At 36.8% G+C, this 144,179-nt stretch overlaps 11 protein-coding genes and 3 long non-coding RNA genes across 25 annotated transcripts; 11 read left to right on the top strand and 3 right to left on the bottom strand.

Annotated features, from left to right (window-relative positions):
- Nucleotides 1–5,540: 5,540 nt before the first annotated feature.
- On the bottom strand, nt 5,541–8,473 carry LOC122571451 (IQ and ubiquitin-like domain-containing protein). The gene is made up of 4 exons (XM_043735195.1): nt 8,330–8,473; nt 7,997–8,255; nt 7,538–7,899; nt 5,541–6,907 (listed from the first exon to the last, which is right to left on the bottom strand). Exons 3-4 carry the CDS (start codon nt 7,846–7,848, stop codon nt 5,668–5,670), a joined length of 1,551 nt encoding a protein of 516 aa, XP_043591130.1. The 5' UTR covers nt 7,849–7,899; nt 7,997–8,255; nt 8,330–8,473; the 3' UTR covers nt 5,541–5,667.
- Nucleotides 8,474–14,128: 5,655 nt separating this feature from the next.
- On the bottom strand, nt 14,129–16,395 carry LOC122571228 (IQ and ubiquitin-like domain-containing protein). The gene is made up of 6 exons (XM_043734710.1): nt 16,167–16,395; nt 15,787–16,014; nt 15,165–15,709; nt 14,864–15,064; nt 14,401–14,779; nt 14,129–14,335 (listed from the first exon to the last, which is right to left on the bottom strand). The coding sequence occupies exons 1-6, from the start codon at nt 16,388–16,390 to the stop codon at nt 14,230–14,232; spliced, it is 1,683 nt and encodes a 560-aa protein (XP_043590645.1). The 5' UTR covers nt 16,391–16,395; the 3' UTR covers nt 14,129–14,229.
- A 237-nt stretch (nt 16,396–16,632) lies between these two features.
- LOC122571072 (N-alpha-acetyltransferase 35, NatC auxiliary subunit) lies at nt 16,633–21,000 on the bottom strand. Of its 2 annotated transcripts, none has more exons than XM_043734461.1 (10): nt 20,531–21,000; nt 20,289–20,350; nt 19,446–19,978; nt 19,157–19,349; nt 18,904–19,085; nt 18,503–18,835; nt 18,024–18,416; nt 17,774–17,947; nt 17,585–17,695; nt 16,633–17,509 (listed from the first exon to the last, which is right to left on the bottom strand). In XM_043734461.1, exons 1-10 carry the CDS (start codon nt 20,587–20,589, stop codon nt 17,369–17,371), a joined length of 2,181 nt encoding a protein of 726 aa, XP_043590396.1. In that variant the 5' UTR covers nt 20,590–21,000; the 3' UTR covers nt 16,633–17,368. The 2 variants fall into 2 exon arrangements, with proteins under 2 accessions (XP_043590396.1, XP_043590304.1); XM_043734369.1 differs by having other exon boundaries at nt 17,585–17,701; nt 20,531–20,989.
- A 649-nt stretch (nt 21,001–21,649) lies between these two features.
- On the top strand, nt 21,650–24,811 carry LOC122571283 (endoplasmic reticulum junction formation protein lunapark-A-like). Its single transcript, XM_043734882.1, has 10 exons — nt 21,650–21,933; nt 22,747–22,788; nt 22,864–23,051; nt 23,128–23,314; nt 23,407–23,418; nt 23,556–23,811; nt 23,914–24,075; nt 24,169–24,357; nt 24,437–24,520; nt 24,594–24,811. Exons 1-10 carry the CDS (start codon nt 21,907–21,909, stop codon nt 24,713–24,715), a joined length of 1,269 nt encoding a protein of 422 aa, XP_043590817.1. The 5' UTR covers nt 21,650–21,906; the 3' UTR covers nt 24,716–24,811.
- A 388-nt stretch (nt 24,812–25,199) lies between these two features.
- On the top strand, nt 25,200–28,233 carry LOC122571159 (condensin complex subunit 2-like). 3 transcript variants are annotated; one of them, XM_043734771.1, is made up of 3 exons: nt 25,200–25,219; nt 25,616–25,739; nt 25,823–28,233. In XM_043734771.1, the coding sequence occupies exon 3, from the start codon at nt 25,899–25,901 to the stop codon at nt 27,909–27,911; it is 2,013 nt and encodes a 670-aa protein (XP_043590706.1). In that variant the 5' UTR covers nt 25,200–25,219; nt 25,616–25,739; nt 25,823–25,898; the 3' UTR covers nt 27,912–28,233. The 3 variants fall into 3 exon arrangements, with proteins under 3 accessions (XP_043590706.1, XP_043590609.1, XP_043590519.1); XM_043734674.1 differs by lacking the exon at nt 25,200–25,219 and adding an exon at nt 25,233–25,281; XM_043734584.1 differs by lacking the exon at nt 25,200–25,219 and adding an exon at nt 25,423–25,559.
- Nucleotides 28,234–28,392: 159 nt separating this feature from the next.
- LOC122571343 (probable malate dehydrogenase, mitochondrial) lies at nt 28,393–29,864 on the top strand. Its single transcript, XM_043735004.1, has 3 exons — nt 28,393–28,808; nt 28,917–29,300; nt 29,398–29,864. Exons 1-3 carry the CDS (start codon nt 28,395–28,397, stop codon nt 29,770–29,772), a joined length of 1,173 nt encoding a protein of 390 aa, XP_043590939.1. The 5' UTR covers nt 28,393–28,394; the 3' UTR covers nt 29,773–29,864.
- Nucleotides 29,865–30,058: 194 nt separating this feature from the next.
- LOC122571402 (endoplasmic reticulum junction formation protein lunapark-A-like) lies at nt 30,059–33,174 on the top strand. 5 transcript variants are annotated; one of them, XM_043735295.1, is made up of 9 exons: nt 30,059–30,701; nt 31,407–31,448; nt 31,534–31,721; nt 31,798–31,984; nt 32,048–32,285; nt 32,390–32,569; nt 32,663–32,833; nt 32,948–33,031; nt 33,096–33,174. In XM_043735295.1, exons 1-9 carry the CDS (start codon nt 30,666–30,668, stop codon nt 33,113–33,115), a joined length of 1,146 nt encoding a protein of 381 aa, XP_043591230.1. In that variant the 5' UTR covers nt 30,059–30,665; the 3' UTR covers nt 33,116–33,174. The 5 variants fall into 5 exon arrangements, 4 of the variants coding, with proteins under 4 accessions (XP_043591230.1, XP_043591313.1, XP_043591061.1 ...); XM_043735378.1 differs by having other exon boundaries at nt 30,061–30,701; nt 33,116–33,174; XM_043735126.1 differs by having other exon boundaries at nt 30,062–30,701; nt 32,663–32,848.
- A 315-nt stretch (nt 33,175–33,489) lies between these two features.
- LOC122571576 (nascent polypeptide-associated complex subunit alpha) lies at nt 33,490–35,843 on the top strand. Of its 3 annotated transcripts, none has more exons than XM_043735548.1 (6): nt 33,490–33,627; nt 34,393–34,657; nt 34,736–34,855; nt 35,058–35,153; nt 35,245–35,403; nt 35,600–35,843. In XM_043735548.1, the coding sequence occupies exons 2-6, from the start codon at nt 34,403–34,405 to the stop codon at nt 35,612–35,614; spliced, it is 645 nt and encodes a 214-aa protein (XP_043591483.1). In that variant the 5' UTR covers nt 33,490–33,627; nt 34,393–34,402; the 3' UTR covers nt 35,615–35,843. The 3 variants fall into 3 exon arrangements, with proteins under 3 accessions (XP_043591483.1, XP_043591652.1, XP_043591569.1); XM_043735717.1 differs by lacking the exon at nt 33,490–33,627 and adding an exon at nt 33,662–33,732; XM_043735634.1 differs by lacking the exon at nt 33,490–33,627 and adding an exon at nt 33,701–33,941.
- Nucleotides 35,844–38,263: 2,420 nt separating this feature from the next.
- Nucleotides 38,264–38,990, top strand: LOC122566268. Its single transcript, XR_006316452.1, has 3 exons — nt 38,264–38,396; nt 38,493–38,738; nt 38,811–38,990. It is a non-coding gene; the product is annotated as an uncharacterized LOC122566268 (long non-coding RNA).
- A 30,667-nt stretch (nt 38,991–69,657) lies between these two features.
- Nucleotides 69,658–70,095, top strand: LOC122568179. Its single transcript, XM_043727606.1, has one exon. The coding sequence runs from the start codon at nt 69,658–69,660 to the stop codon at nt 70,093–70,095; it is 438 nt and encodes a 145-aa protein (XP_043583541.1).
- Nucleotides 70,096–104,880: 34,785 nt separating this feature from the next.
- LOC122571492 lies at nt 104,881–107,929 on the top strand. The gene is made up of 7 exons (XM_043735308.1): nt 104,881–105,047; nt 105,582–105,827; nt 105,911–106,165; nt 106,249–106,406; nt 106,574–106,737; nt 106,804–106,946; nt 107,780–107,929. Exons 1-7 carry the CDS (start codon nt 105,045–105,047, stop codon nt 107,906–107,908), a joined length of 1,098 nt encoding a protein of 365 aa, XP_043591243.1. The 5' UTR covers nt 104,881–105,044; the 3' UTR covers nt 107,909–107,929.
- Nucleotides 107,930–108,689: 760 nt separating this feature from the next.
- On the top strand, nt 108,690–110,099 carry LOC122571503. Its single transcript, XM_043735332.1, has 3 exons — nt 108,690–108,982; nt 109,472–109,571; nt 109,649–110,099. The coding sequence occupies exons 1-3, from the start codon at nt 108,690–108,692 to the stop codon at nt 109,967–109,969; spliced, it is 714 nt and encodes a 237-aa protein (XP_043591267.1). The 3' UTR covers nt 109,970–110,099.
- Nucleotides 110,100–112,876: 2,777 nt separating this feature from the next.
- Nucleotides 112,877–113,915, top strand: LOC122569708. 3 transcript variants are annotated; one of them, XR_006317560.1, is made up of 5 exons: nt 112,877–113,030; nt 113,097–113,342; nt 113,443–113,534; nt 113,607–113,701; nt 113,776–113,915. It is a non-coding gene; the product is annotated as an uncharacterized LOC122569708 (long non-coding RNA). The 3 variants fall into 3 exon arrangements; XR_006317570.1 differs by having other exon boundaries at nt 113,097–113,241; nt 113,371–113,534; XR_006317549.1 differs by having other exon boundaries at nt 113,097–113,534.
- A 194-nt stretch (nt 113,916–114,109) lies between these two features.
- LOC122565931 lies at nt 114,110–116,254 on the top strand. Its single transcript, XR_006316326.1, has 3 exons — nt 114,110–114,252; nt 115,572–115,820; nt 115,897–116,254. It is a non-coding gene; the product is annotated as an uncharacterized LOC122565931 (long non-coding RNA).
- The last annotated feature ends 27,925 nt before the right edge of the window (nt 116,255–144,179 follow it).

Consider the following 144,179-nt stretch of genomic DNA (forward strand, 5'->3'; position numbering starts at 1 on the left):
CCAACCTCCGTGTTTTCCTGTCAGCCTCCAAACCACCACTTTCGTAACGTATGTGCGTTACCTGCGTGCAAGTCTCCTCCTTTCTCTCGCCGATTTCATATTAATTTCCATACTTATCGCGATGATCGTGACCGTGGCAGCATCGTGTTGCGAAATCTCCTCTGATGGCGTTGGAAGCCGCGCTTCGACTAATGCCCCGCATTTCAAACACACTGATAGTAATACCGTTCGCGTGTGATTCGCTTGCGGCTCTCTGAGAGTGATTAGAGGTCCCGGAAAATGATTAAAGTGCTCCGTGATATCATTGAAGGGATATCATTGAAGAGATTTTGAGCATTTGTGAATAACTTGTGGAGTGGATTCAGAAGATTTTATGATATCGATCATTTAATGAATCGGATAATGATAAGCTTACGCGTAATTTCGTTGCATATTAATTGATCTTGCAATAGCATGATTGATCCGAGCAGATTTATAGAAGTATTAGTGTCTTTCTTTTACAGACACGTCTTTTTTACAAGGATGCATCTTTATACAAACATGAAACCTAATCTGTCGAACGTTGTGATCCTTATTTTGATAGAACGAAATGGATCATAGGTAATTCGATAAAATAATATAAAATGGAAAATGTCGTGCGTCCATTATTTCCTTATAAAACGAAAGAAACTTTTCGGACGACCTAATATATAGATATTTTTAAACGAAAGCGTGATAAAATTTGTCAATGTTGTTATATTTTTGCCACATGTTAGCCACATATATTTTTCGTATTACGCATATTATACGTGTAGTATCTTCAATGGAATATATTGTTATTATATCCTGATATTTGTGATTTATTTACAATGAATGGATTGTACAAATATAGACAGAAAAACGATGGTAGTTTAATATGAACTAAACGCAATAACACGCTACAATCTAGACAACTCTCGACACAACGGATCCAACGTTCTCTCTCACGCGGACCACACTCTCTCGACAACGCTAGCAGCACTATATCGACAACGCAACTCGCACTCTCTGACTTCTCGATTCACAGTCTTCGACTTCTCAACTCAAACTGCACTGCTCTCCCATGTCTTTTGTCTTCCCGTAGACCCACCACACACGTGTTCCGCGACCGCTCGTGGCCAAAGCCACGTAGACCTTTTCTGTGAAACTATTCACTTGAAGGACCGATGACACATTGATGGGCCCATCGGCGCCTCGACTCTCGGGACATTGTTTATGGTTTAAAAACGCCTCGGCTCTCGCGACATTGTATGTGGTTCACCCGCTAACTCCTAGGCCTTATGTCCGCGATACTACATACGTATATCGTATTATTCGTATATGTATATTTTTTATTGAGATGTGTATAATTTTATGTGCTGGACTACGTTAGATGCGTAGTAGAGATACTTGTATGTGAGTATCAGTGTGTGGAAGTGTGTGTGTGTGCGTGGCGTCTCAGAAACAGACGAATGTAAACAGTTCAGTCGGTTAACAGTCGGGTATGGAAGAAAGTGGCGAGACGCGTGCAGGTGAGTATCGATGAATATCTTAGAAATCGTCCATAAAATAAATATATAATTATTCTAATATTAATTCCAAGTGTAAATGTAGTGTTCCTATAACATTATTTCGGTTAACAAGATCCACAATTCTCAACATTTTTCTAGGCAAGTAGAAAGGAATAAGAAAAGGGAACAGAGACCACTGTGAGAAAATGTGTTGCTATGAAAATGAGACTATATATTTGTGAATATACTTTGGAATAAAATACAAGAATTTTAATGTAGTAAAAAGATTAATCCAATTCATCAATAAACAAAGGTGCAAAACTTCCATCCATGGCTCTAACATTGATGGCGTTCACGGTGCTGATGTTTCGTCCTATAAACAAATTAATCGTTAAAACCGAATGCATACGATTAGCGGTAGACTGGTTCATCGATAAGCTGTCATTACATCAGTCTACTAACGATCACGTCACCGTACAAACGTTTTAATAGTGGCGTTGATACTCCGACCGCTTTGTTCGTGGCTACGTATAAAACTCATTAACGATATATTGAAATCGAAAGCGATGTTAACGCGCTCGGATTTGCGGCCGATAATCTGAGGTATCCTCGTTTGTCTCGTTATTGTTCCATGCAGAAAAATTTGACAAGTCGCCATAACAGATTCCTATGTTACAATTGTAATCTTATTAAGAAAAGTAAAGTGGATAATGATTACAACTTGCCATTTAATCTACAGAATGTTTAAATCGCATTTAAATTGCAACAGCTATTTAGAAATTAGTAATGGTCGCTCGTATCATTCTAATAATGATCATTATTACATGGTCCGCGTTATTATGATAATTACAACGTTCGGAGACCATTCGATCACCGGCAATTAAATTATGAATAACCAAGTTACTTGCGCGTGAAACCGGGAATAACAATCGCTTGGTCTGGTATATCGTTAATTTATTTCAATTCATTTTATCGGACGTAATAATCGAGCGAACGTCGAATCGATCGATTTGCACAGACACCTATGATAGGGTATTAAACGGTCAGCCAACTTCTGACAAATTTAAATTGATGACTGTAACAGAGCCCATTTTTCGGTTTATTAACTTTCGTCGGTTGTTTAATTGAAAGAAATGATTAATCGATGGCGAAACTATCGACGTACGGGCCTGGTAAAAAGTTGAAAATTCGCCTGTAGCCTGGGTATAATCGAATCCGTGTGTAGGTATGTATCGATTTGTCGCGTTATTGGTTCACCGAGGACAGATTCCCAATCAGAATAGAGGTAGGGGATTGAAAAAAAATTAAAATTAATCGTTGCCACAACCCCATTTCGGTTTATTAGTTTCCTTTCACTAGCCACTATCAATAGAAATGATTAATCGTTTGCCATTCAATGGCTAATTAATTGAAAGCTTTAATCTATCGATGTCGTATATCTCGTCGTTAAAGGCGACTCGTTAAACGCATACCTACATTATTAGTTGAAATTAAACGATTGATCGATTCAACATCTTCTCCTCAATCCTCCCCACCAACGATAGCAATCGAATCAACCGAAATTATAGACATAATTTCCACGTTGAAACGTAGAAATAATGAAAGTAACGATGAAAGTGAACAATTCGATTAGATCAGAGGTAGCAATCAAAACTGCATCAGACCAGTTGATTAAATCGCGAGCTGACTGAAGTTTACGTTCGATAATTGCAAAATGATTTCTTCCTGGCCGCTGCTGAACTTCTGTCTTCGACTTCGACTTCCTAATTAGTTCCTTCAAGTATCGATAATTCAGTTTCAAGTTTTAAAATGCCACGTTTATCGCGATAAATCCATACGAGATCGAATTTTTCGACCACTTGACAAATTATTAGAAGAAATCGATGATAATATCTTATCGTGAATACGATGGAAGAGCTTTTCACAGGGACAAATCGCTGAAAATCTCCTTCTACTTCTCCAGGGAGCTGCCATAATTTCAAATAATCGAAAAGTTCGCTGGGGGAGAGAAGTTCTGGCAACTCAATTCACTTTGACAATTCTTCGCTGAATATCGTGACCGTCTTCCTTCTCCGTGAAAGACGCTACTTGTTTATGCATTCACCAAGACGAAAATTCTATATCTGTGCGACGTCCGGTCCCGTTACAATCCACCTGTACGATTAATTCGTTCAAAGACAATGTTTATTCTACGAAAAGAAAACACGATCTATAATGTAGTCTGCAATTTTACGAACATCACCGAACTTTCCAAGCATCGTTGCAAAGTGATAGGAAGTAATTTTGTAGTTTGCAACATTGCTGCAGATCGCTCTAGAGAGTTTCCGGTGTTTCTCCTAGTTTTCGAACAGTTCCAACAACGTTGAAAAGGCCGTTTAATGAGCATTCGTAGAATATCGCGATGTTCCTCCATTGTTGTCGCTTTTTTGTACCGTTATTTTACCAAATGAACGTTTGATAATTACATTGGACAATTACAATTTCACAAGCGATCATTTGATCTCTGTATATCACAGGAAGAGGTTGGTACGTCAATTTGACATAGTTGCGTTCCATACTATATTTAACATGTGTTTAGCGTTAATCATCTTAAATTAAACTTTGTGTCTGACCACATGCAGTCCTAAACTACTTAACCGCGTTCTATAGTAGACGCGGCGACATTATCTGCGACAGTTGTAACGTTTCTGTTATTACCTGTTATCACACAAACTACTAAACTAAATGCTTCATCTAGTGTCACTTTGAATTTCAAACAATTACAATTAATTTATTCATAAATAAAAATTCAATTTGAACGTTCGATTAATATTCGATTTAAGCAACTTTCACTTTTTACAGCTAATAGATTAATAGATTTATTTATAAGCGACTAGATCGATTTAGTCGATAGATAGCAGAACATCCAAAAAGTGTTGTGTGATATCAAAGACGATACTACGGTCAATTTAATCGCTTTGACGCGGAACGACTCGACAGTGTATTTGAAATTTATGGCATTGGCTTAGCGACCATTTGACCAGACGTCGTATACAGCTGAAAGCTTCTTCAGTGAATACATTTATTAAGCAAATTGAATGCGGTGTTATATTCCTTATCAATATTAGAAGCCTTGACCGCAAAAGGAATAAGATTCATTACGACATTTCACGTCCTACGTACATTTCGATGTAGTATCTTAACAATTTCTGATAAACAATTGGGATCGTAGACCTCATCTACAAATTAAAATTTTAAACGAATAACTTTCACAGAGTTACGGTTTTAAATTTAAATCACGGAACATTTTCACGTTACGACACAGTTCACCAGGAAATAAAAGTTGGCAGCTTTATGAGGACATGCGCGTTACGCACCCTGCGATAAACCATAAGACGACCATTTCGTTGGGCTTTATTACTGTTTTCCATCTTTTTAAATTGTAAGGATAAATACATAGATATCTTTTTTACTTCCCCTCCATAAAGCTGGACCTTCGGTCTAATGGTTGGAAAATATTTAGGATTGAAATTACAGAAACAGACTGCAGGATTGCTGAAAAAGAAAGGTACAGCAGAAATCTTGTTCAGTTTCTATGCATACGCTATGTAAAGTATTTTCAACGCGAAAATTTTCGTATAACGCATATGACAGGAGATAATATAATATACCATAATACCAGTATAATATCAACTTTAAACTTTCTTAAATGAGAAAATCACATTTTGGTGTCGATGGTATTCCTTTAATAAGCTTGCTGCACACAAAGAGAACTAAAAAAGTCGGATGACTTTTGACTGCGATAAAAAATAAAAGATACAAATAACATATACTTTTTTATTGGTGTAAAAGTTACTATAAGAATAATTATTTATTGGATTCTTTAAGAAATACACGGGACTTGTTATCCTCCAATATCTTCCTATCGAGGATAGCGTGGAGGTATAAGGTGATAGGTTTTTCATATTGAATAAATTTAGACGATCATGAAAATACTTTTATTTTATACCAGATATTCCATGTATACGAATTAAATATTCTCAGCATCTAACTATTCGCTCAACGCTCTCAACGTGATATCAAAATTCGCTTTCTTTACTCCATCCTTTCACTATACGCTGAAGAAAGTATCCGCAACTTGCCAATTAACTTTCCACGAAGAACAATAACAAATGAGCGTTTAATAGCATTGTTTATTCCCACGAAGGCTCTTGAATTTGGTCACGAACTCGAACCGAAGTTTGGCCTGAAGATTCTTCGTGCAGAACTTTTGTAGTATCATCGGTCCGTAAAACTTACCGAGGTCAACTACCTTTCGATGCAACGAAGCTTCCGTCACGGTTAATAAAAGACAATTCCACGGTGACCACTCTTCGTCATTTCGAAATCTCACCAACCTCAACTCCTCTAAATTATCGTTTTCAGAAATGGCCGATTTTCCGTGCCAAATATCGTTCACCAAATGGTAAACGGCTTTTGCATCGATAACAAAAGCCAGACTGGTGTAACAATAGATTCTAGCTTCGCGACGTCTTACATCACGAAGAAGTCTTTGATACGGCTCGTATACGAGCCGAGGCCCAGTGCGAACTCTCACGTAGAGACAGTAATTGCACGAAGAGGAACGGGACCATTTCTCGCGTGGGAACTTCTCGAGAGGCAATAGTCTACCGCAGCTCCTGCAGATGGTTTTACAACTGGTCCGGAACCAACTGATCAGCCTCGAATCCTCTCGCTCGTTTCTCAAGGACTCCCTCGCCAGTCTCAAAAAAGCCATTCTCAGCCCACTTCTTAACCAATTCAACTTACTTTCCTCCACGTTAAGGGTCAACAGATCAATCTCTTGATTCAACAAACGTACCAGTTCATCAGATTCCTTACAGGTATGAGGCTCTATATCCTTTCTCAATTTAGACAACATCTCAATTCTTTCCTTAACGGTCATATTTTCCTTCGACAACTCTTCGAACGTGCCTCTAAAGCATCTGGCGTGCTGTACAAATGGTGTAATTACAGGAATCGATTCTCCATGACTGGTTTTCCATACGACAGGCTTGCACAACTCATCCAAGAATTTTCTGTATGATTGCTCTCTCTTTTTTAATTTGATAGTGGTTTTTCTCGAATCAATGGCTCGCAATAGTTCTACCTCCTTTGATAGGATTAAACTGCACAATGCGATCCTGGACGACACGAACAGCTGTTCACTCGCACTCTTCGTCTCGTGGATACGCCAACGATCCAGCAGATTGTACAGCAACTCGAAGTCCTCCCTGGTACTCGGCGACGTGCGGTTTAGTATCACGAAATCCCGGCTGCGATAGAATCTCGGTACTGGCTGTATTTGCTGCCGGTTCGTGTTCTTAGCGCACGCTGAAACGCCGCTCGACGAGATCGTGGTTTGCCGGCCGCGGTGAGCTCTGCGGGCAACGTCGAACAGACGTTTGAACAGGTGTTCCTCGGAGATTTTGTTCGTCGCCAAAAGTTTACGCCACGGAGTTACGAGCTCGTGTGCGCGCTCTGTTCTTCGTTGACACGTTCGATTCGAGGAAATCCAAAGGATTTTAGGGAGCAGACGGTTTGGCGAAGTTCGGGGGTTGAAAGCTGGGCTCTTGGAAATATTTCATCGGATGAAAAGTCAATGGAGAGCATTAAGCGCCAAGTACTAAACTAATACTTTGAATTTTAAAACTGTGTAAGTTAATCGAAGTAACAATTCGATAAGGTTGGAGAGGTTTAAAATTGATCTATATTACTTTAAATTATTGTAAATGGCGTGAGAAAGTTTCGAGTCCCGGAACAGAGAAATTCTGTTCTCTTAACCAGTTTCTCTTTGACCTAGCTATGCGACGCGAGTAAATTGTGTATCTTATCGCGACATCAAGCTTTACGATTCTCTTCGTACCGGCTAGAGCACTTAATTAATAAAAATAACTGATTTAACGAAGCTTCGTGGCTTTATTTCTGCCGGTCACGAGATATGGCGAAAACCTCCCCTGTCCTGCTCGTATTCTACTCGCTACCTTAATATCCGCCGTTCGTTACTTTACCTGTAAAACCTCTGTATCTTTACGATGCTCTCTAGAATCTTCTCGTTCGAGTAATCCTTGAATCTCGGTTCCTTGGAATCTCTAAAACTTTTCATAAATCTGTCGCGGATGTTAGGAAAGAAATTCGTCTGCACTTCAACGTCACATTCCACATTCGTAAATTTATCCATCGTAAAATTTGTCTGCGTTCTTTTGTCATTTTTGCCGTCATGTTTACCAGTTTGCGTGCACGCGTTCCGATATATAGTTCCAGTCAGTTTGTGTTTCCAGCCAACCAAGTATGATTGTGGTTTAATCTCGGAATTCTCCATTTGAACTTTAATTAGTCATCAGTGGTGTGGCTACACGGTCGATCGAATTAACTATGAAAAAAGAAGAAGAAACGCGGTTGTGAAAGTATAACCATCGGCTAAGAGCTAGCCTGAAGATAATGGTAATGTGGCTAGTAAAGAAAATTACTGTGCAAAGGTTTAAAGGATTCGTTCGGAGGATTGCATCGTCCGCCGTTTTACAATTCCAAACGAGCGTTGTTGGACTCCACGAGAGAAAGAGCGACCGAAACTGACTACTCGGATTTAATCGCCGGAATTGTTTTTGCCTGTCTTCCTACCTCCACTGTCGTTTTGCACCTTGATAATCGTTTTGTTTTACTTTCCTCTATCTATCTTTGGATAATTTCCTTGTGTAAGTTTCTTCTCGATTTTAGAATCGAACTGATCTTTGGAATACAAAAAGGTTCTTAACCTTGTTGTCTTTTTCTTTTCTTGGTGTGATAAATAAAATTATTAATACCTGGAAAAAATGGAGGACCAACGATTGTAAAATAGTGCCAACATCTTTATGTCGTTTCACTTTTCTCGACCTTGAATAATTTCCTCCTAAACGTTTCTCCTTCTTGTAACCAAACTGCACCTGGAAATACAAGAAATTTCTTGATATTTTTTATTCTTTCATCTCTTTAATGTGGAATACAAGTAACGAGCCCATTGCACTCTGGAAAAAATAAGAGATCAATTGTAAATAAATGTAAGGATCGTTGTCCTTGAATCTCATTTGCCGTACCTCAATATTCCACTTGGTCTAATTGTAGAATTTACACGAAATCCATAATTTAGGCTGGGTAAATGCAATTCGGTATTGTCCATTACAAGTGTATGGCAAACCAGAAGTCACATGATACTCTGCACAAACAACGAACAGTAACGTTGGATGCCACGTGGCGCATTGTAAACATAATCACGTGCCATTAACAGTGTAAAGCACTGATGTGACATTAGAAATCACAAAGGGCAAACAGGCTGTCTGGTGAATCAGGCAACCTCATAAAATACCGCAAATGCAATCAATGCAGTTAAATGCAATTTAAACATCGATTAATAAACTTATCACTTATTCGTATATTCTCTACTGATTTACAAAAAATGTTTATGCATACATAAAATGTAAGAAAGTTTTTAGGGAATTATCAATTTAAAATTGTTCAGTTTCATTAGAATAAACATAATTGAAGAAATTAGTATGCTCTTAATGGTACAGCATTTTCATTTGTATTTAATTCTTTGAAAGAAGTATACTTATTCGTATACTCTCTACTGATTTACAAAAAATGTTTAAGCATACATAGAATGTAAGAAAGTTTTTAGGGAATTATCAATTTAAAATTGTTCAGTTTCATTAGAATAAAGATAATTGAAGAAATTAGTATGCTCTTAATGGTACAGCATTTTCATTTGTATTTAATTCTTTGAAAGAAGTATACTTATTCGTATACTCTCTACTGATTTACAAAAAATGTTTATGCATACATAGAATGTAAGAAAGTTTTTAGGGAATTATCAATTTAAAATTGTTCAGTTTCATTAGAATAAAGATAATTGAAGAAATTGGTAAATAAATGGTACATCATTTTCATTTGTATTTAATTCTTTGAAAGAAGCAAAGTTCCAAATTTCCCATTAGAGAATGAAAGTATAATATTCCGTGGCACGAGTAGCTTTCAAGTTACTAGTCTTGAACATCGTGGTTGAATGTGTTTTCTTCGCCGTTAGTTTTCGCCCCGTAATGGCCAATGAAAAAATCATAAGCATATAAAGTTAGCCATTGATAACCGAAACAGGCAAACGGCGTAAATATTATAGCGTCAATCATCGACGTATCGCGTATTGCGTCATAAATTCAATCATAAACGTAGATGTTATCGGTGACCGCTTAGTGTAGCATAAATTTCACCGTAAACGAACATGGACTGGCACAAATTCGATTGCGAATAAGTGTATTGCACATGTAAATTTGACCGCAAATAAGTTGGAACCAGAAAACTATCGTTTCGTTCGCCAAATTATTCAATTAATAATAAGTTATATATTATTAATAATATAATTATATTATAATATTATTTTGATAATAATTATTTAATCAATTAAAATAAATTATAACTAGACTGTGGCTATTTATGAAAATCTAAATTTCTATGAATGCAACGGAAGAAATAAAACCGAAGCAGAAATTAGTTTCATACACTAAATATCATGACAAGTACTAATTATAACTTTGGCTTCCACAAAATTTCGTCAACCTATGAGACACTTTTAAAAAACATACACTATAAACCTACCAATTTGTTTTCATTTTCAATTTATATTATATTAAAGTTCTACTATTTAATAAAAAAGTGGCATTAAAATCAGAAGAGTAACAAAAACATACTGATTGTATTCTTCTGTTATGATCATGATTAAATTATGATTCAATTTTCCATAAACATAAATATCATAATTCAGAAAACACCAAAAAAATATATTTTCTGAACAGCTTAATTTTTATCTTTTTGCGCACACAACTAAAGATACAAAAGGATATGACGTATTACACGAGGAAGTTTAACTTCCACAGACTTCCAAATTATAAATACGTGTTAATTCAAGCCCCGAGCAGCGCTTAATTCTTTGTTATCCTGCCAAACGCCGACTAAAGCTTTAGCATCTGCGGCGAACAGAGGAATGCACCCTTTAAGGTTTTATGGCTGATGGAAATCCAGCCGGTAATTCCGGAGTGCGCGGAAATGCACCGGCGAGAACGCGGAGAACCGTAAAACTTGTGTACCAGCGCGCGTTGTACGGTCGATGCATTCAATGCATCGCGTATAATTTGGCCCTTTAAACAAGAAAAACACGCATGTGTGCCCGCGTGTTGTTTATTTCTACTTTTTTTCACCCCCTTATTTCGTTTAACATGATTTTAACTTTTCTATTTTTTTTTCCACCCCCTTCTTTCCTTTAACATAGTTCCAATCGAGCCATTATAGAATAATGGGTCGTTCCAGATATTTCACTCTTACTTTTTCTTTGTCTCTCTTTCATTTTGCTGAAATAAAATGGCACTGGAGTAAAAAATGGAAAATGAAAATTACGATTTTCTGAATTCGTATGTAGGACACGCAGGCTTCAGAGAAATAGTAAGCTTAGCTGGTCGGGGGTTGATTGGATTATATACATAGTAAGACTCGCTATAGATTTTGGATCGGACGAATTGTAATTTAATTAGAATTCGTGGAACGTGTAATAACATGGAGAATTCATTTTGCGCGTGTAAACTAGTCCCATGAACTAAGTGTTTACATTTCGCTTATTAAACGTTTGTGGCCGACTGAACACGGAAATTTAATTTGTGTTTAATTGGATCGCCAGCAGCTGACTAAAGGTACATCTGCACATGAAACGTTCATGATTCTGCGAGGAGGCGATGAAGTCAAAAATGCACAAATCGCAGCAACTAAGCAAGTGCGAGCAAGCATCTCTGTTTTTCGTGTTAACAAGAAATCATATTTCTCCTCAATTTATGAAATACAGAATGACGATGTATTTTCTACTTGTCTACTCTGCCAACTTGTTTGTAAACATTCTCGCTTTGTTTTATTTACATTGCAAGGATTTGTTTGTTTATTTAGGTTTTTAATATTTATGTTTGCCATCATGTATCTTCATATTCTACAGAGATTTTTGTTTCATAGGATTGCCAGACAAATCTATTATCTTCTCAAGCAACGAGAAACATCTGAAGATATTTCAAGATCGAAAGAACGCCCGAGTAAAAGTTTCCATAAATTATTACGTGCGATTTTTCAAAATATTCCACTCACCGTGAATTATGAATTATTTAACGGGGAAACGAAAACAAAGGTTGCTAAGATACCGAAGATACAAATGCAAAAATATTTGAGTAAATTGACTGGAATGGTGAAGAAATGCAAAAAGGGAACCGCCAATGTAACCGCTGCATCTGCGAGCGCACCCACGCTCAACCTTCGAGTGAATGGTTTTTCATCCCTCCATCGGGATTAACGTTTCTTTTTTCTTTTCAAAATCAAATATAAATATTCTAAAATAATATTCCAATAGCCTGAAACGGTAACTGGAAAACTCCATTTTGCTGAAATTCCGTGGAAATTCACGTTCGAAAGAGTTCTGCGTCGAAAATGAACAACATTTTCGAGCCAAACCCAACGAAAGATACACTTTATAAATATAAAAATATAACCACAGGAAATATTACTGAATATTTCGATTAGATCGTTATCGTTAGAAGAAAGTAGAAAAGAGACGAACTCGCAAAACGGACGTCGGAACATGTGTTACATAGCTGAAGCCTGCAATATATATTCAAAATGTTGCAGATGTTACTAACAAGAACTGTTAACAATTTCATTGATAAGATGTGTTACTATACAACATTTCCAGACTATACATTCTACACTTTTGTTATTTACATTTCATAACGATCTGTAAATTTCACGAACCTTATCTTCAAACGATCGACGCATTCATTCTTAATATCCACATGAATTCACTTAAAACATACGATTTATGATAAACTATATACAAATATCATTTTCATTCTTTATAGAAATTTATCCACAAAATATGTACGATAAATAATACATATCTGTACAATGAAGGGTGTATCGTTAATAAAACAAAAAAGGGGCGGAGCTTTAAACATTGTATTAGACAAAAAAAAAGACATCCAAAATCATTCGAGCCAAACCCAACGAAAGATACACTTTATAAATATAAAAATATAACCGCAGGAAATATTACTGAATATTTCGATTAGATCGTTGTTGTTAAAAGAAAGTAGAAAGGAGACGAACTCGCAAAACGGACGTCCGTATCGATGATAAATAAATGATAATTAAGAGTCGGGTTTCGTTGATGATGCTATCAGCAATCGTCGAAGAAAAGAAGAATGGATTCGCAAACGTGATTCGCAACACAATGTATTTATCTCGAAACGCGCGAATAACAAATGATTCTTTTCTTTAGAATCGATACACGATAAATTAATAATCAAATTTAAAAATTAAATTATTCATTATAGATAAACGAGAAAATATTAATTAACTCGTGACATAGAAAACTCGACAAAGCGAATGTATAAATGTAAGGAACAAAAGAAGTAAAGAATTGAAGTATAGTCGTAAATGAATGCAACGTATGGAAAATGCAATTCGTCCTTTTTCGATTCAAATAATATTGTTGTACTCTACACTAAAGCTACTTTAAGCTATTCTATACCTCAACTCGCTCGATGTCCTCTTGTTTTCTATAGTTTACGACGCTCTGTGTTACTTTCATAACGCCTCTGTTTATCAGCTGCTTTTAGTCTCGCGATTATTCATCGTTCGTTTCGTCGTGATTTGTCGTCGTCACCGAGAAATTTATCGTCTCTCGTCTTGTTCAGCTATAAATTGCCCAACGACGCGTACACTAACGACCAAGAGGCGAACGACGACAGCGGCGATGGTGGCATAGCGTGCCGTTAAATAACGCATGCTATTAGATTTATCAAAACGACATCGTTGCACAGATAAAAAAACGTGAAATCGGTCCCGGGAACGATCAGACAGAAAAGAAAGAACGGAGCTTTCAATGCGACGCAATCCATATAAGAGACTCCTGCACCACCTTAAAGGTCAAACCCTTAAATCCGCCGTTGCCAATGACAACCTGCTTGGTCGATCGAAAGCACTTTCTAGTCCATTATTTTTCGATTTTATATATCGCACGTTCAAAAAAAGAAGGAAATCGCCATCCTGCTCCAACTCTCCTCGGTCGCTGCTAGATACAACAAAAGAAATCTAGATGAAGATCGTCTATCTTGCAATCGTCTATTTTTTTCTCTTTGTATACTTATTTTCTATAACAATTAATTATATGTATACCGATTTGGATACCGGTGTTTGTAATGATCAGCTGCGGCTGATGCGTTATCACCACACGCACCTAAAGAAAGTATAGTATTAGTATTAGTATACTAATAGGTGCTGATAGTGGATAGCGATAAAAGTCGGATAGTAAGTTAATAGGTAGGAAAACACTTCGGTCACATTGGAAGTGTTTATCAACATAACGCCAATCGAGACAACGATCTACAGTGAGATCCGTTATAACGAGACGTGGTAAAGTGCACGCGTACCGAACGAAAATTCAAAGTCGATTTTCTCGAAAACAAAGCCTCAAACGAAAAATTTTTATTCTATATTTTCGACTTCTTTTTTCGCGTAGAATCACCCCCTTTCCGCTTGTACCACCAGTTACCAACCACACTGTATATAAATATATTTAAGTAGAAAATGACCTTATAGTTTGATTATATTGAAAGAGTAAACAGACAATTAGATACAGCAAAGTATATCACGTAAAAAGATAATCGTCCACTTTGATCGCTGGATTGTACACCGCTTTATCCTCGATTTTGTGAAATTTATCTTGAAACTCCTTCTCAAACTGTCTCAAATGCCTGCAACGTGTTCAATCGATACGTTATTTCCACTTCTCTATCTTTGAAACCGTATGTGCACGTACTTGAATTGGTTTTTCGCTAACTGATGAGACAACAAGATTTTTTCGATAAGTGGCTTCGAGTATACGCTCGCGAAATCCTTGATCCTGCAATGAACGTCAGCCTCTTCCTCGGTTAAGAGGATACAATTCCACGGTGACCACTCCTCGTTTACGTCGTATCGGACGATCCGTAATAGGAACATATCTCTATTTTCACTGACTACTGAGTGGCCGTGCCAAATATTGTTCACCAAATGGTACATGTCGTGTTTTTGCATCATAAACGCGATGGCCGAAGGTGATTCTCTTTTCGCTTCCTCACAGCGCACACAGTCCAGCAGAAATTTGTAAGGGTCGTAGTTCACGTGTCTAATATTTCGTTCACGCAACCAAGTACAACCTTAAAGCAGTAAAAAAAGAGTTTAACGCATATTTTCCGTTTAAATTTTTTAAGAAATTTAATGTCAAACGAGATCAATAGTACCAACGCAAGTAGACAGCCTTTTCATCCTTCCGTGAATAGTGAATTGGTGAATAGGAAGCAATTTCAAACAACTGTGACACAATTTCGTTATAGGTTCAATTGGTTCTCGTAATTTTTCATCATCTACGTTCTTACAAAAGTATCTGTCGTTGTTCACGCAACAGCACGAGTGCGACGTCCGTAAAAAGTTCATGTAGCTGTCTACATCGTCAAAGAGAAAGCGGAAAGAAGTTTTGTTAACAATTCTTCTGTCACCCTGCAACGTCACAGGACAAAATCTCGTATATTATTTTTTTCTTACAAACTATTCTTTCTCGAAAGTAGCCTAACGACATGCTTTTCATCCCCCTTGCCAAGTAGGTCAGCTCTTCTTCCAAGAGTCGTATCAAATGGAAAACAGACACACAATTGTGTATCTCCAACGATTTCTTCAGTATCGTGAGCACCTCCATGCGTTCCTCGCGAGTAACGTCGTAGTTCATCAACGAGTCGTAAATCATTTTCAATTCTCTTGCCTTCTGGTTTCTCATTGTGTCCATTTCCAGCAATTTATTCTTGTAACCGTTCCACAGAATAGGCTTGCAATTAACCGCAACAAATTTCACGCGTTTCCGCTTCCTGTAGCGCTGCTTCACCGCCTGTCTTTTCTCGTCGATTACATTCAGCATTTCTATGGTCTTTTGCAAAATTTCGTAATTTTCTGCACATCTCGCAGGTTTAAAGAAACGTAGCTTCGCACATTCAAGGCGATCGCGTCTCCATTTTTCAACCAAATCATACAACAGATCAAAATCCGATCGAGTTTTGGGATTAATTGTTCGAAGAATTTCCTGCTGATGCCTCTTCCTGAGACATCAATCGACATATATATAATATGGTTTTGAGCAACTTTGTACATTTTACGTGTTTTATATGTTACATACCTGTATAACATTACCTTTTCTGCCTCGTATAACTTACAACCTTTGACTAACTCTCGATACTGTCTCGCATATTCTTTGATGTACTTCAATAATTTGTATATTCTATAGTTTCTTTGGATAATTCGCGCCTTTCCATCGTAATCCAGTCGTTTCATCATTTCTTCGTATGTTTCGTATGGTTTTGATGTTATATATTTATCGGATTCGGCCGATATAAAGTAATCAGATCTAAACAAAGATATAAATTAATGAAAAAGAATGATAAAAGAAATTCTCGACTATTGAAACCGAGCAAAGGAAACTAAGAAATTAAAGGAGAAATTGAAAGTAAAATTAGAAGGATTTGTTTTAATTTAAATGCAAGAAAACCACTGGTATACCGCCACATCTGTGTTGGATGAACGCATGGTGTTTGCGTAAATACATCTGTCCAAGAAATATATTGCACTTTTTTACTGCATTTTTCTTTTTCTGGCTTCCTTAGGGGGCCTGTTTGCGATTCGGCATTTAAATACTCTACTTGGGTAATTTTATGCTTCCATCCTCCCAAATAAGGTTTTTTTATTCTTCGATCTTCCACTTCCACGGAACGGCAGCAAACCATTTTGAAATTTTGTATATATTAATAGACGTTTTAAACAAAAAAATATTTGCTTAGTTAAGACGACTTGGTTTTAAGGAATAATAGATTAGATGTTGAATATAGATGCAAACTCAAACAAATCTTGTTATTCATTTTTTTTATTAATGTTCATATATATATAATGTTCATATGTTTATATATACATTATATATATAACATAATGTATTATTATCGGATAATGTTATTTATTAAATACACAACCATTTCAGAGTATTATTTTTATTAGACATACATCATTTTCTCTTCTTTCTGATTTTACATTGAAATTTAGTGTTTCAGTTTAATGTTACAATGTTCTCTCGTTCCTGTACAATACAGAATTTAGTAATGTATAAATCATGTCTTTCTAAAATGTACGGAATATAATACTCATAGTCGCAAACAATTTAGATCACGTTTGATTACTAAAGTTACGGATTGTTATTATAAAAAAGGTTGTTATCGGAACGTGTGTTACATAGCTGAAGCCTGCAATATATATTCAAAATGTTGCAGATGTCACTAACAAGAACTGTTAACAATTTCATTGATAAGATGTGTTACTATACAACATTTCCAGACTATACATTCTATACTTTTGTTATTTACATTTCATAACGATCTGTAAATTTCACGAACCTTATCTTCAAACGATCGACGCATTCATTCTTAATATCCACATGAATTCACTTAAAACATACGATTTATGATAAACTATATACAAATATCATTTTCATTCTTTATAGAAATTTATCCACAAAATGTGTACGATAAATAATACATATCTGTACAATGAAGGGTGTATCGTTAATAAAACAAAAAAGGGGGGGAGCTTTAAACATTGTATTAGACAAAAAAAAGGCATCCAAAATCAACAACACAAAAATATTTTCTGCACGATTAAAGCTAGAATAAATAATATGTCATTTATAGCATGAAATGATGGCCGTTGCAAATGATTTAGATCAATTTTATCAATGGGAAATGTTGATGATACGAGAAGTCAAATACTGGAGGTTCTTTGGAATCCTTTTTATGCCCATCAGCGAGTAATTTTAGAACCACGAAATTCGTTTTCACCACTTTTAATAAATCATTGATCTGTGAATCAAGCACTATAATGAGTAAAATATGTTTAATACAGACATAGGAATCGAAAGGTTTAAAAATATTTACCTCATTTAGAGTACTAGAATTTTGTGGATAAAAAGACAAAGCTCGTTCTAACATATTTCTAGCTTGATGAAAATGACGACAACCGGCTAAGTACAGCATTTCACTAGTAACCTTTTCCTAGGAAAATAGAAGTTAAGAAAAAATGCTCCATTCTAGTTAAAACCAAGAAGAATAGGCCACTATACTCACGTTTCTTTTATGCATCTGTGCATTCGTCATATCTAAGAATTCTTGATAATGTACCGGAGGTGGAGTGAGTAACGAAGAAAATGGTAATAACCTGTGCTCATATCGAACTCGTTCTGAATCAAATGGCGACTCAGGAAGTGGTATTTTACCATCCATACGGAAACCAACTAAAGCCTATAAGACAAATTTTATAGATGAAATTAAATCATAAAGATAACATTTTATAAAAAATCAGACATGCGCAACTTACTTTGTAATATCCTCCACATATATTTTGCATCGCTTGATACATTAATATTTCTAAATTATACGGTCTTGATGTTGATTTTTTCTTCTTGTTTTTCGCACTTTTCTTACCACCTCTACCTTTATGTGTATCATTATGTACATCATGTTCCATCAAGAACGTATTGGCTCTTGTAATAGCTGATACTAGCCATCCATAAAGAAATTCATATAGGTACCAAAATATATAGTGATATTCATGCACGGAATATAATTCCAATTCAAAGCCACTTAATAAATACATGACCATAACTCGTAGTGTATGATACAAGATCCATGTTCCGAAACAAGCTAAATGTGACCTTGGTGTATCACTTTTCATTGACAAGGCATGTAAAAATCCATCAACTCTTTCAGCCTGGCAAAATTTCGAACATACATTAGTTTAAAGTTATGAAATATTCATTCCAATGTTATGAAATATAAATTAACTTTTAAACTCACTTCATCCTGTAATATTGCAAAATCATCCAATAAGTGTGCTAATTTGTCTCTCTGTCTTGCTCTATTATGGCCAGTAAGTTGCAACAAACTACCAAAGAGCCCCACACAATGAGATAGGAAACTATCAACATATTCCTTAGCTTGATGATTTTGAAGTAATGTGCTCTTTGGCATTAGTACCGGAGGCGCTATGAAATTCCGCGCTGCATCTTTCAAAACATCGGCAAAATTTTGCACACCGAATACTCGATTTGTTGTAGGTAAATAAACTATTTGCAACATTGATCTGGATAATATACATGGACTTCGTCGTGAAAATTCTAAAAAAAAGTCCTAAAAAGAAATCAGTGTACTTGGAATTTATGCCAAAAATTTTTAGTAACCTATAGATTTTGTCTTACCAAAGCTGCATGAAAACCATTCTGATTAGTAATCGTAGTAACTGTTCGAAATCTGTTTAATAGCTCATCCAAATATTTTAAAGCCTCTAGTCTTGGTTTTATTTTTGTATACCGTGGAAATGTTGGTGGTAATAATCTCTGATTCACCATAGGGTCAAACCCCATAATATTTGGATAATTTGCTACAATCATTACATAATATATGATGTAAACTATATACCATGACATAAAATATAAATTTTGAAAAACTTACATATCTCATCAGCATTTTCTCCATTGTTTACTGTTTTAATCATCATTTGAATCATATAAGAACATCTTGATAACAATGTATGACAATCATTTAAATTTTGTTGCAGCTGTTCTTTCTTTCCCATTAATGATAAAATTTGATAAAATATTTTAGTAAATCTAATTCTGGCATAGAGTGCTAATCTATCACCATACTGAAAGAAATAATAACAATTTCAGTAATTAGTTATATCCTTAGTCGTTCGCAAAAGTTCAATAAATGCATGTTGTGTTTTAAAACATGCACCTACTTCTTCCTCTGATAATACATGAATTGTTTTTATTCTTTTCCCAGGTAGTTCATCTTCTACCTCTCTCAGCATGGATATGATTTTTTGTTCTGTAATATCCTGTTGCAATCTATAACCATAAGTAACACTCTGGAAATCTTCTTCCTCAAAAACTAATGCTTTATTGATGCAATCTTTAATTATTTCAATTATTTTATATACAGCATAACAAAAGGTTCTCAAAGGTTTATCCACTATTTGATTCGGTTGGTGAAGATATAAATTAGTAAAAACTGTTTGCGCTAAACTATGGCCTTCAAGCCAAGACACTATGCACGCATATGTTGAATCTATTATTCCTATAACTTCTGATGGTGTCAAATTGTCCAATTTCAATGCACCAGAGTCAACAGCTTGTGTAAAAGTGCACGGTTTGTTGTTGCCTCTATTACATAGCATGCCAACATCCATTTTTGGATCCATCATTTCAATTGCAGACATGGCCTCAAATAATCCAAATAACTCATCACGCAATAGTTCACCCAATTCCAACTCTAAATAAACATAACAATAAAGTGTTTTGTATTGTATTAAATAAATATTTTGTATATAAAATATTGTTTCGATTAATTCATATCATTAATCATTATAAATTAATTTCCCATTAAATAGTGATACTTAAATGCTAACAATGTTATTGGATAAAATTACATGATTATTTGAATAAAACAAGTTGTATACAAATGAAAACTAAATCGTCTCTACCATAATAAAACAAAAAAATATGAGGGGAGAAAAAGAAATAAAAAGAAAACTTGTAAAGCAAGCATTTGCAAAGGAGAAAATAAGTTTGTAAATAAGCACCTGTAATGGCATCGAAAAATTCTTGGGTAATATCCACCCAATTGTAAGTAACTTGGTCGAATCTGCAATGTAAATAGATATAAAAATTTAAAAATATCCCCGAGAATTACAAATAATGTTATAAGTTAGGTTATTTTCCTAAAGCCTAGCTGTAAACGTAACATTCTTATTTCAATATTTCCATGTAATTACACGTTAGTTTTCGGTGATTTTTCTATTACAATTAATATATCACAACTCACTGTGATTCTTTATCTTCGCCCATGTCAACCGAATTCTGTTCTTCTACCATGGTCGCCATTCTTGCAGACTGACCTGTCACATTTAACAGCACTGCCAACAGTAGAAGCTTCTACATAATCCTCGTATCAAAAGTTAACCCCTCAGAAGCTCCCCTTACGTCAAACAGGAGTTATATACTCACAAAGTCTTGAAATTATTGAATAAGTATACAATCTCCTATATTGTTTTATATTTATCAGATGAAATGTACTTAGACAAGTCGTGTGTAGATATACAATGAAAATATATATTCAGATAAAATGATTTTAAAAACGTTTATATTCAAACATTTGAATTTATAACAATTTCGGGTATCCAAAACACACTGTAAACTAAAGAGCAATCCACGGAATCAAGCGTTAATGTTTTGTCTTGTTTTATGTTTAGTAATTTTATTTCAGATTTCAAATGGATGATAAAGTATGGAAGAATAAAGTCTCACTAAATTTTGAAAATATTCTTTGTCTCTATCAAAATTTACTTGAATACTAATGTTATTTTCAGAAACTTTTAAACAAATTAAAAGTACTCTGTCAAATAGGATTCAAATTACAAAAATTTTATAACTTGTTACGATTAATGACGGTTGATTTGAAAAAAATTATAGATAATTTCACTTCGTTAAATCATAATTAATTTTTTATTCTTATTAACGTTTGTTAATGATATTTATTAACACTTTGGTAAAGTACATAAATTTAATAATATTTCTTCTAGGTGAGTGAGTTAAAGCATTTTTGAATATAAATATTTGATCTCTGTATATATATTTAAATAAATCTGCAAATGGAAAAACATATAATGAAATTGGTACATTGGCTAGGTGTTATAAATTAAATGTTTTACAATTTAATTAATCATAAATTTTTATAGGTTATGATAAATCAGGATAAATTTAATCTCTTTGTGTAAGTAGTTTATTACTATTGCCGTTTGTAACGTGAAAATATTACAGTCCCTAAAACGATACATTTTCTAAATGAAAATTTTAGTGTTACATAGGAATTATCCTTAACGATTCTTTGCACTCTTTTCAGGTGTTATATATATATATATATCATTGTCAGCATAGCGTAGCCGTGCATTTTCTGCTGCATTATACAGAATACGTATTCTAGCCATACACACATATATATTCACCTGTATACATATATATTATGTTAAATATCTATGTATCTTCGCTTATGGGTCAGCATTGGCTCGATTCCAAGAATATTTTACAAATTTGGAGCTGTTCGAAGTCTGCTCAATAAAAAAAAAAAGAAAAAAAATTGCATGAATCTCTTACGTTTGATCGGTTTTATCTTTAACGAGAACTCATTAAAATTTGGACATAATGGGGATTATATTATCAAGATTTCGCGTAAGTCTCCGGTAGTATATAAATAACATTAATACTGTATTACGGAGGTTAACATTTTGTCATGTTATAAACCTTTTACTAAGCATTCGAAAATAATTTAGATATAATATTTTATAACAAATGCTTAAACTTTTAACACATAATGCATTATGTTTTACAATATTTAAATGCAATTAATTCAAACACATTTCTTTATATATGACAAATTTTTAGGTTAGGCGCGAAAATAAGGAAGTTTTGAATAAGTTTGCTGAAGAATAACTTTATTATCATAATATATAATAATGTAAATTCTTAAACATTTATAATTTATGATTTTTGTAGCTTAATATCTATAATCATATTTGAATAAGATTTCTAATATTGAATAATTAATTAACATTGACTTTTAATATATGCAGAATTCTCGTACAATACGAAATTATTATTCAATGATATTACTTTCAAATTATTTAAATTTTGTCATACCAAAAAGACAGAAAGTAATATATACATACAAAGTAAAAATACAAGAAAATAAAAATATACATACAAACGTTTGTAATTGCTTTGTCTTAAAAAATTGTATAAAGATACTTACCTATTTTATGTTGTATAATAAAAATTATTATATAAAAATAAAGTATTATAACCTGAAACATAACATAAATTTCCATTGGAATTTGATAATTAAATTTCATTTTCTTTTAAAATATGTTAGTATGTAAATACGTGCATTGAGAGGAGAGAGAGAAAGAAAATATTATTTATGGAAATACTTTTGCTTTTATTAATAATGTAATTGAGTTAAAACAAATTATTTTTACATTTCAGAGGAAGAAAACAACAATTGAAATTTTGGAGGATCTTGATGCGGTAAAATATTTATGTTCTTTTACTTGTATTTATGTTGATAACTAGATAAGTAATAAAAAATTCCTTCTTTAACAGAAAATTAAAGAAATAGAAAAATATGGATATAGCACAGAACAAAGACATAAAAAAATTGTTGGAACTCTGATATTATATAGCGTGATACTTTATATTATAACGGCATTCATTTTTTACTTTTATTTCTTCCCTGCATCACTGTATGATCAAATATTTTATATCATCCCACTGTTAATTTTTCCCATTCTGTAAGTATTTTAACTATATTTATTTTCTTTACTAAATTATTTAAGATGTATGACAAAATGTATTTCATTGTCACAGCATATTGCTTACAAAAAAGATGGTAACGTGGTATTATAAATGTAAAATTTCTAAAAATCAAGATAGATTAAGTAGTATGCAATCTGAAAAAAAGAAAATTCTAGATGAAGTTACAGAGACTGAAACATATAAAAAAGCTAAAGAAATTCTGTTAAAGTTTGCACCTGATCAATTAAGAATGACTCCAGTAAGTAAATCTATAATATAATTTCTTTATTTTAGTTATATAATGTAATCTTTACGAATTTTTAATAATTGAATTATTTTTCCATTTTTCAGTTGTCTCCGCAGGTTTGTATTTTACACAATAAAATATATGAAGAATGAATTTTTGATAATTATGAGTATCTTTTTGGATAAAAAAGTACTAGAGAAACATTTGAATATATAGAAGATAAAAAATGTAGTAAAAGATTCTTTCATTTTAGACAACTTTTAAAGTGTCATCATCAACAGAAACTCCTAAACAATCAAGTACACCACAGCATATAATATCTCCAGTATCACCTTCTATGGAACTGAGAAGACGTGTAATAATAAATCAAAATCAACCACTGAATGTGCATAGTGGTATACCTGCTAACACTGGTCTTGCCCCAGTTGGCATAGCTCCCACTCAGAATCCATTAAATACTTCCTTCCAGGGTGGTATTAGACCAGTTAATACTCCAATTCGTGATTATCGTTAGTATTTTTAGGACTACGATTACTAATTTTTATTTTTTTAATTTATTAAAAATTAATTTATTGAAGTAAAATTTTTTTATTGAGATTTTTTATTAATAGGAACTCCGTTACCACGTCCAGTATTACCGCGGCAAAGGACTTATTTGGATCGATTGATTGATTATCTTGTTGGAGATGGTCCATCGAATCGATATGCATTAGTGTGTCGAAATTGTGATTCTCACAATGGGATGGCTCTCAAAGAGGAATTTGAATATTTCGGTAAACATTTGTCATAATCTGCCAAAAAGAGTTAAGTATAAAGATTTAATTACGTTACTAAATATTCAAAATATATGTATTTTGATTTTGTAGGATTCAGATGTTGTTATTGCAACTTTTGGAATCGTGCAAGAAAACAGAAGCCATCTGCTCCCAAATTAACGTATAATGTTGCACATAGTAATTCATCTTTAAATACTTCTGAATATCTAGCATCTGATCCAAATGTAGCAGAACATTTAAAACCTCCGCAAACGGAATCAATAAATGCATCGGATACAGGTTTGAACAAAAAGAAAGCTAATGTATAAACTGTTTGGGATTGAAGAAATAATTGGAATCAATCGAAAATAATTTTTAGATTCAGATATCGAAGTCGTTGAGCGACCAACAGAAGCATTGGAAAAGATTGAACACGTTACTGAACCAGTTAAAGATACATGTGGTAAGTAACATTGTTGTTAATCATACTCATAATCTAATATATTTTTTGGTACTATAAATAATTACAATCGCAGATGAACCAAACAATGCCGAGCCACATAATGCGGAATCGGACACTACGGAGTCCGAAATGAAAGAAGCACATAATTGTGACGAGAGTGATGAAAAAATGGATATCGACGAATCATCGTCTTAAAAAAATGTATTTTGAAATAATTTATAACACGAAACTTTTTGTTATGAAACGTTATGTGTTAACAAAATATATTTTGAAATAATGTGCAACATGAAATTTTGTTCAATCTTAATCGTAAGATCTGCAAAAGGTCCACCCTAAGTCCATGCTTTATAATGAATCCTTACTATCTAAGTAAAATATATACTTATTAAACAATCATGATATTGGGTTCTTCTGCAAATTTTTCTCTGAAATCAATCTTTCATAGTTATGTCAATCCAGATCTGTCATCTTTACTAGTGATAAATCTGAACTCTTAGGAATAAAAAAACAACCTATTGTAAAAAAAAGAAAAGCATAGATAATCTAAGAATATTTTTTCGAAAACTGATCGGCTATTTATTGTCTTTACGCGGGAGGACAATTATAGGTATTTTATAATTTTCAATTAGTTTCGCGCTAGAAATGGGGTGCGTTAATGTCGCAGCTTCTTGGCGCTTTTCTATGTGCTTAGTAGCAGCTGTTAGTAGTCGCTATGCTATATTCTTTTATGTCAAATAAAATTTTTAAATTGTTAAATAAATGTAATTGTTTTAATTGTTTTGTTATAGTTGATTTCTTATTTATCAGATACAATATATTCAGAAAAATAATATAGTAAATATATCATGAAAATAAGAATTATCTATTATTATTCAAATAAAATGGTTTTAAGAACACTTGCATTCAAACTTGTTTGAATTTGTGATAATTTCGGTTAATCAAAAAAAACATTGTGGAATGAATGTATAATATTAAGTTAATTTTTAAAATATTTTTCTTGTATCTATTTCTACAAACTTTCTTTTAAATGGATAATAAGGTATACAAAAATAAAGTTTCATTGAATTTATGTAAATATTAATGCGTTACTTTCAGGAGCTTTTTCACGAATTGATAGCACTTCGACAAATGCAACTCGAACTCCAACAACTTTATACCTTGTTACGTTTAATGAGGGTTGATTTGGAAAAGATTATAGGCAATTTTACTTCATTAAGTGGTAAATATTTTTTGTTTTCGTTCATTTTCGTTAAACTTTGTTAACACTTTGGTAAAGTACATAAACAGAAATGTCTGTTTTAGGTGAATGAATAAAAGCATCTTTAAATACATTTATATATATTTGATCTCTGTGTATATATTTAAATAAGTCTGCAAAATGGAAAAAGAAATAATATTAGGAACATCATCCTCATCATCTCTACGAAGAAAGTCTTTTCTATTACAAAGTACATCATCATCCAAATTGGTAGAAAACAATGATGAAGCTGAAAGATTGGCTAGACGTCATGAATTAAATGCTTCTACAGCATCAGTAGAAAATTTAAGCATAAATAAAAAACGAAGATCTTTGGGTCTTGGTTTTCTAGCACATATGCCAACACATGAGATAAAGGATCGCATGGCTGAATGTATAAAACTTAATATTGAAAACAAGATTAATATGAAAAATGCATTTAGTCTTGAAATAATTGACTTCATGTCCTATATGATAAAAAAACAAGATGCCAACATATCTAATTTGCAAGCAGCTAGTACATCCTTAGATGTAAGCACAAAAATCTATGGTTTTCGTGTAGATGGAGTTTATACTGAAATAATGAAAATAGCTAGTGGAATAGATAAGCAACAAAATGATAGCTCAATTGATGAAGTAAATGGAGAGCTAAATACCGAGCAAGGAGATCATTTAAAAGATCTACGAATACATAAGAAAAAGGGGAAAAAGAAAAACAAACAGAAGATTTTTAGTACGACAGATAGCTTAAAAGGAACTGTAGAAATTATGAAGCCTTCTTTGTGGATAATGGAAAATGAGGATTCACAAACTACAGATGCATTATATCAAGTAATGCTGTCAAATCATGCAAATTCAAACTATTCTTTACATTTATATCATGATGTTATCGTGGATGTTGTAGAACATAAAAAAGACAAAAAAGATGCGAAAATAATTATTCCCCAGATGGAAGATTTTTCTAAATTAGAAATGTGTCCACCTTTAACCAATTTTGAATTTCAAAATTGGATCAACGATATTGAGAAAGAAGCAGAAGAAGAAAAAGAAGAAGATAAAGGTATAAAGTCAAAGAGTGACAATGAAAATGGATTTCAGTTTGATTTAGATGCTAGCTTACCATCTGAGGAAGAAGTGCCTCATGATGATCTGAATTATTTAGATATTCAAGATGATGTGGAAAATACAGAGAAATGTGCAGAGATACAAAAACCAACAGAAAAAATTGTAGACTTATGTAAAGTTTTATCTAATGTTGGAGTGATTAAAACATCTGAGTATTCATTCCTTCAGAAAAGCTTGAATATACACTGGGCTGGTCCATCTCATTGGAGAATAAGTAATTTTTCAAAATTATCTGGAAGTAAAATTATCGCCGCTTGTCCACAGAAGCCAGGTAGAAAAAGAAAAGAAATAGAAATATGTTATGACGACAGTATAAAAACAACAGTAGTACCAAAATTTGTAGTAAGCAAAGTTACAAAGTTTGAAGCTGCTAATTTAGAGTGGTATGAAGAAAGACTCACATTACCACGAGATATGCATTATGATATTGCAAGTGCTGCTAAATTGTACCTTCATGAATTAATACATATAAATATGAAAGAGGATCAATTAGATGCTACTCATGTATCTGATATAGAGAATTATAATTATGATAATGAAAATGATATATCAAATTATTGTCCATATATCCCTAATGAAGACTATGCATCAAATGAAGACAATAATGATCTTGAAAATAATGATGAAGTTGAGAATGATGAAGCAGAAACACAAATGATTTTTACTGGAGATAACTTAGTAGCTATTCCTAAATTAACAAATAAGATATCTATTGCATATAGTACACGTGCTAAAAGAATCGATATGCGACAACTAAAAAAATCCATTTGGAAAAGCCTAACTATGTGCAATGATACAGAAAATATAAATACAGAAAATATTGAAAACCGAGAAAAAGAAAATAAAATGAAAGAAAATAGATGTTTTAGTGAGATTTGTAAAACATTACCGAATTTATTAACAAAAGCCAATATGGAAGTCCTAAGTTTTCCTATTTCTTTTGTATCATTGCTACATTTAGCAAATGAAAAGACATTAAAAATACAGTCTGTTCCAGATATGTCTGATCTTATCATAGAAGCAAGTTAAGTACATATATACTATAATCAACAATAAAATAACAGAATAATATTAAGTCCATAATAAAATGCAAATATTATTTTATATATTATGATGACGTTATATAAATTGTGCATTAAAATAGAGTTTTATTAATATCTAGTTGTGTCTAATTCTTTCCATTATTATTTAATTACATTATGATATGTATCATATATGATCATATATATATATATATATATATGTATGAACGAAAAATTTCTAACTCTTGTAAATATAATGTGAATAAATGAAAAATATAAACAACATAGACAATATGTATATTTATTGTTTTCTTTCTACTCTAATGTCACTTTTTCTGCTCGCTCACGCACTCTATCTTTATATCTTTATGTTAGAATCAATGTACTTTTAAGTCAATAACCTAAGTATTCTCCGAATTCTATCTTTTTATGATCTTCGACAGTATTAAGAAATTATCGTCAATGATTCACATAAAATTAATGTTTAGATATGATTGGAACAAAGCGATATCTTTTGGTATTTATCGAAAAATGCATTTCACGCCGTTTTTACCGGAACATTTCAAATATGCCGATTGACGATGAAAAATCAAAATGTGCAAAAGATAAAGGAAATGGTCAAAAGTCGAAAAAAGAGGCTAATGTTAACATCAAACCTCAATTAAAAAATTATGATTCCTTTTCACCAGATCATAAAGGTGACATAAAAGTTTGCATGATTGGAGGCGGCGAGTCATTAATGTACGCTGCTGTTCTTCTAAAACAATTTCGTCTTATAAAACGAATACATGTGGTAGATACAAAAGATTCATTGGCTAATGCAATTTTAGATATTAGTCATATTGACACTTCACCTCGTGTAAAATATTTTAAAAGAAAACATTTAAAAGAAGCTCTTGAAGAAGTATGTATTTATTTATTAAACAGCGAAACAAAATGAACAGTACGTCCCCAATACAACACTGACCCAACGTTGATAAAATTGATACGTAGAAATCGATATGATTTACAGATAGATATTATCGCATTGATGGATGAGACAAATGCTAATATTGATGTAAGTCCCGCAGCACAATTTGAGGCTGCATCGACATACGTGAGCGAAATGGCTGAACAAATGGTACAATTGAGTTCAGAATCTTTAGTAGCTGTTTTTACTCGGCCAGTAACGGCTATACTTCCCATGGTGTCAGAAATTTACAAACTTGCTGGATGGTGGGATCCAGACAGAATTATTGGTTCCACTGCACATGATCGTATGCGAATGGAGGCATTAACCGCGAATCTTCTGGATTTAAATCCTGCATTCTTATCAGTTCCAATGGTTGGCGGGGCAGATTCGAACACTATTGTTCCTCTTTTGTCGTGTGCTTCTCCAATCAATCGATTTAACAATGTATGAAAATGTAGTCATTTACATTAAACTGTTATATGTATTTAGGGAGAGAATTTTTTATGCACATTCTAACACCTTATATTAAAAATTCATGTAGACGCAACAAGAAATGTTGTTACAATCATTACGTACCGCAGATAAAGAAATGGCAAATATTGAATTTAAAGGTCCAGTGTTGTCTGATGGAGCTGCAGCTGCCAAATTGATCCTTGCGCTTGTCGAAGGACTTAGCGGTTATAAAAATGTTATTTCCTCTGCTTATGTACGATCAAATATTTTGCCGGGATGTCGATACTTCACCAGCCAATTGCAATTCGGCCCAGGCGGTATACAAAAAAATTTTGGACTACCAAAAATGTCTGCTGCGGAAATAGTACTTGTAGAACAGGCAATCCCTTCTATCAATGAATATATCGAAATGGGATTGAAAGCAGTACATAATAATAGACATATCACACTGAAAACTGTATAAATTCATTTTATTTTTTATAAATGATTTCATCTTATATAAAAATTATACAACTCCATGGAGTTAATATCTTTGTTATTAAATGCAAACTAGCTTTTTTTCAGGTAATTTAACAGAAAAGATGCCTAAATTTTTACCATTTACTTTCTACTGTTTCGTATACAATAAAAATAATAAGAATGTATCGATTATTATGTGATCGACCATAATACCTCTATTCTATTTATGTATGTATAATAATATCATGTTTGAAGTCTATACTGTGTACATAAAGATTGTACTTCAATATGTGTAGGAAACATGTGTAGGAAGGAAAAAGAACCTATTATATTTTCAAAGTTTCGTCTAAATTAAAGGTCGTTCTCGTGAGAATAGCTGAAATTATTTTTTATAAGTATTTATAATAATATTTTTAGTGATATATAATATTAACATATATTTTATTTATTTCTTCGCATTTCTTTCTTATCGATGCACAAGCCGAGTCATTATTCTATAACATATACATACAATGTACAGTTGTTCGTATCAGTTTGATTTGTAGTTTCAAACGGAGCGTATCTCGACTGGTGAATACCCGATAGGAACGAACACGAAATAATAATGAACGTAACTTAATACACATTTTAATTGAAAACAATATATTTACGCTCAATTGATTTATTCAACAGAAAGTGACAAGTGAAAAGAAAAATTTTTGATATCTACTAATTTACCGAGATATTATTTAAGCATTAAATGAACACCCTGTGCCATAAAAGTACTTTTTTATAAAGGTCATGACAAATATGTTAGAAATCATGACAGTTATAAATATTGAAACTGTAAACATCGAAACAAAACATAAAGTGATTTAAGTTTAAATTTGGATCGATCGGCACCAACGGTTGGTTAAGATGGGAATCTTGTTTAGATTTTTATCAAGATTTGACGTAAGTCAGTGCATCAACTTTTTATAAGTACATACTATATTATTTTATAAGCAGTACAAATTTATGACTTAAAAGTTTATAACCTTTAATTTTTATAAGAGGAGATTTAAGTTTTTTAACCTAATTAGAATAAGATCATAATATTGAATGATTAATCAACATCGATTTGTAATTCATGTAGAATTGTCACGCAATACGAAATTACTATACAATGACATTACATTCATATTATTTAAATTTTGTCACTGTTGAATTAAAAACAATTGAAAAATTATATACATAAAGATATCTGTAATTATTTTTTAAATAGAAATATATGAGATCTTTTTTTATTAAAATATGGTATAAACGTATATGTTTCATATCACATAATAAAAACTACTATATAAAAATATGATATCATACTTTCAAACAAAAGTTATAATTAAATATGCTATGCATGTAGTTATTTATGAAGTTTCATATTAATTATTATGCCAAGAACATCCTTGATTCACTATGCTGAATTCATTTCAATTCAATAATTGAAATTCATCTTTTTTTAAATATGTAAATATATACACTAGGGGAAAAAGAGAATAAATGTAATGTACATAATGTAATGCTTATAAAGTAAAATAAATACTTATAGAAAATTGATCTCACATATAAATATGCCAATATTTGTAATATAAATTTATAATGTAAATTATTTTTACATTTCAGAGGAAGAAAACAACAATTGAAATTTTGGAGGATCTTGATGTGGTAAAATATTTATATTATTTTACTTGTTGATAACTATATTTATGTTGATAACTAGACAAGTAATAAAAAATTCCTTCTTTAACAGAAAATTAAAGAGATAGAAAGATATGGATATAGTACAGAACAAAGACATAAAAAAATTGTTGGAACTCTGATATTATATAGCGTGATACTTTATATTATAACGGCATTCATTTTTTACTTCTATTTCTTCCCTGCATCACTGTATGATCAAATATTTTATATCATCCCACTGTTAATTTTTCCCATTCTGTAAGTATTTTAACTATATTTATTTTCTTTACTAAATTATTTAAGATGTATGACAAAATGTATTTCATTGTCACAGCATATTGCTTACAAAAAAGATGGTAACGTGGTATTATAAATGTAAAATTTCTAAAAATCAAGATAGATTAAGTAGTATGCAATCTGAAAAAAAGAAAATTTTAGATCAAGTTGCAGAGATTGAAACATATAAAAAAGCTAAAGAAATTCTGTTAAAATTTGCACCTGATCAATTAAAACCGACTCCAGTAAGTGCATTGACAGTTTGAAAAGGAAGACAATGCATCTACTAAAAGAGTCTTTCATTTTAGCCTGCAATAGAAATTCCTCAACAATCTAGTACACCACAATGTATAAAATCTGCTATATCTCCTTTTGGGGAACTGAGGAAGCGTGTAATATTAAGTCAAAATCAAGCACTAAATGCGCAAAGCTGTGTACCTTCTAACAGTTACCCTGTCCCAGTTGGCATAACTCCTGTTCGCAATTTACCAAATGCTCCTGTTCAGAATAATGATAAACTACTCAATACTCCAAATTGGAATCATAGTTAGTATCTTGTGGATTACAGTTAATAACTTTTATTTTTTTATTTCATTTGTATTTTATTGTCTTTTATTGTAAATTTATCAAAGCAAAATCTTATATAATAGGGTCTCCTTTATTATGTTCATCAATTTTACCACGTCCAATATTATCACCGCAAAGGACTAATTTGGATCGAATAATTGATTATCTCGTTGGGGATGGTCCATCTAATCGATATGCATTAATTTGTCGAGGTTGTGAGTCGCACAATGGAATGGCTCTTAAAGAGGAATTTGAATATTTTGGTAAACATTTTTTATAATCTGCCAGCAAGAATTATGTATAAAGATTTAATTATAATAATAAATATTCAAAATATATGTATTTTTATTTTGTAGGATTTAAATGTTGTTACTGCAACTTTTGGAATCCTGCAAGGAAGCAGAAGCTATCTGCTCCAAAACTAAAATCCAATATTACACTTAGTAATCCATCTTTAAACAATTCTGAACATTTATCAACTAACATTAGTACAGAACTTTTGGAAGATGGACAAGCCGAATCAAAGGGTACATCTGATTCAGGTTTGAAAGGAAAATAATACGTGATCTTATGGGTATACCTTACTATGATCTTATTAATTTAAAAAAAATAATCTAAGTCAAGAAATGAATTATTTTTAGATTTAGATATGAAAGCAGTTGAAAGATCTACAGAAACATTGAAAGAAATTGAATCTATTACTGAATCAGAAGAAAGTACATGTGGTAAGGAACTCAATAGAGTTAATAACAATTAAACATATTTATAATTCAATATTTTTTCTAATAGCAATAATTGCAATTATGTAGACTAACTAGATACTACGAGATCGGAACGAAAAGAAGTACATAATCGTGAAGAAAGCATAGAAAAAATAGATATCGATGAATTTCCACCTTAAAAAAAGTACGTAGAAGTAATTTCCATTCTAAAACTGTTATAAAATATGCGTACGACAATATGTGTATACTATAAACATATATTATAGTTTTCATTATACTATACATGGAGATATACATACATATAAATGTACGGATATTCATACATGTAAATAATTCCCTTTTTAATAAACTTTTTATATGCTTTTAAATGTTTATTCGTGTTTAATATTCTTGAAATTATTTTCGAAATGAATTCTGTAAAACGCAATGTTTTCTCTTTTGGTTTGCGTAGCCAATTGCGGGTGCTGATTTAACAAAATGTCTGCTTGCGTTTTGTGTTCTTAAAAGTACAAAACTATGCTCATTCGAGTACACGTGTGAATTGGTCTCAGTTTACATGGTAAAAATAGTGGTCGGTCGTCGACGGATTATCGTTCGAGGTAAATCTAACGATTTTTTCGGCATCGTTCTGTAATGATAGTAAAAGAGCGCGAATATCGAGAGACAAGTAACAAACATATCCCTTTGTGTGAATCATATCGCGTGTAATGATTTATTGTCAACGATGAACGTGCGAAATGTTTATGCTTCGATGATGTTCATGCACGAAATTCATCGTGCTGCATAATGATATAAAGCACCGTATAAAAACGCGGATAGACTGAAAATGTGTCACTCACAATTATTGGAACGCAATTAATCTTGTCACGATAGTTAAACATAAATAGCAACGGGAATTGTCGATCGTATCTTTGCAAGTATTTTTCGACTACCTTCAGTGGGCGCCATAACAACGTCCATTTGTCTGTTACAATCATTGTGTGATAAGTGTTTATTTTTCCCATTTAATTGTTTTATATTTCTTAATAACATACAATTTGTTCATCAATCTCATCATTATTTTATCTACACTTGCGAAGTTGTTCATATTCATTGAAACTCATACTACAAACGAGGGTATATTAGGTGGGGCAGATTTTGTTAACCCGGTGTAATACACGTGTGGCCGACTTTTATGGAGAATGATTGTATCAATGCATAAATTATGTTAATATACAGATTCGTTCATATCGTATAAAATTATACTTTTTACAAAAAGAGTAAATGCTGATCATATATATTTTGCAATTTGTTTCACTTTGTAATATATAATAAAAAATGGTAAATGTACATTATTACTTATTTAATATAATTATTTGTTACAGATCAATAAATATGCCAGAACTAACTGAACTCGACAAAGCTGCAAGCTCTGAACCTACTAAGGTCGAAGCAGGTGGAGCAGGATCTGGAACTGATACAGATTCAGATGACACTATCCCAGAATTGGACGATGCAGGAGCTGGGGGTACTGTTGGTTTCCCAGGGACAACTGTCACTGGTCTTCCCATTGATATGGTTTCTAAAGCAAAACAAAGTCGAGGAGAAAAAAAAGCCAGGAAGCTTATGAGCAAATTGGGATTAAAGCCTGTATGTTGGATGAATGCAATGTACCATATATTCTTTTATATATATGAATAAATAAATACTTGAAATTGTTTTGTTCAGGTGCAAGGAGTTAACAGAGTGACTATTCGTAAATCAAAAAATATTCTCTTTGTAATCAATAAGCCAGATGTGTTAAAGAATCCAGCTTCAGATACTTACATAGTGTTTGGCGAAGCCAAGGTAAAATAACTGGAAATCTAACTTGAAGTAGTATATTACAGAAATAATATCTCAGAGAAGGTGATGATTAGTTTTGTGTTTCGCATATTATGAATTAAAGAAATGTAGAAAAAATTCCTTGGCAGACTGATACGTTTAATAATTGTACATTTTTTCAAATATTGTGGTTTTTAATTATTTAACGAAATTATTTGTTTTACAGATTGAGGATCTCAGTCAACAAGCTCAAGTAGCAGCAGCTGAGAAGTTTAAGGAACCACCAGTTATTCCAGCAACTGAAGCTGGCGGTAGTACTACGGTAAGATATTGTATTTGATTGCTATAAAAATCTCCAACGCAACATTTCATATGTGATACTAACTTTATCTTTTAACTTTGTATTTTTAAAGGTTGTTGCACCAATACAAGAAGAATCAGAAGAAGAAGTAGACGAAACGGGCGTCGAAGAAAAAGACATTGACCTAGTAATGTGTCAAGCCAATGTGTCTCGAGGGAAGGCTATTAAAGCTCTTAAAAATAATCAGAATGATATTGTCAATGCTATTATGGTAAGTTTACAAACGGAAATACAAAATTTTATAGAACACAATTATGTGATGATTTTACCAACGGTTTCGCATGTATTTTGTAATCAGATTTATAATATTGTTGAAAAATCTTGGCAGGCTGATTAAATCTGTATATAAGAAAACGATTTCACCTATATCATTCGAAAACTTATACTTTGTTTTTTGTCGGTTTCAGGAATTGACAATGTGATGAAGCTACTTTGCAGTAGGGTATGCTACGTCGTAGCTATCATTGTGACATCATCTTATTTTATCATCTACGTCATCAGGAAAGAACATCATCCTTTTTTTTCTCTCATTACACGTTGAAAGGATTAAGCTCGAACACTAAGAGGCACGGAGACCGTGATTGTCTCAAAAGAATTCACATGTATATACATAATTCATATGAAAAAAAAATAAATACACTAAGGACACTATGTTGTTTGCGTGTTATTCCATAAATTTATGATATGAAATTAAAGAGAAGTCGAAGTATAGACTTCGTTAACATCGTTACATAACGCTGGAATCATCGGTGCGCGAAATAATGGCGCGTGAACATTATTGATTATCAGCATTGCGATGCGGTAAGACAATGGTGGTAATAAAGATTTATTTCTCACTTCTATCTTATCGACAGATGGTTAAATGTCAAAAAATTTCAAATTCGAGGAAATACGAACAGATGGCAGTGCATGATATATTCCACGAATTACAGATATTCACAACCTTTTCAAATAATTCTTCTGATCATCTAAAATATGTATGTATATGAAAATATACAATTTTAATAATTAAATATTAAATAGTGAAACTGTGAAGAAATAGCAAAGTTAAATACATTTTACCTTATCAAAATTGCAATATCCTATTTCATATAAAAAGACTATTAGTTTTTTTCTAAAAATTTCATCAAACGAGAATAAACGATATAAGTACATACATCGAAAGTATAACTAAGGATGTCATTTTTATTTTCTTTAAACACTTGTTTCATGTATACTTCAGTTTCATCAGTTGGAGATAAGTAATGTCGGGGATGATAGCTATTCGCGATGGCCGTGCTCGACGAAAGTTTCATAAGCCATTTCGCGCACATGTCGCGGTGCGCATCGCATCGCCGAGGGCTGGAAAAAAGCTGCGATATTAGAGCGTGGACGTGCACCATTCTCTCTATCCGGCCGGGAATCCGCTAATATTTGAGATTTCGGTCTCGTATATGACGCTACCTACGGTGACATCTGGCACGGATCTTAAGACGCTTTATTGCCGGCAAGAAGCGTTTGCAATATTGTCACGTAATAAAGGGACACCGCGAGGGAAACACCTGCGGGACACGAGTAATCGAATTTCCATTCGGTCCGCCATTGGATCTTTCCAGTGTTGCGTAAAACGGTTATAGATCGTTTTATAAGAATGACACGCCTTACCAAATGAAAAATGGCAATCCTTTAGTAATTTTGAATTTAACTTCTTATCTTATGATATTGTGTAGAGATTTGTGATATTTGTGGGCCAAAATTGAAAAATTCGTCGTCGTGTTCGTAGTATGAATTATAGGTTAAGGTCAACTAATAACATGGATTGATTGATCAAATCAAACCAATTCATTTAGTAAGAACTTTGTAAGTTTTAAACGTTATTGTACACAGTGCAATTATTAATTAAAATTTAGCAGCTATCCATTTGTAAGTATACATTTATTGGATCGTTACAACTATTACAAATTTTGACATACAATTTTCGAAGTTGTCCAGTTTCCCATACTTTATAACACTTTATAACGCTAACAAAATATAACCTTATAACACTGTGAACAGATGAAATCATTCCGTGTCTCACGCGGTTACAAATTAGATTTTATAGCAGGTAATTAAACATATAATATTCTTCTGCAGCAAAAAAGCGAAATTCTGTAAAATTTTATGTCAATTCATGTAAATGATGAATCCTTTTATCGCTTACTTTTTATTATATAGTCGAAGAAGCTGCGAAACAAAGTGAAGGATTCGGCGTTTGCGAATGGAAAGACGTGTCACAGGAAGCGGGATAAAAGAATAGTGAAGAAGGAAAAAGAGGATTGCGATCAAAGAGAGGAAGGGTAGAAGTGGTTGGCAGCCGATCCGTCTCCGACATGTCTGATTGTTCCCTTAACGATCGGCTGACAGCGAAGACGTATGTCGGTGCCATCAGATAATGCGACCGGCGTTGATGTGTACGCGGCCCATGGTACGCGTAAGCGTTTTGTAAACGCTTCGCACGTCTCCATGGTGGCGTTTGTTCAGCGACATCTTCATAACGTTCTGGACAAAAAGACTGTCATGTCGCGTCGCGTCGTTGCGTCATGGCCCACGAACATCGATTCAATCGATTCAAAAATTGTCGTATCTGATGTTCCATCGTCTTATCTTTTTAATTATTCAACGTTCATCATCAATATTCTTATTAAACAAATTTTCTTCAAATTCTTTAAGATCCATTTGATCTTGGTCGAATAATATGAAATAATATGAAAATCTTTGGGTTACAGGTTCGTGTTTGAGGGAAAAGAGCAATTTTGAGACACGTTTTATTCCATGCTGATGATGAGAAAAATCGAATGGTGTAATTTTTATGGAAATTTAATAAGAAGACGATTATTTAATTACGTCCTTTTAGCCTGTTCTTGATCACTTTTTCAAAAATAAGTTAAGTAAGTTATTCAACCACCGGTATAATTGTACTTTTTTCTAACTTGTAATTTAACTTGATTTTTTAATATTTTACTTATATTATATTATTTATTTATATTATAGTATCTATTCGCAGTCTATTTCATATTTTATATCTCGTTCGACCGTTTGCGGAGAGACGCGATCTCGAGGAAGCGTGTCAACGGGAGTCGTAAATTCTCGTTACGATTATACAATCGACGCCACGAAAAGATCGATCCCCTATTTTGTTTAGGATAATAGAGGATAATAAAATTGATTACAACATTGAGTTAGCAGGTTACAATTTACACTTTATTCCAACAACTTGTAGACATAGACAGTTACACTCGGTCCGTATAGATATAAGTTTAACAGATGACTGATTTAAAGTAGATATAGACGGTGAAGAGATGACAGTTGACTGATCTGAAGATGATGAACCAGCGAAGTTCGGTGACGATGCTGTCGCAGAGGAAAACTATTGCTGGGTGTTGGTCGCCACACCACCGGTCGCGTGCGGGTGGAAATGACCGTCGAACATGGGAAAAACCCGACTTTCTCATTTTTTATCTGATGGAGCAATAGCCATAAGGAACCTCTTGACTTGAAGGTGTTTTATACCAATTAACGGCCTTAACGGTAAAATTGAAAAGCTTAGGTTTATGACAGTTCCTTATGATTATTACGGTCTGACTAATTATATTTGCGCAGCGAGTGGCTGTCTTGACCGAGGGATGAATTCTGATTGATGTAAAGAGTCACCGGACGTAACATATCTACTATTGTAATATTTCGTTTCGAGTATGAAGAAATTGTTTGCAATTATTTAATGCGCTTCACAGAAACATACTTTTTACATGCTGTGATGGAACAGAAGATCGAAGTGGTACAGAAAATATTACAAAATAGAAGGAATGTATGTTGAAATATTAGGTTGTCCGAAAAGTGTCTTTCTTTTATAGACACGTCTTTTACAACGGTGCATCTTTATAGAAACATGAAACCTAATCTGTTGAATGTTGTGATCTTTATCTTGATAAAACAAAATGGATCATACGTAATTCGATAAAATAATATAAAACGGAAAATGTTGTGCATCGATTATTTCTTTATAAAACGAAAGAAATTTTTCGGACGACCTAATACATTGCTTTGTAGATTGGAAGCTAATCTTTGCAGAGCCTCGGATACTCGTGGTATTCCAAAGCGCACAAAGATAAGCCGCTCTTCAAACATGTGCGCAGTTCTTGTACTTCTGCAACACCACGCTGCTTCGTCGCTACTATATCAAACGAACGTTCGAATAAAATTGTCTCCTACTCGCTTGCTTCGTTAACTAAGTAAAAATTCATCGGTGCTGAAACGTGATCACATACTACGAAAGGTTAAAGTTAAATCTTAAACTATCTAGAATCGTTAATCTTCAGAAATCGAATACACGTGTAATAGATGGTTGTTTTTAAAGTGGTTTCCAGTTTTTCTAGATACTAATAGGCGTTCTATTATACGATTAAGTTACCTAAATGCTGCACGCGAATTCATTTGCAATGATGCACGGTTCCAGTCGATGAACCCTTGTTGAACTTTCTGTTCGTGTACAGTGTTCACGCGCCATCGTCGTGTTTAACAAGCCGTTGACGAGTCGTATGAACACGTTTCCCTTCGACGAGCGTGCACGTGTTCCTTGGGATCCTGGTGTTGGCGTGCGAGTTTGACGCACCACTTTTAAAACAGATTGACGCGCGTCGGTTTCCCGCTAATGGCAGGGTTCACGTAAACGCACAGACACACCGCGATAAGGCCAATTTGACGGATCGTTTCGCGTAGCCGACGAGCTGCCACCATGTTGTTTGTCTGTGAATATGAGACGATATGACAAATCCAAATAGACGGCCGAGAAATGGAAAGTTAGAATTTTCTGACGGTTGTTGTTGTTCGAAGACATCGAAAATTAATAGCGCGTTATGCAATCAGATTATGTCCTTTGCGAAATGTCAAAGTACCAGAAGTATCGCATATTAAGGAAAAAAGTAACTATAAAACCAGCTTAAGATTTTACATTCTAGTACAAATACAAGGCGCAAGAGATAAAATCAGATCTAGCAGTATGTAAGCAAAAAGTAGTTCAAATCTATAAAAATTAGTGTTACAATTTCATTTTATCGTATCCAGAGTTCGATTTTTCAACAAGAATAAATAATATCTTCTATGTTCTTCTTTTTTATAATGAAAACTATCTATTCTTCTGGAAGAAGGAAAGGATATCTCAAACACGGTATACTTCGTTCCTTTAACCCTTTGCACTCCGAATTTTATTTCCGAATTTCGTTAGCAGCAGCTCCCAACGTTTTTAAGTGTTTTATTTGAAATTTACTTCAACTAAAAAAATAAGACAATTTAAATAAACAAAGGAAGAAGGAAATTCACTTAAATACCAATCTTATTCACACTGTTGTTGTATTTTGTAATTTTTAAGCGTATGATTTATCTTGAAACAATTTCCAGGATGCAAACCTGCTTTTCTTTCGCACGTTTCGGACTCGACAAAGGAGCTCCTGAGATACAAACTGATGTGGAGTCACACTCGACATAGAAGTGCCAAGGGTTAATACGAAGTTAATTCGTGTTAATATGTAGAAATATATAATGCAACGATATAAAAGATCAGAGGTACAGTGTATTAATGTAATAAATAATATAAATTTTATTCAACGCTATCCGACAACCTTCCATTTATCTAACAAACTTCCATAACTTTTTCATTCAAGCACACGTGACAACAAATGCACGCACGTAGCCTAACAATCATGCACATCGGATACCCGTGAAAGTGCAAGTTACAAACTCAAAAGAAGAACGAAGAAAGTGGAACAGGGGCTCGAGCGGAGAAGAAAAGATCCATCGAGCCATGTGGCAGGCGCAAACGGTGTGAGTAATGGCGTCGACCAATCGCTTCCAGCTCTTAAAACACGAACGCACCTCTTATCCCACTCTCCCTTCCTTTTCTCTTCTTTCTCTTCCTTTTGCATCTCTTTATAGGTACGTCTTTCCTCTTTCGTTTAACCGATGAGACGCGTATAATAACGAGCGAGCTATCATCAACGGGATCATTATCATCGATCGATCCACGGCCTTCGCGTTCCCCCTTCTTCTTCACCCTCTTTTTTGTCTTTCTTTCGCTACCTTTCTCTCGTTTCTCTTTCCTTATCGTCGATACAGGATAAACGCATACGTAGAGAGGAAACAGGCGAACGGCCACGCACACACAGCATGGCAGAAGGAGTTTAATCACGAAATTATAGCGACCGCGTAACCTCGGTGTCCATGAAGACGTAATATTTTTCGGCCGGTACGAAACGATTGTTTACAGCCATCGGGTATCTTCAGCGAGGGCCTGGTGATTTCGCGGCCACGAAAAACGAACGAGCACGCGTGGCGTTGGCCGATTTTCTGCGCCCTCTTCGCTCGACCCTCTGGGCCAGATGCTCGGCGCGCTCGAATTAAGCAATGAAATTATCGTACGCGCCGCACCACAGCTTCGCTCCATATTTACTGCGCCTCGAAAACGCTCGATAAATATTAATACCGATCCCGACAGAGATTGAAACCGCCGCGAACACTTGGATCGCCTCTCCTTCCCTATTATCGTTGTTGTGTGTTCGCTTCGTATCGTGTTTCTTCACCTGTGTGTTCTTCAAGCGTGCTACGAATGCGCGTTGAAATTGATAAGCAAGAGGGAAGAAGACATCGACTGTTCTCGATTAGGGTAAGTATAGTTCTAGATATCAATATGATATGTATCAATATGATACAGTGGAATTTTGGTTATACGAGTTTTGTTTAGCGGAATGCTATTTTATGTATTGTAATACTCGAGTAATTATTGTTGCGTAATCGTGCGCGTTTGTTAAGCTCTTTCATCCCTATCTATGCGTTTTTACGTAGCTAATCATCGTGCGCACGTTACTCGATATGTATAAATTGTATGTGAATGTATGTATGTATTTGATGTATGAATTGTAAATGTGAGTCGAAACTTGGACGTTTAAAATTGTTTGTGTGAATTGTGACGTAAAAATATCCAGGCGATTGGGATTAGGAACGGTTTTCTATAGAAACCTAGAAGAGAATTCAATTGTCCGCATGTTTAAACAGATTCCTTTAGGCTGAGATCACTTACCCGAACGTGAACTTGTGTGAAAGTAGTGTGGAAGATCAGTGAACTGCTACTATTCTACGAACTGTCTGTTTTTCAATGGCTTTAGATAAATGGAATACTATCTCAGCTGCAGAATATCGAACGATACTGTGATTATAATATAAACGAAGAAATCAATCATTTTAATCACTATGGTTTACACCGTAGTACTAGGAACAAATGGGATTTTTAACGAAGGTTTCACGCGACTCAACTTCTTATTTAGAAACTTGCAATCCGAAATGCATTACGGTTGAGGAGTACTTAGTTTTGGACCGAGAACGTTTCGTTGCGCTTAATTCGATCGTTACACGCGAACGTTCCATTGCCGTGGTCTTAATTGCGTTATTGAATAAAGTTCTTTGTGAAAACGGGGACAACTGGCCGGTACAAGGAGGTAAGAAGCATCGGTAGGACTTCGCATAAATGGCTACCGACGATTCACTGCTAATACTTTAACAGTGCTTTCTTAATAACAAGAACATTTCAAAACCATTTTATTCAACTTTATACCATATACAAGAAAACAATATCAGAGAACGTATTTTATTTACCAACTTCTCTTTTTAACACATTATGGTCTCTATTATAGGTATCGCAATGTTGTATTATGGTCGTTGAATATTCGTCTTCAAATTTCACCGTTGTTTTTAACGTCTTAAGAAATACTTTAACATGCTCGTTAATCATTCCATACTCGATGTTATGTATATTTTTATAGATTATTAATTGACTAAATGATAAAAGTATCTGTTTTTAATGAAACTAATTTTAAATTTTAGCGCGTTGTGTCTTCATTGCAAAACCGTTTGAAAAAGTGTTTCTACCATTAACAATTAACGGAAAATAATGTTTTTCACAGTCTAAAAGAATCTTTCAACTATTTTTAATTTAAAACTAAGCCAAATTTAAACCATTTCTCACAAATAGGAAAAACACGATAGATCTATTTTAAAACGACTCAAAGAATGCAGTAGGATAGAAAGAAGTATAGAATTAAGAATGAAAAAAATATTATATGTACTACATATGTATGTCGAATTGTTATTAGAATTTTGTGTCGAATCATAATTAGAATTTTGGGCGCGCATCAGTTCTTCACTTGGATTTACCATTGTTTAACTCAACTAAATTATATTACACTAAAATTATATAACACGAATAGATATAACTTTTACAAGGTTTAACAATAAATAAGTTTAACGAACGCTTTTAACAAATTTCTTGGGTTTAAACGAATCTACGGTCAACGGGAAACTCTTTGTACAATAGTTTATATCTTCTCTGTATCGCTAATAACGTTAGCTGTGTCGCTCTGTAACTTTTAGACTGACTCTCCGATATCCGTAAACTCTCCAAGGAGATCACAATAAAAGACTGCCTGGATCTCATTTGTCAATTACATATTGATTAGGAATATCAACAAAATTCCAGGCGCCGTTGCTAGGCAGTCCTGCATAGAGCCGACATTGCTCCTGACCGGGGCTTGCCCGTTAATACAGCGTGTCCCTCAATATCGGTACTTCTTCTGTCAGGTTAAAACGTTCATCCCGTGACCGTGGCTACGTTCAGCGATCAGTTGCGTCACCTCGAGCCCAAGTATTTCAAAAGAAATGCTCGATATCTCTACATCTCCGACATATATATATATGGAGCGTTTTGAAGGATAAAACAGGAGCAAAAAATATGAAGGAAGTTTCTGTATTTGTAACAACGTCTCAAATTGACCAATGGCTGGACTTCCGTGGATCGAACTCATCAAAAATCTGTCGGTAAGCAGCCGTTTCCTGGTGAGAAACGAGCCGCTGAAACCGCAAACGGTCGTCAGAAATATCGGTTTCCGTTCTCTGGGAGATTTCCCGAACGTTGCTCGAAGAAATATCCTGAATCCATCGGTCGACCAGCAGTAAAGCATAGAATGGGCGTGGAATTAGCGATCCGGCGCAAATGGTGGTGCTTCAATGATTCGGACGTAGCTTGCTTCTTCGCCGGATTATCCCAGAAGTAGCTGTCTTCGCTGGTAATATGGCGACGTCGTGCAAGAACAATAGCCTCTCCGATCAGCAGAAACCGCTCCACGCTCTCTCATCTTGATATTAACGTTGTCCAGCATCGAGAATTTCTTCTTTCGCGGTGTTTGCTCCGAACTGGATGATCGATGACCCTGAAATGAAGAAAGTTGCCACGATTATCCTCTTTCGCCGTTCAGTTCCGTTCATATTGCTCTGTGAACCGAAATTCGAGAAATCGCGTTCACTCGTGATGAAATTATAACTATAGAAGTCTCACGGCCGATTATTCTTTTATGATCATAGAGAATTCTTTAATTTTTTGAACTATCGTTTCCTGTACTTTTTGGATGTTCCAAGACTCCTTGTTTAATATAGTGGCGTATTGATTGGCAATTAAGTTATTGCGTATTTTAAATACGAAGGAAAATTCAAAATTTTTGCTTAAAAATATAACTTTATTCAATTAGGTATTGTCCATTTTTGTCGATGACCTTTTGCCATCTTTCAAACAGTGTCGTAATTCCTTGTGCACAAAACTTCTGATTTTTGCCAGTAAAAATCTGAATTAAATGTGATTTTACATCATCAGCGTCATTAGAAATTTTACCATTTAAGAAGCTCTGCATGGGACGAAATAAATGGTAATCTAAAGGCGCAAGGTCTGGGCTATATGGTGGATGAGACAACACATCCAAACCTAAGTTCCAATAATTTTTGGCGACTGACCAAACATACGTGGGGCTTTGCATTATCATGCTAGAAACAACACCTTTACGATTTGCTAATTCTGGCCGCTTTTCTTCAACTGAATCGCTCAGTTTGGCAAGTTGTTGAACGTACACGTTTGAATTAATCGTTTGGTTTCTTGGTAAAAGTCCAAAGTACAGAATTCATTTATAATCCCACCAAACTGACGGCATAATCTCTTTTTGGTGGATCTCAGCTTTTGGTGTCGTCTGGACTGGTTCACCTTGCATCACTCACGATCTTTTCCGATTAACGTTGTTACAAACTATCCACTTTTGGTCGCCAGTAATCGGTGGTTTCAGAAATGGGTCAATTTCGTTGCGTTTCAGAGGCGAATCGCAGATGTTAATGCGTTGCGTCAAAGGAATTTCCTTAAGCTGATGAGGGACCCATAAATCGAGTTTCTTGACATAGCCAAGCTGTTTTAATTTTTTTTCAATGCATGTACGCGATACATCGAGCTTCTCTGCAATCTCACGCATTGTGCTATAACGATCTGAATCGACAATGGCCTCGATATGGGTCTCATCAACTTCAACTGGACGACTAGATCGTTGAGCATTCTTCAGTGAAAAATCACCAGAACGAAATTTGGCAAACCAATTTTGACACTGCCTTTCTTCCAAGGCTTCATTCCCATATACGGCACATAACTTCTTGTGTGCTTGCGATGCGTTCTTGCCTTTTCGGAAATAATACAATAGAATATGTCTCAAATGCGCGTCTTGTTCTTCCATTTTTAAATTGGGATAAGGACGAAACTAAATAACTAATCGATACAATTTTGTTACTAAATTAATGGTGGAAGTCCAAACAACAAGAAAATATAGATTAGGTGCTTCGAACACGCTGACGAAACAAAAGAATATGCTAAGACCACGTATTGACATAATCCGCAATCACTTAGTTGGCCAATATTTGACAATTGACGTTAGAACAAGATTCGATAGATGGTAGAATTGGCCCTTTCAATTTAATCCTTGAAGCGAAATGGAATTTCGTATGCATCGATCCATTCGGTTAGGAAAATTTGATACTTTTAATATTTTTCGCTTCTAAAAGTTATGAGTGAATTCTAACAGTAAAGTTTCTTACTACATATATATGTTGTACATATATATGTTAATAATTTATATATGTATACGACGCTATAGTGATTTGGTCTGTGTAAGTAGGTACTTGTATCATCAAGTTGTATTATTATAACGTCAGATTCGTTGTTAGGAAATCATATCCATTTTATAAAATTTAACATTTGAAAAATTTAGTCATTTCGTAATTAATTAGTACAAAGACTACCAAAACATATTATAATCGAAGAAGCGAAATTTTAATTCGATGGCCAAGAACTGCAAAAATCCAGCTAAAGATGGATCGGTTAAAAAAGATATGCCGATCGTCAAATTTCTTACGTTTACAATTCCCTTTCAGAATTAGGACTATGGAAAAATCGGTCTGTTTCTCGTCGAACAAATTCTTCGGCGTGACGAACGCCGAAGTCATAATATTTAAAGCGACGAACCGATCGCGAGACATCGGATTCGACTTGAGTTTTTGGAATGTTACCTGAGGGAAACGTGCGGTTCTTTTAACTGTGCCGCGTGACGAATCGTTCTAGTATCAGTTTCCAGGTTCGATACTTTCTGCGTTAAATATCGCGTGGAACTTTGGACCTGAGGTACCTGTGCACGCTCAGGACGGTTTGCAAGATTTTCTTTGAGATTAGGCGAAAAGGCGGCCTCTACGTTTGTTCACAACAAACAACAGCGTCGCCTGTTGCTGCACGTGTGTAGTCGAGGATCGTAAACAAAGTGGAAAGACGAGTCGATTATCTCTGGTGAAAATATGCTTCGTAGTATTTTTCAGAGTTAATTCCTTTGCTGTTGACAGGAAGTAACTGGATAAACTCGTTCGTTTCGCAATGATAAAAGACACAATGCGTTCATAAATATATGGCGAGGGAAGTGTCGAACTTTCCCGAGGGCTTCGCCGCCATTACGACGCTTGCGAAGCGGCCTCAAGCGACAGAGGATAATTGTAGCACGGAAGCTTAAACGACAGTGGGAAGTGGGTTCGATATCGATGTATCAATTTGAAGTTTCACTGAAAATTTTGATTACTTTAAACACATGATAAAACTCTAATGAAAATATTCTTCTTTCGATTTCCTGCCTATCGCTGTTGCTCTTAACTGAAAAACTTAATGAATTTTTCATTGGATAACGATAATCCTAATAGCTCTTAACTATATCTACATGGATGTAAAATAAATGTATTTTATTATCGGTCTCTGGTGACCGGAAGTATCGACGAATTAAATAATCAATCCTCCGTGAGATCCTACAGTAACGAAATTAAAACACTCGTATAAAATAATAAGATAATTCTATAGTTTCCAAAATAAAGCAGGCATTTTCCGATTGTAATTTTTCATGGTTATGGAATAATTTCAGCTCAAACAATTCCATTCCTACGAATTTTTCCATTTAATCCTACGACGTTTTAATTTTAAATCCATAAGAAAGAAGAAAGAAGAAAGAAACGAAGTTTTGGTTCAATTTTTGAAATTTAACCCTTGCACCTCTCCACAGTTTACTTGGCCCTTTAAAGTTGTACTTATTACAATTTCACAAACTCACCCCTGAGAGTAGAGTAAAATCGTGATCAGGTCGAGGGAAAAAAGGCCACGCGATCCGGTGTGTTGTCCGCGCGACAGCTTTGGCCATGCGGCTGAGCGCGGCCGAAGAAGGTAATACGGTCGAGGAGCAAAAGGGCCGAAAGACATCGTCCGTCGAGTAATTACATGCCCCGGGAGAGGCCGGCAATGGGATCCGAGGAACCCGTGCGGTTAGAAGTAGGTGGTTAAGGGTTTAGGTGTGCCGCGGTCTCCGTCAAGCCGAGCGGAGGCGGAAGGGGGCAAAGGTTGTTAGAGGAAGAAGAAACAATACAGAGATGGAGATAATAACACGAAGGAGAGAAAGAGAAAGAGAAAGAGAACGAGAAATGGAAAGAGAAAGAGAAAGAAGAAGAGAAAGAGGAAGAGTAAGAGAAGCTTTACCTCTATATAGGTTGCCGTGACGTCTCCGTGGTGGGATAGTCGGCGCGAGAGCACTATATTACATCATTGGCGGCCATTTTGGACCACCCAAGTCGCTGTCAGAGCATAAAAAATATGAAGTTCTTTTAGGGCCGCCTTTTTTCCGTGCCGCCAGCGGCGCGGCTCTGCCGGATCGTACCGTAACGCAGAAAGGCGGCGCGAACGCTCGAGAAAGAGAGAGGAGGAAAGGAGGATCACGGAGAAAGGAAGACAGGGAGGAGGTTGTTGGAACGAGGAGAGAACGAGTCTAGTACGGGCTGCAGCGAACACTGGAGGGAAAAGAAAGGGAGGACGAAGAGAGAGAAGGGGGTAGAAGAGGTGGTGAAGAGGTTGCTGAGGAGCTTCTTTATTGGAGAGACAAAGAAGGGAGCGCACGAGAGGAAGAAAACGGCGTGGGCTTCGAGAGAAAGATTTAGAAATTGAAGAAACGCGCGGGAAGGTGTCCACCGCGGAATAATAGGGTGCAAGAGGAAAATCCTGGCGGTTGAGGGATGAACAGTATCCCGAGGTACGAGCTTCCAAAGGAAAAGTCGAGAGACGCCGACGAAAGGAAGAAGAGTATCGACGATGAAAATATCGGTATATTTCGCTGGAAAACGTGGGAAAGTGATGAAACCAAACAAATTCGGAAACCAACAAATATAAAAAGAATAGGAAGATTCATCCGTGGAAAATCAATATCGTGGTTGGTTCCGCTTAATCGTAATTTTCCGCTTGTAAAAGATCCGCGATAACTTAACTAGTCGTTCCCGTATGAGAAACATAACTTGCCGAAGACTATGATAGAAGATAGAGTGAATGGTATGAAAAAGGATGGATGAAAAAGAATTGCGGGAGTGGGACGACCACGCAAGGGGGTAGAAGAAGGCACGGTCGGATAGGTGAAAGGAGAGAAATAAGGGCTCAACGAAGGACGAAGGTGGCGAGAGGCTGCAGGCTCTGTTCGCGAGCAACGTAAAAGAAAGATGTACTTATGTAGTTAAGCCGGCGTTAGATCGTTTCGTCCGCCATCGCCGCGCCGTGGCGCACTTTTTAAGCTCTACGATTACTTATCTCTTTCCTCCGTCCATTCTCTCCCGTTCCAGCGTGATGAATCGCGACTATTCTTCATGCCGCGCGGACGCCCCGCGATTTAGCTTATGAACAATCATTAAAATCACCCTCGAAAAATCGTGGTTCCGCTTAATTTTAGGTTTATGCTTATACCGCAATACTTCAAACTGTATATTAAATTACTATGATATATTTGTGTGTTTTGAAACTTTTTTTTAAATTTTCTTTAATAATCAAAATGAAACGAATTCTCGTAGTCGATGAAAGCACCAATTTATATGGTCGTTATGTGAACGAAGTTTGCATTAATCCGGCAATTGCTTATCGATTGCGCCATCACACGAACGAAATTGAGCTTACAGGGTGTTAAAGGTAACGTTTTCAATTCCAGCTCCCACACCGGAGGCAGTAACGAGCCATCAAGTCTGCCGGTAATCGAATGCCAACTGCGGTCTTGTGTTTGCTCTAACGCCTTCGCGAGAAACATGAAGCTAACTAATCGCTATCTACGCTTACGTGTCTCTGAGGAAATGCCACTTTCACTTCTAAATTTATACATATATGTCGTCCAATTGACATTCGTTGCTTTTTCATTCATTTTCTGTATTTTAATCGAATTTAGAGACTTTTTCCACGGAACGGCTAGAATCTGGCCGAGGAACGTTAAGACCGATTTTCATCATAAATATGATAATATTTTTCGGACGTTTCGAATATACAACTGTGGATAAAATTATTTACTAAATTATTGAGAGCAGGTACGTAATATTGCTAAAAATTACGGGCTGAAAGTGGTGCAAGTCAGTTCATTGTTACTCTTTATAAAACGACGCTCTACGTTTATTGTCATAAAAGATCGTTCTATTTTCCAAGTCATGAAGACGTATTGTAACAGAGGATGAAGTTATAACTTAATGAATTATGAAACTAAATGGATGATATCTGTAAGAGTTGTGATACGTAACTAAATTAAAGTTTATCAAATTTTCTCCTCCATCGTTCCGCGGTTCTCAGTTACATAGCAACCAATTAGGCTTTTCCTAGATTTTTCACTTTCACACAAACTGAGGCTGACTAATGTGTTTGGACATAGTGACTCAGTCGTATTTAGCACTCGACGAGTTAATGACCTAGTCATCCGATAAAATGTTCAAAACTCGAAAGTCATTCGCTTCCTTGAAAATCTTCCCTAATTTATTTTCTCCTTTTTTTTCACGAAGAGAAAGAAACTTAGGGGAATATTCATTCCAGATGAAGATAAGTCACGCGGTTATCATGTTCACCATGATGTTTCTTCGTGGTGAAGCACACAGAAGAACAGAGGGAACGATTATTTTCAAGGCAATAATTCAAGGCTGGTCGGTTAAACGAAATATCTCTTAAAACTCGGCGCAAAGATTAAACGCTAGCACAATTAATCACCATCGACGGTTAAACTCCTCGCGAAAATCGATATATCGCGCGCGCCATCCTCCCCGGTAACCCTTGCGCAAGACGCACGCTCGTGATGGGTGAATTTATTATTGGTAATCGTGAATAACGACTGAGCTCGATGTTTCCGACCTTGAGAAATCAGCCTTCGTAGCTGTGTCGGCTGAACGGCACGCAATAAAAGCGGAAGCTAATTACGTTTATTAAACGTACGAGTCTTGGAGAGTCGAGTCGTATCTATTAACCGTAAATATCGCGGTTATTGGAACGGATTTATACATCTTCTCGATCCTCGTTTCCTCGTTTTGCTATTAGAACACGCGTTTAATCGTCTTCTGTTAACTTTGGGTTACTGGATATGATCGTTTTATCCTGAATTCGGTCCTCGTTCTTTTGATATAAATAATCCAGCCTTGTATAGCATGGTTTAAAACAATAATTATATAACAAAAGATATTTACATATATTATTAAGGTATACATATAATTATAGAGAAATATTTATAGATATAGATAGTATCAAATATTTTAAGTTTGTACTGGCTGGAAATATTGAAAAATTCGGAAGCTATTCTGTGTTTATAGTGTTTGAAAATGTAACAAATATATTCGTAAATCGTATTTAAAATGTATCCGTGTATAATATATTCTAGTTCATTTAATTTGATTAATGATCATGCGCTGACAAGTAAGATCCTGGTATTCATGCCGAGGATCTTCAGAGTAATTTGGAGAGTACTTTTATCTCGTCCTTCGTTATTTATTCATTTCCTGAAATTCATTTGAATGTTAAGTGTTTCTCTTACGTTTTAACAGAACTTTTAATACCATACTAATGCTTCGTTAATTACAATCTATCTTCAAACATCTCCTTTTACAGAACTAGTTCAACGTGTCTTTGGTATGGTTACTTTCTTCAGGGGTCCCGTAATTGCGATCCAACTTAGCTCGTTACTGACATTAGTTTGAACATACCCAGAAAATGAGTTCTAATTTAATACACCTCTGACAATTTCCATTTAAATAACCGATTTTACTCGACGAAGCAGTCCAAAATGGATCATCGAGCAAAAATAAAATTCTTGAGAAAACGTAGCGGCGCAAAATTTTGTATGCTAGATTTCTAAGAAGCAACGCGATTTTCTTCAAAATTGTGCCTTTTGAAAGTTCCAAAGTACATCGATGGAAACGTTTTTCCTACTTCTTAAAGCAATCTTAACTCTTTAGAATATTTGCTTGATCGATCACAATCTTTTTAGTGTTTCAGATTGTGTGAAAGTGAATGTTGCGATATAAGAAATTACAATAGCGACTATAATTTTCTTTGCTGTTAAAAATTCATTGACCAATGATCAGTGCAATTTTCATGGATTGCTTGCCACGTCGTGATGCAGCATCTCTGTTTCACCAAACATGCAATCATTTATTCAGCAATTGCTCCATATCGATGAAATCAATTAACACGTGCGTATTACGTCAATAAGATCCATAGATCGTAATAATTCATTTGTTTTTGTCAGAGTTACGCGTCCATTCGAAAGTAAATCTACCGCGAGTTACTTTTGACAGCATTTCTCGCAAGTGGACGCTGCGTTGAAAGTGGCTATCCAATCTGATAGTGACTCGGATAATCGCTCTCAACGCGGTATTCGCTTGCAAGAAGTACTCTCGTGAACGACTCGCGATAGCTTTACTCACAAGTGAACACTTACTTTACCAGTCAGGCAATGAGTTATAAGGAAAGTAGTTTCATTATTTTTTGATCAGACCGCATATGCGAAACCATACATACAATGTCGACAGTCGGCATACTGTTCTTTATCTATTTGACACATTTACAATGGGACATTAAAATCGACAGACAGGTATTTTTAGACTGCATATATATGGTATTGTTACGAACGTGAAAATTGAAACGTGAAGATTTGAATGTGAAAAGTATTTTATAGTAATTCATATTGAACACATATGTGAGGTTCTACGATATAAGAACAGGTATTGTAAGAAGATTATTTATTCGTACAATATCGTAGGAAATGAAAATGGGGCGCGCGGTCCACGTGTTAACACTGGAACTACCACACCAGCAAAATTGACTGGTTTTACAATTTTATTTTAAAATTCCTACTCCGTGTTGTATTTTTTCTGCAATGCTGTAATAATTTTCGCAGCGATAACTAAAGGAATAATATAATGAATTTTATTTTCTTCTTTATGTATTCAAACTCAAAATAATTTTGTATCAAGGCTACCTATACCAATATCAGTCAAAATGACCGGTACTTGTCAAAGTGTAAAAGGATTCTACAATCTGTTTATCGAACTCCAACTAACAAGTTTCCTCGTTTTGTACAACTTGCCACACATTTTTTAAATTTTTACCGCGTAACATTCGATATGATGATATCAGTTATTAAGAAAATTCAATAGATGTTAACGCTAGAAATACCACAGCAGTCAAAATGACTGGTTTTACAATTTCATTTTAAAATCCCTACTTCGTGTTGTATTTTTTCTGCAATGCTGTAATGACTTTCGCAGCGATAACTAAAGGAATAATATAATGAATTTTATTTTCTTCTTTATGTATTCAAACTCAAAATAATTTTGTATCAAGGCTACCTATACCTATATCAGTCAAAATGACCGGTACTTGTCAAAGTGTAAAAGGATTCTACAATCTGTTTATCGAACCCCAACTAACAAGTTTTCTCGTTTTGTACAACTTGCCACACGTTTTTTAAATTTTTACCGCGTAGCATTCGACGTGATGATATCAGTTATGAGGAAAATTCCGGCTCGATCGTTAGATCGCTAGATGCTAACGCTAGAAATACCACAGCAGTCGAAATGACTGGTTCTAGAAGTTTATAAATGTGTCGACCTTCGTTTAAGGATCATGGTGCCAGATGGATTAATAATACCAAAAATGTACTACGTAACATGGAATTGCTTCAGTAAGAAAATAATAAATCACTAAATATAAAAATATTCCATTATTACGTATTTTTTCAAGACCAGTCATTTTCACTGGTTTTGGTAGAAATAGCTTCGTGTTAACTAACGGCAGTTCCAGCGTTAAACATGCGCGTCGAAAACTGCATTTTTGCTTGGTCAAGAGATAACCACGCTTATTCGGATAGAGCTGAAATCTCTTCTGATCTCTCGTAAAGTGACGAATGAAAAATCGTTTAGTTTATCAAGGAAGCGTGGTGAATTCAAAGTCGATCGATTTAATATCGGGATGGAGAAAGCACGGTCGACAAAAGGACGAGCAAAGAGGAAGCCGAGATACAAATTTATTCGCGGAGCGTGTTTGGTAGGCGTTGGAAGTGACGCAGCCCGCGCGGCCAATTTATTCCGGCGTGGTAAAGGTACCTTGAGAGCGCGAGAAGACGAAGCTGCCGCCGCGATCAAGTCATTCCATTATCTGAATTGAGTGCTGCTCGTGGGTACCTGCAATCAGTTTTTTTCCCCCACTCTGAGCTTCGCTTCTGCTTCGTATCCTCTCGTCACGCCCTCGACATCTCTCGCCGAAATGAATGCACTTCAGAGAAAAAAAGTGAGAGATCAGAGGGTTGCTTGGTGCAGCTGCACATCGGATATTACGTGTAATAAGCGATTCTTCTTATCGTCCTTGTTCTCTGTTCTGTGCACGACGTTTAGGATGTTTGTCGATTTTTATAGGTGAGAGATTATGCTGTTGGACGAGCGGTGATATTGTTTCGCAGTTCGGGGGATGGGTATATTAATGGAATAGGATCTTTGTTCTGATTATTCGATCATTGTACAGAATGTATATAATGTGGAAAAATGTATAAAATATTTAAAGCGAAGGACTTATTTTAATGTTTAATGGATGAAACAAATCTGTATTTAGATTTTATTTATTTCTTAAATTATTGTTATTATATATATTAATCATCAACTTCTTCTATGTAAAAAATTAATTGAAATTTTAGTGCGTTCTTCCGATAATTAAGAGGACGTGACGTCGTGAAAAAATAGTTCATATTCATTAAACAGAAAGAGTATTAGGTAACAGTATTAGCATGACGCGATCTTATTCAGATTACGAAGCAAAATCGTGAATTCGAAGTAGATACATTTATGCAAAACTGTTACTTTTCACGCAATTTTCTTTTTCTAAAAATTATATATACATATATAAGCGACTGTTCGATGAAGAGATTTTTGGTGAAAAATATTATAGCAACCAAGAATCCTAAGAGTAGAATTTTCTAAAAAATATTTGTTGTTTTTTTCTACATTCCAACTATACGAATACTTTTATCTCTCATTGTAATATTCATGACGTCCTTCGATTTCCTCGAACATTCCTCAATGAACACCTGTAAACGATCCCAGAAAGCTGCGTTTTCGTAAATGCTCGATGCAAACCGTCATTTCCTTCGATATTAAAATAATCATGGATTTCCACCGTGCAATAATCGCGACTAAATGTGCAGGTCGGATCTGACCGGTTCGTAATTTACGTCGAGCTCGTATGATCCAGACGTTTGTCTGGTGCCGCGACTGCGTCTCTTCATTTTTCGTAGAGAGCGTGTGGAACGGTTCGATCAACGGAAGCGGCGTTCAATGTCTCGGACAAAGTGGACGAAGGGGCACCCCTCGAGCAACAACAACTCGGCCCGAATTACAGGATCATTAAATCCAATTTGGGATTAAAATATTGCCTGCTAATAAGAATCGCGCCAGCCGCGTATGTAGCTCGCGCATAATTGCATTATTACGCTCTCCCTTTTAGCGAACAAATTGCCCCCCTGTCTCTTTGCCGTGAAACCGACCGATTCTTTCTTCCCCTTCCTATATCTCGTCGTTCCCTCCCATTATTTTCTCTCTTTCTTTTACCATCATGATTTTGTTCCACCATCTCACCGATTTCGTGAGAAATTACGCGGCGAGCGAGACGAATATTCCTGTTCTTGGAGCACTCTTTGAGAAAGATAGCCTCCCCGAATGGTTCTCTTGAAAGATTGCGTTGAAAGGTTTGAATAAACTCACCGGTAAAAGCGTGTGTTTTTCATACGAACGCGTAAGTGAAATAAGGTGGATAGATCAGACACGGATGGCGCGAGATGTGAATTTTAAGAAGCATCGTGCGTAATTATTTTCTCATTTAGATCGGTCGGCTGATAAATTGCCAAATGGCTTATTAATATTATAATTCGAGTATGTTTGTATGAGTTTGCGTGTGTGTATCGTCGTAATTAAAATTACACCTAACTAGTCACGTTATATCCTCGTTCGTTTATGGTTATATGGTTGTTCTCTTCTCTTTATCCACGGCACTTCACGTCAACTTTCCTCTCTGACAAGCCTTGCACCGAGTATCCACACTTTCGTGTGAAATTACGCAAGTCTCCACGCCAGTTTAAGTCGCTAGTTTAATTATTTTATCGCTTTTTATTCCAGCCATCGCGTTTCCCCCCTTTCTTCTCTCTTTCTCTCTCCTTGTCCCTGTTTCACGTAATTTCACTTCCCTCTATGTCTCTTAATTTTTTTATTTATTTCTTTAAACTCTTCGGATTTCTTGTTGGTATTTTATATTCTTCCTATTTTATTTCCTCGGTCTCCTTTATCCTTGCGTCATCGTCCACGTAAACTAAGTCCGCGTGAAAATAATCGGTGAGATCATCCATCGTGAACGATTTTTCTTCATGGTGTATCTACCACCTACATAAAGTATGGCGCGGGAGATTTTACAGCTCAAAGCACTTTTCGCCGCACGAAGATTCATTTTTCAGAATAATTTTGACATTCTATCGAATACATTCGACCGAGGCATTGGAAAAATCGAACTAACTGCTGCGTTTAGGCAGATAAATACGAAGTCTGTATTTCAGTACGACTAACACGAATTGCGAATTATTTGCAAACGAAATTCACCGGCTAATGAAACATTTAAAGAAAGATTATTCTTATCGTTAGTTGTATTATATCGACTTCCAGCGTTGTATTGTAATATTTCGCGAACATAAGGTAAGGAATATTCTTCGATTGATCCTAAAAATATATTTCTTGTGCGAAATTTCCTGGATTTCAGAATTGAAACAAAAAGCATAGCTCGCAAATAAATTTCATCACGAGTATTACATTTCTTAGTGGCACAGTGATTTTACAGAAAGCGCTATTAACCAAAAAGCAGTCGAAACTTTATACAAATTTATGTGTACGTATTATATTTCGGGAACAAAGACGCGATTACCGATCATCGGATCAAATTTGTAATTTACTTGCCACTTACTCGCATCTCTAATCATTTTATCTCGATCAATTGGTAGCAGATGCGTGCTCGGAGAATTTTTTGTTTATAAATCAACGACCATCCACAGCTTTTTTCAGCTGATCCTCCACCCTTAATTATTATGTAATTGATCGTAATTGCTCAGGGAAATTCTTGTTACCGTTTCGATTGGGTAAGCATCGTTGCTCGCGAATATGGCGAGCTAACGGATCGGTGGCAGCTCGTCACGGAAAATCCGCCACGCTGCCTTTTACAACGGCTCGTTGTTACGTGAACGTCTGAAACGCGAGCTATTTCCTTTAACGGGCGTAAACCGCGTTCACGCTGGTCAACATTAAAATGGCGCGTGTGTTCAGGCAAGCCGAACGAACGTTCAACGATGTCGAAACCCGTCTAAACTGTTGAATTATATTTATTTATACGATCCGACACGGCCACTTTACCTCGAGATTATAAATTTCCTCATTTAAATTAATATCATCGAGATATCTAAAATGAATTCCAAATAAATGGTTACTCAAATAAGAGACGATAACGTTCGATAAGAAAATGAAATTACCGTATAACGTAGCAAAGTTTATTCCTCAATAATAAAACGATTAAAACACGCTGAAATATTTTTGAATTAGGTTAGGCTAATAGGGGCATAATAGATCTATCCGAATTATTTTTTCATTTTTGATATTTTACCATATTGCACCTAAAACACACGTTTCATTATTCTGTACAGAGTATAAGATTGAATTTTATGTATAACCCTATCCATGCTGTATCTAGTTTCATTATTAGGTACGTAAGCAATGAAAAATGGGGTAATAAATTTCGAAATTATATTCCTTTTTAAATAAACGCTTATGCCAGCCATTATCCTTTTCAATACATATACATATAACATTTCGAACGTTTTCGAGATCCTTTTCTATGGCTGTTTCCGGTAGCCTCTAAAACATGCTTACGAGAAATTATTCTATAATTTTCAAAGTCACGAACGATGATCAAATATGTTCGTCAATTATTCGACAAATATCGTGTACTTCTAATGTAAAATGAGCCAGTAGTCATGGCAATCGCGAGGATTGGTACAAAAGACGCTTAAAGGACGCAAGATGCAGCGCGGAAACGCATCACGATCGCAAAGGAAGAGGATTTGGAAGCAGCGTGACGCGACATTCGTTCTCGTCCAGGTGGCCAGCGCCATCAGCGAGAAGAACACCGCGATAGGACGAACGACGGGGAGAAAGGGGGATGATCAGTGGTAGTTTAAACGTTAAGGCCGAAAGTTTCACGAGACTGGAAAGCTCGAGGAGAAGTCAGGCCCACGATCTAATCTACCGGGGATTTATCCTCTCCGGCCCCCTTTCGGCGCCATAATATCTGCGGGCGCAGCTGCTGCTGCCGTTTCGGCTATCCTTTCTGGTAGGCGGCGACTTATCTCTACTTTACGACTGACTACGTTCGACGCTTAACGTCGAATCCGGCCTGGTGCTGCGCTGCAACAGATAAAATGGTGGTCCACCGGTTCCCCCGTGGTGGCCATTTTGCCTCTAATTAATTGACGGGACTTTCTTGCCGACTATCGGCCACCAAAAACCCTTCACCAGGCCTCGACAATCCCATGCACCGCGTTTCGAACCTGCTTTAATGTATTCGGATACCTATCTCGCCTTTGGTCGCCTCCTCGCGGCCCTCCGGACGCGCTTCTACGTTTAAATTTCACATTGACTGACGATTCAATGCCGCCTGGTCTCGGCGATCGTTCCACAGGTAAATGTAAATCCCGACTCGGGAGGAAGACGCCACGTTCCTCGAGCATCGTGTGTCACCGACCCTTGTCTCCAACGAACCGATACTCTTTGATGCCTTTCTGCTCGATTCTCGCGTCGACGCCTGTTCTCGCGCTTCGCGATACGTGTTGCAAAGCGCCGGTTACTCTTATAGTCGTCCTTTTGTGCTGCGATTGTGTGAGAGAATGTAGAATATCGCGGAGGATCGTCTTTGGTGTTGAAATAAGCAACTTCTTTGTAGAACTTGCGACTGTATCGTGACTTATTATATTATCACTGAAAGGAGATTTTATCGAATATCAAAGTCCAAAGTTTGTTTCTTGCATGTTCTGCTATGATTAGTCACGAGAATTTCTTTGCAGTGCCTGAGTCTATATCACGGTGTTTATTAGTAACAATCAATTTTGATCAATTCAAATATTACAATTCTTCGTGTGTCCCCTTTAACGAACCTGGTGCGAATTTCTTTGTATCGTTTGTGACTAAATACATTGCGAAGCTACTCAGTTTGGTTAATTACAGATTCGAAATTCACGAATATCCGTTAATAATCATTGTGAAAACTTTCTTATAAGGTTTGCAACCATATCATGGAATTATTATCATCGAAAACTATTTCTATTCAATTTTAATTAATCCGAAACCCAAAATACCTCACCTTATCGACACTTCTTCCCAATCTTTGCGATCGTATCACGAGGCTATTACCATTTTGTTTAGCTTTTTCTTTCAATTTTAACTGATTCCGATTCCAAAATTCCTTTCTCTTCCAACAACCATTCTTTATCTACTTTCCACCCTCGATCCAACGATCTACGATTCACGCGAAGACAAAGGAGCTCGCCAAACAAAATGGTAATAACCCTTCCACGTACTCGGGAAAGTGGTACCAAACGGTTGGACGAAGGTGTCGCGGCAAGTTTGCGATTCACCGGTGGTGGTAGCGAAGAAACGCGCAACAATAAGCGCGCATCGTAGTCGGTTCATTTTTCTCGGAGCCTTAAACGGCTGCCTTCTCCGGCTCTCTCGTGGTCGCTTAGAGAAAGGGAAGATCGTAATCTGAATGGGCCTCGGTGTTGTTGCCGGCGTGGCGGGTGCCAGCGGCAGATAGGAATCACCCGAAGGAGCGCGTATCGTGAGTCCCCGGGCACACTGTGTCTACGTACACGTACAGACGCAATCCACGCCGGGGATATAGGATAACGTAGGACCCCACTTAGCTACTAATGCTGTCGCTACTCGCCCTTTCCCAGCGTAAATTATGTCCTCGAGCAGGATCGTCCGTTTTGCCTCGCGATTGCCCTCGCCCACGGGGAATATAACACGATCTCCAGGCTAATCGGCTCTCTCGTACGTGCTCGGGTCCCGACAATCGCTACTAGAGACAACCGTAAGACCTCCACAGGACCTAGATGCTAACCCATGTCTTCTTTTTTCCTTCTGTCTCATTCCACTTTTTAATTTTTAAAATCTTTTTTTTTTGCTCTTTTTACATTGATATCGAGGTAGGCGGTTGTTGTAAGAGGATACTTCGACGATGTTGCGCGTTCCATTTTCAACAACCGAAGAAATTACCGTTCGAGAGCGGCTTCTGAGGGAGAAGATTTGTAAAGGATTCGTAGAGGATTGGTAAATAGGTAACGAGAACTTGCTGTTGCAACCCGTCAAGTATATTTCAAATAATTAAATAAATATAAATAAATAAGTATTGTCATGAGACGCACGTACAAACGTATTAGCTAGACAGTGTAATAACAACTCGCAGATACTGATAGATACTTTTCGATTGCTTATACTGGTCGGGGGAAAGTCGGAAAATTCAAATTAGTCTTTGTTCGAGGGTTGCACGTAGCGGCATACGCTAAAACATTGTTTTGCCGGGATACATTGTTTTTGCAAAGGTGCATAATATATATCTTTCTGCATCTTCTGTTTAGAATACGAGTTAAAAATGACATTATTATCATTATTCGTTGCACTATCAGATTTTGAATTTCTTATACAATTATTTTCGGAGCTTTTATGTGAGAATGAATCTTTCTCTTTACGTTCTTTATTATTTTCTTGCCTTCCAATATCTATTGTAGAAGACTGAGTGTTATCAAGAACCATTTTTGTAGAAAACATTTCAACAGAATTGCCAATTGAGTAATTCTCATATGATCCTTCCTTCCACTGAAAATTATTCTCATTAATATCACTGACAATATTATCATTATTTTCATTTTTATCATTATTATTTGATAAAATGTTCACATTAGAATCTTTAGTTTTACGTGATGATGCACTGCATGCTTTTCTCCACTTTTGATTTGAATCTAAGAGCAGATTCTTTTTGCAAACTGGTAGCCAATTGGCCTGTTTATTTTTCTTTAGGGGTAATGGTTTAAGAGCTGAATATGGCACGATCCTTTTTTCTCCTAACTCTTCAACAAAGACAATTAAAAGACAATTTTATTTATTATTACATTACGTGTATCCTAACGATCTTGATACTCCGAGGCACAACAACATGATTTAAATTATCCTCTACTCGTGTGCCGCTACAGATTCATTGGAAAAATAGAGAGAGAGGATTTAACGTTAGTTTGAAGAAGAATTGAAATGATGCTGAAAATTTCTGATGTTGCAAAGATGTGTTTGTTAATTTGTCTAGCAACAAATAGAAATGATCACGAAACTGAATAAATACGAAGAAGCGTGAGTTTATACTTAATACATCAACATTAATAGTTTTTAATTAATATTTAGAACATCATGTACCCAGAACCTGAAAGAGTTAAAGTCAAACACATATCCCAATTAAGTCTTCAAGATCTAAGGAAGACGATCAATTTTCAAACGTCAATTCTGTGCGTTCCCATTCTCACCGAGCAGCCAGCGCGAGAAGCCTATCTGCTTGGCGATTCAATAAGCTCGTGGACTCGTGTAGCACCTATGCAAAGTCTGTTGGAAGTTGGCCGTCAGCTCGGCGAGAAGCAGCCTCGTTAGCGTCATTTTAGATCGGATCGTGGCTGGCTATGGTGGATCGAAGAATAGAGAAAAGGAAAGGCAGAGGGGGAAACGGGTGATTTGTGGCTTTTCCCAGTACCACGCGACGTTCGCCCGGACAATTTGTATTTCCGATTTCTATGGCGAACGCTTCAGGGCTGCCAGGTGCTGGAAAGGTGGCTGTTAGATGGTTCGCGTCGCTCGTCTCATTGTGTCGGCGACTTTTGAGACATGTGGAGTTACGTTGCGTGCCATGAGAGCCACGAGTAGAACGGATAGGCCAACCAGAAGAAATGTTTAACGAAGCAGCAGACTTTCGAGGATCGATAAGGATGTCTTCGGCTCGTAAATTGGAGAATAACGTGGATAGCAACGCACAGCTTCTGGCCATGAAATTATAGGACCATTCGAAATTGAGGCGCAAACTGACTTTGTATATAATAGTGAAGATAATTAGTCTTGATTCCAGCTCATACTCTTTACATACTGTATCATATCACGTACTTGTTATTTTGTCTTTGTTGAAGAACACCACTTTTAAGAAAACTCTATATCTGATCTTTTTAGCCTTCTCGTAGTTCTTTTTAGTAATAAATTAATTTGAATGGAAAAGAGAAAGGTGGCTGGCAAATGTATTTGCGAAGGCATTGACGAAGTCAAGGTTCAAATATTTACGACAAGAGTCGGAAAAATATTGAGAGATAATTGTTTGTAAGGATGTTGAGTTTTAGGGAGGGTGTTGAAGGTAACCACTTTTAAGAAAACTCTACATCTGGTCTTTTTAGCTTTCTAAAGCACCGAAGCCATCGACAGCGTATAGACAAAAGACTGGAACGAAGGCAGACCATAAACAGTCGACAGACGACATTGACTTCGGGGTTTTTCAGTCATAGGGTAACACTGCTAGCGTGCGGATCTGGACCAGCTCAAATTATTATTTCATTCTTGTACTTTTCACTTCTGTATTTAAGATATATTTTTCTACCTTATAATTTATCCACGCGTCTCCCTCTTTATACATCTAATAACCTCAACAGTCTCAAACATTTTGAATCTTCTTTTTTAATCGAATAATATGGTGTTATGGAACGAGTACAAAAATGGCTTAAGCAGTAACATAGTGATGCAGTTAGGAAGTTGTACATTTAACGACTAAGCGTCGTAAAAGAAAAGGTGGAAACTACAATTAAGATCTTCTCTCGTTATCTTTTCATTTAAAGCTTTCGATGAACTATAGAGAACATCTGAAGTTGAAAGGTTTATCCAACATCTACCCCTACGACACATCAAGCAGAGAAAAACAATTCTAACTAACAAATGTCCAAGCACGAGGTAAAGGACATAAATAGAAGAAAATGAAAAGTTCTTGAAAAAGAAGCATCCCGTGAACTCGATCCTGAGAGATACACGTGGACTTCTAGAACGTATCGTCCTATTGTGACGGTCGTGTAGGGTGGTCGCTAGGACAAATCTGTCCCCTTTGTCGACGACCGGTGACGCTCATTGTGCATTGCGGTAACGTCGACAGCGAGCACGGCAACAACAGAACGACAATGCCAATGTACAAACGATCGAGTGGGCGGTAGCCGTGTTTTCGGATGTCCCGTCCCTTTCATTGTCGCCGCAAGAGCGCAGTATCACCCCGATTCCTTCTCCGTCGGTGAAGTCTGCGCCCTGCTGTTAGGACACGCGCGTCCAACCATTCATCTTCTCGTCTTTCGTGTTTTTTCTATTTTCTTCTATACAGAGAAATCGCTGGTGCATTTCTTGTTCAGGGCTGGATAGAACAAATACTGATTTTGTGTCACGTGCGTCTTGGAAATTTGCGTTCTACTATTGGGCTGGCAACTAAGTGATTGCGGATTTTGTCATTAGGCGTTACTGACAAAATCCGCAATCATTTAGTTGCCAACTCAACATGTACCTGGAATCTTCTCAAAAGTGTGAACTTCTTAAAATTTCTATGAATTTTAGGATTGCGACGACCAACTATATATGTGAAATTGCTTTATGAGAACAAGTTTCAGTAATTTAATGTATCTAAAAGTCTGACAATTAGTTAGAAACTAATGTGTTTTGGTATGCTCCAGAATATTCGCAAAGTGACAAATCAATTTGGTGTGTGTTGATTTGAATATGCATGAGTATATGTGTCTCCGCAATACATGTAAATACCTGCTACTTACAGTTACAGACAAAACGCGATCACAGTAGCTTCCTTAATCTATAGAAACGCTTCCGGTCGTCCAGAAAAATTTCACGATTGCTATGTAATCTACCAATGCATCAGTAATTTACAAATTGAAAAAAATAGTCTTAAAATTAGCAAAAAAAAAAAAAAGAAAATGATCCATATTAATACTTAAGGCGACAACCCTTACGTTTCGCTGAACCCCAGTTTGTAATAAAATATTTCTTGTGCTTTCTCAGAAAAGCATCTCCCACGTATCCTCCGCAGTAAAGTCAACCCCTCGAACGTAGATTGGCCAGCAGTTATGGTTTCCCAGACGTCGTCGTTTTGCCAGGCATCATCCGTTGCCTTTTTTCCAGGGTGCGTACACAAAACGTGGGACGTAAAGCCGGCTTCCACCGAAATGGAACATAGGTATCAGCGATGATCCCCGTGTGAGGCGCCAGCTGGCTCATATTGAAACCAACCCCCTAACGTGCTCGGCCAATGCCCTCCCCACCATCCTTCTACAAAGAACCTAAATCATTTTCAGCCCCTCTACCGGTGCTTCCTGCGTGTACTAACAACCCCTGGTTTCCTCAGGGGCCACACCCTGGCTAGCCAGGCTCCACCTACCGAAAGGTCTAGCGTTTATAGAGTCCTCCTTCGCCAGTCAATGGAATCGTCTCTCCCTTTTTTCTTTTTTTTTTTTTATTTATAGTTCTTTCTTCATTTGCGGCTCTTTGACTTCTTTATACAAAAATGTCGACAACCGCGTTGTATATCTGAGAGAATGGGGAATGAGAGGTGGAGATCTTTTATTTTGTCGTTTCGTTTTAGTAGCTTATGAAATTTGTTTGGACTAATTAATTTTTAGAATTTTAGATGGACTGAGTTATTAACATTTCTAGCCGTAATATCTTTTGGTGATTGGGAACAGGAGAAAATAACGGAGAAGTTTATTTTGTTATTCAAATTTAATAGTTTTTGGAATTTTATATAGTGGATTACCGAAGCTTTTACTCATAATTTTGTATCTTTGGGAATGGAGAACGAGAGTGTTACAGCGAAAATACTTATTTCATTATTAGCATTGGTCTGAAAGTTAATTTGAGGTAACTAACAGTTAGAATTTTAGATACATTGAATTACTGAAATTTCTATTCATAACGTTTTTGAATATAAGAATTTGATTGATGAATAACGTGGTATAAAAGGAAGAGAGTGTGTCATGCTCGATAAGGCACTTTTCATTCCGTTATTAATGAGATTCCTGTTCTCACGATAATCGATTAGACGCGGACCCGGAAAGGATTTTTAATTAAATCGAACAAATAGGAATTTCAAGCGTACACATATCCGTGCGATTTTGAAATGATTATTTAGAGTTTCTGTTGCTAAGATTTGCCCGAACAGAGTTTCCAGTGAAAGATATTAGCTTTCTCTCTTCCTTTTCCCAGGGATGTAATTAGATAATAATCACTTGTAGACCTGACGGAGCAATCTAAGCGACCGAGTAATGACTCACGCGGTTGACAAGCCCAAAGACAAACGATGATCGCGAACAGAAAGGTAAAATCGTTAGCCGCGAACAAAGCCAGAGCCATATGTAACGACGAAAGGAACACTGTGTGGATTCAAGTGTTCTTCATCCTTGGTGAGCTCTCATTGCCAGACACGAGAAGATTGATAGTGTAACATTCTCGTACGAAAAATATGCCAGAAACTATGATCGTACGTACCAGCGAGTGGTTTCCAACGATTTTTGTTTCCTTTTGCTAAATGACAAGAGAGTGTTCGAGAATCGAGGCGCGAACGATTCTTTAACGCCGTACAGCTGTACAAATATGGAACGAACGGACGCGACGCTATACAAGTAATTCAGACTTCACTTTGCTTAAATGATATTGACACAACGTCTCACCTATTAGCACGATCCTCTTAATTGATTTCAATCGACCATTAATGGAACAATTTTAACTATGCTCGTTTCCATTAATCATATCATCTCGGTTCTTTCACCGATCACCAAACAGCTGTTCTCCATTTCCTTTGCATTTTATTGACACTGGTCGCCAGCAAACTCAACTAACTCGCAACTATACATTTTTTATATGAATTTATACTATGTAAAGTTGTATGTCCTTGATGCACGTCAATTTTATTACTTTTTTTCTATAGATCGTTGGGAATTTGATTAATTAGATTTAATATATGGAGAATCGAAGTGGTCAATGATTTCTCCACTTCTATACCGGAATATCGATTTTCTTAAAGGATAAAAGTATTCTTTCGTATTTCGGCCAGACGAAAAGAAAGAGAAGCTCTTTCTGGTCACGAGTTTCAGTGGCCAATAAGAAAAGATGCCGGCCACCAATGTAAGTACGTTGTTCATCGGTTGAATTCGAGCCGCTTCGAAGGTAGTCCACGTCGTAATAGAATCGTTCGATACGGACACGAAACCGAGGCGAACGAGACGCTGAAGACGTAATTACGTAGGATCGAATTGCCGGCAGGATCTGACAAGTTCCTTCGGTTTCATCGGTGAAAAAAGGAAAGAAAGAAGAAAAGGAAAGAAGGGGGAAAAAAGATGTGGACGCGGGACGAACGAAATTGCCGCTTTCGTAAAGCGTCGCGAGCCTGACGTTAAAACGATCGCAAAGAATCTTCGTGGAATTCAAGATCCGTGGTCGTCCATTACAATGGGGCAATTAGAATTTTTTTGCAACTGGACGTATTAATACGATCTTACGGATGGAATTCGCTAGTAAATTGGGAAATCGTGTGTGGAGTTTTTCAGGGCCATTTCGGCACCATCGAGGTACCACGACCAAACGATTTTGCTCATTGGTGAAACTGAAAAAGGCGATCAGGTAAAAACGAGGTTGGCCCGCAGGTCTCTCGGGAAGATAGCTTGGGTAATTGCGGGCCTGGAAATGCCCAGGGATTAATCGCGAATGAAACATGCACCGCGTCCATCTCGGGCCTTAAAAACAGCAACGCGAGCCAATTATGCAGGCAATTGTCTAAATTGAAAGCAGCCAATTGTTGTCTTCGGACAGCTGGTAGAATTAACGAGATAATTGTCGGTGAAACTGCGTTCGGTAAAAGGTAGGTTAGACTATGGTTATCTATTTTTCCTTTGTGTAATAATCTTTAATTAGATAGGAGAGGCAGGAATTTTCTTTTAAATATTCCTAAGCCTTGATAATATGTAGGCTTCGTTACAAAATACTAGATTCACTGTCAGTCGTATATTTAGGAAGATACATTAGCAATAATGTTTCGTTAATTGGACAGAGCCATTGGAACCTTGTCTGGACATTTGTCGAAAGTATATGTATTTCTAGAAAATCACAAGTATCTATTTTTCCTTTTCTTTGAGTATACACGTAAGACCAAGAACTGTTTGTAATAATTTACAACTTAATATTAATCAATTGACGAAATATTCGATCCATCAACTATATTATGTTCGGATGTTATTAAGAATGTTTAAAAAGAGTGTTTTAATGTTTAAAAAATACTCGATAATTATCCACAGCTGACCATTTAGCTGATATTGCTTTTCACATAGAATTATAACGAATCGAGATGCACGTTGAAAATGAATTTCCTGAATTTTTATTAAAGACTTATAACGTGTAACTTGTACTAATCCTATTAATGATATCATGTATTATAGTTCTGCAAAAAGATTTCAAGACTCAGACGATAAAATTGATTCCAAAAACCGGGTATAGTGAAGGACAGTTAACGAAGCACTGCTGTAATCTTTTACGGCTTAATAAAGACCTAACTATAACAATATTTCTCGACGTGAATTTAACCAGCATACAACCAATAACATTAACGAGGCTAACAGCTCGTCTTATGGAATATTCGCAACAAAATGTTCAAAAGGTAATCGAACAACAACCACGTGAATCACGGATCGACAGGCGGCGAACGAGCTGAAGACGAATGACTCGAGCGAGTTCCAGATTCCCTGATCGATCATGACGAGCGGCTATCATAATCGATAATGGTCCCGCTGACAGACAAGCGGAGTCGAATGGCCACGATGCTGATCGTTATTCATTTCCCTTACGAACCGACAACACGCGCATCGTCATCGCATCGTCATTTGCAAGATTCTCTGCTACTTTTTTCGTTCGTGTACGACGCCTTTTCATAGGCCCTACACCAGCTCCCATTTCAGAAGAATCCAACTCCAACCCTGTTCTTCCTTCACTTTCTCAGTCTCTACGAAAAATGGACACGCTGGAAGTGGCTTCAGATCGAATTTCTAGCGCTTCTCTGCGTCCATTGATTTTAGACTCGTTGCATTCGTTTGTTCGATGCAAATGATCGTAAAGTAGGCACAGAAGATGAAGGAAATTTTGCTCGTTGTAGTTGTTTATTCAGTTGCGATTGAAATTTTTAGATGTAGTTTTCGTAGGAATTAAATTACATAGAAATATACGTAATCTTTAATAAGAATTTTGTAGCCTGGCTCATTGAACAATTGGCGTTTCGACGATGGAGTACTCTAATTGGCATTCTGTGTGAAATAATCACACTGCAATGTGTAAAAACGAAATAGGTATAAATATTTCAAAAAACGTCTGTGTAATTAGAACGATTTTAATATAAATAATATAGACATAAAAATCAAAGTTTCTGCGATATATTCTTAAATTTTGCCCTTTTTCTATATTTTCATTATGAAACCATTATTCACAATTCACAATATATACTAATATTTAAATAAAGATCGCAAATAAAGCCACATAAATACAAAATTAGACTGTAATAAATATAAAAATATTCTTCGATGATAGAAACAAAATTTTCTCAAAGGTAAAAACATCGAAATTGTTAATTCGAAGGGAAATTCAACCATCGCAACGAATGGAACGTTCGATAAAGGAATGACGCATTCGATTCCATTAGCGGTTCCCAGTTTGGACGAGCAAGATCTCTCTTACCGTTTCTAATAGACCGATGTTCGATCAATCATATTACCATGTCGTTCTGACAAACGATCGCGTCCGTTGCGCCCGTAACAGATAACAGATCCATGATGCCGCGATCGGTATGATGTATCGCGCGGGAATCGAGCGTTCAATAGCCAGACACTTAATATACCATCTAAATCACAGGTAGTATCTATCGACCGGAGCCTGTGTACTGGTAAATATAGAATTCTCTTACGATCAACTTAATACGTGACAGGAAGCGGGAAGTCAGACCTGATTTCCTGAGCGAACACAGTTAGGAAAGAAACTAATCCTCTTAGCTAATATGAAACGTTGTTTGTTATTAACCTCTTAAGTAGGAAACAACAAGTAAAACTAAACGCTCTTTCTATGCGACACGCGATCTCTGTTAACACTTTGATTGCCACGCCGAAATCACATGTTTCGCTCGGGACGCCACGGGAGTATTTTTATTATGAACTTGCTCGAATATTGTGCCAGGTGTATCGGACCCTATTTTTATTATTCAAAGCATATAATGGCAAAATAATAATAAATTGACGATGCGAGACAACATTCTTCCCCAATAGACCGTTTATCTTATTGGTGGTCACGGGTGACCACCGTGGCGCCTTGGTAACGGTTGATAACGACATATTATAACGAGGCTTCGTTTATTTCAACAAACCATTCGTATTTGTTATTTCGTCGTAAGCAAAACGTGCAGAATATATTGTTGAAACGTGTACGAGATATTAGAAAACGGTATTTGCTCGTTCTATATATAATAGTAAGGTGGAGAGACAAGCGTGACATTTTTATGATTTCGACGAAACATTCGGCTGAAATGGTAGAGGTCCGCAAAAAGAATTATGTTTGTGGTAAACCAATGGCAGTGGTAGATCACAACAGAGGAAACTGTGCTGTAGATTTATCGGATCAAATGATAGCATATTCTACACCACATAGAAGAAACCTCAATTGGTATATAAAATTAGCATTAGAGTTATTGTTAAGTACATCAATTTCGAACGCGATGATACTCTATAAACAAGCAACAAAAACAAAAATCGAGGTATCAGATTTTAGAATGGCACTCGCGATGCACCTTACACAGTGCCATTCACCAGAGCCGTCAAATATACTTGTTTTACAAAGATCGCGAAACGAAATGCAGAAGAAAGAAGGGCAAGCGTACCTGGCACGAAAATCTTGCAGAGAGAGCTATAAAAAAAATGTTAAACAGTCAGGATCAAAAATTGCTAAAAATCGGACCAAAAGGTGACCACCTATTGTCCAGATTTATGTTTAAAGTGTTTTAACACAGTGCACCCTTAGAAGCAAGATTTGTTCTCATTTCTTTTATGTTCTAATAAAAATATTTAATTGTTCAATGGATCACTTTGTATTTCAAAATATCTTCTATTTATCGGTTATATTCAAAATGCCCCAACTGTCAATTTTCATTCAATTTTTACAATTGTAAGAAGTTCAAGCGTTCGGGTGACCAATGACCACCGTGGCGGGTCATATATAACCCCAACCTAACCCCAACTTAACCCCAACCTAACCCCAATCAAAGTGTTAAGACTCGTATCTAATATTACATCGATATCTCGTACAAGATGTTAATTATTTTCACCAGATATATCTAGGCTACTGATTTAAGTATTTCATAGGGAAATAAAATGACGTGCGATTCAGAAAAAATGATTTTTAGAATATTTTTAGTTCTTTTAGCTAATTCCTTTTAATAGTGGTTACGTATCAAGGAATGACGAACGACCTCACCGATTTTAATGTGCTTGAAATATATTGTCAAAGTTGATATTTTAAGAAACTTTTTCCTAAATATGTTACCGTCGCGTCGCTTGGTTTTAGACATTTTAGGCTTTGGAGACATTCGCAAAAGTTTCTATTTCGACGATGATTTATGACTATGACTATGATTTTGATAATCGAATAGTCACTTTTCTAAACATCATAACTGAATGCTATCATGATTGTTTCATGATTATATAATATAAAGTTTAGTATGAATTGTATCTGTCTTGTTATTGAATAATTTAAGTTATTTCACGGCCTAAAGGCGGACGAATATATTAGGTTGTCCGGAAAGTGTCTTTCTTTCGCAAACGTGTTTTTTATACAAACGTAAAACCAAGTCTGTGAAATGGCACGGTGTTTATCTCAACAAAACAAAATCGTCGCACGTAATTCGACGAAATAATATAAAACAAAAAACATGGTGCTTCTATTATTTCCTCATAAAACGAAAGAAACTTTTGGGATAAAATAACATTATCTACCCTAAACCTAACGCTTTGATTTCTCTTTCTTATATCAATTAAAAATGATTATCGAAAATGACTTAGGTTGGTTTATATAAAAGTATACAAAAGGATGCTCATAGCGGGATGGAATGTAATCGCAATGTAAATTGAATTGAAGTATGTTGCCAATATTTCGGAAACTAAAGCCGAGCGACGGTAACATATAAGAAAAAGTTGTTCGGAGCGTTGATTTTGACAACGTGTTTCAAGGTTCTTGAAATCGCTGAGATCGTCCGCTTTGTAAATAATTGTCGATTAATCTTTTACGACGAGAAGGTTTCCCCCCAAAAATGTACTTTTTACTTTCAATCGTTTAATAGTCTAATATTTAAATTTATTGTAACTGAACTAGTTTCCTTCAATCTTAATTCGCAAAATTTATAAAACAACAACAGAAGGTATTCTTCTAACAATTCCGATTTCTGAAACAATTTTCCATTATAAAGTAAATCAGAAAACGTTGTATCTCTCCCGTACCTATTCATCCAAAGTAAAAACGAACAAAGTTCAAGATACACGTCCACAGTCACAAGGTTAATAAACCAGCGATTCCATTGATTCAAATCGCTAGTGGCGCCCACTTAACCGGCTCCATCGAATCCAGCGACCGATCGAGTAACAGCCGCAAGAACGCTCCCGAAGGTGCAATTAACCCGTCGATCGTACTGGATGCGGAAGCATCGAAAAACCGTGTGCTCCTCCTCGATCGGATCGTATCGAATCGAAATCGAATCGCGTTTACGTAGGCGAAGGAGCGTGTCCCACGGCGGGGAACGCTGCGAATATGAAGGGTGAGAGGGGGTGAAAAATAGAAATTAAGGGCCGGTGAGTTATCGCGGTTGCGTGAGAAGCGGCCCAAGATAAATCAAACCGCAGCAGCAACCGCAACGCCACCCCGAGTTCGGATCACGAACGCAAAAACCCCCATGGCAAATCCCCTGGGATTAATAGTGTGCTACGTCTGGAACCGGTGCTCCTGATTGGTCCAATTCCCTGGGGCAACATGTGCTCCTTTTTTACCCCCTCCCTATATCTTCGCCTCAACCCCAGTGTGCCCTTTTCCCTTGTTTCCTCGTCCTCCTATTGCCGCTGATCCACGGAGGACCTTCCTCGTGCTCGATGCAACTCTCATCGAATTTTAAATTGACCGATAACCTCGATGTCGTCGAATCTTGAACGTTTTTTGCTTTCTTTTATGGAGAATCACGTGGAAGGGTGGAACTGTTGGCGGCCATTTCGATAGAGATGTTTCGATTTACGTGAAGGATCGTATTGTTTGTTTGCGAGGCAAAGTGGAGGAATTGATTAGCTGGTTGATCTTTTCTAATCTCCTTTCGTGTTTCAATTTGAATAATTATGATGTCTATGATTAATATTAGGCGATTATTGTAGATTATATATAGGGGACTATTATTCTTTTTCTCTAAAATTATATTATTTTTCTTTGTTAAATGTAATGTACGTAAATATGGTACCAAACCACGCATATCCATTAAATGTATGAAAGAAACAGAAAGAACTATACATAACGAAAGCAGAATATCTATTCAATTTTATATTATATCGTGTTCACGGTCTTTGTATTCGCTTGACTAAAGAGAAGACCATTTTCATATCGATGTTATTCAGGTGATTGTTTTGTCGTATGGTAACAGCGTACTACTGCTTTACATTTTACATTTGATTTCACTCGAATTCTAAGACAATTTTAAATAGCAACATATCAAATCCTTGTTATTTTCAATCTATTATTTCGGAATTTATTTATTTATTTATTATTATTATTATTATTTATTTTTGTCCGTGCCTTTCGGCTTTGGACGAACTTCCGGTTTACATTAGCATATTCTCCTTAGCATATTCTTATCTCTAGTCGCTAAACTAATGACTACAAACTATTGCAACTTATGACTACACATATTTCGGAATTTATTATTATTTGTTATTTTTTGCATTGACAGCAATTTAATATTATTTTGCGATCATTAGAAATCTAATGAAAGATGATTTTTATAATTGTCTTCAGGAATCCTCTCAATTTCACTTGATCGAACGCAGATCAAACGCTAAGGAACAACCGCCTGTATATAAATACACACCGAACACTGTAACTTTCCATCTCACACTTTCCTCATCCGGCTTATTCTAACTTTAACACCAACTGTACGATAAACCGACTACCTGAAGGGGTGCTAGTACGTCAATAGAGATCCTCTGGGTTAATTCCACCGACACCGTTTCGAGGAACAGGCCGTGCGGGACTGGATGAGTAAGACAGCCGTCGAGAGAGTTATGATCTTCACAGACTATTAACGACGATCCGGCCACATTCCACGGACTTGAGTTTCTACGCGGCCTGTGGGCTGTAGAAAATGCAGGTAAGATGGTTAACGATTTGGTCGCGTTTACATATATAACCGGAGTTAAGTAGGAACTAAAGCTTGATGAGGGCTCTCACAAGGGGGCCGTACGAGGCATCGGTTCCACGGCCAGAAAAAAATTCATGTTCCCCTTCTTGAAGCGTCCAATAAAATGGCTGCACGTTCCATCCGTTGTATATATTAAAACTATAGGTGTCACGATTTACGCTTAATATCGGTGGACAGGGAAAGAGGAAGATAAAGGAACCATGAGCTGTGACCAACTTCTATAAATATCGCTAACGTTTCTGATGGTCAATTTTTCAGAGAAACGAAACAATATTCGGTGGATTTACGATGTTTCGAACACTTGCTTGCTTTTGTTAAAGTATTTCGTCTAGCTAGCGCCTAGGAGAACTATGGAGGACACTCTTTTATCGTGTAGCTGTGACAAACGGGAAAAATATTTATGTACCACCCAGAGCGTTTCCGATTTACCTCGGAACGATACGTTATTATACAGCTGGAAATGTGACGGTGAATATTATTCAGATAGCTGAAATCGATTTTTAAGGAATAAAATTAATTCTACGAAAGATTCACAATATCAAGATTAACAGGCGAATTAATATTTCATATCTGTGAACATAACAGCGAACGTGGAATTTTACATATTAACCCTCGATTTGTATTATTGTATGATAAATAAGCTACAAGGGCTAGCTTAAATAAAATAATTCATTTTAATTTATACCTTGTATTCCAGGTCATAAAGATTCGAAGTAGAAAATTAAAATCAAGCAATCAATGAAATCAAATAGTTTCAACTCGCACAGAATATCAAATGAAAACGATGGAAGCTAACTAAAGAATCTAACTCAAACCATATAAATTACCTATGATCCAACGATAGAAATAAACATTAATATTCAACGACATCCTTTTCCAAAAAGTACCATCGTAAATCGATTCCATAAAGATTATTTAACTTTTACCAAATCAGTATTCGATAGAAAGTTACCACCATCCCTTTTACCATGCCAACAAAAAGCCTTCAAACAATTGTTCCAACCGATCGATACAATGACAATAAAAATCAATGAAATGGAAAAACAAACGTAACGAGAAGAACGAGATCGAATCGTTAAATATTTCGCATCGTTTCTACTAACAGCGGCTCGTTGAAAACAGGCGCGCGTAATTGAAGGTGCAAAAATATGGCTGCATGTGAAGTGTGTGGTAGGCGCGCGAAAAATGGCCGGGCAAATGAAGCTCGTTTTGTCGCGGGCTGCCAGATCCTCATCTAAATTACAGCGCCGCGTCGGACGCGCGTGTGCGTGGTCGCGTGACACAGACAAGTGTTACGCGTCGATCTTATCCGCGTCGTGAATCAAGTATGAATGCTGCACCTGTCATTATCTCATTACGCGACGCGACGATTCGGTGGTGTATCGGCTCGTTAGCAGGCAACCTGGCCGAAATTCCGATCGCAATCGATTAAACGGTCGCTGCCGTATCGCGTACTTTCATCGTGCGCGCTTAACAATTTCAAAGTAATGAGTCGGATTGGCGAAGGTTTAAACCGAGAGAATGACGACGCCTCGTTGGTGGAAATAATCTTGTTTTAATTAGAGAAATTGATCGAGGGTAATTTATTCTTGTTGAAGTTATTAGATGTCTGAACGGAGGAACGCGCGGATAAATTGTAAAGTGGAAAATATATTTTAATACAGAGGCGTAAGTACAAGTAGGAATATAATTTGAGCTGGCCCGATCCTCACGCTAGCAGTCTTACCCTATAACAGAAAACCCCCATAGAAGTAGACATCGTCGCCTGTCTACTGTCTATGGTCTGCCTTCGCCCCAGTCTATTGTTTATACGCTGTCGATGGCTTCAGTGTTTGAGAAAACTAAAAAGACCAGATGTAGAGTTTTCCTAGAAGTGGTGACCTTGTTGGAATACAACGATATTACACACATAATCTTATACAGATTTGTAATCTTATAAATAAACAAATAATCTTATACAGACACTTATACAAGTCATACTCACTACTGTATAGAGAGTGGGGTTGAAAATCTTTAAGGGACCATGGATCACTACCTACAGTCAGTCTGAGAGTAACTGGCCAACTGTGAACAATCCATAAATTCTTGACCTGCACACTTTGTTAATTATGCCATATCACTCACTTATATTTGAAATACATTTGGTCCTGTAATTCTGTTTAATAAACATCGCCTAATATTATTTCAACATAAACATTGTGTCTTCCACAGATTATTTATCTTAACTTTAAGATTAAATTCTAACAATCTAATTTCTAAATGGTAGACTTTACATACAAATTTTTACTTGTTAGTATCGAAGAATTTCTTAATATTGACAGCTTACTTTTTAATATAATAGAGTATAGTTAGAAGACTATTCCATTGTCTTCCTAGCAGAAACCTAAATTAACCCTTGTCGGATTTTTCAAGTAGCTGCTAATGACATTTGCAATCAACTGTCTGTCTCCAAAACTAAGTGTCATTAGCCTTAGTCTTTCAAGTTCCACTATTGTGCAATGGTTCGTCACTGTTGTAACTAAGACGTACCTCAGATCTTCTTGTTAGAAGTGCATTTTTGTCGACAGTAATTGGACCAAAGCAAAGGTACATTTGTGTCACATGTGTTGTTTTAAACATATCACAGACTTCTATAAATTTTAGGTGGAATTCTAATACTATAAAATAATATTACTAAAAAATAATCATCCAAGTAATTTCATCATTAAAAAGACACAGATGTATTGAAGCAAGCTAACGACAAACTCGTAGAAACAAAAAAGAAAAGAGAAGTTATGTCACAGGAACGTCAAAAGGTAAATTCATTAATGAAGATCATAACATAAAAAAGAATGAAATTCCAGGAATAAAGAATTCCAGTTAAGAACACCGTGAGAAATTACACGCATAGACACAAATAACCTTGGACAGACACTTACACAGGTCATACTCACTACTGTATAGAGAGTGGGGTTGAAAATCTTTAAGGGACCATGGATCACTACCTACAGTCAGTCTGAGAGTAACTGGCCAACTGTGAACAATCCATAAATTCTTTACCTGCACACTTTGTTAATTATGCCATATCACTCACTTATATTTGAAATACATTCGGTTCTGTAATTCTGTTTAATAAACATCGCCTAATATTATTTCAACATAAACATTGTGTCTTCCACAGATTATTTATCTTAACTTTGAGATTAAATTCTAACAGACCACTTCAACAATTCTTTTTAAGAAACAAGGGAAGGTTACGAATTTTTGTGGATAAATGAAATGGAAAGTGAGATGATTTTTTGTTTGCATTATTGGCTTGGCAACTAAGTGATTGCAGATTTTGTCATTAGGTGATATTGACAAAATCCGCGATCACTTAGTTGCCGATTCAATATATTGTATCTTTTGCTAGTTTTGTTTAAAAATTTGATTAAAATATTTTTGCTCCAATACTCGTGTTATCTTATGCGAATCTAAATATAATTGTTAAGCAAATAATTGATAATAAATTGTTATTTGATCCAGAGACTCTCATGAAACTTAAACTTTAGAATGATAAATAAGAATTGATTTTTAAATTGCCGGTTTTACTTCAAGTTTCAATTTTTATTCTATTAATATATGAAAGACAAGTTTCAAAAGTTTCACCGTGTATTTCTAGTTTAGCCATAGGGGTTCGATGCACCAGGTATTATCTGACGAAATGAGTAGCTAGGCGAAGACTCGGTGAAAACCGCAGCCCCTTTGTACTCAAACGAGGTCCACAATTTCACGAAGAGCGCAGGAGTGATATTAGAAGCAACATTACAAGGCTTCGCGTTCCGTACTCTGAAATCATAGCTGATTCTAAATGGCGGTGCGCGGAACGCACGAAACCTTTCGATTACACGGTTTTATCCGTGAACTCGTTTAACGCTCATGCTACTAACTGATCTGCGTCGACGAATGGACTATGTTTTCCTTCTTAAAGATTCCTAAGGGCTGCAACCACGTCTCACTTAATCGAGAGTGCACGAGGAGTGGTCACCTTCAGCAAGAAGAATCCCGCGAATCCACAGGATTGCTAAAGGAAACAACATAAAAGAAAGAAAAGGTAGAAAAAGGTGGATAGGTAGGTACGAAAGAAGGGGGGTTCCGTGGCGTTATGCGACCTGGCTTTTACTTCATCTGGACACGAACTGGTAGACACAGGCCGGCCTGCGTGTCCGCCATTATCTGATCCATACGTGGGGAGCCGGTGACCATGCGCGAACTTCCAGCGAAATGCCATTTCAATCGTTGAAACTCTGCCGTAACTCGCTGCTAATTTCGGCATCCACCAAGCTACTACCACCGAGCCAAACTTTGCCAATTTCTCTTTGCCAGATATTTATCTACTGGTTGAGTTTGCTGGCTCGATTAATCTGCTTCGGTGTTCCATGTGGAAACTAAGTACATACGTTGTGTTCCCAAACTACGTTCCTGCCATTTTCACCATTACGTATCGCACGAACGAAGCTACGTTACTGCTGAAAAATTTGGAATCATTTTTTTAATTGTATCTATATAATCAGCTATATAAGAAGAGAAGGGCAAGGGCAATACGAAACGGGGAGGAATGACAAGAAGGTAGCACAGCAAGGAGGCAGAAGACCAATAATGTGACAATAATGTGTAGTCATAAGTTGCAATAGTTTGTAGTCATTAGTTTTAGCGGCTAGAGATAAGAATATGCTAAGGAGAATATGCTAATGTAAACCGAAAGTTCGTCGAAAGCCGAAAGGCACGGACTAAAATAAATAATAATAATAATAATAATCAGCTATATAAAGTACAAAATTCGTTAATAATTTGTTAAGATATCCATGGTAACCTTTTTCGTTGCAGTAGGTGTTTAACCAAATAATTTTCTAAAGGAACAGAATTTGGATATTGATTTTCATAATACAGATCCTTGATGCTTTTTTAAATTCTTGGGATCTATAGATATTACGTAAATTATTGGAATTCATAAGAGTGTATATATCTTTGAATGTAGCTTATTATAATAATGCGAGATTCTCGCGATTCTGTAGAGGGGCAGATATTTATTTTACGGAAGGAAAAGGATAATGCTACGAGGTAAAAGTATAACGCGACCATGGTGAACGTGCGAGACGAAATGCGGGACACGTCGATCATTGCAGATGATGAAGATCGCAGAAAGATAACCAGATCACGGTGCTCCTCTTCCAACTTTGGTAAAAATCGTTGGTTGCGCCCGTGTTCCCCTGTATTACTCGCGAAATAATCGTGCTACGGTAGAAAAGGGATGGGGTAAAGGGCTGGCAAGGGAGAATGGAACAGAAGCTCTCGCGGAGAAAGAATGTGTCCGGTGTACGAATGAGCGAGCGGAGAATGGAAGGAAAAAAGTCTGCTCTGAAACGGGGTGCGAAGGATGAAAGAAAAAAAAGGAGAGAAAAAAGAAACCGGCTGATGAATAAAAGGGAACGAATGGTAAGAGGAAACAGCGGTACGAGGGATACAAAAGGAAAACCGAATGAAATAAAGTAACACGTAAGAATAGAACGAAGCAGACCAGATGTACAGATAAAATAAAATAAAACAAAATAAAATAAAAACACAAAGAAAATAAAATTGATAGAAGCACATTGGAGCGAATTAAAAGTGGTAAAGGTGGACAATTTTCAGAAAACCAGCAACTTGTTTGTCGTAGAACGCAGAATAGAAATGAGCTAAGGAGGAAATAGTAGCGAGAGTACACGATGTCCCTACTTCGCCCTTCCTTTTATAGCGTTTCATCGGCCAAAAAACAGAGAGAAACGAAGAGACGTGTAGCACGGTGCCTAGAATGGGACAAAGAAACAGCGAACAAGCCAGAGGAGAAACGGAGACGCCGAAAACAGAAAGTCCAGAAATAGGGAGCAAAAAGGAGTCAGAAAAAGATCGCCGGTATTATGTGGTCGGGCCCCTACTTCATCGAAACACGAGCGGGCAAACAACAGGCCGGGGGCCCGCGTGTATCCGCCATTGTTTGGCCCATGTGAGGAGGCATGCGGCCATGTTTCCCCACGTATACCGGGCGACCGGATAAAAAGAGGACGGCGGAAGGGGAGCAGAAGGTGTATGTGAGGTCGACTGGGACTGAGGGAAGTGGGGACTTGAAGAAGGGTGGAGGCGAACGAGGCCCTGTTAAGTCCCTTGGGCCCCTCGAGGCAACGCATCGATACATGTATAGGTACTGGCCTTTGTGTGCGCTATGTGCATACACTAAACGTCAAAAGTTTCGCTACGTCTATTAGAACGTTTCTGCTTTCCTGAAATTGCTGCCAGGTGTGACGCGATTGTATGGGTTTCTGTGGCGCATAGGCCGAAGGGAAGTGAAATATGGGATGATGGAAGCTTACGTTCAGATAGGTATATCGACGTATAAGATATTAGAGATTAAATTTTGGGGACCTTTGCGAAACATGGGTAGATGGAAGTTCGTATTGATACAAGTACGACATATGGGGAAAGATTTGCATCGGTAGATATAGGTATATTAATGCGTAAGAAATCGAGAACTACATTTTTGAAGTTTTACGGATATGTTGTTGTGCGAGAAATTGCTATCTAACGATAAAGCATATGCTTATCATAGACACTTAATTACTTAAAATTACTTAGGTAATTAGGCAATTACTTAAAATCTCAGGCATAATGAAGGTTTCCAAATTGCACCTTTTCGACGAAGAAAACACTCTTTGAAGAAAATAATCTTCCAAGTTATATTTCGTTTCCTAAACACGTAATAGAAGGAACATCGCGAGATTACAGAGCGTACAGCTTTCTGTACAAGTACGACATATGGGGGAAGATTTGCATCGGTAGATATAGGTATATTAATGCGTAAGAAATCGAGAACTACATTTTTGAAGGTTTACGGATATGTTGTTGTGCGAGAAATTGCTATCTAACGATAAAGCATATGCTTATCATAGACACTTAATTACTTAAAATTACTTAGGTAATTAGGCAATTACTTAAAATCTCAGGCATAATGAAGGTTTTCAAACTGTACCTTTTCGACGAAGAAAACACTCTTTGAAGAAAATAATCTTCCAAGTTATATTTCGTTTCCTAAACACGTAATAAAAGGAACATCGCGAGATTATAGAGCGTACAGCTTTCTCGTTAGCATACGTACTTATGCGTTTAAGTCTTTGCACGATGGTACATAAGACAGACCGGTATTTGTTCGTTTATCCGTATAGGTATGAATTGGCGAGCGTGTGAGAATGCAAGTAGATATATACGTGTGACTGTCTTAACATTAATTATTGAGTATCGATAGGCATGCACGGCGTGCATTACACGAGCTCGCGCGTTACACGTTTCCCTGCGGACAATTCCGTTCGTGTGTGCTTCAGTCCCTGTAAATTTACGCTTATGCGCGCATCGATTTTTATATTAATTATCGCATCGGTGGTCCGCGAGACACGCTCGAACCGAGAAATCCTCCGAAGCTGTTCGTTCATTTTTCTTCGGGCCTTTCAATGTAAACACCGTAAATAATCGTATTCGCCGATGAGTATCGCGATAGTAACCCAGGGGAATATCTCGTGTGATTAAAATCCAGTATTTTCTTCGACGCCATACTGATTTACAGCAATAACTTCGTTTAACATTCGGACGCATTTATCAATCATCGACGATAGGAATCAACAGGATCCGATATTTACTTCGAATTTTTATACCGCTTCCTTTGCAAATGATTGTTCAACCCGTTTCCAAGTACCTTCGTTTCGCGAATCTGAATTCTCTTTTTTCAAGGAAAATTTTAGTTAGCGTCTGATTAAACGAATCCTTCGATCGCCTCGCACAATGAGATTGATGAACGATGAAGCTAATATGATCCAGGTGATATAACAATGTGCATAGCAGTAACGATAGCAAATGAATGAAGTTTTTACAAATCAATTTTTTAAGCCACATGTTATTTCATTGCGCTGTTTGAATAAAAATAACAAAACCATAAAAGAGAAATCTGCAACTTATAATTTATATCTTGTTCAAGAACAAAAAATCATAAATAGTGGCACTGTAAACAAAAAATCATAAATGTGGTGAACTGTAGATTCACATAAATCCAGTTCTACTGTACTATGAACCTTGGGAAAACCAAAGAATATAAAAAAAACTCGAAGGTATCCATTATTCAACGATGTAATTAACGGATACACAAATGTATCCTTATACCGATCCCACGCTCGAAACCGTGTTCAATCGAGTATTCGTCGTATTCGAGAAATTGGAGATATTCGTGAGCAGGATCGGTGATGCACGTAAATTGGCATATTTAATTTTTCGCCGAGTAAACATACGTGTAGCCGCAATCACGCGTACTCGCGTGTGTATAAATACGCTCGCAGATATATTCCCATAAATTGACACGTACGGGTGGCCAGAGCTCGACGAGCGGCACACATTGCCGTGCAAACTACACGTTAGCCTGTTGTGTGTGTACAGAAAGGACTGGTTCGGCTTGAAAGCTAATTATAACCCATAACGATCGGTCCATCAAATCTGATCACCTGGACGGCAGAAGATCCAGTGGAACGGCGTCGGTGTATGGGTGACTACCACCAACGAGCCCATGGCTACCATAACGTTATCCACCGACTTGGCAATGCCACGGCTAAATGAAGCTTTTACGCACGCCGTTGGATTGAGTTTGTTATGGGATCAACACTTCCATCGCGCCGCTCCGCGTTAGGCATACGAAGGCCAGCCATCGCTCGCGTATAATCGTTCCTTAAGCGTGGACGTGCCACTTCGACGAGTGAATCGAGAGCCTCTTTGTTCCTCCTACTCTCTTCCATAACGCTGGCTATAGTCTTCCTTCGCATCTAGATAGTCTTCTTGTTCTTGTGGTGCCTAATCAGGCTTGGAGAATCGTTGTCTTATAGCTTGCAATCCTTTTGCGTTCCATGGCTGTTAATTTATTTGTCAAACTTTACTCTACTTGAGTAGAATTAATATATATATATATGCAGATCTTTTATGGTAGGAACAATTTATGGAAAACTGTGAGTAATGATAGAAGGTAAGACAGGTCGTGTGATTAAATAGAATATTTATTATGCCGTGTATACTTATTATGAAAATACACTTGTTGTCGATAGACGTTGAAATAATAATTTCGTGAAACATGGTTGACATGTATTATATTGTCATTTTTGCTGCGATTGGAGGGAATGATTTATGAAAATGTGCTTGTACTTTGATGTTTGATTAAGTATATAACACACACCACTTGGGATTCTAGTCGATGCATATACAATGGCTTACGAAAGTATTCGAACGCTTACATTTACAAATTTCAATTAATAAAATGAGGTGTACTAAACTAATTTGTTAAAACAATTTGGTATCTATAGTGAGGGGAAAGTGTCAAGATTACGTCAGTAAAATTTGAAAACGATTCAAAAATGTAGACAGCAGTTGTGACATATTTATTAAAAACATTCATGATAAGTGTCTCGCAAGAATATTCGAACTCTGTTGATAGTTTTTCATCTTCCTTTGCACCGAATGTAAACATCATTGATAAATGAAAATATTGGTACGTTCACTTGATGTTAGGATATCGTTTCAGTAACAGTAACGTAAAAGTGTGCACGATAGTATTTAAAATGAATAGCAAAAAGTCTGAAACAAAAGTGTGAAGGAGAAATGATATTCCGATTACACGAGGACGGCAAATCATATTACGAGATTGCCGGAATTGTGAACAGAAGTAAGTCCACAATACATTATATCGTAAAAAGGTCAAAGGACGAGGGAACACTTGCAAACAAAGCTCGATCAGGTCGACCAAAGAAATTGACTGGAAGAGAGGAGAAAGTTATCATTTGCGAATTAAAAAAAATCCTACTACATCCGCTCCTCAACTGGCAAGTATGGTAGCTGATATGTTTGATAAAGAAGTTTACCCGGAATTATGTCGACGAATCTTAGGAAACAATGATTTTCATGGCAGAGCACCGCGAAACAAACCATACATTAATGCGGTAAATCATAAAAAAGATTGACTTTTGCAAAAACATATATTAATAAAGATAATTCTTTTTGGGACAAGGTCATCTTTTCGGGCGAGTCAAAGTTTAACATTTTTGGCTGAGATGGTCAAAATTATGTGTGGAGAAAACCAAATACGAAATTGGAAATTCCACATTTACATGAAACAGTGAAACACGGAGGTGGATCGCTCATGGCGTGGGGGTGCATGACTGCCAGTGGCACTAGAAATTTGATATTTATTGATGAAATGTTTGATAAATGTAAGTATTTAAATGTTTTAAAAAATAAAGAAAGTGCCCGTAAATTAGGATTATTGGAAGATTTCCTCTTCCAACAAGATAATGATCCTAAGCATACTGCTAGAATTGTGGAAGAATGGATCGTATATAACACACCACATATGTTAATTACTCCACCGCAAAGTCCAGGCATAAATCCGATTGAAAATTTATGGGCTGAAGTCGGAAAAAGATGAAATAAATTTCAGATAATCTCAAAGCAAGTATTGAAAGATGAAATTATAGAAATATGGAACTCCGTTGAGTGTAGCTTTACAAAATCATTGGTATACAGTATGGAACGTCGATTGAGACACACTATTGCTGCTAAAGGTGGTCCAACAAAATATTAATATTAAATAATTTAATAATATACGTAGCGTTCAAATACTTTCGTGAGTCACTTGCAATGCGTGTTTCTAGTAAACGTATCATAATTCCCACCTACGTTGTTGAATCCTTTTCAAATTTCACTGACATAATCTTAAGACTTCCATCTTCTTATTGACATCTGCTTGTCTAAGCAAATTACTTCAATGTACATTATTTTGGCCATTCAAGTTTGCATATGTAAGCGTTCGAGTATTTTCGTGAGCCACTGTACATTACATACACACGCAGATAGATGAATTCGCATAACACACATAGTTATTAGTAGAATTGCAATTTGTTTTCTTTCGAAGGATTTGAAAGAGAGAACGTAGATTTCCATCATCCGTGACTATTATAGGATTGAAATCCCCAGAACATCATCGAGCAGTTAATAAGAAGAGGAGCAATAGCTGCAGCCGTCGATATTATCAACCTTCACCCTAGTTTTGCTTCATCCCAACGTATCTAGCGTTCATGAATTCGCGTTGGTTCATCCTCTAATGGGGGAACAAGTTAGCCATAGCGGTGTGGTGAAGGGGTGTGTCGCGACAGATGTTCCGTCCCCGCCGCTAAGGGGATAATTGAGTATTGTAAGGCGACAACAAAATCAAATTTCTTTCTGTATACACACACATTAGTCACCTCCCCTTTGATGGCGAACTCCATTCTCATTCCGAATAGCCAAACGGACGATAGATTTTCGAGGCCTCCTGGTGAATCTTCCTGGGTCCCTGGGTCCAATGTTCAGTGAAGAAACGATAAATAATTCAAGCAAACATGTAGTAACGACAATGATTTGTGTATATTATGTGGATATGATTTAGGAATGTTGCAAAACTGTGCAATAGGAAGCGCTAGTCCGGCTTTCAATACGAAGCAACAAGGTGCTTAATTAAAGTTATAAGGTTTCAAGTTCTTGGAAATCCTACGAGATATGTGAATATGATTATTCGGATTAAGTAGGAGGAGATTAGAAGACTACAGCAGGAAGTCCCAGTAAAAGATTTTTCAAGATCTCTCAAAGTTATGTGAAGATCATTTGAAGGCTATCCAAGGTCATTTGTGTTTCATTCAAGATGTCTTGAAAATCATTCAACACTCATTGAAGATCATCTAAGAATCAAACTTACCTAAATATCACCTAATCACCATCTAAAAAGCTTATTAAACGCATCAAATTCTCAGTGAAGATTTAATTATCCAAGGGCTGTTGAATCTTTTGGTAAAATCGCCATTTAAACCAAACACGAGGTGACAGGGATTTTTCCATAACAACAAATACGATCTGTTCCTGGTCTAAAGGGAACATTCTTCATTTCAAGGTCGATAGATGGGTCACGAACGAATCGACGAATTGACGAAACGAATTGGTCTTCGTTGGCAGATGTCCCCTCGTATTCGGCGGTGAATTTTAACGGTTCGCAAGGATCATCGGTGGTGGTGCGATAAAATGTAAATCGTAGGAGGAGGGACGATGACTGAAAACGATGCGATGAGCGGTTGATCGTAAATCATGGGGATCTACAATTCACTTACAGCTTTTTCTTCTATACCAACGAGCGCAGGCGGTATACCGTGGACAGGCAGCAACGTAATTCCACCGATCGGCCCGTAGATTAACCCTTAAACGGACTTATTCGTTCTGACAGACACCCGTGATTCCTTTTTACCTGCATCTCCACGCTTCGCGAGCCATTCCTTTCACGGATCTCCACGCCGCCATTTTCTTCTATTCGCCGTTTATTAACCGACAATTTCGGAGAAACAATCTGCTTCTCTTCGTGCAGGATTTTTAACGGATCGGTGTAGCTTTGGTTGAAAATCAACGATGGAATAGCAAAGGTTATTAACCGATTACATAGCTATATAGCTTTGCAACTAGGATCACACATGTGCGTTCAATCGTCCTGGTTTTTTATTATCAGAATGCATATAGGTTTTCCTGGACGAGGTTATTATTTCGGCCGCACGTAGGTCAAGCTAATCAACGAAATGTTTTAAGAATTTCTAAATATTGACACTAAAGTGTATGATCGATCGGGAACTTTTGGGAAACCGAACGATTTCTCTTGATCGAGTTGATTAGTGCGGTTCTGATAATACGAGCGATAATACGATCTGATAATAAGTTAAAATAATAGTTGTAAGGATTGTCGCGTTTTTCGGTCGTTTAATCGGTAACGGGTTTTCCCGAAATTTTCTCCCTCATCTCTTCGAGTTTCACTTATGTACAATTTTTTAGTCCGAACTGAATTTCGAATTTTGCTAGTTCCTTGCGTGTTCTTAACTACGTTTCAATTCATTTCATTTCCATTTCGAGGTTATTACACGTGCGCCGACAACGAGGCAATCTTCCTTTGATTTTGCTATTGAAATTAAATATTTTACGCTTCCATTTTTCGTCAATTATTAATATCTCGATGATCGAATAATTATAGCTCTCTGCTCGAAAGATTTAAATTTACTTCGTTTAACAGAATTTATTATTTCAGAATAGGCTACACGTGGAAATTCTTTTCGCTTTCGAAGGTACATTAGAGTTGGTTAAGTTATATTTAATAATTTCTGTCGCTGTAAATAGTACATGATAAATAAATTATGAAGAGAGTAAGAAATAGAAAGTGTATTTGCAGATGAAATTAGTAATTCTAATTGTGATGAAGATATTATCAGGCTTGTAGAACGATGTAACTGATTTTGTGGAAAGCAAGTGCTATCAGATTTGTGTCTTAAGAAAAAGAGATACTGTACTTATTAGTCTAATTATCAAATATGCTCATAACATTATATTGCCCAATTTAATTATTTCCATACCGTGTAGAAAGTAACGAAATTAATCTACGTTGTTTTTCTTATTATACAACATGATGAGTATCTTATATTAATAAAAAATCTGATTATATTTCAAAATGAACTAACCAATTATATTAAGAAAAAAGTTAATCTGATGTTGATGAATTTAGCTGGATGTAATTTACGCTAGACAGAAAGATTATATCTATGGTGTACTATCCAAATAATTCAATGTGACCATGATAGTTTTCTGGTCATTTCTTGCATCATACTTTATTACCAATTTGGTACACTTCTATATTTTTCTATCAGATTTTCTATCACAACACGTTCATAAATTAATGAACTACTAAGTTTCTGCAACTTTTCAAGTACTTGCACGTAGCCATAATATAAAAATATTTAGTGATAAGGGTAATAAGAAAATTAAGTGATTGCGGAATTTGTCAGTAGGTGGCTTTAGCACATTCTTTTGTTTTGTTAAATAAATATCTTTATGACTCTCCTGACCGACGTGAGGCAGATTATTTTAAATCACAGGTAGATTTTTACTTTAGCAGCTGCGACTAAGGTTTGCCGTCTATTTTCCATCTTTGAACTAAAATTTTATTATTAGACTCAAATTAAATTTAAAATGACGTTACACCACGTTCTTGATTGAAGACTACAATTTTCTTTAACATTGAAACCATTTGCTAAAATATAACATTTCTGCGAAAAACATTAAGGTACATGGTATATGAAGAAATAGATATAATATAAACTGCTATCCACATTCCTTTGTTTTGTCAACGTGTTCAAAGCATCTAACTTATATTGTTTTCTTGGTGTTTGGACTTCCAGCTTTAATTCAGTAAAAAATTGCATCGATTAGTTATTTAGTTTCGTTTTTATTTCAATTTAGAAATGGAAGAACAAGACGCGCATTTCAGACACATTTTATTGTATTATTTCCGAAAAGGCAAGAACGCATCGCAAGCACACAAGAAGTTATGTGCCGTATATGGGAATGAAGCCTTGGAAGAAAGGCAGTGTCAAAATTGGTTTGCCAAATATCGTTCTGGTGATTTTTTACTGAAGAATGCTCAACGATCTAGTCATCCAGTTGAAGTTGATGAGACCCATATCGAGGCCATTGTCGATTCAGATCGTCATAGCACAACGCGTGAGATTGCAGAGAAGCTCGATGTATCGCGTACATGCATTGAAAAAAAATTAAAACAGCTTGGCTATGTCAAGAAACTCGATTTATGGGTCCCTCATCAGCTTAAGGAAATTCATTTGACGCAACGCATTAGCATCTGCGATTCGCTTCTGAAACGCAACGAAATTGATCCATTTCTGAAACGACTGATTACTGGCGACCAAAAGTGGATAGTTTGTAAGAACGTTAATCGGAAAAGATCGTGAGTGATGCAAGGTGAACCAGTCCAGACGACACCAAAAGCTGAGATTCACCAAAAAAAGATTATGCCGTCANGTTTGGTGGGATTATAAATGAATTCTGTACTTTGAACCTTTACCAAGAAACCGAACGATTAATTCAAACGTGTACGTACAACAACTCGTCAAACTGAGCGATGCAGTTGAGGAAAAGCGGCCAGAATTGGCAAATCGTAAGGGTGTTGTTTTCCAACAGGACAATGCAAAGCCCCATACATCTTTGGTTATCAAAAATGATTAGAACTTTGGTTGGGATGTGTTGTCACATCCACCATATAGCCCAGACCTTGCGCCTTCAGATTACCATTTATTTCGTCCCATGCGGAACTTCTTAAATGGTAAAATTTCTAACGACGCTGATGATGTAAAATCACATTTAATTCAGATTTTTGCTGGCAAAAATCAGAAGTTTCATGAACATGGAATTATGACACTGCCTGAAAGATGGCAAAAGGTCGTCGACAAAAACGGACAATATCTAATTGAATAAAGTTATATTTCCAAGCAAAAATTTTGAATTTTGAATCCCTTAGTTGCCAACTCAAATACTTTCTACTTTCCCCTAATGCAAGTGGGTTGAGGAGTTTTCAATTTTCACCCTTAGAATGTTGCAGACTCATTGCCTATTCCATTTATCCCATATTCCACTTCAAACACTTCTTTAGATAGTAATTAGCAACTTCACTTTAACGCAGAATTCAGAATTTATGAACGAACTCCATTCCCCATCAGAAATCGGTTCCGCAGAATCCTTCTAATTCTGCGCCGTTTGCTAATTGACTCCGCAGTAACAGTCGTAAAATCGTCGGAGTAGAACAGCATACCGTTTTTAGGATCGCAATCACGGATCCGTTGGATCGTGGCGATCCTCGTTACGAGAAAAGCCAGCTGTGGGAAAGCAGGAAGCATGATGGCCGGCTCGCGGACTTATGGCTTCCCCGAACTTCTATCAGCGAACCGGTTTCACTGTTCCAACGCTTTCGCGCGAATATTCCGAATAATTAGGCAGCATTTTTTTGCCGAATTTGTTGCAATTTACCGAGTCGTTCGAGATTCTTGGTCACCTGATTTCATCGATGATTTAAGGACCTCTTTCACGCACTTCCGCCACCCCTAATCAAGCGGCTGTTGATTGTGCGCCGTGTTATTACGCGAAAGGGGTACCCTGCTCGAACTACCGATCTGATAAAAAAGCTTCACATAGACCATATTGCTTGTGGAGACTTAAAGTGTGCTAGTATACACATATGGTACGCTTGCACGCACGTTCGTGACTATCGGGTGTAGTATGATGCGCCGATGTAACTGGTTGAGAAAGATTTACAGATCGTTAATTACATTCCTAATTGTGGATGGCACCTTTTATGTCCCCCTTTTTTACTGACCATCTAATTTGAATTTTATTCAAACTGATGACATGTTGCTCACAATGAAATAATTTACAGTTCGTAGATTTCGAAGTTGTATTTATATCTAATTTCTTTTAACAAACACACGAAACTGAAAGCTCTTCGAGGTGTTAATCATCGAAGAACGGCTTTCCAATTAATTGTTCGGTCAAGATGACAGCGAGCCATGAATCGATAATTTTATTAGAAAGTTATAGCTCTTTATATACTCCAATGAGTATAAAGATTTTCAAAAATGAACAAAAAATAATGTATCAATTTTTAAGTTTAGGGTATAGTATCCCTTTTTCGCTAAGCAAGAATCGTTTCGTTATCTAACAGCTCACAATTCATTCCGCCTACCTCTGTTTAACACCGTCTGCGTAACAATCCCCTCTGAAGTCTTGTTTCTCAAAGCATAGTTACCGCGGGTAACTGACTCTCTGCAAGTTTCCTCGGAGACGTTGATGACGTGACCGTTCCCCATTACCGTGTTCTCGGCTACCCGCCGCGCCATTCTACCACGCGATCTCTCTGTCACCTAATAACGCTCCTCCTAATCGGTTGATAAGAGGACACGCGAGTGTCGTTGCATAAATAAAGTCAAGAGCCACCGCGTGCTTCACGAGCGAACTCCAACTTCCAAGAGGGTGGAATCACGCAGACACCACATCTTTCGTTCTAACTTCGCCATTATTGGCTACAAAGCTAACTTCTAATTAATATATTCGTCAATTAATATTTTCTTAATTATTCAAATATATTCGACGTATCAAAGATTCGAATAGACGAATTTGATAAATTATCGGAATCTAAAAGTTTAAGCAGAATCTTTGTTTCACTGTAGGGGTTCACTGAAAAGCTGATATGTAAATCATACCCGTAAATCAGTAGCTACGATAAACACGTTGTACGTGTCGGACTTTTTTATGGGGGTTTTATGAAAATTGCACAATTGAGAGATAACCGGTGACTGGTCGCGACGTTGACTAGCGTTCTACGCGCATAAACGTGCTTTAAGATCCCTGTAATAATGTATCGGTTAGAATCTAACATAGATACAGCATCAACGCGTGACAAATTTTCTACGAGTTACGGCGAAACCGCCAAAGTAACACCTGATGTAACATACACCTTCTGTAACATGTACTTCTGTCGTTCTAATACAAACGTATAATTTTTGTCCTTTACTATTTTTTAGTAAGCTACCACGAACAACAATGAGAGTTTAGCTAATTGAAAGCTTTGTGGCTCTTGTAACTTCGCGAGCTCAGCTCAGCTCAGCGTATTATAAAACGTATGGCTCTAAGCGCCAGGTCTGAGAATTTGATTCTGAGAATCGGTTTTGAGGATTTTTATCAGGCAGAAAGCTTCCCATAGCTTCAAAAGCTTTGTGGCTCTTGTAACTTCGCGAGCTCAGCTCAGCGCAGCGTATTGTAAAACGTATGGCTCTAAGCGCCAAGTCTGAGAATTTGATTCTGAGAATCGGTTCTGGGAATTTTTATCGGACAGTAAGCTTCCCACAGCTTCGAAAGCTTTGTGGCTCTTGTAACTTCGTCAGCTCAGCTCAGCTCAGCGTATTATAAAACGTATAGCTCTAAGCGCCAGGTCTGAGAATTTGATTCTGAGAATTGGTTCTGAGAATTTTTATCAGGCAGAAAGCTTTCCACAGATTGGAAAACTTTCTGGCTCTTGTAACTTCGCGAGCTCAGCTCAGCTCAGCGTATTATAAAACATATGGCTCTAAGCGCCAGGTCTGAGAATTTGATTCTGAGAATAGATTCTGGGAATTTTTATCGGACAGTAAGCTTCCCACAGCTTCGAAAGCTTTGTGGCTCTTGTAACTTCGTCAGCTCAGCTCAGCTCAGCGTATTATAAAACGTATGACTCTAAGCGCTAGCTTTGAGAATTTGATTCTGAGAATCGGTTCTGGGAATTTTTATTAGGCAGAAAGCTTCCCACAGATTTGAAAGCTTCGTGGCTCTTGTAACTTCGCGAGCTTAGCTCAGTTCAGCGTATTATAAAACATATGGCTCTAAGCGCCAGGTCTGAGAATTTGATTCTGAGAATAGATTCTGAGAATTTTTATCGGACAGTAAGCTTCCCACAGCTTCGAAAGCTTCAAGAGCTTGGCTCTAAGCGCCAGGTCTGAGAATTTGATTCTGAGAATCGGTTCTGAGAATTTTTATCAGACAGAAAGCTTCGCACAGGTTCTCTATCTATCTGAAAGTAATAATTTTCGACGTTACTCTGAAATGAATACACAATTTTAGAGTACAGCTGTCTAAAGTACAGCCATCAGCTATATAAAGCAGCTATCGTACAAAACTCTGAAATGGACACCTACCTTCACGCTCTGGATTTTTCACCAAAAGCTGCTCGTCGCGGCCAAAAAGGAGGAAAGAAAGCGATCGTCCGCTTTCCAAATTCGAAGGAGAGTAATGTTGGTCCAGTGACTCGGCAACAACCAATCTCTCGCGCACCTCGTCCAGAGAAGAACACGAGGTTCGTTTGCCTTCCTCCTACCACCTCCCCCTCGAATCTCCTACCTGGAGCTTCTAAACGAGCACGAGGGGAAGAAGAAAAGTGATGCATCGCGGGGCGTGACTGGCCGACCAAAGAGGATTTCGTGGCCAGGATTGTGTTTTGACGTGTTTTGACAAACGGGCGCCATTATACCGGCACCGAGCCTAAAGGCGCTTTGAGTGCTAGCCGGCTAACCGTGCGACCTAGGTGGCCGTGTTCGAGCAAACCAACCTGCCATCTGAACGATCCTACGAAACAATTACACCACCGGAAACCTCTACTTTCAGCCACACCGAACGTCATTTTTCCGACCGCTCACTCTGGTCGCGGATCTTGCAAATTTGTATCCACGTTTCTCTATAGAATTTATTGTAAAATATTCTTCACGTGGTTTCATTCTTTTCGTCGAAGTGTATCATTTTTGAAGTACTCTTATCATAGTGAGGTATAGAATTTAGACATTGTATTTTGATATCTGTAGATATGATATCTCTGTTATAATAAATATCTATATATCCATACAAATATTTTTATTATGGATTTTATAAAATTTCACTAACTGGAGAAGGACTAATAGAATTGGAAACAATAATGGAGAGGAGAAGGGCAATACATGACGGGGAGGAACGATAATAAGGAAGCACAGCAAGGAGGCAAAATCCCAAAAGTTTCCATAGTTTTAGAAACAGAATATATAACAGAATATATAAAATAAGAGGGGAGGTAGATATATAAGAAAAGAGAGATAGACAGGGAAAAGAGTTTAGATAGATATAAGGGAGGAGGCAATAAGGTGATAACGCCATAAGACTGATAGAATGTAAAAGGCGTAATAGGTAAACGAGATGTAAAACCGAAGGCTGGTCCAAAATAATTTCACTACGCATGCTTATCCCATTTTTCATTTTCAAGATTAGTATCGTTAGAAGAATATGAGGAAAATCAACAACGAATGGTTTAGTAGTTCAAGTTTATAAAGGAAGATGATGTTTGTGCATTTTGTGTTGTAGTGTTGCAAAGAGGTTAGAAACTGAAGAATTTTCCACACCATTTCAAACCAATGAAAACTGGATAAGTTAACACTTGTATGAAAAAGACTTTTATATAAAACATATTGCAAACAAACGATGTGGGTACTTTTTACTATAAAACCTAATATTTAACGGGGAATTCTTAAATATACAATAAAATTCGATTTACCGTACGATACTATTTACGATCGTAATTTATAATCATTTTCTTTAGCAGATACAGACGTATAAATACATAAATACAAGTTACCTACTCTTATATTAATCCTTGAGCTTGGATTCCAAGAATCATGCCACTGATAATTACATTTAATCTTGGAGGAATTACGTAAATTACGTGTGTTTTTCTCGGTGTACAAATGACACGGTGAAAATAAAAAGCATGAAGAATGGAGGCAGAACGAGTGGTATGGTAGGATGTAAATCGACCGATAAAATTTCCTGGCAAATTGAAGCGTTACCAGTGGTGTTACAGTTTCAGATGGCACCAAACTAGTCGCTAATTAATATTAATGCGACGTGATCGTGCAGAGAATTCAATTCTGGAGGCAGGAGGATGAGATAAATTGGTTGCTTATCGCCATCTCGGTATTTCCAATTAATTACGCGGAAGATTGCGATCTTCCAATCGCGAGGACTGGAAATAAAGCGTTGCTCAGAGGCTGTAATGAAATTATAAACGAAGAATTAGCGAGAACTACATGTTGCAGGCTGACGAAGAAAATGGCGCCTGCGCGTTGTTAACGAGCTTTCGATCATTGGCCAACCAACTTCTTTTCTTGTGTTGATTACACTATACGAAAGAGAAGAAGGCTCGTATAATAATATAACTTGTACACCGTAATTACAAGTCGATAAACGTGAGGCTGTTTTCGTGAAGACTCTTGCAATATTTATGAAACGGATACAGTTGAGGATTAAAATTAAGTAGTATTTTATATGATGACTATACGGAGAAGATATAAGTCCACTTTTTACAAATTAACGTCTTGGATTTTATTTCATTTGCTGGCCGAAAGGAAGTACTTTAACGTGATGAAGTATTTTAATAGACGAAGAAGGGAATAACCTGGTACATTGGAAGATATAAGTCTTTGAAAATAGGCGATATTTTCTAAGTAACGGATGATATTAGCTTAATTGTTATTTCAGTTAAATTTTATTTATCTATATGTAGATAAATAATATTTCTTAATGCTTTTGAAATATTTAGAAAGGTAATAAAAAATATACGTACAAAAATATGTAATTAAATGGCAGTATATCGAATTTTAAAATTGCTCTTTTATAAAAGACAGGAAATGTGTTCATTTGATAAATGTAAGTAGGTGCTTACTTTCAATTTTGTTTCGCCAGTTCGAGAATCCTACCGACATGGGAAAACTTTTGTTAAAGTTATGGTGGCATGCGGAATTCCACGTAGAAACGCGTCCCTGGGCGCCTCCCCTGCCGAAACGTCCCACCCTCTGATTTCACCAGAACGGAACAACAGATGATCTTACGAATCTGTAAACTACCGACTAACATCGTGTTCTGGGGGCGGGGTTCCCCATGAAAATTATACGGGGTGAACCGCTACGATGGCCATCTCTTAATATCCGCCGTAGTAAACTCTTAAGGGAACTTTATTTTTATCCATTTCGTAATTTTTGCTCGTCGAGCCTTCTAATTTCGTTTCGTTTCTTGTTGCTACAAAGTATACGAACGCTTCCCGCTGTTTTAGAATAAAAAAGAGGAATGTTTGTTTGAAGAAAAGATGATGGAAAATCTCTATTCAACTTAGGAGATCGTAATACGAGATGGTGACATTGCTTGTAAGTTGGGCGATGTTATGGAGGGATGGAAGAATAAAAGGACGACAACGTGTTTTCTCTGCCGCCAAAAGGAGACGCCGGAGAATAGGGTGAAGGGATCCAGCTGTCGACTTTCTCACTACTTTCTTTGCTACTCTGGCTACGTTTCATTGAAAGAGTCTTCACTGCTCTTGTCGATGCTGCCCTCTACTCGGAGGTCTTTGTATTAAGAGTCTCTACATAGTTTCTCAGTATTTCAGTATATCTATACGGTATATCTTCAGTATATCTCAGGCATCTCATCATTATGCATTGTATAAATAAGAATATTATAATAATTTTTCGTATACGAATTTTCTACATTCAGAAATAAGTGAAAGGTAGTTTTTCTTCTTAACGTTTCTTCCACATTATCGGGAATTCCTCATGTATGAAATAGGAGTGGCTGCGAAAAGCCTTAGTTTTCAATGACGCGTCTTTCATCGCATACTGTCGATATTTTTAATATCGTAGTAATAATATGAAGTACTGAATGTTACTATAAAAAGATCGAATAATTTTATTCTCTTCAGAAGCTTATACGAATCGTGCAGAAACTATACAGATCAATTCCCTGAACTAGGAAGTGGATAGTGTCATAAATGTCTTTTACAATTTACAATATCACAAATACCATTTTTTAAGATATATACAATAAAATTTATGATCTTTTTGCATAATGTTCTGACGGTAAAGAAACGCAAATATAATTTAGTTATTTGTTTGTTGAAAAGTTCAATACTAATTACATTCGAGTAGAAAGAAAAAGTTAGTTCAGTTTAGCTTTTAAGAGCATCCATCATATAAAAGTGTACTGTTCTGGAACAACTGACTGTCCTTCGACATTATGGATAAACACATAAAATTCGTGTGACACCCAACGTGTCAAAATTCCACAACACTTCAATTCCGGTTGTAGCAGCACACGAGCTAGAGGACAGTTCAAATTATCACGTGGGTGGCTACCCCCAGCGGGGTACCATCTTCGTGTTTGTTAAGTTATATCCTTCAAAAAGTATTTGTACACCATTGTATTAGGTTGTCCGAAAAGTGTCTTTCTTTCGCAAACGTGTTTTTTGCAACAGTGCACCTTCGTACAAACGTGAAACCAAGTGTGTGAAATGTCGCGGTGTTTATCTGAACAGAACAAAATGGATAGTACGTAATTCGACAAAATAATATAAAACAGAAAACGTTGTGCGTCTATTATTTCCTCATAAAATTAAAGAAACTTTTCGGACAACCTAATATCTCAATATCAAAAACTCACTGATAGCAAATCTCCTGCATAATCCAAAATCGATTTTTCCCGGCTGGCTAATTACGATTGGCCAAACGACCGGTGGAACGTATTCGTCGAATATTTACGAGTGGCGAGCGATCGGCAGTAAACATTCGACGAACGAACGAACCAAAGGAGCTTGCTTAATTTCTCTTAACGACCGGCTTCGCTCGACCGTTACAACAGCCAAGGCAGCCGTAATTACGAAGTCACGGAAACGTAAAAGCCACCCTGTGAAGCCGCGTCGCGGTTTAATCACCTCCATATTGAGGCTCGATCTTGTATGCAGAAAAAAACACGTGGCTACCGGTCTTTCGAAGGGAGCGTTCGTCGCCTCGTACGACCACCGTCCATGGGGCTTCGACTTTTCTAATCGCGTCTGGAAGGGTCCCGTGCTCCATGCTAATGCGTCCTCCTGCTCGACGATCAGCGGACAAACGCGCGTTCACCAACATTTGCTGGGCGTAACCAAACGACCATTGCGATCATTAGAATCGCGCGTCCTTACATGCAACCGATAATGAATACATAGTTCCTACTGCGTGCTTGTAACAAGATTGAAGAGACGAGGACGGATGATTCTGTACGAGATTTTTGTGTGCAGTTCATCGTCTTGGTATATTTGTTTCATGCATGATGGAGGAAGTAAGTTTAGGTGGTGATTGAGAAGTTGAAGGCTTTGTACATTTTACAAAAACGTCACTTTTATTTACATGGAAAATATATAATTTATAATAATATGAAACAATAGTTGTATGTAATAATTGTATAGTAATGTGAAACAATAGTTGAAAGCTTTGTACACTTTACAAAAACATTATTTCTATTTATATGGAAAATACATAATTTATAATAATATGAAACAATATTTGTATGTAATGCAACTAATGTGTATGTAATAATTGTATAGTAATATGAAACAATAGTTGTATGTAATACAACTAATGTGTAAGTAATAATTGTATAGTAATGTGAAACAATAGTTGAAAGCTTTGTACACTTTACAAAAACGTTACCTTTACTTACATGGAAAATATATAATTTATAATAATATGAAACAATAGTTGTATGTAATACAACTAATATGTATGTAATAATTGTATAGTAATATGAAACAATAGTTGTAAATAATACAAATAATGTGCATGTAATAATTGTATAGTAATATGAAACAATAGTTGTATGTAATAATTGTATAGTAATATGAAACAAGAGTTGAAGGCTTTGTACATTTTACGAAAACGTCACTTTTATTTACATGGAAAATATATAATTTATAATAATATGAAACAATATTTGTATGTAATACAACTAATGTGTATGTAATAATTGTATAGTAATATGAAACAATAGTTGTATGTATTGTACATTTTACGAGAACGTTACTTTTATTTACATGGAAAATATATAATTTATAATAATATGAAACAATAATAAAATAGATCTTAACCGTAAAAGTGCACTTACTTTGCAATGGAATTTTATACTATTTTATTTTAATGAAAATGATCTGTTTATAGCTCGTGCAAGAATTCCTATGGGCTAACTGTAAATATCAGAAACGAAGACTCCTAATAGAATTAAACGACCCAGTTCTTTTAATTTTAATGCTTCTAATGCTAATTACATTATTTATCACTTGAAAAATACACATAGATCCTTAGCGCTTATCACCTTCATGAATTATTTAAAATCCCGAATTTACATTCGTTCTCACTAAAAGAGATCGTTTCTTATTCTTCTGACACTTACCTTATATCTTCGAAAGTTTGCCACTTTCTTATTTCTCTGATTTACCATTTAAGCTCTTCAATTATTCAACGTTTTATCTTTTGAGTTTGAAGAAGATTTCTAAACGACAACAATAGGAAACAAAATAAAACGACAGAGGAGAAAGAAAGATAGGTTCGTTGTTTGACAAATTTCCTTCTCTCGAGACTGTTTGAGATAAAGTGATCTTCGAAAACGTGATATCCTAATGGTTCAGTGGGTGCGGGAAAAGGGAAAAGGCTTTGTCTCGAGTGGATGCATTGAGAAGATCGTTGGTGGTTAATGTTGATCAATGGAGTTAGGCTATCAGTAGATAAGGACCGATAAACTTTTGTGAAAAGAAAGAATTTCATCAATATCTCATGTTCATAAAAACAACGATTCTTTGTTAAAGCAACGTCTGTTTGTTAAAGAAAATTCAATCGTAAAATGATATAGAAAGTCGTGGTTCTAGCAGTAAAACTCGTATCGAAGTTACTCTGTTAATCTGATAATCACAGAAAAGATACGATGGATCGTGTTCGGGACAGAAGTGGGATTTATTTACGATATTTACTGGTTGTGTAGCGGTGACATCAATAGCCGGATCTCTGGATTGCCTTTGGACCCAGGTATACAACGAACGCGCCCTCTTTTTTTTCTACCTTCCAGTCGTATAGATCTTTTGAAAGGTCCGCACTTAATAGACCCCAGGGACCCGGCGACTTGTTTGGACGTTTGTGGTATAAACAGAGCGACACCTGGTGATCTATGCAGTCGCCTTGTTGGGATGAAACGAGCCGAAACGCGAAAGTCCAAGAGCTTTCGGCATTCAGGGCGTCCCTGACTCTACGATACACCAGGAGGATGTCACGCGTCGATCAAGGACTCGGAAAATTCGTCCCTTTTGCTGTTATCGAAGTCTATTGCTTGCGAGAAACTAATCTGATGTTCTTCTTGTAAGCTCGTATACAATGTCTGATCATGTACGTCATGTAGCTGGTTCTACTTAATAGGTTTATTCGATCTATATTGATTTGGTAGGTGTGAAAATTGTCTAGGAAGAATAAATTGTTAACACTTTGACTGCCACGCTGGTCACTGATGACCGGAGCGCTTCAACTTCTTACAATTGTGAAAACTGAATGAAAATTGATAATTAGGGCATTTTGAATATAACCGATAAATAGAAGATGCTTTGAAATAAAAAGTGCCCCATTGAACAATTAAACATTTTTATTAGAACATCGATAAAAAAAATGAATACAAATCTTGCATCTAACGGTGCACCATGTTAAAACAATTTAAACATAAAACTGGACAATAGGTGGTTACCTTTTGGTCCGATTCTTAGCAATTTTTGATCCTGACTGTTTAACATTTTTTTTATAGCACTCTCTGCAAAATTTTCGTGCCAGGTACGCTTGCCCTTCTTTCTTCTGCATTTCTTGTCGCGATCTTTGTCGAACAAGTATATTTGACGGCTCTGGTGAATGGCACTGTGTAAGGTGCATCGCGAGTGCCATTCTAAAAGCTGATACCTCGATTTTTGCTTTTGTTGCTTGTTTATAGAGTATCATCGCGTTTGAAATCGATGTACTTAACAATAAGTCTAATGCTAATTTTATATACCACTTGAGGTTTCTTCCATGTGGTGTAGAATATGCTATCATTTGATCTGATAAATCTACAGCACATTTTCCTCTGTTGTAATCTGCCACTACCATTGGTTTATCACAAACATAATCTTTTTGCGGATCTTTACCATTTCAGCCGAATGTTTCGTCGAAATCATAAAAATGTCACGCTTGTCTCTCCACCTTACTATTATATATAGAACGAGCAAATACTGTTTTCTAATATCTTGTACACGTTTCAACAATATATTCTGCACGTTTTGCTTACGACGAAGTAACAAATGCGAATGGTTTGTTGAAATAAACGAAGCCTCGTTATAATATGTCGCTATCAACCGTTACCAAGGCGCCACGGTGGTCACCCGTGACCACCAATAAGGTAAACGGTCCATTGGGGAAGAATGTTGTCTTACATCGTCAATTTATTATTATTTTGCCATTATATGCTTTGAATAATAAAAATACTCTCGTGGCGTCTTGAGCGAAACGTGATTTCGACGTAGCAGTTAGTGTTAATAAACAGGATAGTAGAAAAATTAGTTAGTTTAGTTATTACAACACATAGAAGAATTTTACTATTGTTTTTAATCCTTTAATTTAATTAATTAAATTATTAATCCTTCAAGTTAAGAAAGCGACAGCCAGATGATTGTATAGTAGGTTGGGCAAAATCTATTTGCCATAGCTGAACAAAATAGCTAATAACAACTACTATCAATATTCTTTTTCTAACATGGAAAATCTATATCAGTTAGTGAAAATTTCTCACAATTGTTCACCGATACCCAACAAACCACCCATCAATTTCGCTATCAAAAGCTCGAAAGCTTAATTTCTCTCAATCTTCACAGCTTTCCATTCCCCGCATCGTATGAACAATTTTAGAAGAAGTCGACGTAGGGCTAGAAAAGAAGTGTTAAGCAACAAAATATCCAACCAGATCGGATCGTTTCATGATGGAACGTGATCTGGAGCGTACTTCTCTGGATTCGTGGCTAAAGTAAGCTATTAAATTCTTCAAATAAGCCGCCGCGGATGAATACGATCGGCAATTAGCCAATCGTGACCGGCTTTCATGTGGACGAGATTATTCGATTGGCGGCGAAATCGGTAAGAACGGTAGGGTGTATGCAACGAGGGCGCAACAGAAAAGGAGAGGCTCGTACGCCGTTACATTCCAATATTCCTTTTTCGGCGTTTGCCGCGATTTTTCCCCGCCACTGGTCCTTTTTTCCCTCGCTAACCACTGCACAATTGGGAACGCTTTATATAGTTGCGTGTCCTGCATAATATTAAGAACGTAACGCGTTTTATGGTACGGCCACCCAGGATGCGTTTTCTCAGTCCTTCTGTGTTCCCTCTGTCGAACCAGTGTGACGAGCATAACGTTTATCCTGATTGCCCGCAAGAACTCTTCCACCTATTGACGATTCTATACGATTCTCCTGTGTAATCCGTGTCATGCGATGCGTGACAGCCCCATAAATTAACTCTCTGTCTCGTTTAATTGAATTAATACGACTGTTTTCAAGGCTCGTTATGGTTTTATTCGTTTCTAGTAGAAAGGTAGAAAAAGAGTTAGCTCGATGCGTAAGAGTATTCTTCGATAGTCTGTTCGAATAGTCTGTTAAAATGCAGGACGATAAAAACTTCAAGATTACGTAATTTTTATGTGGAAAAACAAATTTCAAAGAGTTCGAAACGGCCTTATAAACTGGCTGCCTATATGTTATTCTGGGATAGTAATCTTAAGTGGATCTTATACATTAGGAAATGATAGTAAAATATAACTTAGGTGAAAGAAAAATGACACCTATCGGTTCCCCTATGGGAAATTTGAAAGTGAAAAAATCCACATAACGCAGTTAATATGTATAAAAAATGTATAAAATGTTCAAAATATTAAAATAGTAAATATTATTAATTATGTTCACAAAAATATGAATTTACATAAACATCTACAATCTAATTGTAAGAAACCCTGGTTTACTTGACGCCGTTTCACAAACATGATTTTTCTATTAATTTGTATTAAAATATCTTCCCCAAAGATGTATTGAAATACTCGAAACAGCTTGTACCACGCGAGATGGACATTGCACGCGCTGCTAGTATTACACTGCTATCTATTCGTTTAACATCGTATTCCTGGTGGCACGACCACCCAAGGTGATCGTTTCCAACTGTCGCGAAAGGTACACACGACATAGGGACGTGTCTCAAGGTTTTCACGTATCACGAATGGCGTTGACAATCGTCAGTCCGATCGATATACGATCGGAGAACGAGTGAGAACGAGAGAGACGGCAGGAACGCGACCGTAGGAGGTCCTCCATTTCGATTCACGACGGTCCTGAGGATCTTGTCCTGGGAAAACCATAAAAGGTGATCAAGTCGTGCTGATCCAGAGACCTTGACCATGCCACGTACGTCGCGCGAAAACCTTAAAAAAATTTGCCGCCACGTTCCGATTGGTCGAACGAGTCTTTTAAATTCGAAGGAATCGCGTGGAACGTGCCGGATTTCCCTCGAATCTCAATGGAAAATTATGAAAATTATTTTTATTTTTTTATATATTTATGTTTACTTATATTTATATTATATACTTATATTTTTATATTTATTTTTATTTTCACTGTACGAGCCATGCAGAAGCCAGCCTGATCAAATCGATAGAGGTGAACCATTAAGTTTCTGAACGTTTCTTGGTTCAGGAAATAAAATCAATCAAGTTGATGTTCCTAGTGGCTACATATATATAATAATTATAATTATTTATCGATATATACAATTTAAAATGGGAACTAAAAAGATTGTGTTCGTTGCCTCTTTTCCAGTTGTTGATATTTAAAAATCAATAAAAATATTCTCCGGTACTAAAAAGAAGAAGAAGAAGAAAAAAAGATAGAGTTGAAAAGAATTCTAGTTTCTAAGAAAACGTTCTGGTATTCTACAAAATATGTCGAAGAAAAAAGAAACAGAGAAGAACACGGCGGTAGGTGGATTTAAGAGGACGACGACAAAGGTGCAACAATTACTTTATTTTGACTTTGCGGCCGGTTTTGGGAATCTTTGAATCGACCCGCTCTGTTTTGTCCCACGTCGGTCGTGAAAACGTGGCAAAAGGGGCACCTGCGGCGCATTTACCTGTTTCGTTCCTGTCAACCTCGCTAAAAGATCACGCCGATCTCCCGTATCGCGACAAATGGTCTTACGACGGTCAGTCGCTTTAAGACCATGCCGAATTCTATACTCTCCGATGTGTATGCATACCTAGCTGCAGTTAAAGGACAAGTGATCCAACGCAGCGTCGGAAACCCCTTGGAATTCCAGCTTCCTCCTTTCGAATCACGTAACGTTTGCAAACAATCCGTTCTACTGGAGATTTATGGCACGAAGAGCTTTCCACTGCTCGCTGAACTTTTAAAGCGATGCAATTTGGAATGGAAGTTCTTCGAATGTGTGATATTTAGTAATTGATATTTTTAGGGAAAGTACAATTGAGTTTCCAAAATGGGCGACGAAATTTGATGAAAAATTGAGCGACTGAAGAAATGGAAAATTAAATAAAAGTTGAATTAGGTGGAGGGGCGAATATTTCGTGGAAGATTTGCAAGATGAGAAATAGGGAAAGGTCAGGAATGTGGAAAATTGAGTATAAGAATGGATATTCGATTGGATATAAGGGTGAAAGAAGCTTAAATATTTTTAATATCTAGCTCAAAGGATATTTGTAACTTGACTGGTTTCTTTAAGCCGTTTGTCGCGTTTCGGTAAAGATCCCAAAATTTCCGCGTCGAACTCGTGGCAGTTGGTTCAGAACGTTGTTTCAAATGGAAATTAGTGAACATTGAGTTGGTTTTAATGCTTTTCACACTAGTCGAAATCCGTAGTTTGGGAAAAAACGTTGCTGGAAACGGATGACGTTGAGAAATCGACTGGCTCCTGTCTGTTTTGCAATTGAATGACCTAATTTCGGAGAAAGGTATGGTTCTGGTTTCATTTGAATGTCTAGCTGTAACAATTGATTTAACGAAGATTTACGACTCTAAATTTACCGTACCCTTCACCTATATCCAAGTTATTCAATCAAAAATAAAAGTATTTCGTTTTCCGTTGTAGAATAAATTTTTCTTACGCAATAGAATAAATTTAAAATAAATTAGTGAACAAAATTGGTAAAATTTAATACATAATAGGAATTTCGGATAAAGTAGTAAAATTTAATAAAATAAATTCATCAGTGTCCATTTGGGTAACTGTTTCTAAAAATGGTTAAAATAATCTCAAAAGAGAAACCTGTTGAAAGTTTAAAGAATTCAACGAACATATAAGATCAAATGTTAAAGTGGTTCGCAAGAATCTCTCGAAGATCATGAAAGAATGTATGGTTGATCCTGCTTTGCACTTGAATGACGTAATTCCGATTCTCAGCGGGGTGCTCTTCTAACGTGTTCGCAATAAAGTCGATCTGTGATGTCTTTGAAGACTAATCTCCTTTGCAAATGAATGAAAAAATACACTGCGGTCGAGCACTCTGATTTTCCGCGGCGACAATCTTGTTAACTTTTTGTCACGATCATTGTGAACCGGCGGTGCGATCCGAGGGCCCTTAAGGCCCTCTTCACAATGCAATTATGCGGGTCTACGAGCCGTTTCGTAAGATTTCAGGGCGACTGATTCTCTGGAGCAGTTTGTATTATGGTAAACGAGCCGTTTAAAAGTCGTTTCTTCGTGTGACTCGATCAACTTTTTTGTGTTTCTCAAGCCACACGTGAAAAGGTGTTCTTCCGTGAAACGGACTGTCTGTAACGAATTCAACAAGATTTATAAAGGCCCAACTGGATCGATTTTATCGACAGTGGATTTTAAACGAACGTTCGACTTCTTGCGCGCGAATAAATCGCCAAACAGATGACGCTGTCGTCATCTTGGAAATGCAATTTATGCACATATAACCACAAATCATGAAAAATTATTACAAGTATCTATCATCACTTTACAAAACAGATGGACAATAATGGCACGATAAAGCAAATTATAAACGATAAAATTACAATTCATCCCATAATTGATGGCAGAATGTATTAAACAGAAAGAGAAAAGACTACATCGTGGATGGTACGTAACCTAATTAACACTTTACGCGATTTCGCTCTCTTATTAGGAGCAAATCTTCCTTCTATCTACGACCTTAAATTTGTGGATGTACGATTAAACGTGTTGGTCTATAAGTGTCGAGACGAGTTAATACTTGTATAGTCAAATGTATTTAAAACTATTTGCAGTACAAAGTTAGTCGTCGTTCGCTCAGTGTTGCCCGATATGCGTATACACGGTAATGAGTACGTTCGCTCGATATTAATCGCTATAAGCTTCACTGATTGTCTTAACGATCGTGTTTGTTTATTTATACTGGTCGGAGGAGCATCGGAAAATTTAGGTTGCACGTAGCGGCGACATTGTTTTGCCCGGTGTTTATTTATCGTTACGTTTTGTACGTCAAGACGGCGTCAATGTCCCGAGGCAAAACAATAACATGAGTCGCTCTCGATTCGCACCATCCTGTGACTCATGTGCTGCTACAAATTTAATCGATGTCACGTCGATTGAAAGAGTAACACGATTAGTGCAGTTGTGATTGTTGGTTATCAGGAATCAAAACGAGGATGCTGCGCGCCTGCTTTCTCTTCGATTTCCCCTTCGGCCGGTAATGAACCACAGAGCAATCGTTATCAGACGATCAAACCAGTAACAGAATGCTGCAGCCTGAGGAAGTGTAAGTACGCGAAATCGCAAGTAGAGACGGAATTTTGCAACACACAGAGATTGCTCGACAGGATTCGTCACTTGAAGAATAGTATTCAGGAGTTGGAATGTGCTCAGCAACAAATTAGACACGTAAAAATATCTTAATAACTAAAATTAAGATACACTTTGTCTGGTTAGCGAGAATTGTAATTATATCGATATTTGTTTATTAGAGAGTTAAGGAGAGGAAAGACGCTCCTTGTCAAACGCAAGATTCATTACGACCGGATGTAAATGATTTCCGAGAAATTTTAGACAATTGTATCAAAGAAATGACGAAGCTGAAAAGATTTTTCGATGACGAAAATTTCTGGTGGAAGATATTCAAGAAACGAAATTTCAACTGCTGCGAACAGAAATTACCACATTTGCATGGTTACTTGGATGGAACTATGGTTACTTTGAAGATATTGGAGGAAAAGATCGAAGTATAACATTCTTATATACTTTTTTTAATAAATAATACTAATTTTTTTAATAAATATGCATGTACAATTTATTTTGATTTTAGCCGAACGATGGTTTCGTTACTTCAACACCGATAAAATCAGGTTCTTCGTCACATTCGGCTGAACCAACCACTCAGAAAAGAAAGTATGGGGAGCAAGACGAAGATGAGGTTGAGGGACGTCCTAGAAAATACGTAGATGCGTCCGTGAATACTGAGAAGTAAAGAAATTTTCCGGACTCTTTCGTGGTTTTTTAAATTAATATTATAATTTTTTTAATATTATAACATTAAAAAGAGTCATTTTTTATTTTTCTGCCATATGCATTGATCATTTTTACTCTTCGAGTCTATTCTATCTAAACTTACTCTAAATTTATCTTTTCAGAATTGACGATTCTTATCAAGATCGAAATCCTGTTATTTATAAAAAACATCAAGACAATCCAGGAAGTTCAAAGGCAAAGAAGGAGGATGCAGAGGTCTACCAAGAGCAACATGATTCAGGGGAACCACAAACGTCAAAAGATAATCACGCGGTTGATACTACAAGTAAATTTTTAGAAAAATATGAATTTATAGTTGAATAAAATATTTATCTTCGAATATTTGGTTTAGTGAGATTATCTAGAAATTGGTACACTAAGAATGCCATGGATGTTGAAAATACGGAGAGACCATCGGTTACATTTAATAGCGAGAATATGGCGAAAAGATCAATTATTGCTGCTGATATCAGCACATCGATGGATATACTACCGGTATTATTATATACAGTACTGTACATGTAAATAGAAAAACCGTTATTCATAAATTCAGCTAATCGTAGTATGCAAAATTTTATTTCTGTTCCTTTTTTTTCTATAATATAGAATTTATAAAAATATTTAGGAGTTGTAAATATACAGGGTATGTCGCTAAGTCAATCACCTCGAATATCTTCTGAAATATGCGTTGTATGAAAAAATTGTTTACAGAAGTTTCATGGTTTCAAGGGGCATATTATGCGGTGCGTGTATCTTTTTTATAGGTGAAGGCGTTTCAGAGATTTCAAAATCAACTTTATTATTTTAAATGGAATGCTATATTTCTTACGTCAAAATATGGGAGAGTGGTGAATTCTGAATAAAAGAGTATTGACTTTTGTTAATCCTAAACCTAATAGTTGACGATTAATTTCGCTTTGTTCCAGGAAAGTTTACTCTGTGTGTCTAATATCAAGTTGCAGATTGAATATCATGCGAGATTTTCGTAAAATTTAATTCCATTTAAAATAACAAAATTGACCTTGAAATCTCTGAAACGTCTCCACCTATAAAAAAAGATACGTGCACCGCATAATATACCGCTCCACACCATGAAACTTTTGTATAAATATTATTTTACATAACGCGTACTTTAGGAGTTATTCTACGTGATCAAGTTAAGTTTGCTTATACATCCTATAGAATAGTTTCCAAATTTTCATTTCGAATAATTACAAACTATATCGATTAAATCGAATTTAATGCAAGAACTTCTCCTATTTATATGTTCGCCGCTGTAGATTAATTGTTAAAAATTCTTTACAAATTCGAAGAACAATTTATTTCAGAACGTTCAACATAGGACTATGAAACCTTCGATTAAAGGCTTAAAGAACGTAATGGAAAGAAACTTTTCAGTCAGAAATTCCTTTACGAAAGAGCAGAAAGGAAAGATTAAGAAACAAGGAAACCATTAACGTCAAAGACGTATATGAAAGTCGACATTCGCATGTTTAAATGGCGCCACCCTCCTAAATCAGACGAACACTCGTTTCACTTTGATGGACAAATTTTAGTTTGTTGTTTTTTCAATTTCTCTTTTATCGCAACATGCTGCTGTTTTTAACCACCTGTCTCATTGGATAATTTGTGCCGCAAGCTCTTCGAAAGCCTCCGAAGCTTACGAAAAATATGGAGGAAAATGCGAACGAGGTTAATGAAGGACGAGGTTAGAGTATCGATATTTCTTACGAAATTTGACAGATTCAACTAATGGGGCAGTATTAATTAATGATAAATATAAAGCCATATTGCCGAAAGCTCTTTCCGGTTATTTTTGTGAGTGTTGAATTAATGTTTAACTGTAATGTTTAAAGGATCATGACAGAGTCATCATAATAGCAAGGTGCTCAGCTCCTTCACACGATGAAGACTTGAAAGTAGGCACCAAAACCATGCTGATCTTACGCGAATGGGCGACACTGCGAATTCCGTATTCGACTTCGATTAGTTCCTGTGAAAGCACATATTCCGCTGAAGCTGATAACCCCTAAAAAAATTAAAATATTCAACGATATTGAAAAAATCAAAGATTATAACAACTCACCAAATTGAAAAATTCTATAGACATATCAATATTGAAATTCGTGAGAAATCTTGAAATCGAAACGCGTCAAAACTTCATGGAGTGTCCAAGATCAATCTTGAAGTGAAAGAAACAAGATTAACACCTGTGGTAAAGTAAGAAAATGGAAAGATATGCATAAAGAATCTGTGGTCGACATCGGAACAGGGAATAAAAAAGGGATATTGAAGATGAAGAACAACGAGGACGAACCGGCTACATTGAATGAAATAAATAACTATCAATCGATGCCTTCCGGTGCTCCCAAAAACATAGAACAATTGTCGAACGTAGAACCAGCAGGGTGTTATACGGATCGACGTCGTAAAAATGTGAGAGATTTTAAGACGAAATTTAGGCCGCCATTTTTCCGACGAGGATGCTCGAAACATTGTACGGGTTACAGAAAGGATTTGGACACCTCTAGGTAATTGACGCTATTTCTGTTTCTGTTTTGTTTTTAACATTACAACTATCCGAGTAGTCAAAATAATTAGCTATAAGAATAATTTTTTACAGAGATTTTCTAGATTTACAATGACGAATGATTTTTTTGTAAATTATATGAATAAAAGTTTGTTTTTCTTCTTAAATTATATAATTTAAGTTCGATTTCGTTACTATTAAGTTTCATACAATATTTTGCTCCTCGGTAGAAACTCGTAACTTGTTTCGTAAAAACTCATTAAAAATGGCAGTGTATTCCTGAGGATTTAAATGAATTTTTGTAAAATATATAAAGAAAAACTTGCTTTTCTTCTTCTACTAATATACGTTTTCGTATCCTCTACTTTACGGTTTCTTTAATACAGTTTAATTATATTTTAGATTTAGACTTCAATAGCCTTAATGATAGTTCTAGTACTAATTGTTAGGAATTTAGAAAAGTTGTAAGCTGAACTAAGCGTTGCTTCAGTTTCGAATTGACAGTGTGCAAATCGGTAAAAAAGAATAATTTGGCGCACAGGATAAAAAGAAGCAAGAGGAAGTTCCAGCAATTTTCAAATCAAGTAAAAGTGAGAATAAAACAATTTTAATAATACCCGTATGTTAGAATCGATTTGATGTGATGTACAGACTGTTATACTTGTAGAAAAGAACTACGGAGTCTGTAAAGAAAATAAGAAAAGTGTACAGGGACTTCGCTGCAAGGAGAGTAATGGGGTTCAACTGCGATTTAAACAAGTGCCCGAGCACCATAATAGAGTGCAGCACGACATCCTGCACGGAACCTACTATGCTGTTCAACAAGTTTCACAAACTGAGGGATCCTGAGAAAATGACAAGGGACCAGGAAGAAGAATATGACAGCATATATTGTCCGACAACTCGCGCAGGAGCGACGGATCACGAATTCAAGGTGCTGAAGGATCAATCTGTGGGAACGAGCGTTGACAAAGAAACGAGCACTTAAAGGCCGCACCGATGTTTTAATTTCGTCCTGTCGTAATACGTCTTTATTTCTCTTTACTCTACATATTCTACGAATAAAAAGAGAACAATAAATATAAGAGTGAAAAAATCCACAAAAACTGCAAAATGAAGGAAACTATATAACAATCTCCATTAAAAGTATGTGTTCTTTTTTTAACTCTTTCTTTAGCTCTTAATTAATCTCTCAGATTACTTGGCGTTTTATATATTAAATCTGTAACCTTTTGTAACATCTCAGACTTGAGTTACCGTAGCTAAAACAGGATATGGAGATGTTTAATATTTTTGGCTGCTCTTCAAGCCTGTGAAGTCTTATCGAAATAGGTGGCAGACCATTTACGACCATTTCTTGTTAATTCTTTCACTAAAATAAAAAACTGTAATCAATAGCAATTGATTGCCTCATCTCCAAGAAGAAATATTTTATATAGGATTAATTAGCAATCTAAATTAAAAGCAGAACATAAAGAACTACTTTGAAACTGACTCTAAAACATTCGTTATCAAACACCTAATCTATAAAAGACGTAACAAGAGTACGGCAAGTCTGTATTAATGAAGTGGCACTCAGTCTATAGCATCGTTTCCGGCCTTCCTCACCTCTTAACTCTTCTGCCATTCGTCGTCCATTAGGTATTTAGTCTGGCATAATAAGCGATCGTCCCAGGGGATCGGGTAATCAGCGGGGAATCAATTTGTCGACGGAAAACCGGCGAGATTGACGAGCGAGATAATCATGGATCAGGAGTCGAGGAATATCTGAGCAAGTTGCGGCGAACATTTCGGACGTCTGCTCGATGATTCGATAATAATGAATTTATAATTCGTCCTCTTGATTATCTGGTCTCTCGGATCGTAGCTGCGATAGCTGAGCAAATTCCACTCCTGACTCATCACTGGACTAAGGATTTTTATGGATATTTATATTATTGAGAATATATTTCTGAGCAGAAAATTGTTTTATCTACCAAGTATTAGAGGAAGCGTTATACCTACGATATACTATACATTTTTGCATTTTGTACAATTTTGCACTTTCAAATTTTCTATAAATGCATAAAAATTCACTAATACTTTTCCTTTATGCTAAAAATTGTTTCAAGTCGTTGCAAGCTGTTTATTCGATTCAAACGAGGAAGATGAGATTAAAATATAAAAAATTCGGGGATCGCAGCAGAGTTGAAGTTGTGGCGGTCGGTGAGCTCCTTAGTTACGTGGGCGCTAAGGTGCAATATATCACCAGGTCCGTATTCACCAGGCAAATCGACTTTTATTGCTTTATAGCTGTTGTAAGCCGGCCACGGCGCGGCGCACGTGTAATCTGAATGTAAGGAGCTCGTTATTACCGCGGGACCATTCACGACGCGACTTCTTAACGATGGACAGCACGTCGTAATGGCCGGTTCGAGTCTGACCGCAGGATTAACTGTCGCAAGCTGACGACGTTATCGTCCCTTCTTTTCTCTTTTCTTCTTAGTTTTCATTCTTTTATTTCGTCGTCGTTGTTATTCACCGTGTTCCACGGTTGTGGAGAAACAACCAGAACGACGTGTAAATGGACTCGTGCAGGGATTGATACGCGTTGAATTTAATTATGAGACAGATAGAGACCAGGTGGTGGTGATTATGTCGTAGGTAAACTTTATTTCTCAATAAATAAACAGATCACTTTTTTTAGATCTATGCGTACCATTCCATGCCATAATCAATCGATCATTATTGTACTTAATGTTTGGGACTTTGTTCAAACTGAAATACTCCCGCTCAAACTCTTAGGTTTTGAAATTTGCATTAGAATTTTCAAGAATTATAGAATTCGTAATAATTATTTTATTTTCATACTCTATACGACAGGAAAGTATACTATTATACTATATTCAACAACTTTATATTAAAAATGCGTAGTATTTAAAATGTATATATTAAATGTATTTTTTCAAAAATAGATGTCCTAACAGCAGGAGTCTGTTTAAATCAAAATTTTAAATCGTCATTTTGCTAATTATACGCTACTTTACAATAGTGATTTATGGATAAAAGTGTACGTAATACTTTTATTAAACGCAAGAACCGTATCAACGAGATAATGTTAAGGCGCTAGGAAAAAACAAGCAGCGCCCATCGCAACGAGAGTCGCCCAATGCCTTTACATTCTTTCGTTCACTCGTGCGTTTCTTTCTACGCTGTGTCTGTGGCGAGCTGTCAACGTTCGACCGCTCAATCCGCGTGATTAACTTTCGACAGACCCTGTCGAGGACAATTTTCCACGATCGCAAGTTCATTTAGCAGCACCCTCCTCTGGTACGCGTATCACGAACAAACACGAACGCAGAAGGATCGAGTGTAGCACGAATGGCGTGTTTTCCTTATTGGCTGATTGAATAATACATGGAACCGAATGGTATTAGAGCGACGGTGCGCGACACGCGATGCCCATGACGCCTGTCATGTCGTGCAGGTCATGTGTCATGGTTTTGACGAGTTGTTTAGCCCAGCCGATTTATCGATCAGGATGGAGCTCTCCGCGTACGATCTGCTCTCCTGTATTTCTCTTTCGCTGTACTCCAATGATTAATAATACCGGTCGAGATAAGAGGCAGATTGGATTTATGGGAAATTATCTTGACCTATGAATTATATTTCATGGGAATATTATAGGTTTTCAGACTGTTCGTCGAAATCGAATTATATCTTTTTAGGTTCATTGTTTCTTTTATGAATTATTAGATATTGAGATAGATTAAAAGAAGGTTTATCTAACGAAGGAAACGAACATTGAAAGTGATTATCGAATATCTGAGAATATCGAATATCGAATATCGAATATCGTTCATCGAACAGTAGTCAGTGTCTCGTGTAGTGGTATATTCGAGATGAGGATCCTGAAATTGAATTTGTTGTAAATATAATTGAAGATTTCGTTAATGGATACAAACAGAGATTAAGAATCAGCCAAGTATCTTAGTTAATAATCTGTACAGTGAATATATGTTAAGATGGCTATAAGAAAATACCCAAGTGATTTAACCTCTTAATTTATGGTATGGAGCATAATAAGATTTTTTCATGTATTATGAATCAATGTGTAAATTTCGACGGAATTCTAGGAAATAGAGAAGTGAAAAGCAAAAATAGTCTTTATTATCTATTCGAGATTCACTTTCAACGCTCTGTCGTGGTATCAGTTTTACTTAATTATTCGAATGTTCCAATGGTGTCATCTCCATCTACATAACTGTGCTTCTTGACGCGGTACGAATCAATTTGTAAATTTCGTGTAAATTCTGTTGAGGTTTTATCTCGGAATAGAAAGAGGCAATGAATGAATGAATGTATAATAGAAATATATTTAAGTAAGTTTAAGAATATGTTATTAAATAGGTTTTGGAGTTTGATATTTGTTGATTCACACACATTTAGTTGTTACGTTCTGTATTTCACCACCATATACAGCCATACGAACACACCAGATACACTCAGATGTTTAACACGTGGCCGACGCCAAAGACAAAGGAGCGTCGTTAGAAGTCGTACCAACTTAGCATGTAGGAACTAGTGATCATACCAACTTAATATTTTCCTCAACAGTATAAGTATTAAGTGTCTTTCTTTTACAGGCCCGTCTTTTACAACGATGCATCTTTATACAAACATGAAACCTAATCTGTCGAACGTTGTGATATTTATTTTGATAGAACAAAATGGATCATAGGTAATTCGATAAGATAATATAAAACGGAAAATGTGCATCCATTATTTCCTTATAAAACGAAAGAAACTTTCCAGACGACTTAATACCATGTGTATGCTAGTCCAGAACCGCACGCTAGCAGCGTTACTTTACAAAAGAGCTCCAAAGCCATGGGCCTATGGGTATTTATATGTCGGAGATGAAAGAACATCGAGGCTTTTCCTTTGGAATTTTTGGGAAAATCCCCAATACTTTAATCTAGATTTTTTATTATAACTGTACTTAAATAATAAAATTTAGAAGTAGTTGTTTATGATTTAATTCGATTATGTTTTCCCCAGATTTATGACGCTAGGCTTGGGCTCGAAGTGACACATCTGGTCGCTAAACGTAGCTACGATCACGTGATGCACGTTTTTACCTAACAGAGGTATAGAGTAGTTGTATAATGTTGTTCTCCTTAAAAATATAGTTGACCCAAAGGGTACAGAGAGGTACAGAGAAGAGTACATAAGTGCAGCGCCACTTGGACTGAGGACCAGTATACTGAGTTCTACTTGTACTGTGGACAAGTAAGTTCAGTTTGACTTTTGTCATTAGCATCTGGAGGACCTAATCGCCATGGCTAATTGTCAAATTCTGTAATAACCATATTTGTACCGTTAAGTATCATCTATATTGTATAACAACAATGGCTAATCCAAATGAAGGTTCGTTAAACGCCCCTAACCTCAATGATAACTCGACATATATAATTACGAAAAATTTGCTTGTATGTACCCCGTTGCACCATCTGTGCAAAGCGAGTTCCTAAAAAAAGCTACGAGGCTGACAGGTCCTTCAAGTTCATTGAGGCTTCGAGAACTAAGAAAACTAAACACTAGAGAAGATGTAGAGTTTTGCTAGAAGTGAGAATTACTTCAACAAATTCAAAAGAATATATAAACAAAGACTAATAAAAAGAAGAGATCTTGTCAATACTAAAAAATCCACTAACACCTTCAATCCCCGTATCAACGTATGATTCTCAGTTTGAGGTGAAACTTGTGACCATAGTTTTCGTACGAATGTCTGGCCGGTTCATCGCAAATTTACAACCAACAGAACAAGGAAGATGATGTCTTGACACGGAACAAGTTGGCCGCGGCATAAATCACAATGAAACGCACGGCTCATTATACTTGCAGGCACTCGTGTAATTGCTACGGGCGTGTCCACGTGTATTTACTCGCACAGATCCGACGTTTCGGCGCTCGCCAACTCGCGCGACCGACTTGTCTGCATCGTCTGTCTTTTTCTCCCCAGACAACAACGTCGTGTCCAATTCAGTGCTTTTCGTAGAGCGGAAATACCCGGCCGGATATAGGCGTGACGCGTACCCTGTCCTTAAATACAGCCCCGAGCTACACCTATTTATTTGTAACAATTGTACTCGCCGCGACGATCATGTTGTTCCTAAGTATCTGTTAAGATCATCAACAATCCTTGAACAGAGTTTGAAGTGTTCAATATTAAAATTGTTCAATATGCGGAGGGTGAGAATGTTTGCATATAGCATAATGAGTGCCTCGTAGCTTGATGAATACTTTTAATACTTTTAAGTATGCCATTTCTGTAGTATGAAGTTTACGACTATGGAATTTAGCATTTTTTTTATTATTTAATTTGTACTTTACAATTTGTCTAGCTGGACATTTGATAAATTTTTCTAATTTAATTGCTAAATAACATGTGGATGGCTACCCCCAGCGGAATACCATCTTCGAGTTTGACTATTTTATTAGATTATGCGAAAAGTTTCTTTAATTTTATGAGGAAATAATAGACACACAACGTTTTTTGGTTTATATTATTTTGTCGAATTACGTACGATCCATTTTGTTCTGTTCAGATAAACACCACGACATTTCACAGATTTGGTTTCACGTTTGTACAAAGGTGCACTGTTGTACAAAACACGTTTGCGAAAGAAAGACACATTTTGGACGACCTAATATTTCTTTAATGAGGTTTAGCAAGATACAACAGAAAACGAAGAAGCTAGAGTACATTTTGTATGTTTTGAAAAGAATGAGAAAAATTGGCAAGGCCTTTTTTATTTATAAATCCAGCAATTACTTGAAACTATCCAAAGGGAAAGGTATACTTATTTATACAATGAGACAGTGATTCCGCTGTTGCTTGGATTTCCTGACCATGACCTTTACTCTAATTAGCCCAGACGTAAATAAAACTCGCGATCATGGTTTCTGTTGCGGTTTTCACCAACGATATTTACGATCCTGTGGAGAAATAGAGTATCAGAACGAAATGCAAACAAAAGAGGGTGAAACGAATCCTCGAGCTACCTGCGGTGAAAACTGACCCGGCATCGAGGTTTGCCTTCATACAAATTACTCTCTAAAGTAACTGCTACTAATTTTTCATTCATACACTTTCTAACTGTTTGAAATCGATCCATTTGTTGAATCCACATACAATATGAATTCTGAAATATATCTGTTCTTGTTTATAGTAAATAAAATTTCATTTTTATGAACTCATTAGGGAACAGAGACTTTATATATTGTAACTAGAATTATACCTAATAATTCACTAATTTTCCCCAATACGTATTGTCTTTCATTCACATAACAGAATTTGAAAAGGCTGCTGCTTAAATGCTAATGAATGCCAATAAATATTCAATTACAATTAGACTAAATCACTTTTTGGAAGCTGCTCAATTCATAGTCAGTTAACATTCGTAGCAATAAACGTAGACCATAAAACTCTTCAGTATAAAACTTGTACTTTAGTTTTTCTTTTCTAACTACAACTTACAAAACGTAACGTGTTCTCAGTGCTACACGTCGAAGTAAGCATTGACTAAAATTTCGTTTCTATAAACAGAATTCAGAGAAATGGAGTTTTATTGCAATCCCGATTCACGTTGCATAATATTTAAACAGTTGTCAAAAGACAAAGTAACCGTATTGTTTCGATGGTTCCCAATAAATTAGGGTCAAGTTACGTCCATCCTGCAGGTTTACTACCCTCATGAAACTGAAATTGGTGGGATCAGTTACAAAACAATGGAAGGTGAATTGTATCCAGGGCAAATTGCCCACTGAGAAAGAAGAACGGCCACCCGCAGTCTTTTACACCGAAGTTCCACAATTTTCACGCTTTTTCTTCATTTTTTCGCTTCCCCTTTCATCCGCGTCTTGTGCAAATGAAGCGTCACGAGGGTTAAATGGCGGTCAGAGTTTAACTGATACTCTGTCCATTGGATTCGTTATGGATCGTTACTCAATGTTCACAAGAGACAAGTGGACTTTCGAGGCTGTTCGAACTTGAATTTCTTAAAACTTAACACACTGGCTGCTATTGGCGCGTACGTTGGTCGATGTATTTTCTGCCTGGAAAGTGAGAGCTGGGTCAATTCTGACCGATATAGATTTCTGATATTTATAATTAGACTGCGGATTTTTATACAAATTCATATTTCTGCGAATATAACTAAGGAAATGAAATCTAATTGGAGGCTTGCCTTGTTCGTTGAATATTGCAACGAGTGCTATACTTTGGACATTTTCTTTATTTTTCTGTATTATATGCATTATGTGCATTTTTACTGTTTTAAATTTGCTGCTTTAAATAAATGCACAAACGCAGACGTTTAGGCTGCGGAATCTACTTATTGTTATTCTACCAAACTAATTCAATGATTTTATTTTTTAAGTAAATTTATTTATTAGAAAATCCCAACACGTAAATATAGGTTCTATTAAAAATTATATAACAATTTTATTCCTTTTAGCGGCACGTGAGCTACAGGACAATTCAAATCATGCTGTTGTTTTGCCTCGGAGTAGCAATATCGTTATTAATAAATAAACTCCGGGTGAAACAATGTCGCCGCTACGTGCAACCATCGAAGGAAGACGAATTTGAGTTTTCCGACTCTCCTCCGACCTGTATAAATAAGCGGACGCAACCGAAAAGAGTACAGCTATCTAAAAGAGTCAGTATCTATCGAGTATCTACAAGTATCTACCGAGTATCGAACAGTTATTAACCAGTTATCAATTAATCGCTCGACCAACGAGTTATCAGCGATTATATTTAGCGATTATACACTGTCTTGAAGAATCCTTCTGTAATTATTTATTTAACATTTTAAATGTATTTGACGGTTTCAATAACGAGCAATCTCGTCTAATGAATCTCACGATCAACCATCCTGTACACAAGTCCTCTACACCATCATAGAAATAAATGTATGGAGGTTGGCAAGGGGGAGGGGGTCTAAAAGCCTTTCGAGTTAATTCTTCGATATATCAAAATAAAAAATTCGACACTTTCAGCCTTCGCTGGCTGAGGGTTAACGGTTAAGTAACGCTACTGACTCAACTATTCAATTTGTATTTCGATAGCAGCGAATACGTAATGTGTTACTGGCACCGGATCGACGATTTGTTATGCAATTTGTTGCGCGTATTTTTATTCAATGTACCTAAAGATTATTACAAAGTTGTACTGATTAGGAATTTCGAAATCGTATTTCCACGCCTTAGCTATGTAAAGAGTGGCTGTTTTCTATTAAATTCCTCCGCTACGGGAAACATAGAAATATTTCAATTAGAAATATTTCATAACGTGGAGGATTTACAGCGCATAGCTTTGCTAATTCAATAGGATAGAAATAACGCAATCTACGATATTGATTTTAATAAGTAGGATATTTGAGATTCTATTCAACATTCAAATTTCTTCTTTACTTTATTAACATATCATTTATTCTCATTTTACTAAACAATTACAATTTAACAATTTTATGTCATTAAATAGAAAAATAACACGTTGACGAAGTAACGGATTTTATATATTTTATGTAGAGGACGTTGATCGGTGAGGTTTAATGACGAGATTGCTCGTTGCTGTTGTGACCGTCGAATATATTTAAAATAATAAATAAATATAAATATTCGCTGAGTCGCTCGTACAGTGTATAAATCGCAAAGTAAAATTGCTAATTAATACTCAATAAATGCTCGCTAGATACTCGTCGATAACTCGGTAGATAACCCGTGATAATACTTAGATAGCTCGTTGATACTGGTAGATACAAAACTCTTTTCGATTGCGTCGGTTTATTTATACTGGTCGGGGGAAAGTCGGAAAATTCAAACTCGTCTTCGTTCGAAGGTTGTGCGCAGCGGCGACGTTGTTTTTCCCAGAGTTTATTTATTCTTACATTACTTGTATCCCAGCGATCTTGATACTCCGAGGCAAAACAACAGCATGATTTGAATTGTCCTCTAACTCATGTGCCGCTACACTTGCATGCAGCGTTAAAGTGTTGTCGCTTTTTTCAATGAGACATACATATTACACATTAAACAGATTATGTTATATCTAGTATTAAGAAAAGATGTATATGAATATATCTATAAGATGATAAGAGTACAAGAGTTAGTATAAAAAAGAATATCTATGAAAGAATAGAACTGTTTAAATATTTTATGCTGCAATTCATTCCTTAGATTTTTATTGTAATATTAAAAATATTACAAATTGTAAATGTATGTAGTTAAACACTTTAGAATCTTGGCATTATCAGTCACCAGCAATGCTCATGCTTTAATAGGCACCAATATAATAAAGTTTTGTTCTTAGTTTTTTTAAATTTTCATTTTACCTTAATTTAGGCTACCTATATTTTATTTAGTTGATTGGAAACGAACTTCTAAAATGTTGATGAACATTCAGAAACTCTGGTGTTATTATTACAATCACAAAGATTTATCCTTAGTGTTTCAGCGTTTTACTTATCTTCTGTATTTTCCATCTTATTTTTATTATGAACGGTTTTCTTATGCGTTAACGTTAGATTTATTAAATTTTATTCTTATTGTCAGTCCTCCAATCTTATTCTACTCTTCCTCGTTTTTCATTTCGCTATGATTGGAGACAAATTTCCAAACCCTCAGGAAGTATCTAGGATTGGCAACTAGGTGATTGCGGAATTTGTCAGTAGGTAGTTATAGCACATTCTTTTGTTTTGTTAAATAAATATCTTTATGGTTGACCGACGTGAGGCAGATTATTTTAAATCGCAGGTAGATTTTTACTTTAGCAGCTGCGACTAAGGTTTGCCGTCTATTTTCCATCTTTGAACTAAAATTTTATTATTAGACTCAAATTAAATTTAAGATAACGTTACACCACGTTCTTGATTGAAGACTACAATTTTCTTTAACATTGAAACCATTTTCTAAAATATAACATTTCTGCGAAAAACATTAAGATACATGGTATATGAAGAGATAGATATAATATAAACTGCTATCCATATATTGGTGCTATCCACATTCTTTTGTTTTGTCACCGTGTTCAAAGCATCTAACTTATATTGTTTTCTTGATGTTTGGACTTCCAGCTTTAATTCAGTAAAAAATTGCATCGATTAGTTATTTAGTTTCGTTTTTATTTCAATTTAGAAATGGAAGAAAAAGACGCGCATTTCAGACACATTTTATTGTATTATTTCCGAAAAGGCAAGAACGCATCGCAAGCACACAAGAAGTTATGTGCCGTATATGGGAATGAAGCCTTGGAAGAAAGGCAGTGTCAAAATTGGTTTGCCAAATTTCGTTCTGGTGATTTTTCACTGAAGAATGCTCAACGATCTAGTCGTCCAGTTGAAGTTAATGAGACCCATATCAAGGTCATTGTCGATTCAGATCGTCATAGCACAACGCGTGAGATTGCAGAGAAGCTCGATGTATCGCGTACATGCATTGAAAAAAAATTAAAACAGCTTGGCTGTGTCAAGAAACTCGATTTATGGGTCCCTCATCAGCTTAAGGAAATTCCTTTGACGCAACGCATTAGCATCTGCGATTCGCTTCTGAAACGCAACGAAATTGATCCATTTCTGAAACGACTGATTACTGGCGACCAAAAGTGGATAGTTTGTAAGAACGTTAATCGGAAAAGATCGTGAGTGATGCAAGGTGAACCAGTCCAGACGACACCAAAAGCTGAGATTCACCAAAAAAAGATTATGCCGTCANGTTTGGTGGGATTATAAATGAATTCTGTACTTTGAACCTTTACCAAGAAACCGAACGATTAATTCAAACGTGTACGTTCAACAACTCGCCAAACTGAGCGATGCAGTTGAAGAAAAGCGGCCAGAATTGGCAAATCGTAAAGGTGTTGTTTCCAGCATGATAATGCAAAGCGCTACACATCTTTGGTCAGTCGCCAAAAATTATTGGAACTTTGGTTGGGATGTGTTGTCACATCCACCATATAGCCCAGACCTTGCGCCTTCAGATTACCATTTATTTCGTCCCATGCAGAGCTTCTTAAATGGTAAAATTTCTAATGACGTTGATGATATAAAATCACATTTAACGCAGTTTTTTGTTAACAAAAATCAGAAGTTTCATGAACATGGAATTATGACGCTGCCTGAAATATGGCAAAAGGTCGTCGACAAAAACGGACAATACCTAATTGAATAAAGTTATATTTCCAAGCAAAAATTTTGAATTTTCCTTCTTATTTAAAATACGCAATCACGTAGTTTCCAAGTAGTCACGGTTATAAAACATTATCCCTATTATCTTTCACCTCTATTCCATCTATTTAATCAAAAACGAATTCACAAAACTTGGCCGGGCATTCACAAACACTTATCCACTCATGTGTCACCGGATAGCAAGTCTGCGAGACCCGAACAGGCGGAAACACTGCCACGAATCGGTTTCTCGGGACATTCCGCGAGTGTCACGACACCCGTAGAAAAATCAGAAATTACGAGGTTATCCGATGCGCGGAATGGTACTGGGAACCCACACATGCCACGGCGACAGAGCCTCGTGCACCGCACCCACACGGACGCTAGTGAGGCCCGCGACGAGCACCCACACCAAAGTACGGGGCGCGCGAGTTCACATGCTGGTTTCCACACGCATAATCACCTGTCTCGTCCATCATAAGCAGCGTACCTGGCCAGATGTAATGCGCCGCAGGCCCACGCAAAACCCGTCCGACATCGCAACGTTTCAACACACGCCCACGATCGGTCGGCTCGCTTTCAAAATGTCGTAAGTCAAATTGCCCCGGCCGCGCACCGTTTCATCATCCGGATCCGGGCCATGGCTCGTGTACGAGCTCGCGTGTATATGCAACGAACGATGAGTTCGTCGTGTCGATCGATGCGCGTTTTCGATGAAAAATGGTACCTTCCAGGCGAGATTGGTGTTGATGTTACCGTTGTTGGCCAGGTTTTCGGCGCTGAAAGTTTGCTACGAGAGATAGGGCGGAGTGAAGGGAATTGCAGGGTGGTTTGGTTAATTTGACGATGGTTAAGCTTCGTACAGTGACACTTATTCACTTTTTGGATGCGACGATGTCAGAGAAATTGGAAAATTAGCGACAGAGTGTATACCAGCGAGCTTCTTATCTTTCCACCTGCGATCTTTTTTGGCCTTATCGATAATTAATCTCACTAATTGTCATTAATTTTTACATCCGATGGGGTAATGATATGCACAAAATCAGAAGATAGGAAGCAGAGCCACATTTTTATGGTTTCACGTCAGTTTTGAACATAATTGTGTTCGATATTTTAGACACGTTTGAGAATATTTTTCTAACAAAATTTTAAAATATAATGTTTTATACGTACAATAATAATATTTACGTATAATATAATTAGAAATATATAGAAAAATACAATCTTTCAGTTTTATTTGCGCATAGTAAATAACGCAGCGTTTGAGTCACGTTACTACGTGTATTGGCTACCTGAGGTGGAAAATTGTCTTACTTGTTTTCATGTTTTTACCTGAGATCGCCCTTCACTGCAATAAATAAATTTATCACTTCACAGCAAGCGTTCGTTTTATCATTTTTAGTTGAGATTTCCAGGTGTATATATCGCAGCGTTATATTCAAAGAGAGAGTGCGTTTAAGAAAATGGAAACTAGAAGCTTCGATAAGATATATTTGCAGAGTATAATAAAGGTGGATCATTGGTTTAAAACTTGCAACCAACGATCAAGATTTGCACGCATTGTTTTATAATTTACGGAAAGTAAAAGTGGATCTCCGATCAAGTGCCGCGACAGTGATAAAAGAAGTGGAAATATTTTGGGACAAAGTAATATATCTCTGTAAGAAGAAACGTACGACAAAATCAATAGCAATGTATCAAAGCTAGCGACAATTGCAATGGAGTTATAAACGTGGAAATGAATTACAAAAAGGAGGAGAAAAGGAATTCGTTGACTCGCTAGACGATCTTCTTGATATCCTTCGTAATGATATGTTGGGCATGATAAAACTTGATGAAGATAATCTGCTTCTTTTAAATGAAAGGAAAAAGTGCAGAATAGGATCAACGACTGGAGCAGAGAGAAATTTCATGAAAAAGGAGCACCGAACAGCAATTCTGCAAGAAGTGGAAGATCCTCGCAAACGACGATTTGATGCAATGTAGAAAATACAAGAAATATATTTAAAAAATTTTATATATATTTTTATTTCTGAACTTGTTTTAATATATTTGTAGATTATAAATTAATTTTTTTTCGTATATTGTAAAATAAACACAATTATAATCAACTTCATTTACCGGCGAACTAGAAAATTCCTCAGTCGAAGGTTTTATCGAAGATGAGCATGTTCTTTTTAACAAACTAGAACCGAGTAATCCAGAAAAGTCAAAGAGAAACAGCAAGCAATTAACGTGAAACTCGTCGTCACTTTAGATAAATGTATAATAAATAAGATAAGTGATCAGGATGCAGTTTGAATCTTAATTGCTGCTGCACAATTTAGATAACCAAATAATTAATTCACGATTCATTAATTCATTAATTTCGTGCAGGACGCGAAAAACGAAACATTTTAAAAAATGCACTAAAAACGGTAACCGTTAATTGGAACAGGAAAATGTTATAATATTCAGCTGGGAAAATCGCATGTTCTTATTACCTCCGAAGAAAAGGAAAGCATTTCGGAGTTCCTGCAATAATGAAACGTAGTGACGAGGAACAAGCGATATTTTATATTTATTTTATTTTTTTTATATTTATTTATATTTTTTATATTTATAATTTTTATATTTTTTATATTTTTTATATTTTATATTTTTATATTTATTTTATTTTTTATATAGCTATATTTTAGTTATTAGAAACATAGGAATTAACAAATAAAATATAAACAATTTTTTGGATACAATGTCCACAAATATGGGACGATTTCAAGGTGTCCATTGTACATATTTAAATACATGGAATTAATATTTTGATGTACTTTGTTTATTATTTGAATATTTCTGTGATGTTAAATTTCATCCTCAGGTATTTAGTTCGTCGCTTATTACTATTCTGCAAAAGTTTGTGTATTAAATAAATAGTATTTATGTTCCGCTTATTAGAATAAGCGGAGTAGGATACGAAAGAAAACAATAAATTGAATAACATCGTTATAAACAAATATACAAATAAATATATTTTTATAATTGCATTTTGCTTTTTATTTTATTCCAAGATCATTTTGATTGACACCAGTATTGTTAGTTTACAACGTTTTTGTAATGCAAAGGGATGGATCACGCGGTGACAGTATCTTCTACGAATCGATTTCTGCGGCAACGAGATCGATTCTTGCTGGTTGTCACAGCGCCGAACGGGTTGGATCAGCTTCTTCGATTAGACTTCAAGCTCGTTAAAAAGAGACAACTTGCTGCAGTTTGCAATAAAGAATATTCCGTGAAAATCAAGCAGCAGAAGAGTAGCCATCTAGCATACCAGGTTTCAGAAGTAAGCAGTCGACTCCTTCGACAACTTAATCGATGAATCCGATCAGCTGGTAAGCGTAAAACTCAACTTGTATATGCATATACTCTTTCAGCAAAGCAAATACGTAAAATACGGGAAAAATAAGCGAACTCAAATATTTCCACAGATTTCACGATAACTGTGATAACCGACTGAGTTGTTGCTGGAATGACGGTTTCGCAATTAATTTTTCATCCATAGAACGGAGGAAGCATTTCGTTAAAATCGTCTTCTCGACGGGAAATTTATCTTCGTTCGGTTGGCTTCGCGATGAATCCTCGCGTACACAATGGCCACGGCTCGAGCATCGATTCGAGTTTCGATTTACCTTGGCGCACCTGCGAACGAAACCCCTGCTCTCGCGATGGAAATCACGCATGGATCCATCGCGGATCGTTAATGTCCGGCTGTCAAGCTGTCGCACGAGTCGCCTACGTCTTCCTTCGAAAGTTGAAACGTCGACTGACCGGCCGATTATCCCGTCGAAATTTGAAATCTCTGAACCGAGAGGTGCGTACAGCTTCTCTCTCTCTCTCTCTCTCTCTTTCTCTCTCTGTGGACACGTTCACGTGAAAGCGGAAAGCGGAAGTCACGGTGAATCGATTTCGTGGCAATATCCTTTTGGGACGAGAGAAAGAAGTTTAATTTAATCGCGAAGCGAAGTAATTTAAAAATTGTTGCGTTGATCGATGGTGTATGATAATGCGGCGTGTACAAGTAAGCGTAGAAAAACATAAGAAGTACGTGTCGTCGTGTAAATTATCATTTGAAAGATAAATTTCCACGAATGATAGCTCTTTTAAAGAAGTTTCAGCTCGTTAGTAGCGACGGGAGAAGATACGCGTTAAATAATTGGAAGCAATTACAGCTACATATGTATAATAAGCGTAATTTAAAAACAAGGTGAACGGCTATCAACGTGGAATGAGATTCGAAAAAATGGGAATGAAGGTGACCAATTAGTCCATGATCGATCCAGTGGTATAACGGAGAAGTAATTTGAAAAATTTGAATGGCAGGTGACGATTGGACCGATGGTTCTGCTGTGCTCGTTACGCATGGCCTAATGTGGAACAAGACAAGGAGGAGGGAATGGAATCGGTTCTTATACATAGCCCCAAGGAACGGGCACGTACGGCCGCCATTTTTGGTCGTTTCGTTAATTAATCCCGAGTGCCTAGCGTGAAAGCCATTACTTTTTGTCTCAGCCCGAGCAGACACGGCTAATTTCATCGCAAACTGGACTCTCAGAAAGCACGCTGGTCATCTACACGCGAACCCTTTTATCTCTCTCGCCTTCCTCTCTCTGCTTCTCTCCCCTCTACGCTTATCCGCCACTGGTCGTCCGCCTCTAACGGGCATAGTGCACGCTCGTTTTTGCCAACGAAATTCCATGTCCAGGTGAAAAAGGAATCCTAACCGAATTTTTTGCAGCGGCTCCCATCCGTCCCACGGGACCAACGATTCCTTCGCTTGGATCTGCTTTCTCTTCCGATGCACGCTCTTGAAATATTAATTTTTTGCACCGGTTTTGGCGCATCGTTAGAATTACTGGCGGTTAAGTGGCTTTGACTTCTGACACAAGAAACGGAAGCACTTCTTGTTCATCGTCCTCGATCGTGTAATACAAAATCGTAACGAGTGGCACAATGGAGAGAAAAAAGATTATGATTTGTGTAAGCGATAAAGGTGAAGATCGTGGTTCACCGGGGAGATCGCAAGAGTGTAATTAATGTAGAATTAGATGTGTTATACATTTCATAAAGGGGTGTAGATCGTGTGAGCGATTAGGATACGAACGAGAATACAGCGTTGTCTAATAATGTTTCACTAACAGCAACAAACCTTAACTCTCAATAGGATCTACGTCGCTTCCTCCGTTAAATTACTCTACATATATTCATTATTCCAACGCCATTAATACATCTTGTGGAGAAGCTACTTACTCGCAGAAGACACACGGACATTAGCTCTCATCAACGGATCCCATAATTAGCCTTCCATTAGGACGTTCGAGATTCAAGTGATAAAAAATTAACAAACAAAGAAAGAAATTTGCAAGAACGAACACCCAGTCTATATATCAAACGCGTCCAACCTGTTAAATGTGGTTCTTCCGAATCTTGATACATCTTTTAACATCTGTCAAACACATCCATAGGAAGTATCCTTGTTACGTAAACCGCAGATATTCAAAATATATGTCGCAGATGAAAGGACATCGGGACTTTTATTGTAGCTACCTATTTTTAAGCAATAAAAATAGGAAATAATTGTAAGACGCTAATCCGATTATGTGTACTCAGGGTTTAGGGTAACGTAGCCGCGATCACGGGACGGACATGTAACAACAGAGGTATGGAATAATTATGCAGCTCTCCTTAAAAACAAAGATTGACTCGAGAGGTGCGGAGAGGACTATATAAGGGCAGTTCCATTTGCACTGGGAGTTAGTTAGTTAGTTAGTGAGATATCGAGAAAGTTATGGAGTTACTTATTGAGAGAGTCATTACGACTAGTACGTGGAGTCACACCAGGATCGTGGATCATGTCGGATTCGTCTTCCCGTGGCCGTGGATTCGTATCGAAATAAATTCATTGTCATCGACCTCTCGTTCGTCCGATTACCGTCATTACCTGTAACCTCTTGTAATCATCGTCTCGCTAGAACGCATCGCCACGATGGCCAATTCGAGCGAAGGTTCATCAGACGCCCATACTTCAAATCCTTCTCCGACATATATTCACTACGATAATTTAGCTAGAGGCGATACGGACATAAATTCTTTTCTCGTAAAAATCAGATCCATCTCCCTGAATTACTGTAATTGCAAGTACCAATAAAACGTTTCAGCTCGCTTTTCCAATTGTACTGTAGCAAGTACCCTGCTAATTTTGTTTTCAATCCGACACTAATCATACGGATACCGATGATATAATTTTCTTGATTTTTCTTTTGAACTTCTTGGATTTACGCAACACCGTACTGACTCTAATTTGAAATATTTTGCGAAATCCTATTTGTTGTTCGTTGAACGAAAAATGATAGATCGTGGCGAATCGGGCATTTTTTCTTCAGTCCTTCACTGATCGATGGTCGATCGGTTTTTCTCGTTTCCACTCGAGGGACGCTAAAAGACGTTGGTCGAGGTGGATGCAGCGAGCAGCAAATAAGGCGTGGTGGAGACGCGCGCGAGCGAAGCGATTATTCGACTCATGCGGGCTGCCGCAAAATTGAGAGTTAACGAACCTCGACGAACCCGCTGACACTCGGCGAGTTGCGCAATCGCGTCCGTGGCACAGGTTAAATCCGCGCGCGATGCCGCTGACACACGCGCGCACACGCCAGAGGATGAGGCCACGATCCGTGAAACGCTCGTCGTGGCTGACTCGAAAAGTTGACAGGCAATTTATTCGAACGAGCGTGCCAGACGAGTTTCCGTGGCATGTCGCTTTTCTAATTGCCTGCTTAACCGTTTAACGGTTTGTTTGCGCGACGACCTGCCAGAGGATCGTTTGAATCGTCTCTTTACGTTTCATTCGATTCGTTTCATTTCTCTTCTATTTCTTTTTTATTTTTTTTTTTTTTTTGTTAACTACATGAGATGACAGTGAAATTAGTGATTCTAATTTGATAGTGTATTCTATTTTTTCTAAGTGTAACGAATGTTCATATGTATAAACATATACTCGGGTTTATAAATATTAAAACACCTGCAATCTTCTTGCACCGGTGGTCTAATGTTATTAATGGAATTGTACAAGTTATCGTTATAAATAAATATTCTTCAACAATAATGGCAAAGTTGATAGCGTGTATCCAGGGTACGTAATTACAATGTTAAAAAGTTATTTTAAGGATTTCAGAAAAGTAATGAATTAAAATGAACAGAAAATATTTTATATATCGAAGAACTGGGACACTTTCTACTTAATATCCTGAACTTTTCAGATTACAATGAATTATCGTATTTTCTCAAAACGAGCATCAGTATAAGGAAAGTTGTAAAATATTCGAAGCAAAAATCTGTATTCAATGATTGACTTCACCGTGGGATGATATACGGGAAAGTTTACGGTCGTTCGAGCGTTCTTGCCCGGTTTTTAATAGAAATCTCCAGTCACGCGCGGCACAATAATTTCTCACGAACGTGCAAGCACGAGAGACGTTCACGGGTCTGCAGTATTTTCAGCACGTGGACGTGAACAATTATATTGTTCGATCGGTCGGCTAGCATCGCGCTAAACGTCTGTATCCGGTGATCTGTATGCGAACCTTGTTCGTATTCTTTCACGATTCACCGTTATGTCCACGACAATAAAGTCGTTCGTAATTGTCGACGCGCATTTTCTTATTCATCGGCTTGCTCGTGAGCAGCAGCGAGGAAAAAACGCGTCATTTATTTTTACAAATATAGCGAGCCCCGATGAAACTTTTATGAAGAATTAGTCTGTCTACATTTGCCAAGATCCAATTAATTCTTCAACGTGGAAACTCACCATCGTAGATGCTTCCGATGACGGAAGAGTGGTCGATTTTCATTGCAAGAAGATCGATTAGTCGCATTTCTCAGTGTCTCTTAACAAATGTTATGAGTATTTTGAGAAACTTAAGAAACTCTGGTCGCGTGACCGAGAACTTACAGATTGGGCCAGGATGGAAGATTGTTAGAGTTGATTTTGGAGAAGAGAAGGTATCTAACATGGAAAGTATGAGCGACAAAGAACCACGTCACGACCTTTAAGATCAAATAAAATGACGGTTTTGGCAATTCAAGATTAATTAACAACGTACTGTATTTTAACGTGGTGAATTTTTGCGAACACCAACCTTACCAGGCCTGGTTAAATGGCCGGTTTCAAAATTTAATTTAAGATTCTACATTCATTTTGCTCGTCTAATTTTATTTAAATTCTCATATTAACAAAAATTGAAAAATTAATTAATCAGATAATATCTGATCTGGCAAAGTTAGCGTTAGAGAAATAGCATGTAAACGCAAATTCTTTTTCATCTTCAAAGTGTTCTAAATAATATTCTCTTGGATATTTGAATATATTTATATTTATATGTTTCGTATATTCTGTATTTGTGTATATACAAATTTTTCACAAATGCATGAATATCCGCGATGCAGTAATTATGCTATCAAACCATCTCTATCCAATGGAAATTCTAACAACTATGATATACAGTATCTAAGACTTGAAAGACTCGGCTGAAATAAATTTATCCACAATGTCAGCTGGACATTTGTTATATTGCTTGTGCCAAAAATCATACGCGACGATATCATTTCCAGGTTGCCCCGGAGAGAAAGAAGGTACACGAGTTTCTTTGGGTTCAAAAGGTGAGGCGGAGGATCGGTGAAAAGGACAAAATTGCTATCCCTTGCTTGAATATAAATTCTCGTGGTGGCAGTGGTTGTTTCTCAGCACGAATTGCGGTGCGGCAAACACAGCGGAAGGCGTTCTTGTTTTCTATGGGGCAGGATCGATCTATGGTCCGCCATTGAGAAGAGGGAGAGAGCCAAGAGGGTTTTCTGGTATCGCCGTATGGCAAACAGCAGATGTGCTGTACACCCGTGCCTCTCCTTCTTCCACCCTTCTCCCTCCTTTTCCATCCCCTTCTCTATCTTTTTCCGGCCCTCTTCGCAACGTCCCTTCTTTCATTCGCCACCTTTCTCTGTTTTATGGACTCATCGTACATCCACGCTCTCTGCATGGGTGTGTTTACCATAAGGCAAGTATTGTCGAACGCCCAAATGACACTCATAGATATGTCAGCTTCTTTTTTCCCCCTTCTTCTTCTTCTTCTTCTTCTTCTTCCTCGATACAGGCCACCAGATATATACGAAGATTCGATTTACGAGGGATGCTCCGAGAGAGACATGCTTCCCTGTTCTTCGTTCGTAAACGAATGCCGCGTGTACTCTGTTTGAGAACTGTATTCCATCATTTTTATTTATCTATATTCGACGGGATAAGTACGAGAATATTATGAATTTAGAAGCTAATTTACACTGGATTGGTTAAATCTAACATTGAGTTTCGTAATTAATAATGGACTTTTATCCGTTAAGTAAATCACGGTACGATGAATGATGTTGGCAGATCCTAATCTCTTAATGTGATTTCCCTATCGATTGGGGTTTCACACGTTTCACCCCTCGATGAATAGGGGTGAAATTATAAAATGAGGATATCAATGGCTTCCTTAGAAACATCTCATCTTCAATGATTTTATAGTACAGATAAATAATATTAACAACTATAGTATAGAAATTAGAAAATGAGGATATCAATGGCTTCCTTACAAACATCTCATCTTCAACGATTTTATACTATAGTTGTTAATATTATTTATCTATAATATAAAATCATTGAAGATGAGATGTTTCTAAGGAAGCCATTGACATCCTCATTTTATAATTTCATACATTAAAGATAAATAATATTAACAAATTTCCTTTACTGTGCGAAAGGAATGAAGGTTTGATTTATTGGCGAAAATAGGACAATTTTTGTTGAAACGAATTTATTGACGCACGAGTAACGTTATACGAGTAGAGTATTCTCTACGAAGAGATGGATAATTAAAAAGGAAGAAACAGAGAATGTTGGGGCCATGGGTCGAAGCTTAGCATCGAAAAGCAGGGGACCATTTTGTTCCTTCCAATTTAAGAAGAAGGAAATGATACGGGGTTCGTCCCTTCTCCGCATGGAGTCCCATGTATATTCCAAGCAGACACAAAAGAAAATAATTAGCTCTCCTGCCGATGGATAGATAAACGTACGCATGCAGACAATTTTGGTGGGCAATGATTATTAACAGTCAGCAGGGTGCCCGCGGTTAGCTGTCCGTGTTCGAACAGCCGGGAATTAATTAGTCGTTAAATCAATCTTAAACGAGGAATAAGCCTCTACTGCTTTAAAGCGTAATTCGTCAGTGTCGACCGATGTTTAATTTAGCAACATTGACGGTTATCTAGCTCTACTTGTATGGTTAACTCCCTACCCTATAATATCGTGTGGTTCTGGTTCATAATCATATTTCATCACAACTGTACTTGTAAAAAAAGTCGAGTTTCGACCGTAATTTTCGTTCTTTACACTGCACTGAAGATATCTAAATACAAATTACATAAGTATACGATGTTTCTATTATTATGCATCAGATATGCTGTTACTATGATAAAAGAAGGATATAATTTACGTTCAGTTTCACGTTTCCTGAGACTTTCTTTCACGCTGCCAAGTCCCAATTATTAAATCCTCGTCGATCTTTCCTGTAAAAGTCCTATGATCCTTTGACTATTATTTTTTAAATTATTACAACAATTATGTTGTCACAAAGGATATAACTTAACAAACACGAAGATGGTACCCCGCTGGGGGTAGCCACCCACATGATAATCAAACAGCTAAAAAATTATACCAAATGTCCAAATTGGACAAATTGCGAATGTAAATTATTAAATAAAAAAAGAATTATGTTGCGCACGTTGATATAAAATATGTATGTCGGAGATGAAAGGACATCGGGACCTTTCTTTTGGAATGTTTGGGAAATCGCCGAATACCCTAGGCCAGACTTTTATTATACACTTAAATAATAAAACTAAGAAATAGTTGTAATGTTCTAATCCAATTATGGGTGCTCAAGGTTTATGACGATGGGCTTGGACTCGAAGTGACATAACGAGTCACCGAATGTAGCCACGGTCACGGGAGGGACGTGTAATAACAGAGGTATGGAATAATTATGCAACTCTCCTTAAAAACAAAGATCGACCCGAGAGATGGAGAGAGGACTATATAAGGGCAGTTCCATTTGGACTGGGGGTTAGTTATTGAGTTAGTGATTGAGGGAGTTATTGAGAGAAGTACGACTTGTACGTTGAGTCACACCAGAATCGTGTATCACATGGTATTCGTCTTCCCGTTGGCCGTGGATTCGTATCGAACCTAAATTCATTGTCATCGACATCTGGTTTGTCCGATTGCCGTCATTACTTGTAACCTCTTGTAATCATCACATCGGTACGACGATGGTCAATTCGAATGAAGATTCGTCGAACGCCCAAAATACCAAGTCCAACCCGAGATGTATATTTACGGACACGACTGTCAACGTGTGTTTCAATGATTAAATATCATAATGAGTATTATATGTCGAATATTTTTGTAGCGACACAGGAGTCAAAGGAGTCCTGTTGTTGTTTTGCCTCGGAGCATTGACACAGTCTTGAGCACGAAATGTAATGACAAAATAATGAATGAAGACGTCGAATGAAGACGAATTTAAATTTTCCGACTTTCCCCCGACCGGTGTAAATAAACGGACGCGATCGCGAGCAGGAGAGTACATGCGGAGTATCTATCAGTTAGTAACCAGTTATCAATCAGTTATCAGTTAGCCGCGCGACACAGTATCTCCGAGTATATAGCGAGTATCTAACAGAGTATCTCCGAGTATCTCACGAGTATTAATCGAGTTACGCGACGAGTATTAACGAGTATTTATTCCGTGATTTTATTTTGCGATTTATTGTTAGAATTTAATCTTAAAGTTAAGGTAAATAATCTGCGGAAGACACAATGTTTATGTTGAAATAATATTAGGTGATGTATATTAAACAGAATTACAGGACCAAATGTATTTAAAATATAAGTGAGTGATATGGTATAATTAACAAAGTGTGCAGGTAAAGAATTTATGGATTGTTGACAGTTGGTCAGTTACTCTCAGACTGACTGTAGGCAGTGACCCATGGTCCCTTAAAGATTTTCAACCCCACTCTCTATACATAGAGCACATTATAAAAATGGGTTGCAAAACAAACAAATAAAAGCGAACACATAACTTCCACGCTTAGAAAAGGGAAAACACTAGATATCCAACTGAACGGCGCCCACATAGCACAAACAAAGCACGTCAAATATCTAGGAATACATTTAGACACACACCTTACATGGAAGCATCACATAAAATCAATAACAAACAGAATACGTGGAAAAATGAAGCAGCTGTACTGGTTAACCAATAGAAAATCTAAATTAAGCATAATGAATAAAATAAATATATACAAAACAATAATCAAACCTCTGGACATACGGAGTCCCACTATGGGGGACGGCAGCAATGAGTCACATAAATAAAATAGAAACGGAGCAAGCAAAAATCTTAAGGACAATAGTTAACGCTCCATGGTACGTCAGAAATGAAGACATACGAAAAGATTTAAAAATTCCAACAGTCAAAGAGGAAATCGCCAGATATGCAAAAAAGTATAAGGAAAGACTTGCAACACACCCAAATCAGCTGGTAGCTGAAACGAATAAAATCATAATAGAAAGAAGACTGAAGAAGAAGCATCCTGCAGATCTCACAATAGAACTTTCTATACAATAATGAGTATGACCTGTGTAAGTGTCCTGTTCAAATGCCTGTGTAGGTGTCTGTATAAGATTATTTGTGTCTATGTGTGTAATATCGTTGTATTCCAACATTTATACTTTGTACTAATGACTTACGTATACTGAACATTAATTTATTATTTCAACACGTTGACTGCCACGCCTGTTTTTAAAAAATCTCCGTCAGGTCAGCAGTACCAAGCGTTCTCTGCTCGGTGCTCCCGTCGATATTTTCATAATGCGAGTCGCTCATCCGGTGGTCTTACCTCTCGTTTCTTTTGTTTCCATTCCTTCGCGTTTGTTTCTCATTTCTCCACTTTCTACAAACTCAGTTTGAATCTTGGCCGAGCAACGAACGGTATGACTTAAAATCTCTGCCCTAATTCGTTACAATGTCCAGAAGAAAAATTGAAAACTTATTTCTTAGTAAGTCAGATAGCAGTGAAAAAGAAAGCTTTTACGAGGCTTATGATTGCGGAAGAAGCAATAGACGCGCATGCAAACTATGTTATGCAAATAAAAGACGTCGAATGGACCGAACAAAGGCACGAAAGAATTCGAAGAAAACAACAACTTATTGACCAAATTGTCCCGACCAACCTCAGCTATCTATAGAACGCCTTAAAGTTTTACATGCTAAATAATTTTTTTAATAAACCATTTTCGTATTACTTTTATAACAAACCATTTTCGTATTACTTTTATAACGATTCAACAGTTTTGTTATTATGGAGTATCTTTTCAAATATCTACGACGATCCTTCGCAAGTAGTCGAATAAGCGACACCCGAATATGGGTTTCGTGGCCTGAGCAGAAACTTTGCTGACCCGAATACGGGTGTCGTGGCAGTCAACGTGTTAAATATATTCGACGGCTTCAACAACGAGCAATCTCGTCCTTTATTTTATATCTTCTCGATAAACATATAAAAATTCTCACCACTAAAACCCAACTTTACCTCAATACCCAATTTGCCATGTGGAATTATCAAGAAGTATCTCACAAACGAAGACCTAACCATGAGCGATTCCTACGAACCTCCTGAACCGATCTTTTCCAATTCAATTCAAAGCAGAGCGTGCAAAAAGTACGTAAAGCTGGAACCCAGTCACGTCAGGCCTGTCCCTCCGCATCGAACGATTTCAATTCGCCAGACCGATCTGCTTTTTTCGTCTAGCGTTTGTCTTATCGCGGTCTGGCGAAAAATTCGGCTACAAGGTGTATCGTGCGTGGATTCCAGCGATGGTAGGACCACAATAAAATCCTCACATGGCCGAGGCAGGGCTGCAGGACTCGCGAATTCCGTGCTCATGTTCGTAGCTACTGCGAGAAAAGAATCGAGCGTTCGTTCCAGCTTCTTCTACAGGGTGGAAAAAAAAATGGGCGGCGCTTTGGATGTGACGGGACCAGATCTAGGCCCCAAGACCAGGCAGCGAGGCTGGGCTTTAGATCTGTCGGGCCCTTTCCCCTTCCCTTTTCCTCGATCCTATCCTTTCTCCTCTCTTGGCCTGCTAGCCAAGAACAGAGGAGGGACGAAAGAGAAAAAGAGAGATCGGCCAACCATCGCACCGGCAGCCTGCGCGGCGACCCGCGGGAATATCATCTAGCGATGGGCAAGAAACCTTTTCATGGTTTTTACCATTATTGATATTAGACGCACTTTCCAGTATCGAAGAAAAGAGAAAATTTGATGTTTCAAACTTTCGCGTTAAAGATTAACGAGACATATATGCTTCTGTTACATTTCTTGGAAAATCCCACAACTTTGGTTATTTGAAAGACAGAATGGTCATACGAAGACAGAAATAATAAATAATAATAGAGAGATACAGCCATCGAGACTTTAAATCGTTCAAATAGCTTATGAATATTTAATACGATAAACATCGTGGCGATATAAAATATCTGACACTAATCGTATGCCATTTACGATCCTCAAAAACGTTGATGTTACTTAGCTCAAAAATGAACGACGTACCTTCCTCGATATCATCGCATAACCATCCTCTTATTTCATCAAAACTGACACAAATATTTATTTTTGGTTAATTGTTCCAGACAAATGGTAAAAATATTCGTCCAAGAGATTTGAAGGCGCCTTAAGTCCATCGCTGGGATTCGTTTCAAGGAAACAGCGGCATCCTCATTGTTGTTTATCGTCGTTTGTCGTCGTTCCTTCAGACGAATAATCTTATGATTCTCTCGTTCGACTTTCGTCCTTGTCAGGAACGCGTCTGACTCTGTGGGATTCGGAGGTGGTTTCGTCCGAGGAGGATATCGCTGCGATCAATGCACGTTCCTTTTGCTAGTCGCTCGTAAAAAGAGCAACTATCGTCGTAGCCGGCGGCATGATGGATGAGAAGAAATTCGTTCTGCGCTCCAACTCGTTATTGGATTAACGCGCCCCTTTGGGAACTCGTTATCGACTTATCGTCGATTTTCAATCTCAGCTCCTACTCATCGCAAAGTTATTTGCCTATTTGGTGCGTAGAATATCGTAGGTTCACGCTATTTGAGATTAACGACAGCATCTGCAAGATGCAAGAGAGTTTCTTTCGAAAGAAATTAAGTTCATAATTCGTGTTTGATAGCAGATTAAGACGTTCATTGATATTACAATACATTATGTTCATTTTTCCATAGAAGGTTGTTCAATTTTGTCTAAATATCTTCCAGATATTTCTACTTTCTACATATAAATAATTATCTGTTTTCGGATTCGAACTTGTCATCTCGCACATTTATTCCTTCTTTTTTATTATTTTTTTTTTTTATTTATTTTAGTCCGTGCCTCCCGGCTCTGGACGAACTTTCGATTTTACAAACCTTACATTTCTTGTATTGCACTCAGCATATTCTTACCTCTAACATCTAAAACTGATGTCTACAAACTATTGCAACTTGTGACTACACATTATTGCCACTTTGGTCCTTCTTTTTTATTAATAATATAAACAACGTCAGACCGAACAGCGCTACTCGAGACTCGATCAAACCAATCATCGGTAATCTCGACTGGATTCGCTGTGGACTCAAAGTTCTCGAGCAAAAAATTCGGATCGAACTCAATTAATCCTCGGTCAGCATGTTTGGCAAGCAGCCGTGGCCGGTTCGGTGAACGGCTCACGCGTCTCGAGTGTCCCGTCAAATTTGCATGCACTTACGAATATTGGCTGAAATGGGCGTATTCAGTTACACGGGGCCCGGGGCCAGCTGATTACCGGTGACACTCTATTCGAGTGAACCTCGAAGGCTTGACAAGCAGCCTGAAGACCACGTCGACACGGAGATAGGCGGTTGAAACAGAGACACCTCGCCAACACGAATGAAATATCTCTCTCACGAACATTGGCCACCGGTAGGAAGATTCTCGTTTCGTCGGCTGGATACTCGCGCACATACGCGGTCCCCTCGTGGCCGGTGCTCGTGTCTGCGTCGGGCCCGTACGTATTAATCACGCGATTCGTCCATAACCGTATTTCAGCGCGCCACACTCAGAGATCAGACTACGATTCGACCAGCTCTACGGCTTCTCCACGATTCTCTCTTTACCTCTCTACCAACGTTTCTTCTGTGTTAGATAATTATCTAGAGCTGGCGCAGCAATGAGATCCTTTGCTATAGTTGGGACGATCGTAGTTTATACGGCGGGTTACGTGCGAGTGCTGGGCATTTCGCATCGATCATGCGATAGTTTAATGGTCTGATTTATAGATGAGGCACGCTTCGACTAATGATGAAAATTTTAGTGTCATGTCTTTATGATCATGCGAGCTAAGTTTTGGTTTGCAAAGAAAGTGTAGATCCTTGGTAGAGCAGCAGCAAATAGAGATTTGGTAGATTCACTCGTCTACTTTGGCTGTTTTGATCCGTCACCCTCTCAATCTGCTACTGAACGTCATGTTTCAATGTCATGCTTGTTGGAATCGTTCGAAAGTTTCAGGAATTTGACCAAAACTCTTTGTTATTTTCTCGGTTCTTATCGAATGCTATTATCATAGAAGTCTGTTTCTTCACAGAAATCGCAGATGTATGTAGAAGAGTTCATCGTACATTGTCCAATACGCTGATGTCATATCTTTTTTGAATACATGTTGTTGAACACACATTGTATCTTCGTCGTAGGAGTTTGTTTTTCTACTTTTCATGGAATTCGAAGACGAACACGAAGAAAAGAGTCGATCGTTATTATGTCCGAGGTACCAACAGGATCTCATCTAATTTCTCGTCAGGTTTCTCATTCTCTCATTGGGCCGGAGTTCGCCAACGTGCCGAGGAGTTCCTCCCCGAATTCCAGCGCAATATCTCGAATGCTCTGGCTAATACCTCGGGCTCGTAAAAAGCTCGCGGGAGCGCGGCTTCTAGTGGCGCAGTGGAACGGTGCGTTTACCGAAATCGTTATCAGCCGAGGCAAAGGGCCGCTATCCGAAACGAGCGTGTCGAACCTCTCGACTTTTTCCCGTTGTCCGCGTCGGGTGCTCGTCGCTTGTCACAGCTTGTGCCGGCTCGATTCGCAGGCGAGCCAACGCGCGAAACAGAAAACGAGAAACAAAAAGAAAAAAAAATTGGAAAGAAGCTGAGAGAGAAAAGGAAGAGGGAAGACACGATCCGGGAGCGAGTGAACGAAACACAAAGTGAAAGAAGACGAGAGGAAGACGAGGAAGGGCCCGAAGAAAGGGTAGACTGAAAACGAGTATCGTAACCACAGCGAACAAACTATAGTGAATTTCGACTTGGGTGGTCCAGGATCGGCAGCAGGCCCTGACTTCCCCGCCACCTCGTCAGATCGGCTCCCTTCGGCCCTCTTCTCTCTCGGGCCTCTCTTCTCTCGCCCCACTTCTCTCGGGGCCCTACTCTGCAGTGTCGACGGGCCCCTCTTCCCGCCTCGGTATCCCCCTCCATGACGGAAGCCGCGCCAGCCGCGAGCCACTCCTGGAGCTAAGCTATCGACCATAAGCGTTTGCCCACCTTTGCGTTTGCACGCGTTCCCCGTGTTATCCTACACATCGCAGGCCCTTTAAACCACAAAGAATCGTTCGTTTGTTCGGAAAGTTCCTAGCGAAATTTTAGAACCGACACAATAATTCCGTATATTCTACGCGGAAGGAGCTTTAAAATTCACTGTTTTATCGGTCAACCCTATATGTATTATCAAAATTGTTTCTATATTTGGCTTTGCAGTTATACGTTTTTTAATCCTCGACAAAATTTTCAAAATGTCGAGCGTCGCAAAAGCCTGCCAAATTATTAGCCGTTTCTAAAAGATTTAGTAGGGAAAACTTTCAAAGACTCGTTGCCCCTTTAAACTTGTCTCATTGGATTCATCATAGTTCGTTTGGTCCTTGAGATTTGCAAGAAACGATTTTTAAATGTTTGGTCGTTCGACTGAAAGATACTTTCTGCAGATAAATTCGATGGTGCTTGTGGAAATTGGCATCGTTGATTGTTGAACTCGGTAGAGGATAGTTTGAGGACGAAGGTAGAGGATGAGAGAGATACAATTTCGTGGCTAGCCAAATGCGTCTGAATGCGTTATACTGTAGTAGTTATGGCTGGATCGAACGATTCAGCCAGACGGCCTGCCGTGCCGTGCTCATTTGTATGCCCGTAATTAGAGAGCCACCCTCTAATACTGGTTCCTGGCGCGTGTTATAGTCTTCGTTTCGCCACCAAAAGGAAAACTCGAATTCTTTCATATTTTGCACACGGCTTCGTCTTTATTATACGGAAGGGTGCTCAACCTCGAACAGAGTTCAAAATTTAAAATTTTTTAAATTCCTTTTTTTTTTATTACATTTACGTTTTTTAAAATTCCTTAAAATCTGAACGAATCTGAACCTCTTAGAAGACAATTTAGAAAAAACTGCTGTTTTTATTTTTACTGGGGTACGCGTGATATTATGCGGTTAGCGTTGAACTTTTCTACAAATATTAGGTTGTCCGAGAAGTGTCTTTCTTTTACAGACACGTCTAACGTGAAACCTAATCTGTTGAACCTTGTGATCTTTATTTTGATAGAACGAAATGCATCGTACGTAATTCGATAGAATAATATAAAACGGAAAATCTGCATCCATTATTTCCTTATGAAAGGAAAGCAACTTTTCGGACGACCTAGCACTTCTGACGTTCACACAAACGCATCATCACAAGCAGTGACACTTAAATAGTAAATAACATTACTGCTATATATTTTAATAAGAAATTCAAATTTATAGTTTGCTGTTTCCATAAAAAGAGCTGCTTCTGTTATAATTCACTAATTCGTCGTTAATTTGTTCGCGTTCAAACTCGAATAACGTAATTGTACGTCGACAAAAATGCCAGAACACGGATGGGAAATAGCGTACGAAAGAGATTTCCGGGACTACCCAACAAATAACTCGCATCTACAAGTTTATTTATCGCGAGTAGATAGGATAAATAATCGTAAATTCCAAGGTAAATTGGTAGACGATGCCTGCAACTCCGTGTTTGTGCGCCTGATTATCACATAATGTAATTAAGAAAAAGGAACCCAAATGGATAATCTGTTTCGCCCATTAAATGTTATAATTACTTTAATATAGATGTTTAAATTTAAACAAAAATTAAATTTTTTTTACACTTTCGAATTTTCCACAAACGCACAAATATTTCCCCTTTAATCGTTACATTCCTCTAGTTTTCAATTTATGAGCGTTGGTCAGTCCAGCTTTATGAATCGTTTAAATCAATATCACAGCATCAGGGAAAATAAGCGATAAGCGTTTCACTAGCGGTGACTAATGATTTTTTAAATCCGACCGGCTGTTGTTTCCACTGAACCCGGCTACCGACCCAGTTAAATAACTTACAGCCATGAAAATTTCTACCCGCGGACTCAGGGTTAGATTAACCAGGCGCTGTTCAAACAACGGATTCAATTAAACCCCGTAAAAATGGAAGTCGACGAGTCACGTGTACGTGCACGTCACAAGCGTAGACCGTGGCTCGTCGTGAGTGATAATTTACGATGTACCAAGCGACCCCCACTTGTCGGATTAATAGAGGGTTAATTTAGGCGAGTAGCTCGACGCGCCTGTTATCTCCCACGCAGTATTTGCACAGCTCATCCCAAATCGTACGTATCTCCCCCATCGGTTGAATAATTATTGCCAGCGCGATCGTCACGCTCGTGGCTGTGAATTCTGCATCCTTCCCCGGCACGTGTAATCGTCCTGCGATCCTCTATTCTCGCCTTCATCCTCTTTTCCTTGTTAGTCACTTAACTTTATTCCACGCTATTTGTCATTTTATTTTTCGCTCGCGGTCCTTTTAAACGTAACAAAGAACGATTGAAAATATTAAACGACATAAAGATTGTTTAAATAAGGATAAGGAGAAGGATATGAAAAACATTAGGGATGAAGTTGAGAAGGAAATCTTATCGCGTCGATATTAATCCTTTGCACCCCTATCATGTCCTATTTTTGTGAAACGCGCGAAAGAAAAGCAGGAGCAAGATATATCGTACGCTTGAAAATTACAAAATGCAATAGCGTGAATACAACTGGTATTTGAGCGAATTTCTTTCTTCCTTTGTTTATTTCAATTGTCTTATCTTTTAGTTAAAGTAAATTTCAAATGAAACACTGCTGCTAACGAAATCGAAATAAAATTCCGAGTGCAAATGGTTAATAATACGAACATGAATTTTAAACTACGATTATTGCTATTTATCGATTAATTACGATTAATTTTCTAGAGGACAGAGGAATAATACAAATAGCGACTTTAAATGTATCTCGTATATACGTTGTGACAATGTGGCACCGCTTAGTTGTGTATCGAATTTTCTTCTTAATTCGAAATTAATGCTATTATTTTCAACGATTTTTCATCTTCAATTCTTGCCTTCAACGGCCAAATAATTCCAAATTTTTTAAAGGTAGCGCACGTACAATTTTATAATGCGGGAAAAATGCATAATTTAGTAATGTGTGAACGGACACTGACTCTAACACATACAGCAACGAAATTTATCCTTGTTGAAGTAATTGCTTCAAGAAAAACCCTACATCTTTATTTCTGTATATCCGTGACCTGTTACGAAGAAAACAGAATCTGGTGAAACAAAAATATTCTCAACAAGGAGAGGTCCATATTATTGTGCCCCTGAATATAAATTATGTTTTGCTTTACAAAGTCTAGGAACAAGGGAGCTAATAAATAGATTTCTATTTATGTTCCTTGTAGCCTTTAGCTAGAGCTACAAGGTTCACATTTTGGTAATGTCCTTTTGCTATAAATATATGAACCTGCTCTTCACTCGTTCTTCAATCAGTCAACCTCAACAAGCCCACTGTTCAATAATTTTTCTGGTTGCATCGGCTGCAACAATCGTGTAATCTATTGATCTATCAATTCTAATAATCCTACATTTGAGTCGTGAAAAATTTCCCAATTCTAATTGAACATATTTACATACCTATCCTGCAGAAACGCAAACCCTCGTTCTCAGTCCATCATTCTGTGCTCTGCTACCTGGAGCTAATGAGATTCCGTTGTGTAGGAAACAATAGACGAAAAGAAAGGACCTGGTTAATTCGATTATTACGGAGAATACCTCGGGGCAATTATATTAATTGACATTAGCTTAGAGATTGCATAGCTCGCGTGACCAACCTATCGGCACTGGATCTGTAAAGAGTTAACCCTTGACTCGGCCGATGCATGAAACACGAGTACAGTGAGGAGCGAGAGAGGTAACTGGACGATCGATTCGACGCTTTGAGCGTTTGTTTACAAGCAGGAACCACAAACGGGTTGCGCAGAATGGAACGTAGATCGAAGAATGCTCGTAACCCGATTGTTACGTCTAATTGTCGATTAAGAACGATTAGAAATCGTTTAGCGCACGATTCTACGTGCTTTCGTTAGAAAAACCAGAAACTAGCGTCGGTGATTGGTTGAAACCGATAAATAAGTTGTAAATAAAACCGTTTATGGAGATTTTTTATTGAGAGATCAAAAGGATTAACAGGTCTTGAAGAATGTGCGAGTTTAGAAGAAGTTGCATTGAGAAATTTGCGAACGTCATTTTAGATCTTTGCAACTGCGCTTGAAGATGAAACGGGCAAGCAAAGAAGAACAGATTAAATGCTCATCATCTAAGCTGGTATAAAGCATCTGTACATAATGCGTATCACAGACATACGCTTTGAAGGTGCATCGAGTTCCTCAATTTATATTTTATGTTTAGTGTTAGAAATATGTTGATTCCGCTGCAAATGCGAATCTAAGGATCGTTCGACTGCGAACGATTCTCTCGTTAAATCTGCTTCTAAATCTACTTGCGTCTTATTGTGAACACTTAGAGTAGATAGTAAGTAGGTAAACAGAAAATTGAACAATATAAAAATGTACAGAATCTGTATAATACGCGAAAGTACACAAAATGTTCAAAATAAAGTGCACGTTGGGATATTTAGTAGTCGAAAGAATGTTTCCACGAGGTTCTATCTCTTCACAGAAATATGAAATTATATACATATTCGCAGTGTAATAATAACAAACAGTTGGCCAGATAGCGAAGATAACGGATAAGCAAAGTTTTGTAAGTCTATTTTCCGCAATTTTATTTGAGAGCGAAGGTAAAAGAGAAGAACAAGGAAATTGAAAATGAATGACCATTTTAACCATAGAAAGAGAAGTTAGAACGTAGATGGTAATTACACGAGATCTCCAGATCGGTCAATGTCGTTGCGGGTTATTAATAAAGACGCAAGCTCCGGCTGGTATCCGTCTGATCTAAGACAGGATCGGACCGATGTCTGTGCAGCCTTCGCCCTGTGATAATAATTCATTCGGACGTTAATGTACCGGTGTGCTAATTAGTCCGTGTCGAATGCACTGTCGGTAGCAACGGCAGCGGATCATTTCACTCCAATATGAACGTGGTAATTTTTGTAACAGGCCGGAAAGCATTCTAATGTATCGCGTCTATAATGTAGAATTTTCTAAAAAATGATAGAAACAACTAAAGGAACATCATTATACAGATATCAAGAAGGAACGCAGTCAATTTAAACTGCTTACCTTATGATATGGTAATCTAATCACGTTCACTCGCTGCAAATAAATAATGCTCTTTTCGCATTATACCTTCGATTCGAACTAAGGGACCAGCACCTCTGTGAGTAAAGCAACGCCAACACATAATCGAGCCACCTCCAAACTTCATAGTTTGTTTTATACCACCTGGTTGATC

This window comes from Bombus pyrosoma, linkage group LG1, assembly GCF_014825855.1.
Source record: "Bombus pyrosoma isolate SC7728 linkage group LG1, ASM1482585v1, whole genome shotgun sequence".
NCBI lineage: Eukaryota > Metazoa > Arthropoda > Insecta > Hymenoptera > Apidae > Bombus > Bombus pyrosoma.

Bases quoted from the DNA above. Each gene is read 5' to 3' on its own strand.
- LOC122571451 (XM_043735195.1), bottom strand. From the start codon at position 7,848: ATGGAGAATTCCGAGATTAAACCACAATCATACTTGGTTGGCTGGAAA. The intron at 6,908-7,537 runs GTAAAGTAACGA...CGTTGCCCGCAG, and splicing joins AAGATACAGAGGTTTTACAG to AGCTCACCGCGGCCGGCAAA.
- LOC122571402 (XM_043735126.1), top strand. From the start codon at position 30,666: ATGGGAATCTTGTTTAGATTTTTATCAAGATTTGAC. The intron at 31,722-31,797 runs GTAAGTATTTTA...TCATTGTCACAG, and splicing joins CTGTTAATTTTTCCCATTCT to CATATTGCTTACAAAAAAGA. The intron at 32,849-32,947 runs GTTTGAAAGGAA...AATTATTTTTAG, and splicing joins AAAGGGTACATCTGATTCAG to ATTTAGATATGAAAGCAGTT.
- LOC122571159 (XM_043734771.1), top strand. From the start codon at position 25,899: ATGGAAAAAGAAATAATATTAGGAACATCATCCTCATCATCTCTACGA.
- LOC122568179 (XM_043727606.1), top strand. From the start codon at position 69,658: ATGGTAGAGGTCCGCAAAAAGAATTATGTTTGTGGTAAACCAATGGCA.
- LOC122571492 (XM_043735308.1), top strand. The intron at 106,166-106,248 runs GTATAACATTCT...TTTTGATTTTAG, and splicing joins TATTGGAGGAAAAGATCGAA to CCGAACGATGGTTTCGTTAC. The intron at 106,738-106,803 runs GTAAATTTTTAG...TATTTGGTTTAG, and splicing joins TCACGCGGTTGATACTACAA to TGAGATTATCTAGAAATTGG.
- LOC122571283 (XM_043734882.1), top strand. From the start codon at position 21,907: ATGGGGATTATATTATCAAGATTTCGC. The intron at 21,934-22,746 runs GTAAGTCTCCGG...TTTACATTTCAG, and splicing joins TTATATTATCAAGATTTCGC to AGGAAGAAAACAACAATTGA. The intron at 23,812-23,913 runs GTTAGTATTTTT...TTTTATTAATAG, and splicing joins TACTCCAATTCGTGATTATC to GAACTCCGTTACCACGTCCA.
- LOC122571228 (XM_043734710.1), bottom strand. From the start codon at position 16,390: ATGGTTTGCTGCCGTTCCGTGGAAGTGGAAGATCGAAGAATAAAAAAA. The intron at 16,015-16,166 runs GTATACCAGTGG...ATCTTTGTTTAG, and splicing joins CATCCAACACAGATGTGGCG to ATCTGATTACTTTATATCGG. The intron at 14,336-14,400 runs GTACGTGCACAT...AACACGTTGCAG, and splicing joins TTAGCGAAAAACCAATTCAA to GCATTTGAGACAGTTTGAGA.
- LOC122571343 (XM_043735004.1), top strand. From the start codon at position 28,395: ATGATTGGAACAAAGCGATATCTTTTGGTATTTATCGAAAAATGCATT. The intron at 28,809-28,916 runs GTATGTATTTAT...TATGATTTACAG, and splicing joins TAAAAGAAGCTCTTGAAGAA to ATAGATATTATCGCATTGAT. The intron at 29,301-29,397 runs GTATGAAAATGT...AAATTCATGTAG, and splicing joins CAATCAATCGATTTAACAAT to ACGCAACAAGAAATGTTGTT.
- LOC122571576 (XM_043735717.1), top strand. From the start codon at position 33,662: ATGATAGTAAAAGAGCGCGAATATCGAGAGACAAGTAACAAACATATC. The intron at 34,856-35,057 runs GTAAAATAACTG...TTTGTTTTACAG, and splicing joins TAGTGTTTGGCGAAGCCAAG to ATTGAGGATCTCAGTCAACA. The intron at 35,154-35,244 runs GTAAGATATTGT...GTATTTTTAAAG, and splicing joins AAGCTGGCGGTAGTACTACG to GTTGTTGCACCAATACAAGA.
- LOC122571503 (XM_043735332.1), top strand. From the start codon at position 108,690: ATGCATAAAGAATCTGTGGTCGACATCGGAACAGGGAATAAAAAAGGG. The intron at 108,983-109,471 runs GTAATTGACGCT...GCGTTGCTTCAG, and splicing joins AAGGATTTGGACACCTCTAG to TTTCGAATTGACAGTGTGCA. The intron at 109,572-109,648 runs GTGAGAATAAAA...TTATACTTGTAG, and splicing joins AATTTTCAAATCAAGTAAAA to AAAAGAACTACGGAGTCTGT.
- LOC122571072 (XM_043734369.1), bottom strand. From the start codon at position 20,589: ATGGCGACCATGGTAGAAGAACAGAATTCGGTTGACATGGGCGAAGAT. The intron at 19,086-19,156 runs GTAAGTTTTTCA...TAATGATTGTAG, and splicing joins AGAAAATGCTGATGAGATAT to CAAATTATCCAAATATTATG. The intron at 17,948-18,023 runs GTAAGTTGCGCA...TTTGTCTTATAG, and splicing joins TATGTGGAGGATATTACAAA to GCTTTAGTTGGTTTCCGTAT.